The 144,179-nt window shown below is 47.1% G+C and overlaps 1 protein-coding gene and 1 non-coding gene across 2 annotated transcripts; one reads left to right on the top strand and one right to left on the bottom strand.

Annotated features, from left to right (window-relative positions):
* Nucleotides 1-25,867: 25,867 nt before the first annotated feature.
* NEU1 (neuraminidase 1) lies at nt 25,868-131,830 on the bottom strand. Its single transcript, XM_086924558.1, has 6 exons — nt 131,422-131,830; nt 69,800-69,998; nt 60,708-60,973; nt 41,099-41,281; nt 40,395-40,614; nt 25,868-26,470 (listed from the first exon to the last, which is right to left on the bottom strand). Exons 1-6 carry the CDS (start codon nt 131,620-131,622, stop codon nt 26,253-26,255), a joined length of 1,287 nt encoding a protein of 428 aa, XP_086780684.1. The 5' UTR covers nt 131,623-131,830; the 3' UTR covers nt 25,868-26,252.
* Nucleotides 116,683-116,783, top strand: LOC147717768 (small nucleolar RNA SNORD16). Its single transcript, XR_015296335.1, has one exon. It is a non-coding gene; the product is annotated as a small nucleolar RNA SNORD16 (small nucleolar RNA).
* Nucleotides 131,831-144,179: the final 12,349 nt, after the last annotated feature.

The raw sequence follows: 144,179 nt of genomic DNA, 5'->3' as shown, positions 1-144,179 counted from the left end.
GGGTGCTGTTGGAATTAGCAGCCAGGGCATCATGCTCCTTGCGGAGGGTGGCAAGTTCGAAGCGGAGGCCCTCCACCACGTTCTTATAGTTATGGACCTCCTGCTCCAGGTAGGACAGTCTGAGGGATAAGCGGCGCCGGTGTGCCTTGCAAATCCTGTGAGGGGCAGCTGCTTTCTTTGCTGCTGGGCGGTGGCGTTTGGCTTTGGTAGCCCGGCTCCGTACCGCTGGAGCACTGCGCTGGCTGGCAGCCCGCACGGAGGAGGATGCAGCTCTCCCAGTGGACGTTGTTGTTGTACCAGACTGCGTCTCCTCCTCCTCCAGGGCCACCAGCCGCCGATATTCAGCAACAGTGGCATCCAGCCTCCGTTGCCGGGCCATTCGAGCCAGCTCCTTCCTCCTTGATGGTGTCTTGGATTTGGAAGGAGCAACTACATGAAAAAAGAAAGACATAGTCTGTAACCAATGCTCCTTAAGATTAACACAAAATGATTGAGCAGAAAGTTGTCACAGTACAAGTAGCAAATTGAAAGCACAGTGCATAACTATTGAGGACAGTATCTATGTAACCTCCGACTTCTTCATCCTTGCTCTAACATTAGTGGGAGTTTAAGGAACAAATTCTACGAGCACTATGGACTTCTATTACAGTCGACTATGACAGTACACCACTCTTATTCTTCTTCTTCTCTCTTGTTTAGGAAAATTGGTACGTTATCTTATGCAAGCCGGCATAATGCCAGCGCAGTGAACTTGCACCCGAGAAAAACAGACGCACACCATGGTGAGTGAGACAGACTTGCGTTACTGTACCGGTCCAGTACATGCAGGTGGTGAAGCTCTTACTTTTCTATTACGGGTGGCACTGAGAATACTCTGTTAAAAGGGCTACTGCTTAATTAATTTAGCTTTCACCCTACAGTGCAAATGAGTATTAGAAAAGGAAAATGAAGAAGCTAAATTATCTGATTATCTATCACTTCACATGGGATGTATTTGATGACATATGGGATGACTTTAGGTGCTTTGCTTATTATTGAGTGAACAGTGATACCCCCACACATGAATGACGTACTACTACTAAACTAAAGTTATTAAGGGAGGTAGGGAGTGTCCACCGTAATAACTGGATATATGCTGTGCTTGCAGTTGCAATACAAACTACTGCTACTATTCATGGTAGTCTTTGGACAACGTTACAACTTCTTTTCCTTGCCTTTCCTACACTGGAACGGACGTGCGGGTGCGGTGTTACATGCTCTTCAAAGTAACACTTAGTTCATCCAGTGACCGTCTACTCTCTCTAGATTCACATATGCTATCTAAGAGTCAGATAGTACCATGAATGATCCAGGCATCCATCCATTCAAAGTATATTGCACACATACAGTTTCTGTCTCACCCACCCAGGCTGTTCTCCTTCCACCCATCCTTGCTTCATCATTCACCCAGCCATGCACCATACCATTTTCTTACCTTCCCAGCCACCTCGGGGACCAAGCAAACACATATCATTCTTCTTTGCCAGTCATCATTACATTTCTCGTGCTTCCACACTTACTTACACCCTTCTTTCGCTTTTCGTTCATCCCATCCATCAAGTTCACCTCAGATCTGATTGGGATTCTTCTCGCCAAAAACTTCACAGCTAAGTCGAAGTACATTTAGAGGAGGCTACTACCTGCTTTTTTTATAATACACCCGTGCAGAAAGCACACTCTGCAGTCTTCAATCTCAATGACTAAGGAATGTATAGCTTACATCTGCCCGCCACCACCGTGTGAACCCTCACAGGCATGTCCTTGTCCGGCACTTGCACCGCCTCCTCCCCAGAGTTGTCCTCCTCGTCCAATGCCACCAGCACCTCCGCGCTGGCCCCGTCTCCAGATGTTCCACCTACAAAGTACATTTAATAATGTTAGAATACACCACTCACTACTATATAATATTTGGTCTAGGAGGAAGAAAGAAATGTGAAAAAAAGTGTACAATTTAATAATTTTTGACTGTGTACTCTAGAGTAAAAATGTCCCTTTTTCCAGGGAAGGCTGTTGTCTTGCTGCACTTTTTGGCACAACTGATGAATGTTTGCTTTTTACTTTTTAACACGCACCACTTTTTCTCCTAACAGACAGAACCTTGACTTCTAAGAACACGAGCAGGATCAAGTTCAAACCAGGTGAGAGCTCGGCTCGACTACAAGAAATGTGTCCAATTAATCGTCAGCACTAAGCACTTTTCCATTTTCAGTTACACGTTCACTTTTATGACAAACTTGAATTTAATAAATGTGTTTACTTTTAATAAAGCTTTTAAACTTAAATAGACTCTGTGGTTTTTGGTCCTCCAGACTAGAGTGGATGAGCTAAAGGTTTTCGAATTTTTGCATGAGTCCGTGCCTCTGCCATCGGTGACTTTGGGAGCTAAATGACTCTGCCACACTATCTAGTCAGTAAGGAGATTGGGGGTTCAACTACAAAGTCTGTTATCACTGAGGTATGTGGAAAGTCTAACAGTTACAGCACCTATTATAATTGATAAGCTAAGCGATGCATTATTTAGTGTCCATAGTTCTGTTTGTGCAGATTTGTCCCTGCAACAGTAGTAGAATGGATTGTCCTCCTATCCAAACCAAAAGTAAAGTAGTATCTTATTCTTTCTTGGTGGTGGTCATTCACCTTTTTATTGTTGGCAATGGTCAAAGCATAAACATTTAGAATACTTGAAAAGACATTATGGACAATCCCAGAGGACTACACTCAGTGCATAGAGCTATTGCTGACTAGAATGGGAGTCCAATGGAAATGCCAAATGTGCAATCTTAGTTAGCTACACAGACAGACTAATAAGAATAATCTAGTAATACCACACGGAGTCATAGTCGAGGCAGGATAAGAATTTAGATCCTGTCTACAAGAAGATCAAAGACGATTTAGAAAAAATCGAATGAGGAACGCTAGGAAAAAATAAGTACTCTATATTAAAATTAAAACTTACTGGGGCCAGCAAAGGAGCCCTCGACTGCCCGGTCCTGGCCTGCATCGACAACAGCACCCACCTCCTCCTCCTCCTCCTCCTGTGTCCTCCTCTTGCCCCTGGGGGAAGCTGATGTACAACATGAAAGAAAGAAAAACAGAAAACATGGATGATATTTCTCAACCAAATCAAACATTTAAAAAAGAACTAACAAAGTAACAAAATATTTTTGCGAAATAGCAAATAGGGAACGACTCCACGGGATATATTATTGACCAATCTCATGTGGTCGACTACGTCATTACTTTAGTATTGCTTGATTTGCGGACCGTCGAATTGGAAACTACCCTATGTAACTCACTAAACAAAGTACTAAAAAGGTTTGCCTAGGATTGGCAGGCAGCAGGCAGCAGTCCGCAGCACGCAAAGTGACAGCCAAAGTCCATCGTGATTGAAGATCAGCGACAACACTAAAGTTTCCTACTACATTCACCAGTCATTAAAATACTCAAACTATTAATCCACCACCACTATTTCTTCTTATCGCCATGTGTACAAAGGAAGGACTGGACTTGAGTCTGTAGGGGCTGATTTAGAAGGCCCTTGCGGCTCTTTTGCTCCATTGTTGCGTGACTTTTGTGACGCAGCGACAGCACAAAAGAGGCGCAATGGTGCGGCGTATATTAACAACGTGACGCATCTGGGAGATGCATCACGTTGTAAAGCCCTGCGCCAATAGGGGTGTTCCGGCGCAAGGGAGGGCGTTCCTGCGCTCCATTGTTGCGTGACTTTTGTGACGCAGCGACAGCACAAAAGAGGCGCAATGGTGCGGCGTATATTAACAACGTGACGCATCTGGGAGATGCATCACGTTGTAAAGCCCTGCGCCAATAGGGGTGTTCCGGCGCAAGGGAGGGCGTTCCTGCGCAGGAACGCATCCTAAAAGTGGCTGAGGGAAATCTACAAGATTTCAATCAGTCACTTTGAGGACAATGATGCGTGACTCAAACCCTGCGCCTGCTTGAAGCAGACGTACGGCTTGACGCAGCATTGGGGAGATAGGGCACCCCAGAGCATTGATGGAGCTGCACCATCGTTGCGACGCAACTCCAGCAATGCGCCGCCTTTACGGCACAGATGCGTAACGCTTTGGTGACGTTTTGGGCCCATGGCGCGCCGCATTGTAAATACGGCGCACTATGGGTGATGGTGGCGTGACGCACAATTACTGGCGCATCCCTGCAACTTTGCAGGGATGCGCCGGTAATTAAAAATCTGAACCTTAGTGTATAGCATTACGCAGTTCTTTCAACTACACTCATACATAATTTCACAGGCCAATGAAATGAACACAAAATCTAAAACAAATAAGCATAGTAGCAACACTACTGAGAAGAAGGAGAGCAGTGTACCTGAAATGCACAGAAGATTTTGAAATAAAATTTACCTACAATGTAATGAGCAGCATTATTGCTCTTGGTAAAAAACAAAAATTTGCAATATAATAACACAGCAGGAGAAAACATAGTAGTAAAGACATAGCTACTACTACTCACCAAGCCCGGGGATCTCAAGGCCAAGGAGGTCGAGCAGATCTCGCTCACGGGTCAGGACATCCGTCCAGCGGTGGGTGGCCTGGTTGTAGGTGCGCCAGACCCGAGAGTGGTGGTAAATGGCCTGGCACACCTTCTCCCACCGCTTCCGGCGCTCCCGGGCCCCGTACCCGGCACTGATCTTGCCGCCTCCCATGATGGTCCTGGGGAGGCGGCGCTGAACATAAAAAATGAGTTGGGCCACCTCCTCCGGGGTAAAGATCTCCCGTGGCATCACTAGCTCCCCCCTCAAACGCCCGCACGGGAGCCGGACACGGGGTGCGGGACCCTTCCCCTTCTCGGGATGCTTCCCGGCTCCCTTCACCATGGTCTGGGCGGAAAGGAATAAAGAAAATAGAATAGGGAAGAGAAGAAAAGAAAAGAGTTTACAAAAGTCGTTTAAAATTAACCAAAAGTAGCAGTAAACACAAAAATATAGGGCTAGAAAAATAGAGGGATAGATAATAAGTAAAATAGATCAAAAAAAACTTCAAACAAGCAAAGGATAGCAGAGATTGACAGAGGATACAAAGACCATGCCCAGAACCATAGCAATGAATGAGAAACAAGATGGCCGCGCCCGTTCACGACCGCGCGGGTAAGTTCGCGCGAGATTTTCCTTGCGAACACGCGCGAGACTGTACTGGCAAGCCGCGGACTTTGCGAGATTACACTTCGCGCCCGGAAACGGAAATACGTCAGGCAAACAAGATGGCTGCGCCCTTGAACGACCGCGAGGGTAACTTCGCGTCTTGCGCTACGAGCGGCTCGCAAAAACGCACAAAACCTTGCCAACTAACACGCCGCAAAAAAAACAAATTGCATATTCGCACGAATTTGTGGCTTCCGAATCCGATCTCGCGCGTGTTCGCACCCCGCGAACCCCGCGAAATTGCAGAAAAACGAGTTTTTCAAAACTGAAAGCACTCGGCAGGGGCAAGAGTTCAAACTCATCATTAGTAACAATTCCCGGTAGTGCTTCCTGACTGGGGCCCCTCCAGAATTCAGTTGCTAGTTGCAACAATTGTATGACCCTGCTCTGACCCTCACAGCAGGCTCATACAATAGCTACAAGTAGGCCACAAAGAAGGTCCTGGGGAAAAAAAATGCACTGCAACAGATAGCAAAATTACAGATAAGGAAGCAGGTGCCAGACTGGAATTTTAAAACAGTGACACATTAATAAACTAACCCCAAATTAATTCATCTCAGTTGAAGCAGGGCTGGTGTGCTTGCTTTTCCCCCCCATAATCTACAGTAATGATGAACCAGAGGGTGGCATTGATGTAACAGAGGGTTGCAGTGGTGAAACAGAGGGTGCTGGGAACCTGTGATGATGAACCAGACGTAGAAACAACATAACTTGCGACCGTTGCGCGACGAAATGTAAGTTCGCAATTGCGAACTGGTACGAAACCCTCGCGAACTGGCAGAAATCCTTGCGAACACAAAAAAAAAAAAATCCGCAAATTCGCAAGAATTCGCGGATTTTGCGGATTGCGAGTTTGCAAATCCGCAAAATTCGCGAACGCGAGATTCGCAAAATTCGCCCATGCTTAGCGGAGGCGAGGATTTTGCTAGTCCTTTCTCCATTTTATTGGACAGCAAGTTAGTAGTAAAAGAAAAAACATCACATCCAGGACTACCCAAACCAACATGGCAGCGGTAGCCCTGGTAACCTAACAACCAATCAGAGTCCAACAGTTCGTATATATGGAGTCCCAGCTGTTAGTCCTTCCTCTTTCTCCATTGCTGCCTCGGCAAGATAAGTCACGCTCTTCATATCTTTGTCGTGGCAGTTTTTTGTGTGATTGTTGACAGCTTTATTTGATAGCGATTGTTTGTATTTGACTTTGCCTTATTGTAGGCTGTGTTTCTATAACGCGGTAGGCTTTCAGCCCGAGCGTTCATTCTTCGCGCGTGCGCGCGATCTTGGTGTCGGCTTCTGACGCCGATCAGCTGTTCTCCTCAGCGCTCTTCGCGCTTGAGTAGAAACGCGCTGAGGCACTGCGCTTCTGTCTTTTTTCGGCCTCTTCCCTCACACTGACGCCGTTTTAGACGGCAAGAAGTATTTTTCTGACTGAAATTTTTTTTAAATTAATTATAATTTCTGTCAGAATTTTGGTGTTTCAGGTTTTCTATTGTGTTAGCCTGCCTGGTACCTGTGTGAAGGGATTTCCCCTTGTATTTAGTTGGGGTGTTTGTGTATGGGTACCAGTTTTTCTGCTAATATGCAGTCCGGTCCTTCAACTGTTGAGGTGGTGGCTCCTAATGTTCAGCCACAACTGACCCCTTTACACCCTCCTGCAGAGGTTGACAGGCTTCTCTCTTCGGCGATAGCTCAAGCTCTGGCACCTCTGCAGGACAGTGTAAACAGACTGTCAGCCCATGTGTTTAAGAATGATACTGGTGTTTTTGGGGACAGTGGGGCAGGGCCCAGTGGTGTTCCGTGTGCTCTACCACGTACGGCCAGGAAGCGTGACGCAGGGCACCTGGAGGGCTTCAGTAAATTATCTGAGGTGTTCCGTAAGAGTGCGCGCACGCTTAGAAGCGCACCCTACCGGGGGGAAGACTCACCCGGAGAGACTGGTGGTTTTGCCACCCAGGACCTTGACCCGGAGGAAGGGTTCCCCATTGAGGGAGATGATGAGGAGGACGAATACGTAGATGAGGATGAGGATGCTTCCTCAGAGGATTTTTCTGATGTGAGCAGGTCCTGGCGCCCTAAGCCCAGTGCTCCTAGTCTTACGGAGGGTGATCTTGCGCCTCCTAATATGTTTGACCCATCTACTATTGTAAGACCTAGGTCATCGGAGTGGTTTCCTGAGCAGTCTACTGCTGATTATGTCGCAGCTAAGCTTCGACAGCCTTTACCTCAGGATGTCCGACTCCGTCTGCGCTCTGAGTGCCCTCGCCCTTCCCTTCCCTTTAGAGTGGCATGAACCCCTGAGATTGATCCCAAGTTGTGTACCTTCTTTGCCAAATATATCAAGGACCCTAAAAAGGGTATTGATAGGTCATGGAAAGCCTGTCAAGATAAACTCCTAGATGTGGTGGGCCCTCTCACTAAAATTATTGAAACGGCCCAACGTTCTAAGGAGTCAGGCTTACCGATGTCTGTTGATGACGTTGCTGGTTGGTCGCAACGGGCAATGTGCCTTCTTGGCAATGCCAATTGCGCGCTTTCTGCAGAACGGCGACGTTCCTTACTGCTTAAGATTGACCCGAAATTAGGGGAGTTGTCGTCTTCGGAGGCAGGCCCTATTGCACAGGGTGCTTTGTTTGGTGACCCCTTTGTTAAGGAGTTGGGGAAGTTTGTGGCAACCTTTTCGGCTCTGTACAAGGCTCAGGCTTCGATGAAAAAATTCTTCCCCAGAAAGGTTTTTGGCGGGGCCGGCAGAGGCAGGGGTCGTTCTTCCGGCCGTCAGGTCCAGCAAGGCCCCAATAGAGGCCAGTACAAACGAAATAACGGCTGGAATGATGGACGACAGGGTACCTTTTACCCCTCCAGAGGAGGCAGAGGCCAAGGTAAAGGACGTGGTGGATTCCAGTCCAACTCCAGAGGATTTAATGGTAAGATTTCGAATCATCTCTCTGGTTCAAATGGGGGGAAGGTTAGCGTTGTTTCCCCAGGCCTGGGCGTCAATAACTTCAGATCCTTGGGTGCTGGAGACGGTTCAGGGGTTTCACATCGAATTCTACGGTTCCCCTGTTCAGCTTTCTCGTCCTCGTCCTCTAGTGTTTTCTGTCTCAGACCAAGAACTTGTCGATTTAGAGGTTCGGGCGATGTTACAAAAAGGCGCCATTATCCCCTCGGCGCTTCACCCAAACGGTTTCCTCAGCAACATCTTCCTGGTGGAAAAGAAAGGCAAAGGGTTCAGACCAGTAATCAACCTCCGCTCCTTCAACGAGTGGTTGGTTTACAGACACTTCAAGATGGAGGGCATCCATCTTCTGAGGGACCTTTTGTTACAGAACGATTGGCTGGTTCGCTTGGACCTGAAAGATGCTTATCTTTCGGTTCCCATCTTTCCTCCTCATCGTCGATTCCTTCAGTTTCTGTGGAGGAATCAGGTTTACGAATTTCTTACGCTTCCCTTTGGTCTTTCCTCAGCACCTTGGTGCTTTACCAAACTCCTGCGCCCGGTGGTAGAACATCTCCGGACCCTAGGGATTCGTCTGATTGTTTACCTGGACGACATTCTTTTAATGTGTCAGTCCAAGGACCTCCTTCTTCATCATCTTCAGGTTACTATAACCCTCCTTCAGTCTCTGGGTTTCATTATCAATGCCCAGAAGTCGGACCTCTTTCCCCGACAGGAAATGACTTTCCTTGGCTTTCTGATCATAACTACGGATGCGACTCTTCACCTTCCTTCCGAAAATATCTCCAAGATCAAGAAGGAGATTCGCAAGGTTCTTCGGCGGGATCGAGTATCCCTCCGCCAACTGGCCAGGATTGTGGGCTTACTCTCTTCATCGATCCAGGCCATTTTTCCAGGCCCTCTCCATTACAGGGCTCTTCAGAGACTGAAGGCATTTCACCTCCGCAAGGGTCTTACTTACTCGGAACTGATTTCCTTGAATCTGGAAGCCCGATCGGAACTCCTCTGGTGGTTAGATCACATGGATGCCTGGAACGGGAAGGCGATTTTCGGTTCCCGTCCGGATCTGGTGATCGAGTCAGACGCCAGTCGCCAGGGTTGGGGCGCCCGTTGCGGCTCCCTCTCGGTGGGCGGCAGATGGACGGAGGAGGAACTTCACCTCCATATCAACTGTCTGGAGCTCCTTGCGGGCTCGTTCGTGATCCGCTCCTTCACCTCGACCAAGGTTTCGTGTTGTGTGCTTCTTCGGATGGACAACACAACTGCGGTCAGGTACATCAATCGGTTGGGAGGCACGCACTCCAAGGTTCTAGCGGACCTTGCGAAAGACTTTTGGAACTATTGCCTTCTTTGCCAGATCTCTGTCACGGCGGAGTATCTCCCAGGCGATCTGAACACTGTTGCGGATTGGCAATCCAGGAATTTCCGGGATGCCAGCGACTGGAGACTGGATCCTTCAGTATTTCAGAGAATTTCGGACCTTTGGGGTCTTCCAGTAATGGACTTATTTGCGTCCAGATGGAACGCCCAGCTTCCCCGTTTCTACAGCTGGAAACCGGATCCGGGGGCGGAAGCAGTGGATGCCTTCCTACAGGACTGGTCCCTGTTTCCAGCTTATGCGTTTCCCCCCTTCCTTTTCATTCAAAGGGTGGCGGCTCAAGTCCGCAGGCAGAGAGCTTCTCTGATTCTGATCACGCCAATCTGGAGAGCTCAATGCTGGTTCCCTTCTCTTTTGGAACTATCCTGGGACAAGCCTCTTCGGCTTCCGTCGTTCGACCACATTCTGACGGATCCATTGGGTCACCCGCATCCGCTGGTTCTCCAGGGCCATCTACGTCTCATGGCATGGAGGATTTCAGGGGACGTTGGTCTTGTGACTCGCTTTCGAGAGACGCTGAGCTCCTCATTCGAGGAGCCTGGGCCCCTAACACCACTAAGCGGTATAGATCAGCGTGGAACAGATGGGTTCGTTGGTGTGTGGGAAAACACCTGGATCCCATGGGCTCCTCTGTCACCGACGTGATTAACTTCCTCGCTGATCTTTTCAAAAAGAAATTGGCGTATAGCACCATTAATTCTTTCAGGTCGGCAATTTCTGCTGGGCATGCCCTCGTTGATGGCTCTCCGGTTGGTGAGCACCCTTGGGTTTGTAAACTCCTTAAAGGTATTCGCCTTTCGCGCCCCCCAGAACCTCGTTATTCAGGTTTGTGGGATGTTAATGTGGTCTTGAATTTTCTAAAGTCCTGGCAGGATAATCAATACCTTTCCCGCAAGGAGCTTTCGGCCAAATTAGCGATTCTCCTCTGCTTGATTTCATGTAAACGTGCTTCAGATGTTCGTGCACTGGACGTGTCAGTCAGGGTTTTTACCCCAGAAGGGGTTACATTTACTGTTTCAAGAAGAACTAAATGTAATACCAGGTCAGTAACTTACCCGGCTTTCCCAGATTCGCCAAAGCTCTGTGTTGTTCGTTGCCTTAAGACATATGAGGATGTTACTCTTGAGCTCCGCCCTCCGGGCGAAAGACAATTACTTATAGCGGTTAAGAAGCCGTTCAAGGCAGTTTCCTCTCCCACCATTGCCAGATGGGTCAGGTGGATAATGTCTGAAGCTGGAATTAGCGTCACTGACTTTGGGGCTCATTCCACTAGAGGTGCAATGGCTTCCAAGGCTATTCAGGTAGGTGGACGCCTGGAGGATATCATGAATGCAGCGGATTGGTCCTCAGATTCGACTTTCAAAAAGTTCTACTTTAAGCCAATCCATGAGGCTGCTTCGTTGGTGGTGAGTAGGCTTTGAACAAGCAAAATCCTCGCCTCCGCTCCCTGACCTAGAATGAGAAATTTCCTAGTTACCACAAAGGAAAGTTTCAATTCTATTAAGGAGGCGGAGGCGAGGATTTTCCCACCCAGGCTTTATCGAGCCTGCCCTCCCGTAACTGGACTATGATTTGTTACTTCGTCTAAGGAAGTATACCTTTTTCTGAGTTTTAATGTTTTCATTGATAAGCTGTGCAATGTTGATTAAGTTCTATCTGCATTTCGTTCTGTTACTCCATTGCAATGTTCTTGAATTCTTCGACATTGTTCTGGACAAGATATTATTATTTTGTTCTCTTCCCTAGGCTCCGATCAAAAGACGGACTAGTGGTTGGATGACTTCTTCCCTGCGGCAGCTCCCACGAAAGAGGAAGGACTAACAGCTGGGACTCCATATATACGAACTGTTGGACTCTGATTGGTTGTTAGGTTACCAGGGCTACCTCTGCCATGTTGGTTTGGGTAGTCCTGGATGTGATGTTTTTTCTTTTACTACTAACTTGCTGTCCAATAAAATGGAGAAAGGACTAGCAAAATCCTCGCCTCCGCCTCCTTAATAGAATTGAAACTTTCCTTTGTGGTAACTAGGAAATTTCTCATTATTTCGTACTTCTTGTTTTCTTTAAATATGGACTTCATGTTGACAAATCGATATGTGACTGCATTTTCAATGCCTTACTGTTTAGTATCAATATGCCTATTTTGAAAAGTTGAATTTTTAACAGTTTACAGGGATTTATTCCATTTACAGCTTACGCTGTTTCATCCTGGTCTACAATGCACAATATTTTTATTCGATGCCAGGTCATGGTGTGTGTGTTATGTATACTGTTCCATTACTGTGTACGTCAAATTACTTTTACACCAGGTTGTCCAGGTTACATGTTAAAAAGGTTTCAGGGTCAATTACTCAATTTTTCTTTATTTTCAATGTGTGCATTTCAAATGTGCATCAAATCTACATCCCTCCCTGGGGATTACATTGTGGTACTTTTCGACGTACTCACGTTTATTTTCAAATAGTCACGTTCAAGAGATTATCTAATGTTTCAATGTGTGACTTTAAAGATTTTCAAATAGTCACGTTCAAGAGAGTATCTAATGTTTTCAATGCGTGAATTTTAAGGTTTTCAATTTTTATTGCTGCCTATCAATATTTCAATGTTTTGACCTTCATAGGTTGTCGACATGGAGAATTCTCCATCTCAATGTTTTTGAGGATGTAATTTCTATTGCAGTCTTTCAATGTTTTAATGTTATTCATTGATAATTTGAAGGTTGTGTATATGAGGTTCTTTTCCCAAAAATGTCAATATCTATTCTACTTATTTATTAATGCTGTTGAACAGGGTGGTATGAAAGATCTTTATTAGTTCTTTTCTCTGCTTCTGTTTGGTATTTCCATCATATACTCAATGTTTCACCTTTTCATACTCTCCTTAGCTGTGGGTGTGTCTCGAGTGAGTGTTGGGTTGTTTTTTTTATTCTCTTTCTCGTTATTTTCTGTAGAGGAGAATTAAAGCTCTTATTTTTCTTGTGTTCCAGTCTTACTACTGGTCTGTTCCACGTTTATGTTTTCGTTGAGTAGAAAGGGAAGAATAGTTCCTATTTATGTCCTTCTGCTTTTCTGTATCTCTTCTAATCTGGGTGTTCTTTCGCTTTTGCTTTGTCTTGTGTCTTGGGAATGTATCTGATCTATTTTCCTTCATATCTTCTCTCTAGTTTCTATGCTTCTTGCTGTTCATTCCTTCCTGTCACATCTGTCTAGCCAGTGGGTGTGTCAGCTCGTAATGATTGGTACGCTTTCTTGTTCTATGTTCCTATGTTCTTTTTTGTTGTCGAAGAAAAGGAGGTATGTTACATTCTACTATGGCTCATTTCTATGCATGCCTTTATCCACTTCATGCTTTCTAGTGGAATGCCTTTGGAATGCCTCTGCACTGTGTTTCATCATAGAATGTTGGGTGGAGGTTGAAAGAAACACACAGTTATGATGGGGCTGAGCTGCCTGCTGGTGGCTCCTGGTGGGTTCTTGTTCTTGACTTATTCCTGATTACTTAACATCTCAATAAATACCTCTTGAATACCTCAACTCAACTGGACTTAGTTACTACAGAATCCTTGAACCCGGCCAAGAGAGATACAAAGTCCGGGAGAGCAAAAGGCGGCCTTTCTATCGTTATCTCGACAAGACATCTTATGGCAAGTTTCTGTTATAGATCTCAACTCCTCATGGATGCTATGCATAAAACTAGACACTTCGTCTTCCAACAGCCTGTTAATTTTGAATATCTATTTCCACCCTGCGTCAAAACAAAAGGTGTCAGGAATCGAGAAACTAATAGCACCACTAATTAACATTAAACCTCGCTTATCAACAGGCTAATACAATATTGTCTGGAGACTTCAACATGAACCTATTACATGGCAGAAAGAAACGCACACATGGCTGCACATTGGCAACAAAACGACGAGACAGATACGGCCAGAGATGTGCAGCTCCACTGGACGACCTCTCAATGTGCGTGCTTAACGGACAAGGGCAGGCAGATAGCCCAGCAGTATTCACAAGAGTAACACATAAAACAGGCTCTATTATTGATTACACATTCAAGGAACATGATCTTCTACTCCGCATTTCCAAATAAAAGAAAGGACGGAAAGCGACTATCATCCTTAAACATCAGGCCAAGACAACGCTATGTCTCGATCAACTCAATGTTACAACTTAAAAAGCCTCACCTGGAAAAAAGATAGAATAAGTGACATCATGGGGACATGCAATAGTCTACTTGCGGGATTCGAAGCCGAACCACTTTGAATAAAGGCCTGGGAGTTATTTATCCGTGACCTAAACAAAAACTTCTCCAGACAGGCCAATAGTAAAAAAAAGACAACAGACAGGGGCAGTTTGTATACAGACAACTTAAGGACAAAAAAAAAAACAACTGAACAAACAATTAAGAGTACTGCGAACTCGGGCCCAAAACCTTCTCAGGAATCCCTCATGTTAATAACAAGAATTTAAAAAAAGACCTAAAAAGGGACATTAAGGCAGCCAAGAATGAATACATAAAACAGTTTTGGGCGAAACTCCTCCATGCCAGCAAACAAAGATTCTAAACTCTTCTGGGAAACCATCAACCAGTCATCACATGGCAAAAACCGACATCACAACTCGGATATAATGGAGGACACATGGAGTGCCCATATTGAAGCTACATACAATGCAATCCCCCTCCCAAAATCCCAAAACATCAAAAGGGAAGGAGGACAATGGCAAACCAAAAGTCCAGGACACAACCAGGTTAGAATTACAGAAACTCCCACTACAGATTTCACAAGAGCAGGCATTGAAAACTATCAAAAAATTAAAATCTGAGGGAGCACCAGGGCCCATTGGCCTGCCAAATGCTTTATTTCGACAAGATCCACCATTTTTGTCTGGCCGGCTAACTCCTCTTTTTACACACATCTTCGAGACCAGCATGATTGCTGAATCCTGGCGAGGTAGCATCCTACACCCAATATAAAAATCGGGCGGACGCTCGGACCTGTCCAACTACAGATTGATAGCACTCATTAAGGCGAAAATTTATGCATCAAACTTGTTCGAAGACTTTGAGGACTGGGTCAGCCAAACAAATCTGACACCACATACTCAAACTGGATTCCGGGCTGGGATGGGCCCTCTCACGAACATCTCTGTGGTCATTCTTTTAGCCAACCAAGCCTATGCAAAATCGAGCACTCTGTACACATGATTTGTAGACCTCAAAGCAGCATTTGATAAAGTACCAAGAACTAAGCTAATGGCTAAAATGAAAAGTTGGGATGCCCCAACCAAAAGATTATCAATCTCTATTCACAAACATAGGTTCAAATAAGGAAAGGATACAGGCATAGCATAACAAACAAAATTACAACAACGAACGGTCTAAAACAGGGGTGCTTGCTGGCACCCTGTTTATTTAACATCTATACAGCCGACTTAGCAAAGAAACTTTGCTCAATCCAAGCTGACCCCCAAAACTGGGCAAATCACCAATAACAAGCCTCCAATATGCGGACAATATCATCTATCTAGCTCAAACACCCATAGGCCTGCAACGATTTACTGCCCAATTAGGAGCATACACCAGCTCTGCTCAATTAATAATCAACCATCAAAAAAAGAAGGTCATGTTCTTCTCATTCAAAAGGGCCTCAAATTCATCTGGAAGCTAAATGAGAAACCACTGTCCATGGTAGGTTCGTATAAATACCTGGGGTTCCACTTAGATTATAACCTCAACTTTAAGCAACATATTGAACAAGGAAAAACGAAAGCCAAACAATTGCTTTTTGCATTTAAAACCTTACAAAATAAGCTTAAAGGTTGTTCTACAGATCACCAGTATAAGGTAACTGCAGCAAAATTCTTGCCATCTATATCATATGGGTCGGAAATGTTGAACACAAAGGACGCAACAGTCCTAAACATATCTCAATTTAGCCTCTTTAAGAACTTGTTTCTAATCCCTCAACACATCTCACAGGCACAAATACGTTTAGAATGCGGCTTAAAAAACCCAGATACCAGCAAGACAAGGGGCTCTGGCTAAATATTACTGGAGGAGGAGGGCAGCTGAAGAGAACACCTTAGCCCATTATTGTTGGCAGGAGATTAAAAATCAAGCCAGGCTAAACAAATATATTTTTACAGCCCTAATCTAATCCTTTTCGGCACTACAGTTAGAGGAGGCCTAGTTTACAATCACTATTTACTCTGTATTTCAAAACGCAGTGAATAACGCAACCAAACGCATCTCATGGTCTATGGACAAAACAGCCTTAGCAAAAAACAACATGCATTGGCGGTGATACAATCTTATAAAACGTTGAAACCTCAACCGTACCTTTCCGAACACTTTTTCCACCAAAAAAAGCAATATTTGATGCTATTAAGGCTGGAGTCATTCCTCACGAAAGATCTGACCCCAAATAGGAAACCGGCGTGGTTGACAAAGGCATGCCGTCCCTACGGACAAGGTGATGAGTCTCTATTACATCTTTTATGCATCTGTCCATCTGTATCAGAAACCGAAAAACTGACCTTCGAGAATTATTAAAGAGAGAAGAAATAAGAACTTGCAGAGCGGCAGTTATAAAATGCCTCGGAGGCTCGTCGATCTAACATTACTGTAGAGACGTTGCAGCAAAAGAATTGGATAAAAACGGAACTTACCGTAATGTTTTTAAACTGAATCACTTGCACATTTCTCTATCGCATTGTTTACATTTTTATACATTTTTCTATCTTAAGGATATGAACTTTATTGTGTTTTTAATTCCTGATTTTACTAAATGATTGTAGGAAGGGGGAGTCTCTAGTTGGCGCAGTGCAGCACTAGCGACAAGCAGGGACTCTCTCTTCCTCGTCAGGGCTGAGGGTTACCTTCAAGACAACCTCTGCTTACCCTCTAGGTAGTGTGGCTTAAGCAGTCTTAGGCTAATCTCTGGGGCACATAGGGTTAAACATTTGCAATATTACACCATCACAACCAACCCACCACACAATGACACCAAACTGTATTTGTAAAAATATATATTCTTTATATAATTTCAAGCAGGCTTGTAAATACAGTCTTGGTTCAAGTTAAAACGGTTCCAGTGTACTTTAGATTAGGTTGCCACAGTTCTTTCTTTAGCAATAAGCAATCTTTTGGGCCTTCTGCCCAGGTTCAGCAAGGTTCAGTGTTTTGTAGCGCCTCAATGCGCTTTCCGCTGTCTCCGCTCGCTTCAGAGAGGAGATCGGGCCCGGCCGGCCAAAGCTCACGCTTCCCGCGTGGGCCTCGAGGACCAGGAGCAGTGCGAGCCTCGGTTTCCGAGGCGGCTCGCGCTGTGGAGTAGGTAGCGCGGTGCGAGCTCAGGTTGCCGGACGCTCGCACCGTGAGGACAACAAGCACAGTACCTTGGACTTCTGAAGCGGACGGCTTCAAGGGGAGCTGTCCCACGTCGCGTTGCTTCCCGGGCGGGCGGCGGTGCTCGATGAGGACTCAGGCTTTCCTGACAACGGTTCACTTCTTCCTCCAAAGGGGAGATGCTGCAGCAGGCGGGGCTGAGGGGGGCGCACTTCTCGAAGCGCGATGTACAGATCAGGCTCGGCCCGGCAGCGAGTCACTTCCAAGCTGCGGGGGCCAGGGGGTCTCAGCGCCCGAGTTACGAGGGGCACAATCTTGGCAGTGCCTGTCTTTGCGGGGCAGCCTGTACCTCGGGGGTCACACAGGCGGCAATGCTTGGACCGGGCAGGTCCTCCCTTTCCTTTGTTAGCGCGGCACGGCGCGGACAGTCACGGCGCTCGGACCAGCGTGGGGCTGGTCTTCACTTTGCAGCTGGCACACGATCAGGCCACAGTCACGGTAGTCGGGGGAGGGACACAGCTGCACGAATTGTCAGAGAGCGTGGCAGCAGGCACAGCGCTCTCAAGTCTACTTCACTCGGCGCTGTAGAGACACACAGCACACGCCAGCAGCAGCTTCCTTCAGAGGGTAGCGCCCACTGTTCCTGGGGCGCTGGTCAGGGGGCAGGTTCACAGGCAAGCCCTTGGAGATCTTTCAGCAGAGTTTGGCACAAAGTTCAATAAAAGCAAAAGTCTCTTGTAGTCTCTTCTTTTCCTCTCCTTCTGCAGCAAGGCACCAGAAACAGGCCAGAGACAGCACTCCTCCTTGTCCTTCCAGGTCCTTCTCTTCGGGCAGAGTTTCTTCTGTAGCACAAACCGGATCTAATTTACAAGGAGCAGGGCTCCTACTTTTATACCCAGTTTCTTTTGTTCTTGCAGGCCAGGGGGGCCTTTGCATAACTGTTCTCAGTCCCTGAGCATTAGTGGTGGGTACTTCTGCTTCTGCATTCAGTGTGAGGGCAGGCACATCAGCCGCTCCCCAGGGGGGCGGAGCCGGCATTGTGAAGACAGGGGCAGCCTGAGCACTTTGTTGACAAGCTTCGGTCCTTCCTGGGCCAGGTGCAGGCTGAGTCATCAGTCGCTCCCCAGGAGGGCGGAGCCAGCATTGTGGAGGCAGAGCACAGCCTAATGCATCATTCAGGGGAAACTCCCACCACCCACTAAGGTATCATCCTGCTATTCACAACTTGTCAACTCCCAGCCCTGTCACTCACACACTCAGACAGTCAGATACACACAAGAGCAGAGGCGGGCTGAAATGGTTAGACAAGCAAATGCTAACTTTCTAAAAGTTGCATTTGCAAACCCAGGATATTAAAATTAACTTTACTAAAAGAAGTATTTTATTATATAGTGTGTAATAATTCCAGCAGCTCATTCTGGCCTAAAGGGAGCAGGTAGCCTTACAATAGTGAAAAACGAATTTGGTTGTAATTCACTACTAGGACATGCCACACACATCAGGGCCTGTCCTATCTTACACTTACAATGCACCCTGCCCTAGGGCCTACCATAGGGGTGACTAATAGGAAGTTAAGGGAAGGTTTAGGGGCTGGCAAGTGGGTGCACTTGCCCAGCCAGCATGACAGTACCAGACTGCACGCAGGTTCTGCAATGGCAGACCCTAGACACATTTTAAGGCTGCTTCTGTGGGTGGCGCAACAAGCGCTGCAGGCCCACTAGCAGTATTGGCATTTACAAGCCCTGGCACTCCTGGTGCACTTTACTAGGGACTAACAGTAAATCCAATGAACCAATCATGGACATCAATCACATGTACACTTTTCAGTAGGGAGAGCATATGCACTTTAGCACTGGTCAGCAGTGGTAAAGTGTCCAGAGTCATTAAACCAAACAAAATAGGTCAGAGAGAGTATTGGAGGAAGGCAAAAAGTTTAGGGATGACCCTGCCAAGAGGCCCAGGTCCAACACAACCCCCTTCCAGCCAAAACGCAGGGTAGACCAATCACCACTGTGATGGGCTTCCCTGCTTGGGGCGATAGAACATGGACCTGGCCCGCAACAGCAGGGGCACATTCCAGTTCTACGCCAATCAGAACCTATTTTAAATCCTCTGTACATACTCTCAGGGTCCACCCAGCTACTCCATGGGGCACCCTTCTCTTCCTCTGTGGACACCACCTTGGCAGCACCTAGTCTTAATTCGCTCCCAGGTGTGTCCCAACAGACAGTCATCAAATTACAGTGGCCACTGACAGTAGTCAGGAATGAGACCCAGGCCTTATGCCTCTCAGGGCTCTCAAACCTCTGTGGCCTTAAAGAGCGGGGGGCAGTAGCCCCAGGTGCTTGGCACCCTTTGTCCACTCTCTCTCCTGTCAGGTCAGGTATGACATCCTGGCACTGACCCACCAACCCCAGGCCTGTACCTGGCGGCTGGACCAAACGCTGGGGTGGGCTCGCCCACTCCCGGTCCTCCTCCTTGGGGCTCTGTACCCTCCCACCTGGAGTGGTACCCCCTTCCAGAATTGTCAGGGCACCTGTGGCAGGTGACCTGCACAATTCGCCCACCAGTTCAGGGGTGCTATCCTGCAACTGGGGCACCAGGTCAGGGGGGACGCCCTGCACCTGGCCCTTAAACCTAGGGTCTAGACCCTCTAGATGAACCGGGGTCAGAGGCGAGGACTTCCTCCCTCTGCACCCCCTTCCAGAGCACTGCCCACTCCCAACTGGAGTGGTACCCCTAGAAGTGACATGGGCCAGGACACTGATTACAGTGGTCCTGCCCTCCAGGTCAGACAACACCTGAACCTGGCTCTCCAACTCAGGGACCCAACCCTGCAGTTGAACTCTTGCCTGGCGCACCAGGACTTCCCGGGGAGCACGCATGCCCCCCCGAGGGTGGCACATAGCTCATGTGCCGTGCGACAGTCTGCCTGGCGCAGATCTCCCAACCCCTGTCCATCTGACAGTGCGGGAAGATCCCCCAGGACAGAAGTGGTGTCCCCATGGTCATTCACTGGGGACGCAGCCCTGCTGGCTGGCCCCTGACCCACTGGTTCATCCACTGGGGACTGTTTCCCCCTCTCGCCCCTCCTTCTGGACTTCTGCACCCTCCCAACTGGAGTGGTACTGCCAGACACCAGAACTACTGGAGCTCTGTTTACAGAGCCTCCACGTTCTCTAGCCACTGGGGGATCCCCCTCAGCGGGTGACTCATCCGGACAGCCTAGGCTCCCCACCTGGTGTTCCCTTAAAGAACCATCCAGGCTCTGAGACTGAGGTTGGGCACTACCGGGACAAAACCCATTCTCACTCCTTCCCCTCAAGGACAGGACGTGAGGCCCTACACCCCTCTCACTACTACAGGACCTAGCTGGGCTACTCTGAGCCACTCCCACCACTCTGGGCTGGAAGATACCTGAGCCACTCCCCACAGGATCACACCCCAATGCCTCTCCAGACCCTCCGGAATCCACCACAAGGTCTGCCTCCAATGTGAGCTCCCTGGGGTCAGAGAACTCACTCTCAAACAGGTGTTGGCATAGCTCTGGAAAACTGGGACTTAAAGTATGCTCTCCCACAATTGGATTACACAGCCCCCTAGCAGGGTTAACCAAACTATCCTTCACCTCACCATCCAGCGCCTCACACACATACTCCACACCATCCTTCTGAGACTGGCCAGACAGTAGCGGACTGTCTCTGTCACACAACCCACACTCTTCCGGGCGGTCTTTACACTCACCCACCAGGACCTCAACCATGGGGGAATCCCTCCCACCACTAGGACCATGAACTCCTACGCCAGCTACCCTATTCCCTTCAGGGACGCTGCGCACTACTGGAGCTACCTCATGCCCTTGAACCTCCTGATGTAAGTTAACCCCCTCCAAGTCAGGTGCCTTATCTCTAGGTGCGCGCACTATGCTGTCAGCACTAGATACCTTAATGTTGCTGCCACCATCTGAACTGGACTCCACCTCCAACTCAGCAAAGCTCAATCTCTGAGCTACACATATTTCTTGTTGCTGGGCTGAAGCCCGCCTGGCCTTAAGCCCCTCGAGCTCCAAGTCAAGTTTCCTCATTCTTAAGTCATGCGCAAGCTCCATTTTCATTTCTTCCAGGGCTAACTTCCTAGATTCTAGCTCCAGTTGGCAATTCAATTTCAGCTCCGCCAACTTCATTTCATGTTCTCGGGTGGCCTGTCTGTCCACCAGCTCCTCTGGCGACAGACCTCGGCCAGAAACACTGCTACTCAATGGGGAGGTTGCACCCCTCCACTCTGGAGTCAGGGGTCCCTCCAGCTGCTGTTCTGCATCCTCAAATTCAAAATCCTTTCCAGGGGCATTCCTTGCCTTGACCCAGGCCCTCAGCGCCTTTTGGAACTGCTCCCTTCTGGAGAGTCCGGTCATGGAAATGTTCAAATTTTTGCAGAAGCTCTTGAGCTGTTTCCCGGTATAGTTTTCTAGTTTCTCCCAATCACAGTCAATAGAAGAAACGGATGGTGCCTTTTCCATTTTCACTGACACAGGCATGACTTCAAAAACACATGGAGATCTCTTCTAGCAAAACATAGATCAAAAAAAGTCTGTGGCTTAGTTACTGGACTGTAATCACTGTGCAATGGTCAGTAGCTAAGGTAAAACACTGCAAATGTAAATTCGCGATCCTCACCGCTGCGTCCAATGTAGGAAGGGGGAGTCTCTAGTTGGCGCAGTGCAGCACTAGCGACAAGCAGGGACTCTCTCTTCCTCGTCAGGGCTGAGGGTTACCTTCAAGACAACCTCTGCTTACCCTCTAGGTAGTGTGGCTTAAGCAGTCTTAGGCTAATCTCTGGGGCACATAGGGTTAAACATTTGCAATATTACACCATCACAACCAACCTACCACACAATGACACCAAACTGTATTTGTAAAAATATATATTCTTTATATAATTTCAAGCAGGCTTGTAAATACAGTCTTGGTTCAAGTTAAAACGGTTCCAATGTACTTTAGATTAGGTTGCCACAGTTCTTTCTTTAGCAATAAGCAATCTTTTGGGCCTTCTGCCCAGGTTCAGCAAGGTTCAGTGTTTTGTAGCGCCTCAATGCGCTTTCCGCTGTCTCCGCTCGCTTCAGAGAGGAGATCGGGCCCGGCCGGCCAAAGCTCACGCTTCCCGCGTGGGCCTCGAGGACCAGGAGCAGTGCGAGCCTCGGTTTCCGAGGCGGCTCGCGCTGTGGAGTAGGTAGCGTGGTGCGAGCTCAGGTTGCCGGACGCTCGCACCGTGAGGACAACAAGCACAGTACCTTGGACTTCTGAAGCGGACGGCTTCAAGGGGAGCTGTCCCACGTCGCGTTGCTTCCCGGGCGGGCGGCGGTGCTCGATGAGGACTCAGGCTCTCCTGACAACGGTTCACTTCTTCCTCCGAAGGGGAGATGCTGCAGCAGGCGGGGCTGAGGGGGGCGCACTTCACGAAGCGCGATGTACAGATCAGGCTCGGCCCGGCAGCGAGTCACTTCCAAGCTGAAGGGGCCAGGGGGTCTCAGCGCCCGAGTTACGAGGGGCACAATCTTGGCAGTGCCTGTCTTTGCGGGCCAGCCTGTACCTCGGGGGTCACACAGGCGGCGATGCTTGGACCGGGCAGGTCCTCCCTTTCCTTTGTTAGCGCGGCACGGCGCGGACAGTCACGGCGCTCGGACCAGCGTGGGGCTGGTCTTCACTTTGCAGCTGGCACACGATCAGGCCACAGTCACGGTGGTCGGGGGAGGGACACAGCTGCACGAATTGTCAGAGAGCGTGGCAGCAGGCACAGCGCTCTCAAGTCTACTTCACTCGGCGCTGTAGAGACACACAGCACACGCCAGCAGCAGCTTCCTTCAGAGGGGTAGCGCCCACTGTTCCTGGGGCGCTGGTCAGGGGGCAGGTTCACAGGCAAGCCCTTGGAGATCTTTCAGCAGAGTTTGGCAGAAAGTTCAATAAAAGCAAAAGTCTCTTGTAGTCTCTTCTTTTCCTCTCCTTCTGCAGCAAGGCACCAGACACAGGCCAGAGACAGCACTCCTCCTTGTCCTTCCAGGTCCTTCTCTTCGGGCAGAGTTTCTTCTGTAGCACAAACAGGATCTAATTTACAAGGAGCAGGGCTCCTACTTTTATACCCAGTTTCTTTTGTTCTTGCAGGCCAGGGGGGCCTTTGCATAACTGTTCTCAGTCCCTGAGCACTTGTTGTGGGTACTTCTGCTTCTGCATTCAGTGTGAGGGCAGTCACATCAGCCGCTCCCCAGGGGGGCGGAGCCGGCATTGTGAAGACAGGGGCAGCCTGAGCACTTTGTTGACAAGCTTTGGTCCTTCCTGGGCCAGGTGCAGGCTGAGTCATCAGTCGCTCCCCAGGAGGGCGGAGCCAGCATTGTAGAGGCAGAGCACAGCCTGATGCATCATTCAGGGGAAACTCCCACCACCCACTAAGGTGTCATCCTGCTATTCACAACCTGTCAACTCCCAGCCCTGTCACTCACACACTCAGACAGTCAGATACACACAAGAGCAGAGGCGGGCTGAAATGGTTGGACAAGCAAATGCTAACTTTCTAAAAGTAGCATTTGCAAACCCAGGATATTAAAATAAACTTTACTAAAAGAAGTATTTTATTATTCTGAGTTCAGGCATACTAAACATGTCTCTCTACCATGTTCCCTGAGCCTGCTGGTATTATAGTGTGTAATAATTCCAGCAGCTCATTCTGGCCTAAAGGGAGCAGGTAGCCTTACAATAGTGAAAAACGAATTTGGTTGTAATTCACTACTAGGACATGCCACACACATCAGGGCCTGTCCTACCTTACACTTACAATGCACCCTGCCCTAGGGCCTACCATAGGGGTGACTAATATGAAGTTAAGGGAAGGTTTAGGGGCTGGCAAGTTGGTGCACTTGCCCAGCCAGCATGACAGTACCAGACTGCACGCAGGTTCTGCAATGGCAGACCCTAGACACATTTTAAGGCTGCTTCTGTGGGTGGCGCAACCAGCGCTGCAGGCCCACTAGCAGTATTGGCATTTACAAGCCCTGGCACTCCTGGTGCACTTTACTAGGGACTAACAGTAAATCCAATGAACCAATCATGGACATCAATCACATGTACACTTTTCAGTAGGGAGAGCATATGCACTTTAGCACTGGTCAGCAGTGGTAAAGTGCCCAGAGTCATTAAACCAAACAAAATAGGTCAGAGAGAGTATTGGAGGAAGGCAAAAAGTTTAGGGATGACCCTGCCAAGAGGCCCAGGTCCAACAATGATTAATTGTTGCTCAATGTACCCTTGTTTGCTGGCAAATTCTCTGTCCCTTTGAACCCTGTTGCCTTTGAAAGGAAGCCCATTAATAAGGCAGGGCAGATGTTTCTGAAAACATAGATCTTTATTCTCCCTGCTGAGAACAAATCCATTAACAAGACGAGGTGTTATTTTTTTAAGCCAAGCGAAGACACAGCATTGGCTGGCTAATTTAAGAAATATTTTACATCCATCACCAGACAGAATTTCAAAGCAATACATTGTTAAAGTATTCCAGAAATAGTAATTGCATACAAGATTATATATACACCTTTACATACTCAAGGTAATTGGCTCAGAAGTCAGTGACATACTGAAAATATGTTAATTAACACATCCATACATTTAACCAGGCGTGGCCTACAGGCACCTCTATGTGTTCGCGTGGTAGCAGGGCCCTGCACATAAATACACACAGATCTATGAAAGAAGCGGTTTGGGCCTGTGTGCAAGAACATGTTACGTAGAAAGAGGAAACTCTGGTTCAAATAAGGAGGCTTCATCAGTGCGAGGTGATCCCGCAGGTATAGATTCATCAGTCCTCAAAGGACATCAAATTTGAGGAGCTGAAAAAGCTTAGATGGGACATTTAATTATCGGCAGAGCGGATATCACATTTTGCTGATTCTGGAAACTGTCAAATCTGCCATTTTCAACATTTTAACCTCCATATTAGGGCCTCCTATCTTGAATGGTGGCCAAGTACATGCATAGCATGGCTGCTTGTCAATGGAGGGGTGAGGACTACAGTGGTGACCCACAATCTCAATTTGCCTTAAAGAAAAGCATATCACTGATCACTCTTGAGATACTTACTAGGTGGGTCTTCAGCCATTCCAGGGAAGCATCCGTCCTCCGCGAGTCTGGTCTTCCCACCAGCAACTTCTCTAAACATGAAGCCCTCATCCGGCAATGCACACTTTAAGATTAGCTGGTGAGATTCTAGCAGATATCATTTGAACGTTCCTAAGAAAGCAGTGCAGACTTTGTAAGGGAGGCCTTATGTCATCATTCTTCCCAAATCTGTAAACAAGCTGGGTGGTTCTCCTTTGAGAAAACGGCTTGCAGCTTACAGAAAAGCCCTGTATGTGTTTCATTAAAGTCACTTTTAGTGATACAGTAACTATTATTGGAGTGTATCTGTGGGAGGTGAAGATACAAGAAGCTGGAGATTTAAGTTTCCCTTCTTCTATCGCACCAACATGGGGTATGACCACTCATTCCGGATCCACAGTGATTCTCAGGCTCGTACTATTGAGACTGGGGTACTGGTGAGAACCCAGAAGAGAGCCTATGGAAAAGGAGCTCTGGTAAACTATCTGTACCAATCAGGACTAGCTCTGTTTCACATCAGGCAAGAACCATCTGGTGTTGCTTCCATCAAGCCCAGTTCTGTTTTGGCTCCACTGGCTTTTCATCAAACATCAGGTGTTTGTGCATGAGGATTGTCTGTGCAATGAATATTCCTAGTCAACAACTCTATAGCCATAATTTAACTGTTTTCGAAGGTCATGCACATGATTGATGTTAATAGGATATGATTCTACATTTTCGAAAGGAGGAAGAGGAATTCAGACCTGCAGCTTATACACAAATGTCTGCATTATGCACATAAATCAACTCAACTATCATTAATTGGGTGTGGTATGATATATCAGCTCCCGCACAAATTTAAGGGTGAAGTTCATTTATAAGCAAACCGCTTGTCCCCTAAAAAAGAGACAATAAACAGGCAACATTGTTTTCTAAAATTTATCGTTTTTTGTCATTAATTGTGCTTTTTGTTTTTAAAGAGGTATTCTAGAGTCCTGTCTCTGAAGAGTCTATATCAAGGTAGCAAGTGTTCACAAGTGGACAGCTCTCTCTCCCCCTAGGGTGGTCATAGCGGCATCAGACGTTGCCCATGTTCAAGTGCATGGAATGGTCCACGGTGGCACAGTCAATCCCACTCATGATGTATCTTTATTACTCTTTCCTGATGGCAGAGTAGAGCATGACAAGAGTTCGCACCGGGGCTACCACTGTGCCTGCGAAGCTCGTCTGAGCCCTTGGAGGTCATAACAGCCCATAGATGTTGACTTTGGCCATGGATATGGATTCTGTGATGTCAACTCGGCCCTTCTCGTAGATGATATAGATGTACTGTTCGTCGTCAATGGTGTGGTTCAGCGTTGTCATGGAGGAGTAGCCGCTGGCAGCAGCCCAGATCTGGGACGTCTCCTTCACCCACGAGTTGCCATTGCAGAAGCTCCAACGCAGGGTCAAGTTCACACCTGGGGAGACCAAGGGCCAAGACAATGCTGTGAGAAGAGAAACAACGTCCATCAGGTACAGTCAGAGATATTTCAAACCCTCGGACCCACAACACTGAATCCCACAGCAATGCTCATGCCCTAGTCTTAGTCTGGGGTCTTGTAGGACTGCCTTCTTTAAATCGTACAATCAGTTATTTATGGGGAAGGGGGGTTTCTTTTTTTTGATGTATTCAATAGATAGCCTCCACATCGACGGTAAATAACCACCTAAAACGCAACACTATAGAAAATGAGATCATGCCTTGCAGGAAGAGACACAAACTTCAAATTTCAACCATGCGGTCCAAAGTATTTGGTTGTCTGCCAGTCATATCAAGGGAGCTTACCATGAACTGAGAACTATCCCTGAATCTACAGGTCAGCAGAGGCACTAGGAACGCCTTTTACACAATGTTAATGTTAATGTTATTCGTACTTATAAAGCGCACTGGGGCCCAGCGGGTATCGTGGCGCTGAGAAACGTGTGTCCTAACAACATCAATACAGAAGAGAACAGCCACACTGCATTAGAGGCAAATAAAGGACTGATATTATACTCTGGGGTAGAGCCAAGTCTTTATTTTCTTTGTAAACAGCAGCAGATCTTCCATCTGTCTCAGGTCCATGGGAAGGCTATTCCAAAGCCGTGCTGCTGCAATGCTAAAAGCTCTCCCCCCCTCAATTTTGCTCTTCTAGTCCTTGGCACTTTCACCAATTTGGCAGAGGATGAGCGGAGACTACGGATGGGAACGTACCATCCAAATTTGACCTGCCGCGGTTTGGGCCCAAGACTGTGCAGAGCCTTAAACACAATACAGAGTGATTTAAATTGAATCCTCTGTAATATTGGGAGCCAGTGAAGGTCCGCAAGGGCCTGAGAAGCTGAGGATCATCGTGGTCTCATTAGAGCAAGCTTGGCCGCCACCGTCTGGATTTTCTGGAGTCTCCCAATCAGATACCAGGCGGACTTCAGCAGCACAATAAAAAGACTAAGACTTATCTTACTGTACCTTGCATACCAACAAAAGCGACAAGCTGTTCTCACCGTAATAATCTCAAAGTAGTCTCCTACGGACCTCATACAGACACAAACAAAACATCCAGAAGGCCAAGGCAAGACCTAGCCTACACCCTCAAAGAATACATCTCACCATTCATACTTGCCCTTCACAGGATACCCATAGCTAGGCGATCAATGGTCAAGGCCCCCCTCACTGCTCACACAGCCTCCCATGGTTGAAGTTTACAGCATACTCACAAAACGGGACACTATGTTTGAGATTAGCACAACAAATTGTCGTACCTCGTAGTAAATACAAATCTATAAGAGGTTCCACATTCTCAGGCCAAAAGACAAAAGTCTGAAACTCCTTGACAATCAAAATATGAAGTATACATGCATACACTGAATCATACAAGAGGTGTGAAGCTGGCAGTTTCGGAGTTAAATCCAGACTACTACTTCTGCCCAAAACCTGGAACTGCAACCTACTGCCAACCTATGCAGACTATGGCTAATATTGTGTTCAAAGACACAAAGGGTGGTGGGGGGAATGCTTGCATATAGGCTAAACCACTGCCAATCCTTCTGGGTGGCAGTCCATGCCCTTCTTTTTTTCACCTAATCTGCTTCTCTAGACAGAACCCTTCCTTGTGCACACCAGTACAGGCCCCGCTCTCTGTGCCAAAGGGTCCAAGCTCTACCTCACTGACACGGCCTATTAAGGTTGAAACTAGAATGAGGTAGCTTGTGGACACTTCTGGAGGGGCCTTGCCTGGCAGTTTGGGATGGACTTTCTGTGAGAAGCCGGGTTAGTACGGATGTGCGTTAGTCAGGCCTCTCTGTACAGAGCGGTACAGTGACCACAAAAACATGATTTGGAATGCTACCCAAATGGATTACCAGTGGCTAGACTATTTTCAAGCATTCCTTCCATCACCTGTTGTGTATCAATGCCGTTAGCCAGCTGCTTAAATATTGACAGACACTGGTAACCTCTCTATGTCAGACACCTGCCCTTACTTCTACGAAAAAATAACTAGAATAGCTCTGCAATCGTGTAATTGCCCATGTGGCCCATACCCACACCTGACCATTTTATACCTTTTGCATAAGCATATAATGGCTAAAGAGATCTCCCACACATTGTTGGCCACTGAATAAGTTAGTATAGGTCTGAAAGCCATGCACAGCAAAATACTCTTTTTACTTGACACCTTGCAGTTAAGAACTTATGATGAAGTCATCCTAGGGATGAGTGTAACCCAGAGCCTCCAGGTTGGCCGATCAACCTCTTGCCTCTTTCTTTATGCCACAGCTTCCCCAGATCCTTACAATGTCAAAAGTGGATCACCCGCCGATACAAATGGCATATAAGCATGCACCCAGAATATAAAGAAATCATAAACATAAGAATTATCACAGAGGCCAGCACATTACAAATAATAATCAGAGCATGGTGTGCTCCTTGCCAGGGTAAGCGCATCAGCGCCTCACATCGGGGTAGTAATAGCTATATAAATTCTACAATATATCTTATAAAAATGTTATGTATGCATGTGTAAAGTACACTCTAGTCAAAAATGCAGCGGGCGCTGTACAGGGACAAAGGCAATCATAAAATCAACAAGCGATAGGAGAGGTCCCTAGCTTTTGGATTTGAACTGCTTTATGAGGTGTATTTTAAAGAGGCGTGTCTTCCACTCTTTCATACATTGGAGCAGCGATGGGGGGAGTCCTTAACAATACGGAGGAAATTGTTCCAGATCCTGTGTGGATCTCTGTTGGAGAAAGGTCCTGCTGCCTTGTTTCTCTTTACACTTTTTTATTCTCAAGTCAAATGGTGGCCTGGCTCTGGATGTGCTGAGAGACACCAGAGATGCTGAGCTATTCCCCAAGATAAGTGTGAGTGCGCTTGAGGGTGATACGAATGTGTATCCCTGATCAGGGAGCACAGGTGAACCAAGCTCATATGCCAGAAAGTGCACTTCAAAAGAATGGCTCTAGAAACACAATCATTCAACAAAAATCGCCATGTCTCAGGTTAAACCGATACAACAGAATCAGACCCCATTTGGATGCCTGGGGGGATTTCACAGGAGAGGCAAGGTATACTGGACACCAGCTGTTGTGGTTTGAGATGGTTTGCTAATGGTGTCCTGGAGTCCATCCTACAATTGCTCAGCAAACCTTTCCACAATTAACTCTCGGGTAGATTGGGCGAGCAGTCACCGGCTTCTCATGCAAGAAGTGTGGAAGTGAACAACGCTCAGAACTCAACAATCACCCAGCAGCACAATAACTGATTGCCTAACCGCATGCTTCTGTTTTATAAAAAGGAATTACAAAAATACAGTCAAAAACAAAATACTACACACTTCAATATCCAGGTATGAATAGGACTACTCTAATCAGGGTACAGTGTACCCTTCCTCCAACCTTCTCCTAAGTTGTATCCTAAAGTGTAAGGTATGGCAGGTTTAAAGTACAGATACAGTGCTACTCCTCTAGTTTAGAGTTTGTACGCCCAGTTTAGCAGACTTAGTCCGGTTATGTAAATCTCACCAATGAGAGTGCTTTTCTGTTGCAGGCTGAAGGCTCCTTCCTCCGAGAAGAAGACTTGCTGGTTGAGAGTGTGTTGGTACTCTGTCCCAGCTGTTTAAACAACAGCTGCGGAGGAAGTTACTCCGAGTCTGGCTGGCAGGCAGGAAAGAAACGGCATCGCTGGCAGATTTAGTCATTCGATGACCCTCTTTCAGACACGGTGAGTTGCATAAGGTCTGAGGTCAGAAGGGACTTCTCAGAGTAGCCGTGCAGTTCTGACACCACTCCAAGTGACAGAACAGGGGCTTGGTCGGCACAGATCCAGTCAGTTATATTGGCGGTGCAGAACAGCGTTACTTACCTTCTGTAACTATACAACTGTAAGAGACATATATTAGTTATAGATTCCTTACCTTAGAATTACCCCCAGAAGTCAGACTGGATCCGGAGAAATTTTTTCGGAGCAGTACCCCTGCGTGTCTGTAGGTGGCATCTGTCGACTCTGCGTTCCTCGTCGTGATCTACGGGATGACGTCGCGATATCTACTTAGACGGCGCCCCTGCATGCTAACGTCAGTTCTTTACACAACATTCCACACCAGAAGCGCAGAGCCATGCAAGACACTGACCACTGGTGCACAAAACTAGTGCCAAGAAAGAGTCCCTTACCTTAGAAGTCAGTTTGCAGAATGGGGAGGATGGGTGGGGCGGTAGACCATGTATAACTAATATTGTCTCTTACAGATATATGGTTACCGAAGGTAAGTAACTTGTTCATCTGAAAGAGACTATTAGTTATAGATTCCTGACATTAGAAGAGATACCCGAGTAATACCAACCCCTGAGGTGGGTCTGCAAACTAAGTTCACACCAGAAAGTCCTGGAGAACTGAACGTCAAAGAAGCCGTCTCTCAGGACTTGGCTTTCCAGGCAGTAGTGTTTTGTGAACATGTGCAGAGATGCATATGAGGCTTTCTGGCAGATGTCACTGAGGGGGAACTCCACGTCCCAAAGCAGTAGTGGCTGCAGTCACCCTGGTGAAGTAGGAGCGCAGCCCTACTAGAGGCTCCTTTTTCACCAAGCAATAACATATTTTAATGCAAAGGACAACCCATCGAGAGATGGTACATTTTTGCACGGCCCAACCTTTTTTTGGCGCCCATATAGCCAACAAAGAGTTGATTATCCACCCGGAATTGTTTTGTGCGATCCAGATAAAAAGGTAGCGCACGTTTTGGATCCAGACGGTGGAGCCCCTCCTCCTCCTTGGAAGGATGCGGGCGGGAAGAAGGTGGGCAAAGTGATTTATTTTATTTTACCGATTTATAGAGCGCGTGGCTGCCCGTGAGCGTCCCAGCGCTAGATGACAGAGAACCAGAAGTGGATGCCCAGAAGTAGATGGAGCCTCACGGGAACAGCCAAGTTTTGAGTGCTTTGCAAAATGAAAGAAGGTTGGGTTGGGCTCTGATGTCTGGGGGTAGTGTATTCCATAGTTTGGAGGCATTGTATGCGAACAGTCGACCGCCAGAGCGGGCTTTCTTAATTCTAGGAACGGAAGCTAGATTGCAGTTTGAGGATCGAAGCGTTCTTTTGGTGGTGTGAGGTGTGATGAGGTTTTGTAAGATTGGTGGGGCCTTACCATGTAGGATTTTATATGTTGTGTAGAGAGCTTTGAATTGTATTCTCTCCTGAACGGGAAGCCAGTGCAAGGCGTTCAAGGCGGGTTTGGCTGAACAACGGCGATGAGTTCCTGTGAGAAGGGGTGCTGTGGTATTTTGAACTGTCTGGAGTTTTGACAGTGCTTTTTTGGGAGCTCCCAGATATAGGGCATTGCCATAGTCCAGGCGGGACAGCACAAGACGATGTATTAGGAGTTTTGGGGATTGTGCAGGGAGTAGGGGCAGAATTTTCCTAGCTGATCGTAAGAGACTGACATATACCAGCCGTTTTCCTAGCTTGGACGGAAAAATTGAGGCCTTCATCGAGCCATATTCCTAGGCTCTTTATTTCCTGTTTCGGAACAGGTGGAGTACCCATGCAAGATGGCCACAGGGAATTGGGATGGTAGAGTGATTTATTGCCCAGGGTCATTATCTCGGTCTTGTCGTTATTCAATTTGAGCTGGGAGAGGTTCATCCATTTAGTTATGTTATGTTATGTTATGTTAAATGGGACTTTTATAGCGCAACGGCTACTCCAAAGGAGTGTCCCGGCGCTTTTGTGCTCCAGACCAAAGAAAGAGCTGGAAAACATAACAGTAAAAAGAACAGGGGCCTAAAAGAGGGGGCAGATTATCCAGTGAACAGCCAAGTCTTTAAGTCTTTTCTGAAGACAAGCAGGTTTGCGGTGTTTCGCAAGGACACCGGTAAGGAATTCCATAGCTGCGGAGCAAGAAATCTAAAGGACCGGCCACCTAGCCGAGCCCTTTTGATGCGTGGCACCCGAGCCAAAGCCAAAGCTTCTGACCTGAGAGATCGTGCAGGTCGATAGAAGTCCAGCCTCCTCTGAAGATATTTGGCACCATTGCCATGCAAGGCCTTATGGGCAAGAGTCATGGCCTTGAAAAGTATTCTCTTCCGCACCGGAAGCCAGTGAAGGGATACAAGAAGATTGGAGGCACTGGTGCGGCGGTGCAGGCCAAAAATTGCACGAGCAGCAGCGTTCTGCGTAACCTGCAAACGCTGGAGGAGGTATTCAGGCAGACCCAGATATAGGACATTTGCATAGTCCAATCTGGACCCTATGAGTGCCTGAACAGTGATCCTCCGATGTTCCTCCGAGAGAAGGGGAAAGAACTTGCGCAGCATTCTGAGTATCCCAAAGCATGTTCCCGTAAGAGTGGAAACCTGGGATTTGAGCGAGAGCTCGTTGTCAATTTTAACCCCCAGGTTCTTCGCCCACTTAGAGGACTGAGTGGGAGGGAACATGTCAGCAGGCCACCATCCCTGCCAATCTGGTTCTGATGGGCATCCGAAGAATAGTATTTCGGATTTGTCCGAGTTACATTTGAGGCTGTTGTGTGAAAACCAGCTAAAGACAGCCCCAAGGCACTCGCGGATCCTTTCTCCATCGAACTCTTCGCTCTTACGACAGGTGAATAGAAGCTGGGTGTCGTCAGCATAAGAGACGATCCGGGCCCCGTAGGACTCCGCCAGTGTCGCCAGAGGGGTCATAAGGATGTTAAATAGAGTGGGGCTCAGTACAGAGCCCTGAGGCACTCCGACTCCCAATGGCGGCATCTCGGCGGACCCGGGTGGGACCCAGACCGTCTGCTGGCGGTTGGCCAGAAAGGAACGAAACCAGTTGAGCACCGTCCCCCCTAGACCGATGTTATGAAGTCTGGTGAGGAGATCCTCGTGGGGGACGGTGTCAAACGCCGCCGACAGATCTAACATGACTAACATTACCCTGCCTCCTGTGTCCAGCACCTCCTTCACGATCTCCGAGACTTCCAGGAGCGCCGTCTCGGTGCTTAAGTTGGAGCGAAAGCCCGATTGGGATTCATGAAGTAACTCATTAGACTCCAGGAAGTTAGAAAGCACGCTGTGCACGTGTTTCTCCAGGATCTTGGTCAGTGCTGGAAGGAGCGAGATTGGCCTATAATTAGAAGGCGCCTCTGGATCAAGATTGGGCTTCTTGATCAGGGGGATAACCATGGCTTGCTTCCAGGCCTGGGGCAGAAAACCCTGACTCAGGGATAAATTGAGGATAGGATTAGCTATGGGATTGATGACATCTGCCATTTTCGCTAAGAATTTTGCTGGACACGGATCTAACGGTGAGCCCGATTTAAGGTTCCTCATCAAGGCTAAGGATGCAGCATCCGGAAGGGGAGGAAAGTCTAGCAAAGCTGGGCCAGGAGGAGACAGGAAGGCTGTCTCCGTCGGCATCATAGATAAATCCTCTAACGCTCTCGACGGGAAAGAATCCTGAATTAGCCTGATTTTGGTGGTGAAGAAATTGGCAATCGTGTTAGCCCAGGTCTCCACCGGGGCACCCTGAGTAGAGGTTGTCCGGGGGCTGGTGAATTCACGTACAATTGAAAAGATCTCCTTACAGGAGTTAGCTGCGTCTTCAATCCTTTTGGCGAAGTAACATTTCTTGCCCTGTAAAATAAGATCGTGGTAGGACTTCATCATGATTTTATAGCATTGTTTGGCTTCAGGCTCATACTGGACTCTCCACGCCCGCTCAGCAGCTTTACATTGCCTACGAGCGTGGGCTAAATCCTCCGTAAACCAGGGGGCAGAGACCCGCAGGGCAGCAGATCTGGGTGGCTGTGAGGGAGCGAGCTCATTAAGTCTGGCAAGGAGCCAGGATTGTAGGCTCTCCAGATCTTTCTCCAGGTCGCCAGTACAGGAAACAGGGTGAACTGCCAGAGCATGCGTTAGCATGTCTGGGGTCACCCGGTGGAATGCCCTATAGCTGCTGCCCTGCTGCCTCATGGCACTGGCCGGAGAGGTCGCAGTAGAAGGTATTTCAAAATGGGCAAGATAATGATCAGACCAGACGACGGGCAGAAGAGTTACAGCCATGATAGGTGTGGTGGAAAAAACCTGATCAAGTGTGTGGCCTTTGTCGTGGGTCGGACCAGAAAGATAGGGGGAAAGGCCTAAAGTGGATGCAATATCCAGCAATTTGATGGCGTCCTGGTCATTATGGTCATCCATATGGAAATTAAAATCTCCCGCCAGTAGGCACCGCTCCGATCTAAGGACAAGGACCGACATGGCCTGCTGGAGATCATCAAGAAAGGTTCCCACTGGGCCCGGAGGTCTGTAAACAATCAGACCCTTCAGCGCTTGTTGCGGCGATAGGGAGATGGTAAAGGCTAAAGAGTCAGCCCCTGCGATGGGATGTGTATGCGTGACCGTGCACGAAAGAGATTTTTTCACAACCAGGGCAACTCCTCCCACCCTGCCCTTGTCTCTGTCCTGTCGATGGATGGTATAGTCAGTGGGGATGGCTGCCACAATGTCCGGGTGAGAGGAATCATTGAGCCATGTCTCAGTGAGCATCAGACAGGTAGGACTGGTGGTCGAGAGGAGATCAAAAATCTCTTGAGTGTATCGGTGCAACGACCTCGTATTAAGGAGTAGACAAAGGTGTTTTATGCTACAATCCTTAACAGGGATAGGGGAGGGGAGGGAGCGAACAGGGTGCCAGTGACAGGCAGGGCACTTATGTTTACCCTTATATCGGCCAGGAAAGACTGAGTGACAAGACGCATTGCAGTTACGCAGAGAGTAGAGCCCTTGAGCGGAGTAGGAAAGCATAGGGCCAGAGATACCTGCCACGCCGAACGCCTCCGGAACGCTGACGGGCGCAGACGGGCAGGACTCTGGCACGACGCCGGCGCAGATCCGGCGCGACCGCTGTACGCGTCCGCTGCGCGGAGAGAGGATAGCTTTATTTCAATTAGACAGGTTTGAAGGTTAGGGAGGGAGTGGTCTTGCTGACTTAAGGACACCACCAGTTTGGTGTCGTCGGCGTAGGTTAGGAGCTTGATCCCAAAAGGGGTGACGATTTTTCCAAGGGGGGACATGTAGACATTAAAAAGGGTCGGGCTCAGGGACGAGCCCTGAGGGACCCCACAGCTGATGGCTGTGGACCTGGACGTGAAATTGCCATCTGCTACCTGGAAGGATCTGTTGTCAAGAAAGGATTTAAGCCAAGTCAGGGCCGTACCCGCGATTCCAAGCTCACAGAGCCTGTGGACCAGTATCGAGTGGTTGAGGGTGTCGAAGGCCGCGCTCAGTTTCAGGAGGATCACTGCCACTGATCCTCCTGAGTCCATGATTTTCCTTGCCTCTTCGACAACCGCCAATATTGCAGTTTCTGTACTCTGGCCAGTCTGTCCTATGTGGAAAGAGGTAACCACTTTGGGAAGAAAAGAAGGTCTAGGTCTAAGGACAACTGCAGCTCACTCACTCTGCGAGCAGAGGTGATGGCAACCAGAAAAGCAGACTTGAGAGTCAAGCGTCTGAGAGGACAATTAAGTAATGGTTCGAAAGGAGCACCCATCAGGTACGTTGGAACCAGATTCAAGTCCCACTGGGTCATTACGAAGGGAACAGGCGGAAAGAGGTGAGTAATGCCCTTAAGAAATCTATTTACTAGGGGACTTGAAAAGAGAAGGCTGATCAGGAAACCAAAGAAAGGCCAAAATGACCAAAAGTTAGCCTGTGAGGGTGCCCAGAGCAGAACACTGCTGGGCCAAAGAAAGAATGAAGAGGAGAACCTCTGAAATATAGGCAGGAAGGGGATCCACAGCCTTTACAGTGCACCATGCCACAAATTTGTTCCATCTACAGGCATATACCATTTTAGTGGAGGGACGCCTGGCTGCCAAGATTACATCACAGACTTTGGGAGGAAGGTCGAAAGCGGTCAACTGTAGCCGCTCAATCTCCATGCAAGGAGGTGGAGGCTGGACAGTTTCGGGTGGAGGACAGTCCCCTGATGCTGCGACAGAAGATCCTCCCAATCCTGTTAGCCACCAATGCAATTGGTTTGCAGTGCCTTCCAAAATCAGGATGCAATCAGAAAGATTCCCTTGATGCAGTGCCCACTGGAACTTCAGGTCCCACTGCAGAGCCCACATATGCCACCTGGCATGATCCACCAGCAGGAGGCCATGAGACTCAGCAGCCTCAGGGTCATTCTGACCAAAACCCAGGATAGAGGCTGAAAGATTGGAATCATAGCCTAAATATCCCGGACTCGCTGCTCAGGAGGATAAGCACGAAACTGCGCTGTATCCAGAACTGCCCTGATGAAAAGGAGCTGAAAATAGGTGTCCTGCCAAAGAGTCAACAGACCCCTCCCAGTCCTCCTCACCCTCCTCTGGTTGACACTCAGTGCGAAAAGGAACACCAGAGTAGAACACTGGTACAAAAGTACCAGCCGGCACCGGTAATGGCGTCGGCCGATGCCGGTCCGGCTCAGTGTCCAGGTCGAGGAGGAGGCCGGGGTCGACACCGGCTGGAGACACAATCGGCAGTTGAGGTGTCGTTAATGGATTCGGTGTCAGAGGTGGTGTTGTAAGGTCGACCGGCACCGATCTGTTCCAGGCCTGGTTTCCTGGGGGCCCTGCGGTGCCGGGGCTGAAGCCGTCGGCTTCGAAGGCCTAGAACCCCCAGCCGAGTCCGTGGGGTCCGAAGGTGCACCGGCGGAGTCGGGCTGCCCAAAGATAGAGTGGAGTACTTCGTAGAAACTACGAAGTTGGGCAGGGGTCGCTCCAGCTCCTGGGAAGGGAGGGAAGCTCGGAGCCGACCCATTAGGCTCCGCGGACTGAACCGAAGGACGACAACCATCCGCATCCCTCGCCGCATCGAGCAACGGACGGGAAAAATGCAAAGAGTAACTGTGCTTCTTCGCCTTCTTTTTGTGCTTCGACTTACCCGAAGACTTCGAAGAGGAGTGTTGGTGGTGACTTCGTGACCGGTCCCACGACCACCCTCTTGACCAGGACCTCGAGCTTTCGGGACCGCTCCCGCAAAGTCTTCGGATTCATGGCCCAACAGTCGGAGCATGACTTTGGGTCATGGTCGCACTCCATGCACCACAGGCACACAAAGTGCGGATCCATAAACAACATCAATTTGTGACAGGAGTTACAAAGTTCGAAGCTGGTCAACTGAGGTGACATCCCTGTGCACCAGGAGTCGCTCAACTCAAAAAAAGATGTCTACAAGTCAAAAAATGACAGTAAAAAAAGTGACTAGAGGTACCGCTCCCTCTAGATCTGCGCTGGCTGGCGTAGAAAAAGAAAGAACCGACGTCAGCATGCAGGGGCAGCGTCTAAGTAGATAGCGCTACGTCATCTCGCTGATCACGATGCAGACGACGAACACGGAGTCGACTGACACCACCTACCGACGCGCAGGGGTACTGCTACGAAAGAAATTCTCTGGATCCAGTCTGATGCCTGGGGGTAATTCTAAGGTAAGGAATCTATAACTAATAGTCCCTCAGATATCCACTTCAACCACACTTTCCGACTTGCAGCAGTACAGTCCACTTTGAGCACAGATGCTCAGGGTCACAACAGCTCAGTCCACTTAGGCACACTTCAGGACAATGCCACTGTACAGGCCACTTTCAGGTTCACACAAGCACAGTCATTGTGGCGCATGTCAACAGTGTCACAGTACAACTTCTTCAGAGTACCAGCAGCACGGGCCACTTAGGCCACCTCACTACAGTGCCACAGTGAAGGCTACTTTCACGGTACAGTTGATGTGGTCTGATCAAGCACACTTCTACAGTCCCGCTGCTTCAGGTAGGAGAGTGGACGTTCCAATCAAGGAGAATACCAATTGTTCTCTCTCAATGAACAGACGCTCCGCTCCAATGCTTCTGCTAGCCCTGATAGTCCGCACCTCCTGCAGTGTTGGCACTCTGCTTTCCTCCAATTCTAAGACAGGTCAACCTCCAGGCACTTCAGGACAGGGAGACATCTCTTCTCTCCAGGTCATGTTCGTACACCTTTGGGAATCTGGCACTTCAGGACAGGGAGACATCTCTTCTCTCCAGGTCATGTTCGTACACCTTTGGGAATCTGGCTATCGGGCAGACCCCAAATCTGGTTTACAGTGGTCCTATGGGTACTGTGTGGAGCACGCCCTTCTGTTGTCAAAGAGAACTTTGACTGGGACAAGAGGGTCAGCAGCTCCTACCTTTACACAGATAAAGCAGACCGAGGATATAGATTTGCTATCTACACTGAACCAGTTTCATGTGTCCTTCTCAGCCTTTGTGTAGAATGATGCTCCCCAAAGCAGGGTCATCTCCAATTTGGAACACCCACAACAGGGGCGCAAACAGCTGTGAGTGTTCTGCACCTGGGGATGAACGGCCATTCTGAACAGTGATCAGGAAAAGAAACAAAAGGCTGGTCTCACCTGAAGGACACTTTGCACTATGAACAACCAAGACTAAAGTCCCCACCCTTCAACCCTTTCCCCCACCATATATCAAAGGACAGTGCTCAGAAACGCTCATCAGCAGCTCCTTGCCGCAACAGCATCTAATCAAATTCCTAAAGGGAGACATGTCTTCTCTCTCCCCATTTCAGTGTTTGAACTTCCTTTTTCCACTTTCAGGAATATTAGCAATACACTTCCACTGCCTCGGAAAACAACTTCACCTCCATCTTGTGCACATGAGCAAGCCAGGGGATTCGAAAATGGAACCTATCAGATTCCATTACTCTGGTTCACTCGTACACACAATGTGTACATCACACTGGCCACACACAGAAACCACTTAGGTACTCAGGGCAGAGGGAACACAACAGTATACCTAGCTAGACCCATTCCAGTCCCAACAGTAAATGTAATTTAGATATAGAACTTTAGTACAATCAAACAGTCTTGCCTAAAGCCAGACCTATAAATTATACACAGTACACCTAATTTCATTCTCAGGAGCGTGGCTATCAACAGTGCAGCAAGTTAAGGGAGAGGGTGCGGTTTAACGGCTAGGGGGGGGGGTCGACCTCAAATCCGGGGAACTGGGTTCGACGCTCAGCAATGACGCTCAACATCCGGTGATTCTGGGAAAATCATTTATTCTCCCTGTGCCTAATAAAAATGAATGTGTCATTGTGTAATGCAACTGGTGCTAATGTAAAGCACTGATACCTTCGAGTCAAGTTCAAGCTATATAAAACTCTGGGGGGGGGGGTGGGGGGGGAGTGCAGTGGCACAGTGGAGTGAATGGGGCCATTACACCCCAATTATAGATGTTTCACCAGGTCTTTGGGGAGCATTTCTTTGCTTGCACTAGTGCCTTTGGCATCCTTTCTATGACATTGTTTATACCCAAAACACTTGTCTTTAGGCACTTATGAAAAGCTGTTACTTATAAAGTTTAACATAACTGTTTTGTTGACCACATAAAGAAGGCTGGTTAAGCTACCTTACTGGATTCGAACACATATCATTCACCTGCTTACATGTGTTTGCAGTGATACATTAACCCACTGAGCTAACTTCCAAGGTACAGCTTCTGACCCAAAGCATGAATGCCATCAAAAGGATGGCATTCCTGAAGGAATACTGTATGGACAGTGTCCCCTGATAGTTTAGGACTGCACCCTCCAGCCAGGATGTCTCTGAGGACATCTGGTCTTCCTGTAGGCTTCACTTATCCCTTCCCTTCCTTTCCTTACCCTTCCCTTCCCTTCCCTTCTCCCTCTGAGTCTTGGAGGAACCTAGCTATCAATGTTGCAGCAGTGCAGTGGCACTAAGAGGACTATGACAGCCATTTTGCGTGCTAGCATTATGGCTCAGGACGCCTGTGCTACACCACTAATGGAGTCCCCCAAAGGCCAGAGTGTGCTGCGCGTCTTACGGCTGCTGTAGTGGGCCGGGTTGGTGAAGAAGACAATGTTGTTCTTGAAGAGTGCACCAGCAGCCACAGCGGGGTCCACCAGGGTCTCGTCAAAGGTGACGTGCTCCAGCAGGAGACTCTCGCAGCCGTCAAAGCTCTGCACCACGATGCGGCAGTGACAGTGGTAGAAATTCTGGTTCCGGGCGTTGATCACCACAGAACCATCCGATAACTCATAGGGCTGTAAAGGAAGATGAGAGGTGGTGTTAAAGCAATAAGGGCGCCAGTAAAGCATTCCATCCGGACAGTGATTTAACACTCAGCTCTGCCCTGTAACTTCATGCATGAGTGAGTGGATGGGTGTGTGAGAAAAATAAGAGAAGTGACTGCATGGGTAAGCAGACAGTGGGTGAGTAAGTGTAGGAGTGAGTTACTAAGTGCATGAGAACATTTACAAAACTCAGTGAGATGACTGGTGGATTAAGTGAAACAGTGAGTGAGTCAGTGTGTTGGTAGGTAAGAGGGTGTCTCGCTCAGTACGAGTTCAGTTCTCAGGAGAGACGTGAAGAGAGTTCACACCTCCAGTCCATGCTCAGTCTTAAGTGTATGCCCTACAGATCTTCGTGTTTCGGGACCCTATAGGTGCCTTCTCATGCACCACAAGTATGTAGGCGTGCATGCATGTGATTGACACACTGCAAACCTAGCGACAGAGAAAACAGCACCTGGCACTCGTCGGGGTTAAAGTCCTGCGCCCTTTTGGGTTGGTTGTAGGGTATGCTCTTCAGACTTCCTCCATAGCGCCAGGTCACTCCATGGTCATTACTCAGCAGGCAGAAGACCCCGTCCCCGCTGATAGTCCCGTGACCACACACGATCAGACGCCCCTTACTGGGAGCCAGCTTCTTCTGTGGGGGAAGAAAAGCAGAGAACAGACAGTGACCCAATCATAGCAAAGAGTGCACATCTATTCAAGGTCAAACGATAAAGAACTTCCAGAAAAATTGATAAAAACAATTCGCAACATGGCTGCGGTCATAGATGTATAGGTTATTAATGTTTTAGGGACTCAAGTTACACACATTCCTTGGTATGATGGTGGTTTTAGCTAACCAGATTGATGAAAGATTGCATCATCAACAGTCACCATTTACCATTTACACCACAGATTAAATGCCAAATTACCCAGATTACTGGCAAACTGGGAGTCTAATTATTCCTGGTCTTGTGTTCAAGATGTCAGTTTAGTATGACCTAGCCACAGAGGCAATGGATCTCAAACAGACATCAAGGAACTCAACAAGTTACTACAAATGTGGGGGAATAGGAGAATGGAGAGAGTAGGATACGCAAGTCAGAGATAGTCATAGGAGCGGGACTTTCTTCAGGTACATCTGCAACCACGGTCAACAAATCACCAAAATTCCTGGTCTACCTGCAATTCAATTGGACACATTTTCACGCATTACTGAGGTCACAATGTAAATTCTAAGGACCGGTTTGGTATCAAATACATATTTTACTTATTTCAATGGAAGTAATCGTATTATTTAGTTTGTTGGAGAACTAACTATGCTAATTCCAAGATTAGTTATAATTCAACTAGTCATGTTTTCCAGATGAAAATGTTAATGTATCTAAATTCTTGGAATAACAGAACTTTGAATCACACATAACCCCAAACTCATCAGCAGCTAGTTGGGATCCAAGAATCGAAGAGCCTAGGCATCAAGTCAGCGTAATTAGCACCTTTAATATTAATTACAGGACTTGGGAGTCGAATTACATATATCCTTTGGCTACTTTAGAACATACTAATTAAGGGCCTCATTAGGATGGCGGACGGACCTGCGTCCGTCCGCCACCCTCGAGGTGGAGGGACCGTCCGCAGGGGCAGCGGCGGTCCCTCCGTGCGAATTAGGATGTGACCGCCACCCTGGCGGTCACATCCTGTATGTTTAACATTGCGGCGGGTGCTGCTTCAACCAGCACCCGCCTCAATGTTAAATATGCATTTCTTTCATTTGCATACACAAAACGGCAGGCACTGCACGGTGCCTGCCGCCTTGTACATGCAAATGCTAGGGGGTACCATAGGTACCCCCCATGTGCACCCCCACCCCCTGAGACCCTCGGGGCCCGCAAGGGCCCCCAGAAGCTATTTTCCATGGCGGTGAATCCGCCGCGGAAAAGCATGTTTTGAAACACATTGTAATTTGGCTGGCGGTGTCTTGCACCAAATTGCGGCCAACACCCCGCAGATCAGCGGCGGACGGACCTGCCATCCGCCGCTGATCCCACCGCCTTCCTAATCTGGCGGTGGGTGTTTTGAAGGACCGCAGCGGTGATTCCGCATCTTCCGGGCCGGCGGTGGCTTCCGCCGGCCCTGAGGATGCGGAATCACCGCAATCCTAATCGCCCCCCAAGTTTATAGTCTGCTATGAATTAGCTGCATCTCGTTAAGCCAGCATTCATATTACCCTAACTGCCGGGCTCGGTGCTGCACCTGCACTAAATGAGGAGGGCTGCCAGTGGTGGTAACAAAGGTGTGGTTCCTTCAGATGTAACTACGGAGGAAGAAGACTGATGTGCTCATCAACACTTGGTTCCAGATCCAGGTCAGACTGCCAAATATGGGTCTCCATCACCTACAGCACCCTGTCACCTGCCTTCTCCGTCACCCACAATCAACACTTTAGAAGCCTTCGGGGAAAGTCTGGAATCAACTAAACCTCCATGCCAACTCCACCAAAGATTAAAATCCAAAAATTGAAGAAGGAACTGACAGAGAAAAACCTTTGCTGTCCATTCACTGAAGATCTGACAAGAACTTTTAGACCTCTTCAAGAATGTCCTTGGGTGGCTGGAGCCACGGGAGGCTGGTGTCACGGGAGGCTGGTGTTTGAAGCTCAAAGGCTGCTGCCTCTCACCAACAAATCAGGAAGGAAGGCAACATTCACATTTTAATGAGATCCCGGTCACCACCAGAAGGCTTTGCAGTAAGACGCCGGAGCATTCTGCCTCTAGAATTGTAATGCATCAATATTATATGTACCTTGACGAGTTACGCAGATGCCCCCAGAAGTCCCATATGGCTAAGTAGAACTGGCACATCTTTATGTGCTATGCAAAGGACTCCGCTGTCCTCTAATACGAGATACAAGCTGTTAAAAAAACACAAATATAAAAAGAAAAAATTGAATTTCCATATTTCTTCTTAATTCACACTGGTTTTGAGGGTTTCTTGCTGCCAAGTGAAAAAGTAAGGCTGCAAGCCTACAGAAATGTCTGCACTTACCAGATCGTATAGATTGTCGGTGTTACAGGTTTTCTGTTTCACCTACTATGCTGTGTGTTCAAAGAGATTTTTTTCAACTAGGGCATGAACGTAAACAGGCGGACGAACAAAAGCCGCCTTCTCTCTCTCTGGGGCGCCGTGGTCAGCGTGCCTGCCTTCTAGTGATGTCCCCAAGGATATGGAGCAGCCCGGCTCCCGGTGACCTTCAAGGCAGAAGGAGGCAGTGCCCGAGCTGGCAATTCATGACACACAACAACATGGCTTTAACTGCGTGTGCTCATACTCCGCTAGCCAGTCCCAATCCAGAAGTCTGCACTTAGACAGTTCTACAGAACGTGGCGATAACACGGAGTGAGACTTTTTTTTTACCATGCATAAGGGTACAAGGTTTTTGCTTGAACCTATTACCCTCAGGTTGGTTGTAGTTCAGTCCGGGTGTCAATTTCTCCAGCATCACTTATTTCTCAGAGCACTAGGAACGTTTTTTTCCCCCAACTTCTGAGGACAGACACCGAAAAGGAAACATTGTACTTTCACCGATTCAAACCTCAGGAAGTTTGGAAACCATGATCTCTAAGTCTTACTGCAATATTCTGCACTACGCAATAGTTATACGTTGTCTCTGCATCCCTCGTGTTAACTTCCGGTGATTCGCGTGTGCAATCAATATTTTCGATTCCTCGCCTGCACTTCCAATGAATTTGTGCAAGTGGATGTGAGTGCTAGGTCGCGCTGTTCCTGCCATTCCACTCTATAATTTTACAGAAGATCGGGGCGTAATTAGGCGGCGGGGCGTAATTACAGGAGGTTTTGCGTAAGAAACGTACTGCATAATTGTGCAAGTTGCAGTGGCGTGATTGAAATGGTGTCTGTGCTAGTCATGAACACAGTTGGAGGAACGACGTGATAAGGAAGGCTGCTTTTCCCCCATATGTCCACTAGGTGACGCCATTACATTACTGTTAATACTAAAAATGCAAAGTCACTACTTTGTCATGAACATTTTAATATTTCATAATTTGGGTATTTTATATATTCTATCACTCCCTGAGCTTGTGAAAGAACGGCACATGCGCCCTTAAAACGCAAGGTGCAAAGACGCACCACACAAGAATGACACTGACACATGGCTGAAGTCACTACATCTGTGGTGGCAGTGTTAAACGACATAGACAAACTGGGGCCTCTGATACTCTGGACCATGAAAGTCTAGTAAGAAAGGTGGTCATTAATTGTGAAGAACGTGAAAGATGCGAGTCCATTACAAGAAATAAGTGCCTCTTCACTGGGACAGGAGAGGCCCATTGTTGTACTTGACCCTCTCAGGGTAGCTTAGCAAAGCGGTCCAAGGCCTACTCAGAAGAGATGGTGTGGGCTAGTAACCCCAGCTCACTGCGTTCAACAACAAACCTCAATAAATCATTGTCCAGTGCCATTTCTTATAGAAAGCAAAAATACTTTTATTACACATCCACTACTAAATGCTAAGCATTAAAATTACAAAACAGGTACAATACGGTAGATCTGAGGTCTTCAAACTTTTTTGCTTTGAGCCCCCCTGAGCAAAAGGTTTTCAAGTCGGGCCCCGACTTTGATGCCTCACGCCCCCGGTCCCCCATAACACTGCATCTGAAGCTCAAATGATACCTACTACTCTGCCCATTGTACCATCACTCCTAGACGTGAGGTCCAAAGAAAGTGGTCTGCCCCGTTGTGTAAAAAACCAAACCAAAAAAAAGTAGAAATCCCACATTTTGCCTGCCTGTGGCTTAGGACCTGTTCCCTGCACAGCAAAGGTAACCTGGGCTCCAATGCCAACAAGGAAAAACAGGTTCCCATCCGCTATTTTGCTAGTAACAGACAAACTTGGGGTGCACTGCCCTAGTGCCACTGAACCTGCTGCAAAAATGGTAGTGATGGTCATTTAAAATCCATATGCCACATAATCGACCATCTGCTGCATATTGTACAGATTTAAAAAAAAATGTGTTTCCAGCTCAGACGGATCAAAACTTACTAAAAAGGCAAAATCACATGTTGCTACGCGGTGAAAGGCTCATCGCAAAGGCTGACAGTCAGCTTTTTGTTGCTTACTGCTGAAATTGGGTATTAATCTGGCAGCAATGGGGGGAAATATTTGCCCACAAAGTGTTAGCATGCGTAAAATTGATAAAGTAATGAAGTAACACTAACATAAAAAGTACTGTGATAAGCCGCAAATGTGGACTTTTTTTGCCACATAATTTAGTCAACTCTGCCACATAATTGCATCCTTCCCGCCACTTAATTCCAGCAGCCTTGCTTATATACTGTATAAGACAATTTTTACATAATGACTTGCATATTCACAGTGCTTTGTGTTACGGGCTGGGACATCATAGCACTGTAAATACACAAGTCAGGATTCCACACGTTACCAAGCACGATTCAATTCTAGAACTCTCTGGTTTCAAGGTTTAGTTCAATTTGCCTTTGTTTTTCGTTTACGGTGTATGCATTATTTTAAATGCAGCTGGCTAAATTTGAAAAAATCAGCAAAGTACTTACAGAAAATATTGTTAATTTCTTTGTAGCCACTAAGCCACTTTTTTGACCATGCCACCACGTCACCATTAATACCAGTTACCATCATTGTATATGCCCTTTACCTGCTGGATGTAAATCAAAACAGCCTGGAAACACGATAAATAAAGAAAGTCACACTTCCAGGCCATCTTCATTTACATTTTATTGACAAAGGCATTTGCGTCCCCCTAGGAACTTAGCCACGGCCTCCCAGGGGGCGCGCCCGTAGTTTGAAGACCTCTGCTGTAGATGGGAATACCTTTGGTGACACCATCGTATCACGTTACACCCCTGGTGGGTCCTGCACCACCTTACTACAAACCCCCCATCTACACAAGATGCAACATCACAATACAAGCAGGGGTCATTGTCAATAAGGCAGAACTACTGGCTTTGTCAGGGATTCACCACACCAGTAAAAGCAGAAATATGTTATAATTCACCATTGCAACACCACTTAAGCCAATGGGGACAGTACCTATATGCAATACATGTTCTAGCCCACAACTGAAACCATTGGGGGTAGTACCAACATTCAACAGACTTCATTATACTGTAAAACCATTAACTATTAACCACTGACATTGTGAATAAGTATTGAATCTCTCCCACCCACGCGGGCTGTGGTGGTGCGGCGTGTGCCCGTTTCCTCCACATGGGCAGGGGTAGCATGGGCTGGAGCAAAGGTGATGTCTTTTGTCCCACGCAGATAGGGTCCTCCCCCAGGACAGTTCTATTCCGCCAGGCCCCGCAGGATGGGTAGCTGGGGCCAATCGTATGCCATTAAGTTACTAAGGATGAGCCAGCCCTTAGAGGCGTGGCCCTCCCCGGGGAATATCGCTTTCAAACACAGCAATATGCACGTTTTCCTGCCTGCCTTTTTGTGGGGAGCTGGATTCTGAAACTTGTGCAGCCCCTCTGCAAGCAACGTAGAACATCTTACATGACACACTCCCCAGGCATCATGGTTTTGGCTGTCTTGTGACCTGTGTGTCAGCAGAGTCAGTGGTAACTTTCCTAATGGGGGTCGCCCAGCAGCAGGACCAGTCCACAGAAGTCGCAAGGGAAGCCCCCAGCAGGTTCATTCCCCAACTGTACCTCGGGGAGCAAAGGGTGGCCATCATAGTCCTGAGGGTCAATTGGAACTAAAGTCCTTCAGTCCATCCTTCCAGCTGGGCATTCTTTCGGAATCATCACTCCCAGGTCCAATGCCTTCTCAGTCTCTCCCTTGTGTATGGGCTTTTAAGTAGAGGTGGAAAGTTCTAGACCTACTGGCCAATCTCAGGGTGCCACTTTACTCCACCTCTATCCCAACCCTTCTGCATAGCATTCTGGGACCTCAGGTTGACTGTGAAAAGAGCTTCCCTGAGAGCCTGACTCAGCTGCCGGATCCCTTCCCACCAAGCCAACAAAGGGGAGCCCCTCCTGTGTTTAGCTCCAGAGGTCCTGCCCTCCTACTTTGTTTGTGTGGGCTTGGGCCTAGGCTGTCCAGTGTGACAAGCTAATTAACTGATGTAGATTTCCTCCACACACACGACGTTTCCCAGGAACTTTGTCAAGCTCTGTTAGTTGCTCAATTGTGTGGGGGGGCCCTTGATCCTCCTGCTGGACAGCAGAGCTCTTCATTGGATCCCAGGCCTACTGGGCCAAGTTAACAGCGGAGTCTGGGAAACATAACCATTCTTAAAGTGCCATTCAGGATGCATATATATCCCTAGATTAATATCTCACTGAACCATGTAATCCGAAGTAGCACAAAACTGTATTTTAGTACAGGTTATTCCTATAATGTGTGTTTCAATCAAGTACCAAAGATTTTCAGTAAGCACTTAAACTATGACTGCCCACTTACATTATAATGTATGCCCCCTCGCCCCCTTAGCCCCCCAGTAAGAACCAATGCCTGAGGGGTCCCTCTTTCTACTGGATACCTGTGCATAGACTCCAGACTGCTCAGGATTGTAGTCTTACATGTGCAGCATACACATGTCTGCTCACATGTTCATATCTAACCAGGCAGAGCCTCCTATATAGAGTGAGACTCAAGTAGTGAGACTCACTCAAAGCAAAAGGTCAAATACAGGGTAGCCAAAAGTGAAAAAACAAGGGGGTTTAAGTTGGTGGAACTTACTTTGCAACAATTGTCCATTATAACCTCAAACATAGGCTCTGAATGAATACGTCTTTTTTATTCTGCATTGAATCTTAACAGTTATCAATGTATAATCAACAGTTACAAAGGCAGTTCGTTTCGCCTTGTCCAACAGTGCCCCCAGTACCTGAACACTGGCAAATATGCATCTGTCATAGGTTGCGAATGGAGGGTTGAGCCAAGTACATACACCGTATGTGAAATATGTTTACTTGCACTGGCTCCTCTCTTCAGAGCCAGCTGAACTTTAATTTATTCAAACTTATTTACATTCATTTCTTGGTGCCATGAATCTATGGCTGCCCAAAGTATGGCAGGGATAACCACTATTAAGCAAGGGCCATCATTAAGCTTCTGTTGGCACCATCATGCCACCATGTCATAAATTACCACCATAATGTGGGGCTTGCATTACAGCAAGAATGGGTGCCACTGATGCCCACAGCTTTTTCCAAGAATTACTATCATATTGCCACGATGAACATTATGCCAGATTTTGACACTATTAGTCAATGGATGCTTACAAAATGCCTACAAAATGGCAAGACCTACTGCCACTCTGTTAGACCCATCAAGGAGCCAGAGAGGGAGATACCATCACACCAAGGATGCCCCCAATATTCCAGTAATTACCACCATTGTGCCACAGCAAGCAGACTACCCAGGTTTGGCAACTTACAACGGATGCTACCATTATACAAGGCTATGCATTTGATCATGGATGAGCAACGGGTAACATCTCATGGACACCCATATTTTGCCAAAAATTACCACCAATATGCAGGGCCAACATTTTACTAAACGTGGGCAATGGCCATCGTCCCAAGGATGCCCACAAGTTGCCAACATTCACGATCACTATGTGAGGATGAGCACAGATGAGTAATGTGCATCACATCACACCCCATTTGATGCAAGAATCTCTGGTGTCTACAGTGACATTTTTTAAAGATAAATGTTCTTTGGTAAATGTTCAATATAACCGAGCTTCAATTCGTTTTTTAGACTGGTTACTTGCATTCAGGCTGCAATATATATATGGTACTGTGCACTTTACCTGTTGACTGATTTATCCCCAAGTGTCACTAGTAGTGGGTTGGTTGGGTCTTTTTCATTTCCCAAGCCGGTCATACACATAGATAGTATTTTCTCTTGCTCAGCCTTCCAGCCGCCATCTTAGGTGGGGATACTTTGCAGTTTTCACTGTTGTGGTCTAGACTATTACCAGGAACAGGCATTTAAACATAGGCTCAGACACTCTAATGTTATGCCAAAGGCAAGCAAATCTTCACCCTTCCAGGACTCAGCAGGGCCAAGGGCCAAGAAGGTTCCAACATTTGTATCGAAGGTTAGTGCAAATGAACTCTTGACTTGGCGGTATGCTCTATCGTCGTGTTCTCCCCCATAATAACTTCAGCAAATCTTCAAAAACCTTCCTATTCTTAAACCTTATCTTAGTCCCATGAGTCTTTGAATAATAGTTCAGAACCTAGCGCATGCTTGCACAATATCTAAGTTACTTTCTTGTATGAGTGTAAATGTTCACTCGTTAGTAAAGCCTGCATGGAAATTGACAAACTGATTTTAGATCTGAATTTAGACTGTCTCTTCATCACTGAAACCTGGCTCTTTGCTGGCGACAGAGGATGCCAGCCCAACTGTCCACTGAATAAAACACTTTGTTTGCACTGATAGAAGGGGCGGTGGCACAGTTTGCGTTTTCAAAGAAAATGCAAACATTTTTAATTATAGTATCCCACCCTTCAAGGATGCAGAATACCAACCCTTACGATAATGACTTCCAATTGTGCCGCGGCCTAAAGCTTTTTGATTGATAGATCTCCGTTTAGAAGAAGCAACTACCGGTCTACTTAACTCTGATTATTTATTTGTGTTAGGTCATTTTAATTTATATGTTGACAATGTACAAACAAAGAGGCCAGAAACCGGATTTATTTTTGTGCCGCCCGACCTGCAGCTTCTGATTACCAGCTCAACCCATTCAGCAGGTCATTAACCCCTCCCATGCTCGTGATGGAACCGTTCGGTCACGAGCCTCGGGTGGGCTGTGCTGGTGACGGAACGGTTCCATCACGGACCGCTCGCCGCTCCTGCGCGGAGCGAATTCCGCGCCTGCGCTGAGCGTTCTGAAGAGCGGGCGGGGCCGTGACGGAACTGTTCCGTCACAAGCACAGCTCACCCGTGGGCCGTGACGGAGCGGTTCAGTCACGAGCACGGGAGCGGCGCGCGGCCCCGCCTCCCCCTTAGCGCTGCGACTTTGTGATCTGCCATTCGGAAGTGTAAGAAACTGGAAACAATCTTGAAGGAAACATTCTACTGAGGGAAGCAGCCAACTATATAAAACTCAGTCAAAGCAATATAAAAAGCTAGTCCACAAAACTATGGCACGTTCTCTGCAATAGTAAATTAAAATGTTCCTCCTCAAGAGTTGTGCAAAACCACATCAAACTTTGTTCAAGATAAGATCACTAGAAGTTGTGGACTGGATAAAATACAATTCTCTGACTAAGTGGAGTCAAAACAGAGGTGGTGCTCTGTGGTCACCCCACTTTATGGTCCAATGGCAGGTGTTCAGTAGACCAGGGCCCCCTTACAACCCCCTGTCCAACAAGCTAGAAACTTTGGAATAGCTTTCGATTCCAATCTCGCTTTTGAAAAAATCACCCACCACCAACTGTGTCCGTCTGCTCAATATAATTAGGAAGATCCTCCCCTTCCCTCCCTCAGTCCAGCAGATGCGTAAACGATGGCAAGAATAACCACCACCTTTACACAGACAGCACAGGTGCAATATGAATCATACAATGGATGAACCACTAGCTGCCATGGATTACTATCACTGTGCCAGAGCTAGCATGTTATATGGGGAAGGCAGAGGGCACCTTCCTGTGGATACCCAAAGTTGACAAGAATTACCACTACCGTTCGAGAGCAAGTGTTTTACCCCGGTAGGCAGTGGGCACAACTCACACGCTCTTTGTGCATGCACACCCAGGCACTTGTGTGCGAGCAGACAGATGCTCACAATATAATTCCAGATGTAAGTGAATCTAACTACTGCATCTAAAACTACTACTGCAAGACTTGTGTTTTGCAAACTTTCCTTCCTCTGGTTCGACGATGCCGCCTGTTCTCTCCCTTATATGATCGACTACGGGGTGCTGCACCCCTCTTGAGAGGACAGCCCAGTGTCCTCAGGGAAGGATGAGAGCCAGGGCCGGGGGTAGGGAAAAAGCGGGAATACTTGGGGGGAGGGAAGTCAGCAAATGGGTGAGATTGGGAAGCCAGAGGCCAACTGGACAGGTGTTGGTGCTTCCGGGAACATAAAAGGCGAAGATGGGAGCCTCTCGGGCAGCCTACGGTGGGTGTGAGCAGGAGTAAATGGGGTAAGCAGGAGTACTTCACACTTCAAAGGTAACAGGTGGGGACTAGCAGCTGTAGAAACATGCCATTTAGCCCTCTTCAAGATTATTTACATGGCGCTTCGCCTCAGTGCTTCACCACCCAACACTATTAAAAAATGGGTCTTAAGTTACATCCTTGAAATCTATGAGATCCCACAATCTCAATACTGGCTCCCTTATTATTTGGAGCAATGCTGAACCCCCTGGATTCTTTCTAACAGAATTAGGAATTCAGTATCAACTGCATGCAGGGGTTACCCTGTAATAAAATAAAGTAACTCCGACCACTCAACCTTGTCCTCTTGTTTACCCACCATTCAAAAGAACCTGAAGATGAATGAACTACATAAGAAATGCATTATTCTCTTGCCAAATCCTAATTCCCATTCAAATTAAAAATTGATACATGTAGTCCAGGCTGCTGACTTTCCACCTCAAATTGCTGAATCGGCAAATCCTTAGCATTCAGATTAGACAAAAGACAAACTTAAACATCTGGCACAAGGGGCATTCTTCCAACTCAAATCACTTCCCCACCTTCAATCCTTTTCTAGAATCCTTTGACCTAATAGTTGCAGTACAGCGCCTTGTTCTCTCGTCCCTGGACTACAGCAATGATCTAAGGGCATTTGACCTCGGACCTGAGGAACCGAGTTCGAGTCTCGGTAATGTCACTAAACCTCCTGTGATTCTGGGCAAATCACTTAATATCCCCGTGCCTAACAAAATGAATGTGTGTTCTCATGTAACGTAACTGGTGCTATGTAAAGCGTTCTGATACCAGGTTCGGGTCAAGTTCGCGCTATATAAAACTCTGCAAAAAAAAAGGCTGTCCTCCATGCTGCAGATAGGCATGATTAATATACCAGTAAAACAACAAGACAGGAGCAGTCCTTTCCTCCTACAGCTACAGACTGTTAAACCAGTGCTTAGTTTGAGTTGGCAGTTGCTGGTTGGGCATACCAGCACATAATTTTAAGGCCAGGCCCATACTTTTCTTTATCAGACTTTGAGCTATAGAAAGCGAGAGAAAAATACCACAGGAAAAGACTTTGAGCCATAGCAAGCGAGAGAAAAAGACCAAAGGAAGAGACTTTGAGCCATAGCAAGAGAGAGACAAATACCAAAGAAAGAGACTTTGACCCAAAGCAAGCGAGATAAAATACCAAAGGAAGAGACTTTGACCCAAAGCAAGCGGGAGAAAATACCACAGGAAGAGACTTTGGGCCATAGCAAGAGAGAAAAATACCAAAGGAAGAGACTTTGAGCCATAGCAAGAGAGAGGAAAATACCAAAGGAAGAGACTTTGAGCCATAGCAAGTGAGAGAAAATACCAAAGGAAGAGATTTTGACCCAAAGCAAGCGAGAGAAAATACCAAAGGAAGAGACCGACAAATACCAAAGAAAGAGACTTTGACCCAAAGCAAGCGAGAGAAAATACCAAAGAAAGAGACTTTGACCCAAAGCAAGCGAGATAAAATACCAAAGGAAGAGACTTTGACCCAAAGCAAGCGAGAGAAAATACCAAAGGAAGAGACTTTGAGCCATAGCAAGAGAGAGAAAAATACCAAAGGAAGAGACTTTGAGCCATAGCAAGAGAGAGGAAAATACCAAATGAAGAGACTTTGAGCCATAGCAAGAGAGAGGAAAATACCAAAGGAAGAGACTTTGAGCCATAGCAAGAGAGAGGAAAATACCAAAGGAAGAGACTTTGAGCCATAGCAAGAGAGGAAAATACCACAGGAAGAGACTTTGACCCAAAGCAAGCGAGATAAAATACCAAAGGAAGAGACTTTGAGCCATAGCAAGAGAGAGAAAAATACCAAAGGAAGAGACTTTGAGCCATAGCAAGAAAGAGAAAAATACCAAAGGAAGAGACTTTGAGCCATAGCAAGAGAGAGGAAAATACCAAAGGAAGAGACTTTGACCCAAAGCAAGCGAGATAAAATACCAAAGGAAGAGACTTTGAGCCATAGCAAGAGAGAGGAAAATACCAAAGGAAGAGACTTTGAGCCATAGCAAGTGAGAGAAAATACCAAAGGAAGAGACTTTGACCCAAAGCAAGCGAGAGAAAATGCCAAAGGAAAAGACTTTGAGCCATAGCAAGAGAGGAAAATACCAAAAGGAAGAGACTTTGAGCCATAGCAAGCGAGAGAAAATACCAAAGGAAGAGACTTTGAGCCATAGCAAGAGAGAGACAAATACCAAAGAAAGAGACTTTGACCCAAAGCAAGCGAGAGAAAATACCAAAGGAAGAGACTTTGACCCAAAGCAAGCGAGAGAAAATACCAAAGGAAAAGACTGAGCCATAGCAAGCGAGAGAAAATACCAAAGGAAGAGACTTTGAGCTATAGCAAGAGAGAGGAAAATACCAAAGGAAGAGACTTTGAGCCATAGCAAGAGAGAGGAAAATACCAAAGGAAGAGACTTTGAGGCATAGCAAGTGAGAGAAAATACCAAAGGAAGAGACTTTGACCCAAAGCAAGCGAGAGAAAATACCAAAGGAAAAGATTTTGAGCCATAGCAAGAGAGAGGAAAATACCAAAAGGAAGAGACTTTGAGCCATAGCAAGAGAGAGAGAAAAATACCAAAAGGAAGAGACTTTGAGCCATAGCAAGAGAGAGGAAAATACCAAAAGGAAGAGACTTTGAGCCATAGCAAGCGAGAGAAAATACCAAAGGAAGAGACTTTGAGCCATAGCAAGAGAGAGAGAAAAATACCAACAGGAAGAGACTTTGAGCCATAGCAAGAGAGCGAAAAATACCAAAAGGAAGAGACTTTGAGCCATAGCAAGAGAGAGGAAAATACCAAAGGAAGAGACTTTGCGATACAGCAAGTCAGAGACAAATACCAAAGGAAGAGACTCTGAGCCATAAGCAAGCGAGAAAAAAATACCAAAGGAAGAGACTGAGCCATAGGAAGCGAGAGAAAAATACCAAAGCAAGAGACTTTGAGCCATGGCAAGTGAGAGAAAAATTCCAAAGGAAGAGACATTGAGCCATAGCAAGCATCGGAAGAGACTATGAGTCATATCAAGCGAGAGAAAAATACCATAGGAAGAGACTTTGAGCCATAGCAAGAGAGAGAAAAATACCAAAGGAAGAGACTTTGAGCCATAGCAAGTGAGAGAAAATACCAAAGGAAGAGACTTTGACCCAAAGCAAGCGAGAGAAAATACCAAAGGAAGAGACTTTGAGCCATAGCAAGCGAGAGAAAATACCAAAGGAAGAGACTTTGAGCCATAGCAAGAGAGAGAGAAAAATACCAAAAGGAAGAGACTTTGAGCCATAGCAAGAGAGAGGAAAATACCAAAAGGAAGAGACTTTGAGCCATAGCAAGCGAGAGAAAATACCAAAGGAAGAGACTTTGAGCCATAGCAAGAGAGAGAGAAAAATACCAAAAGGAAGAGACTTTGAGCCATAGCAAGAGAGCGAAAAATACCAAAAGGAAGAGACTTTGAGCCATAGCAAGAGAGAGGAAAATACCAAAGGAAGAGACTTTGAGCCATAGCAAGAGAGGAAAATACCAAAGGAAGAGACTTTGAGCCATAGCAAGCAAGAGAAAAATACCAAAGGAAGAGACTTTGAGCCATAGCAAGCGAGAGAAAAGTATCAAAGGAAGAGACTTTGAGCCATAGCAAGAGAGAGAAAAATACCAAAGGAAGAGACTTTGCGATACAGCAAGTCAGAGACAAATACCAAAGGAAGAGACTCTGAGCCATAGGAAGCGAGAGAAAAATACCAAAGCAAGAGACTTTGAGCCATGGCAAGTGAGAGAAAAATTCCAAAGGAAGAGACATTGAGCCATAGCAAGCATCGGAAGAGACTATGAGTCATATCAAGCGAGAGAAAAATACCATAGGAAGAGACTTTGAGCCATAGCAAGCGAGAGAAAAATACCAAAGGAAGATACTTTGAGCCATAGCAAGCGAGAGAAAAGTATCAAAGGAAGAGACTTTGAGCCATAGCAAGAGAGAGAAAAATACCAAAGGAAGAGACTTTGAGCCATAGCAAGAGAGAGGAAAATACCAAAGGAAGAGACTTTGAGCCATAGCAAGAGAGAGAACAATACCAAAGGAAGAGACTTTGAGCCATAGCAAGTGAGAGAAAATACCAAAGGAAGAGACTTTGACCCAAAGCAAGCGAGAGAAAATACCAAAGGAAGAGACTTTGAGCCATAGCAAGTGAGAGAAAATACCAAAGGAAGAGACTTTGACCCAAAGCAAGCGAGAGAAAATACCAAAGGAAGAGACTTTGAGCCATAGCAAGTGAGAGAAAATACCAAAGGAAGAGACTTTGACCCAAAGCAAGCGAGAGAAAATACCAAAGGAAGAGACTTTGAGCCATAGCAAGTGAGAGAAAATACCAAAGGAAGAGATTTTGACCCAAAGCAAGCGAGAGAAAATACCAAAGGAAGAGACCGACAAATACCAAAGAAAGAGACTTTGACCCAAAGCAAGCGAGAGAAAATACCAAAGAAAGAGACTTTGACCCAAAGCAAGCGAGATAAAATACCAAAGGAAGAGACTTTGACCCAAAGCAAGCGAGAGAAAATACCAAAGGAAGAGACTTTGAGCCATAGCAAGAGAGAGAAAAAGACCAAAGGAAGAGACTTTAAGCCATAGCAAGAGAGAGGAAAATACCAAAGGAAGAGACTTTGAGCCATAGCAAGAGAGAGGAAAATACCAAAGGAAGAGACTTTGAGCCATAGCAAGAGAGAGGAAAATACCAAAGGAAGAGACTTTGAGCCATAGCAAGTGAGAGAAAATACCAAAGGAAGAGACTTTGAGCCATAGCAAGAGAGGAAAATACCAAAAGGAAGAGACTTTGAGCCATAGCAAGTGAGAGGAAAATACCAAAGGAAGAGACTTTGAGCCATAGCAAGTGAGAGGAAATACCAAAGGAAGAGACTTTGACCCAAAGCAAGCGAGATAAAATACCAAAGGAAGAGACTTTGACCCAAAGCAAGCGAGATAAAATACCAAAGGAAGAGACTTTGAGCCATAGCAAGAGAGAGGAAAATACCAAAGGAAGAGACTTTGAGCCATAGCAAGAGAGAGGAAAATACCAAAGGAAGAGACTTTGACCCAAAGCAAGCGAGAGAAAATACCAAAGGAAAAGACTTTGAGCCATAGCAAGAGAGGAAAATACCAAAAGGAAGAGACTTTGAGCCATAGCAAGAGAGGAAAATACCAAAAGGAAGAGACTTTGAGCCATAGCAAGTGAGAGAAAATACCAAAGGAAGAGACTTTGACCCAAAGCAAGCGAGAGAAAATACCAAAGGAAAAGACTTTGAGCCATAGCAAGAGAGGAAAATACCAAAAGGAAGAGACTTTGAGCCATAGCAAGCGAGAGAAAATACCAAAGGAAGAGACTTTGAGCCATAGCAAGAGAGAGACAAATACCAAAGAAAGAGACTTTGACCCAAAGCAAGCGAGAGAAAATACCAAAGGAAGAGACTTTGACCCAAAGCAAGCGAGAGAAAATACCAAAGGAAGAGACTTTGAGCCATAGCAAGTGAGAGAAAATACCAAAGGAAGAGACTTTGACCCAAAGCAAGCGAGAGAAAATACCAAAGGAAAAGACTTTGAGCCATAGCAAGAGAGAGGAAAATACCAAAAGGAAGAGACTTTGAGCCATAGCAAGCGAGAGAAAATACCAAAGGAAGAGACTTTGAGCCATAGCAAGAGAGAGAGAAAAATACCAAAAGGAAGAGACTTTGAGCCATAGCAAGAGAGAGGAAAATACCAAAAGAAAGAGACTTTGAGCCATAGCAAGCGAGAGAAAATACCAAAGGAAGAGACTTTGAGCCATAGCAAGAGAGAGAGAAAAATACCAAAAGGAAGAGACTTTGAGCCATAGCAAGAGAGCGAAAAATACCAAAAGGAAGAGACTTTGAGCCATAGCAAGAGAGAGGAAAATACCAAAGGAAGAGACTTTGCGATACAGCAAGTCAGAGACAAATACCAAAGGAAGAGACTGAGCCATAAGCAAGCGAGAAAAAAATACCAAAGGAAGAGACTGAGCCATAGGAAGCGAGAGAAAAATACCAAAGAAAGAGACTTTGAGCCATGGCAAGTGAGAGAAAAATTCCAAAGGAAGAGACATTGAGCCATAGCAAGCATCGGAATAGACTATGAGTCATATCAAGCGAGAGAAAAATACCATAGGAAGAGACTTTGAGCCATAGCAAGAGAGAGAAAAATACCAAAGGAAGAGACTTTGAGCCATAGCAAGAGAGAGGAAAATACCAAAGGAAGAGACTTTGAGCCATAGCAAGAGAGAGGAAAATACCAAAGGAAGAGACTTTGAGCCATAGCAAGTGAGAGAAAATACCAAAGGAAGAGACTTTGACCCAAAGCAAGCGAGATAAAATACCAAAGGAAGAGACTTTGACCCAAAGCAAGCGAGATAAAATACCAAAGGAAGAGACTTTGAGCCATAGCAAGAGAGAGAAAAATACCAAAGGAAGAGACTTTGAGCCATAGCAAGTGAGAGAAAATACCAAAGGAAGAGACTTTGAGCCATAGCAAGAGAGAGGAAAATACCAAAGGAAGAGACTTTGAGCCATAGCAAGAGAGAGGAAAATACCAAAGGAAGAGACTTTGAGCCATAGCAAGAGAGAGGAAAATACCAAAGGAAGAGACTTTGAGCCATAGCAAGAGAGAGGAAAATACCAAAGGAAGAGACTTTGAGCCATAGCAAGAGAGAGGAAAATACCAAAAGGAAGAGACTTTGAGCCATAGCAAGCGAGAGAAAATACCAAAGGAAAAGACTTTGAGCCATAGCAAGAGAGAGGAAAATACCAAAAGGAAGAGACTTTGAGCCATAGCAAGCGAGAGAAAATACCAAAGGAAGAGACTTTGAGCCATAGCAAGAGAGGAAAATACCAAAAGGAAGAGACTTTGAGCCATAGCAAGCGAGAGAAAATACCAAAGGAAGAGACTTTGAGCCATAGCAAGAGAGAGGAAAATACCAAAGGAAGAGACTTTGAGCCATAGCAAGTGAGAGAAAATACCAAAGGAAGAGACTTTGACCCAAAGCAAGCGAGAGAAAATACCAAAGGAAGAGACTTTGAGCCATAGCAAGTGAGAGAAAATACCAAAGGAAGAGACTTTGACCCAAAGCAAGCGAGAGAAAATACCAAAGGAAAAGACTTTGAGCCATAGCAAGAGAGGAAAATACCAAAAGGAAGAGACTTTGAGCCATAGCAAGCGAGAGAAAATACCAAAGGAAGAGACTTTGAGCCATAGCAAGAGAGAGACAAATACCAAAGAAAGAGACTTTGACCCAAAGCAAGCAAGAGAAAATACCAAAGGAAGAGACTTTGACCCAAAGCAAGCGAGAGAAAATACCAAAGGAAAAGACTGAGCCATAGCAAGCGAGAGAAAATACCAAAGGAAGAGACTTTGAGCCATAGCAAGAGAGAGGAAAATACCAAAGGAAGAGACTTTGAGCCATAGCAAGAGAGAGGAAAATACCAAAGGAAGAGACTTTGAGCCATAGCAAGTGAGAGAAAATACCAAAGGAAGAGACTTTGACCCAAAGCAAGCGAGAGAAAATACCAAAGGAAAAGACTTTGAGCCATAGCAAGAGAGAGGAAAATACCAAAAGGAAGAGACTTTGAGCCATAGCAAGCGAGAGAAAATACCAAAGGAAGAGACTTTGAGCCATAGCAAGAGAGAGAGAAAAATACCAAAAGGAAGAGACTTTGAGCCATAGCAAGAGAGCGAAAAATACCAAAAGGAAGAGACTTTGAGCCATAGCAAGAGAGAGGAAAATACCAAAGGAAGAGACTTTGAGCCATAGCAAGCAAGAGAAAAATACCAAAGGAAGAGACTTTGAGCCATAGCAAGCGAGAGAAAAGTATCAAAGGAAGAGACTTTGAGCCATAGCAAGAGAGAGAAAAATACCAAAGGAAGAGACTTTGCGATACAGCAAGTCAGAGACAAATACCAAAGGAAGAGACTCTGAGCCATAAGCAAGCGAGAAAAAAATACCAAAGGAAGAGACTGAGCCATAGGAAGCGAGAGAAAAATACCAAAGGAAGAGACTCTGAGCCATAGCAAGAGAGAGAAAAATACCAAAGAAAGAGACTCTGAGCCATAGCATCCGTGAGAAAAATACCAAACTTTGAACCATAGCACGCAAGAGAAAAATATCAAAGGAAGAGACTTTGAGCCATGGCAAGTGAGAGAAAAATTCCAAAAGGAAGAGACATTGAGCCATAGCAAGCGAGAGAAAAGTATCAAAGGAAGAGACTTTGCGATACAGCAAGTCAGAGACAAATACCAAAGGAAGAGACTCTGAGCCATAGCAAGAGAGAGAAAAATACCAAAGAAAGAGACTCTGAGCCATAGCATCCGTGAGAAAAATACCAAACTTTGAACCATAGCACGCAAGAGAAAAATACCAAAGGAAGAGACTTTGAGCCATGGCAAGTGAGAGAAAAATTCCAAAGGAAGAGACATTGAGCCATAGCAAGCATCGGAAGAGACTATGAGTCATAGCAAGCGAGAGAAAAATACCATAGGAAGAGACTTTGAACCAATGCAAGAGTGAGAAAAATACCAAGGAAAGAGACTTTGAGCCATAGCAAAAGAAAGAAAAATACCAAAGGAAGAAAGAAATAATAAAAGAAAGACAGGAAAAACAGTGACAAAGGGAGAAAGCAAGGATAAAAAATAGCCCACAAAAGTGAAAGAAAGTAGCAGGGAGGGTCAGATGGTGGAATAAAGAGGCATGAGATGGAATCAAGACCATGCAGCTTTGTTATCTGTCACACCGACATTAGTCAGTGCCAGCTGCAGGCTTTTGAGAACATCTCTGGGCACCAGGACTACCCGCTAATCAAGGCCCTAGCGGCCCGGTCCCCTACAGTATGCAAATGCTCACCTGAATGCCATAGCCCGGACCTGGTGAAAACATCTTGGTGCAGTTGAGCTCCTTGGAGAGATTGCGGGGCGAACTCCAGCTGACTCCATCGTCCACGCTAGCGATGATCATAGTGCTGGCCACGCTGCAATGAATGTAGTGGGCGCAGACCGTATACACTATGAAGATGTAGCCCATCTCGTCGTCGACTACTACCACCCCAAGGCTCAGGCCATCCAGCGGTGTACCATCATCCTCGATGAAGGTGGTCGGCTCCCAGGTCGCCCCTGTAGGTGGATGGAAGAGACGAGGTGAAGAAGTCATGTTTACAAAGAAGGACTTGCATGGTATAAGAGGATCAAGAAAGGACAGAGAGGGATAGGAAGGGGGTGAAGAATGTGAAGAACAAAGATGCAACAAGCATTTACAATGCAATGGTCTCGGCATTATTAAAGGTAGAGCTATTGGCATTGTGCATGACCTTTTTTTTTTTACATCTTAAATAATGGCATTGTCATTTACATTGGCAATAGCTTAATCGTTAAATAAATGGCATTGTCATTTACAATGCCAATAGGTTAATCGCTCGCAAATGCATGACCTATTGCATTTACACCCACACAGAGCCACACACGAAAAGCCACCCACCCACACACACATACAGGGCCACCCACACAGAGCCCCACCAACACACAGAGCCCCACACACGCACACAGAGCCCCCCTACACACACACAGAGCCCCCCATCACACGCACACAGAGCCCCCCCCCACACACACACAGAGCCCCCCCACACACACAGAGCCCCCCCACACACACAGAGCCTCCCCCACACACACACAGAGCCTCCCCCCCACACACACAGAGCCCCCCCACACGCACACACAGAGCCTCCCACACACACACACAGAGCCTCCCCCACACACACAGAGCCCCCCCACACGCACAGAGCCCCCCCACATGCACAGAGCCCCCCCACACACACACACACACAGAGCCACCCCCCCCCCACACACACACACAGAGCCCCCCCCCCCCCCCCACACACACACACAGCCAGGGGGCAGTGGAGCAAACACAGCCAGTAACTCTTAAATGAGACGTTTGGCGCCTTTCAGACCACCATATTCCCACCACTAACTGCCTTTGAACCCAACATGCTGATGTAGGCAGCACAAACTGAGGTGTAAGGGGTGACTAAAAGTGAGTTGTGGCCTCCTGCCTCACAGCAGGCCAAGCATCATTTGATGTTAAATACAGGATAGTCGCCTCTTAATGGATTTGACGGTTTCAAAGCGGAAAACTAATGGTAGCTTTTGCATTATTAATACTATGCAGAACTTTTTCAAAGAGACATTTTTAATTTTTAACTTCAGCCCACATAGGTCCTCAGAAAGGGCTCTATATTCAGTGTTGTAGAAAGGTATTACAATGTTTTTACTTTCATTCAGAAGAAAAGAGATCAATATGGAGGCGATCATTGGATCCATAGAAGTCTCACCAACATTTTTTCTTCATCATTACAGTAGCGGTCGGTGGCGGGAGTAGCTGCCGGGCGGTGATGTGGGGAGGGGCATTGTGGGGGGTAATAATCTATGGATTACGGAGGATTACAGGTAAGTAAATATATATAAATAAAAATAATTGTATTGGATGCACTACATCCCCAAATGTAATGCAGTGCACACAACGAAAATCGTTTTATTTATTTATATGTTTACTTACCTGTAATCCTCCGTAATTCATAGATTACTACACCCCACAATGCCCCTCCCCCTCCCCACATCACCGCCCGGCAGCTACTCCCACTACCGACCGCTACTGCATCATTGAACTTACACTTACACTCTGAGAGTAGACCATTGTATGTTTCAAAAGCCATCATTATCACTACTTTTTAATAACAATGACCTCCTAAATCTACCTCGCCACATGACTGAGAGCTTCAGCTCCCCAACAGAACAGCACAAAAAAACTCTTGGAGTAATGAAGATTAGCAGTAAGTAACCTGGTCATGAGTAACAACAGGCACATGCGGTCAGCAACTAAATGCAGCAAGCATGAAGATATGCTTCTCTTTGAAAGATCTGCATTCAGGTTGGTAAATCACAGTTTTTCGAGATCAAGGCATTCTGCAACCATGATGAATAGATCTCACGTATAAACTAGGTTGCTAGGCTTTTCCCATCCCTGTACTCCCCTCTTTCCTAGCACTGTGGTCCTGCATGGTTGGAATCCGTTTGTTTTTTAGTGCAGGAAGCGTCAGAATGCAGGCCTTACCATCAGAGGAAATAGTTTTCGAAATGAAAGACACTTGAATGGCAACTTCAAATGCACTGATCTGCGGTCAGCAGTCTGTGGTGGCGCCGCAGACAACGTCAAGCGTGGCATTCGGCCCCACTTCATTTCTAGACAGTTTTAACTCGCTTTGTTTTGCGAATAACCCACATCTTACAAGATATCTAAACCACCCAATAACTGGTCCCATAAACCCGAGCAGGGCCTGTGCAGTCACGTGCGACCTGGTCACCGCACACAGCACAAATGTAATGACTCTAGTCTATTATGTTATTCATGATTTGCTAACATTTCATCGCGGGTCAAACGCTAACTCAGTCTTGACATTGGTGTCTACCTGCACGGATTGCCTTTTTTAAAATAAGGGGTGCCCCTCGTGCGCCACTCCCCTTCCCAACCAGCCGAAGGATATTTCGCTGCCAACAACTGCCCCACTGTTAAATTAGGCACTGCAGTGCAACAGGCGAAACGCCTGTTGGCAAGAATGACACAACACAAAGTATGTATGCACTTATTCACAGCCCTCTTTTTGCACTATATTTATTCTGACATAATTGCCCATTATCTACAAGTAGTCCTTGAATCCTGGGTGGCACTCACACATTAGGTGGCATGGGTTTCTACTGATGGGAACCATTGGTAGAAGGTAACAATGCACACTGGTATTTAGATAAATTACAGAAACCCTAATGCTCACTTGCAAAATATCCAACTCCTCTCACTTAATGCCAACAGACTCACACACCATATAAGATGAAAGAAAGTTCTTGAGAAGTTCATGTTTAGCCATATGAATATTGCTCTAATACAGAATTCACACTTAGCTCCTACTGAGTCTGAAAATGTTGAGAAGAGATTGGGTGTTCAAGGTTATTTTTTTATTGCAATGCATGGGACTCATGAACAGATGCTGTAAGTATGCACTGTACAAGAGAGGGGTGGCGATTCTTTAATTTGTACGTTTTTCACCCTGGGCATTCTGAAACTTGTAATACTTAGCAGAGTGATATGTCTTTACAAAAGTCAGAATTCAGGGGTAGGTATTAGTATTCGATTTAGCGCATGCACCAGCAGGGACCAAATCGTACTTGTTTTCTGACCTCTCAAGAGTGATATCAGAATTTAGCGACAATAAACAGGATTTGGGCAGAGGTCTGAATATAACAGACCGATCTAGCAGGATGAAGCTGTGGCATATTTTCCGTCATGATCAAAGACCTGCTCCATGACTATGCCTTAGTGGAGGTGTGGAGGCTCCTCAACCCTCGCAATAAATATTGTACTTTTGTCTCTTGTATTCACTGCATGACTACTCGTAAAGAATTTCAGTGTTGGTCCCATAAACCCGAGCAGGGCCTGTGCAGTCACGTGCGAGCTGGCCACCGCACACAGCAGCAATTACACGTGCACCAGAGGTGGTGAAGCAGCTCAAATACATTTACAATGTCGCACGAGAACGGGGGACGAAGGAGAGCTGCGGGCGGAGGGAGGGGGTTAATGAGTATGCTTAGCAGGGCTGACCCGGCCTTTCCTTCTTCTCTTGAACAGAAACTGGGAACAGAAGAGGAAGTGCTGGGAAGACGGGCAACGAAATAAAAGGGAAAGAGCAGGAGGCAAACTAGGACAAACGAGCGTCGAAAACATACCTGACGGCGAGGGCTGCAGAAGAGAAAGAGATTGACCCGCGGTTAAAACGTTCCAAGTTCGGCAACTGCTTTTCTTTTCTCCTGGTCACACGGCCCCCATTCCCAGGCGACCCCGGCACACACAAACGCACGCACAGTCACCACGCAGACGAAATTCTGCAGCTCCTGGCACAAAACGACTACCCAATCTCGCGTTTGTCAGTAAATTCACTGAGTAAAACCTACCTGGATCCTTAGTTTGGAGGGAGGACAGTCGCAGATACACTCTCGTTGAGGAAAGCTGTGGTGCGCAAACGATGGCGTCTCGCACACAGAGGTAGGGCGGGGCTTTTCCGACTGAAGTGTTTGTCGGGTTGTGTATCTTTCCGGTAAACGCGGAGGAGCTGAGGGTGCGTCAGAGGCGGATTGTGGCGAATCACAGTGATTAAAAAAAAAAAACAACATCCATGAGACACTGAGGGCGCTGCATGGGAGCCCGGAGACGAGGGGGAGCTGAGCCAGGAGTGGAGGAGGAAGCGAGAGCAGCCTACCTCAACCTTACCAGCAGGAAAATGGCGGCCTCAAGCATCCGGCATTTTTCGGATTCGGGGGGGTGTTTAGCTGTTCTGAGTGACGGACGACGTCACTGTCTAAAGAACAGCAAAAATGACGCCCCCAAATCCGAAAAAGACGGGGCTTCTTTAGAGGGACGGCTCTCTCCTCCAATGGCTGGCCTCTGTTTAGGAAGCCAGCCAATGGTGGAGAGACAGAGCAGGGAGGCGGGTTCTGAAGCCCTACTACACAACATAAGATCTCCTGACCGGAAGCTGCTTCGCAGCTTAACGGTCCGGAGACCTAATGACCGGAAGCTGCTTCGCAGCTTAACGGTCCCGAGACCTAAAAACGACAACACAAAAGAAAACGTGAAAATAAAGCCATGAAATAACCGAGCGGGGTAATGTCAACTCAACCTTTTATCATAGTAAATGTAAATGCGTATTTGTAAAGCGCAAACTACTCACCCTTGCGGGTGTCAAGGCGCTGAGGGAGTCGTGAAAATTACGTGAGCTATTGCCCAGAGTCACATGGTGCTGAGATGAGCTGCCGCCGGAGCCGGGGATCGAACTGTGAACCCTGTGCTCCGAAGTCAGCTGCCCTGGCCTCTGCACCACACCTCTCCATTATTCTGAGGCAGTTTAAGTGAATGGGTGCTAACAGAACCGGTCTTTTAGAAACAATTCTACATAACATTTTAGCAAGGAGGGACATTCTGTGTGTTACTGTGAAATTGATTGATTGATTGGTTTATGTCTTTTTGCCAGCTGTCATATTATTGTACTGTACTGTTTTGAAACTGCATTTGCATGTACTTTTATGGATGTTTTTATTCCGAATAAAGATCTTTTGACTTGACTTGACTTGAAACAATTCTTTTTTATTGAGGTTTTGACACATATCCTGCCTACAAATATTGGCCGGCATAGAATCTCATTCTCATGCTAACTGGAGTATGGATGTAAGAAACAAAAGCCGAAACTCTCCAGCCCCCTTTCCAGACCCCACTCTTCAATAGTGAAAGTTCTCCTTTGATTGTTTACCAAAGAGAGCCCTGGTGTGCATGGATTGTCAACACACGAGTTTGCATTGCCAAGGCTGCTCATACACTAGAGGCTCCAACCAGAATCGCTGTATCTCACCGGTCAGTGTCTACAAAGATGGCAGCTGGAAGAGATTTTCAGAGGACAAACTGGAGTCTTTGCATCCTCAGAAACTGCACTACTTCCTGCCAAACCCAGAGGTACAACAATGCACTGGTGTCAGGCTTCATTGCAGGGTGCAGTACTGACTAAGATCGAGAGAAACACACAATCTTTGCAGATTCTCGATCCTCATTTACTCAGCAGTCTTATGAAGTGTCACCAAGGCCACTTCAGAATACAGAACAGACATGGGAAACAAGCGTGGCAGAAAACATGCTGGAAACAAGATTCAGAGAGCAGCCACATACTTTGGATTCTCCACGATAATGTTAAGACTTTTTTTTTTAGTTTTATATAGCACAAACTCGACTCGAAAGTATCAGAGCGCATAGCTGCCAAGATTCCAGATTGCTAACGTGAGACATTTTTATAATTTCAGTGTAATTATGAGTGACATTCAACAACTATGAGTGACACTTTCTCGTGAGCAAAAATCTACCAATGAAGATGAGGGAAATATATATGAGAAATTACAGCCATTTCAGCCACGAGAAACTGAACGAAAATGTTAACACTATTGCAAAGCACCAGAAATGGAAGGGCACTATTCGACATGAAACAGACAGCATGGCTGCCACGTTTTAAGAGTCCTGTGTGTGACATTTTCCAGGTTTCAGAATACTTATGAATGACATTCAACTACTAAATGTATGACACTAACAGTGACACTTTTTTGCAAGCAAAATCAAGAAATTAAGTTAATGGAAACAGATAAACAAAGAGATGAGACTCATTTGAGCAAGGACCACGCATGAAAAGAACATGAAAGTGCTGCAAACAAAGTACATGATCCTACTAACAAACGACTGTATACCCACAATCTGCTCACATGCTATATGATTTTACACTTGTGATCACTACTGCTGCTTTCAGAATCACAGAAAAAATTGCGTGGACGGTGTAAAATTGCCGGACTATTACAGGGACAGAAAGTTCAAATGCTCTCAGCAGCAGAACTTAAGTTGCAGGGTGCACTATGTGCGTCTTTTAAAAACAGCCTCACAATGATGACAGGAAAAAGAGATCTTTATGAGAGTATTAGGAAAGCAATCCACATTCATATTTTACCAAACTATTGAATGTAGAAGCGGTTTTCAAGATGTTCTGTCTACAGTTACTAAGCCCTCACATCGGTTTGCTCTGATCACAATGAGACGAGGAATAGTACATCACCTAGTCGCTTTCCCCATAATGGAAACGCGTCACACCACTCCGTGCACCACTCCGAGCAATCCAAACAATGCACCATGCACTTTATGCTCTTTTGCCATTTTTATCTGAATTTTAGGTGATTTTATTTGAGGCCACTTTTTATAAAACATAATGTGAGAACAATAAATGCAGCTATGAAACTACTTGTTACTCTTAATGATCCGGAGGATGTGTTTTTTTGTTGCGTCATATCCAAAAACCAATTGATGTAAGAAAAGTCATTGTGCTTGCTAACCGATTTACATGTAACTAATTGGATTATCCTATATATGGTTGACTTTGCTTTTAGTATCTATTTTTAAACTTGTTATTGCTTTTATGGTTGTTGTATATACCAAACAAAGCTTCCTGAACTACGAACTAAGTAGAGTAGTTTATTTTGCCTATGCCCTGCCAGGGTCGCAAATTGCAAAAAACACAGTTGATGGACAGAATGCAGAACAATGTCTTACATTCACCCCAGTACAAAGATCTGGGCCTAAATCCATCGTTTTTTTGCACTCCACACCACCCTAGGTCAGACACTGGCTATATGCAAATCAGCCTTGACCCTGTGCCTCATGGGAACAGTCCAGCCCGAACTACCAAGCCATGTCTTTCCTAGACCGAAATCAAGCATCCAAGGACCGGTTTCTGGCTATCAACCTTCTTCAGCCTGGATAGCTTGACTCCAGTGATGTGGAGAGCCTGGGACTCACGTCTGAGCATACCCAACCCACTCGGGGTGAAAATTGCAAAAAACACAGTTGATGGACAGAATGCAGAACAATGTCTTACATTCACACCAGTACAAAGATCTGGGCCTAAATCGATCGTTCGAAGCAATGACTTCCTGGGGCCAGGAGGACTTGTAAAAAACATGCCAGATCCTGTCTGGTGTTCAGAGGCGCAACTAGAGCCAAATTTCGGGGGAGGGGGGGCTAAGAAAAAATTTCGGGGGGGCTGACCCTTTAATCAGTAGGCAGAGTGGAGCTGCAGGGCCTCCAACAAGGGGTGAAACAACAGCAAGGCCTAATTAACATTCAAATGGTCTTTTAAAGACCTGTGAAACGTTCAGGTGTGGCTGTGTGTGTGCCCGGGATCTGTCTCATCCCGGGCTGCCAGACACGACGGGGGGGCTGAAGCCCGGTGAGTCCAATGGGTGTTGCGCGCCTGCTGGTGTTAGACACGTTATGTGCACTGGCAGGCTGTGGAGTCATGAGAACACTATAAGGAGCTTGCCCTGCCAACAATTACCGACCACATAACAGTGACATGATTCACAAAACAAAAGGGGAGAAAACCTCACTCCACTTACTCTTAGCTGCAATTTAAAGCTGGTGAGTGCGGCCATTCAGAAAGGGCCCCTCGTGGCCGCTGTCACGAGTACGACGCAGATTCTCCCGCAGGCCACAGAATGCCGGGCGGGTGTGCTGCATTCAACGTGCTCACCTCTGCACAGGCTGGATTGTGGTGTGCTGCTCTGGTGGAGGGCTATTGAGCTGGATTCCACTACGACCAGCAGCACTGCGGTCAGTTCAGTCACTATCAACTGGCCGCTGCGGGTGAGGTGACGGTCGGGTGAGTCGGGTCGCAGGATACGATTCATTTAGTTTTCGGGTGAGCTGCCTGTGCTGCTGCATTGGTAGCAGCCAACCAACTAAACGGAACCTCCCTCTACACGCGCCGCAGACTGCAGGCCGTCCTAAGGCCTAATTAACGAGTGTGGCTATCTGTGTCAAAGCGGTTACATTGTTACCGTAGAAGCTAGAGCAGCCTGAGCCAACCCCGAAGCCTGCCTGGAACACTGCACCTCGCACTGCCATTCCAGATTTTAGTAATGGTGCATAAGCAGCGCTATATCTTGACAGCTCAGAAGGCGCTATAATTCAGGACTTTGGATTTCAGAGGGGTGCTGTGGACCACCACTCGGAAATGCCCAAGTCTAATGCCTGATGCGTGGTACTTGGCAGTACTGAGAGCACTTTACACGTGCACCAGTTCCGTTACAAACGGACACATTCATTTTGTTAGGCACAGGGAGATTAAGTGATTTGACCAGAATCATAGGATGTTGCGCGTCCCTGCCGAGAAGCGAACCCAGTTCCTCAGCTTCGAGGTCAGACAATCTATCCGTTAGGCCATATCCTCTCCACTTACTTGAAAGCCCGCTAGATTCACCGCATCCCACAACAGTCGACCACCATACTCACTCCAGTCCACTCCCTCACGCGCTCACCTTTATCCATAGAGCGGCGCATGGCCAGGAACTTGGGACCATCGTCGTAGGGGCCATCTTTACGTGCCTCAGAGAAGGCCAGCAGGTGCCCACGCGGGGTGTATGTAATCAGAGGGATCCGGTAAGTGTCCACATTCGCAATCTTCTTGCCAGAGATCCACAGCAGCTGCTCGCTCACGATCAGAGGATCCACCTGCTCCTGGAGGGATAAAAAACATGTGTGAAGACCTTCTTGAGCTGCTACGTTCACAGGCATGCAGTGATCTTTATTTTTTATGATTTTATAGAGGGCAACATTTACCCAAAAAGTAAATGAAATAAGGAAGAGGAGGTTAACGTGTAAATGCAGTCAGATGATGTACAAAGTGCATTCAACGAGGCTAAACTTCTTATAGAAAAGGTTCCTGCGTTGAGTACTTTACAAGAAAATAAGTCTTCCATCATTACTGTGGTGCCAGCCAGAAGGGTTTAGGAGCCGTTTTTAGGTCTCATGGCGTTACAGCACGTTAGCGCTGTCCGCCAGAGATCTATTGTCGCTGGGTCGGCTTCCCAGGAGACAGCACCTGGCCACGCGCATTTGCTCTCCAAGGAGGTGATCAGAGCGGGCCACGCGCTCGCGAACGCGCTCGCTGTGGCCAGCTGCTGTCTCCTGGGAAGCGCAAACATACACAGGCACACTTCCCCCTGCACGCATGCGCACACACAGAGACACACACACACGAGCGCACATACACATACAGAGACCCCCCCGTCGCACACACACACACACACGCTCGCACTCACAAGCGCACCGCCCCCCCCCCTGTCCCACTTACCGCCAATCCGGTGTTCTGTAGGCTCCGCAGGGCTCTCCCTCGGGCATGGGAGCCCCGCGGCACCGTGAATTAGGTCCGCCCTCCAGCGCGTGGAAGATCCGAGGCCGGGGCCAATGGACTCCGAGAACGAGGCTGACGTCACAGCAGCCCTCCCGGCCCCCTCCTCCGACGTCGCCGCCGGACGACGCAGACTGCCATTTGAGCCGTGAAACCCCTTGCACTGTTCCTGGTAACTCGTAATGGTATGCAGGGAGTGCTGGCCCTTCAAAAACAAATTACATTACAGGAAGTGTGTTATTATTTAGTTACGCTTATGAGGTTCTGCGTAATATTACATCCGGCCGCAGCCATCTTAAAGCTGATTTGGGCATGTCTTTGCGCCTGCCCTGTGCCCCTCTGCCGACTGTAGCCACTTAATGCCCGTGGCCCTACAACATGCCGCCTGTCACAAGAGATTTGGCTGATCTGGGCGAGGGAGAGCTCGCTGCCCCCGGGCTCCTATTAGCCTCAGCTGTGGCACCGCAACAGGTCACGTTCGTTGCAGCCGGAGCAGGCAATGAACCCACTCAGCCACCCAGCCTGCAGGAGCGTGCGGACATGAAGAGCAGGTGCAGGAGGGCAGGGACACGCACTCCGGAGGGGGCCTCCCCAGGCTGATTGATGCCCGTCCAGCGCGAGACTGACGTTGAGAGGCGCTGCAGGAGTGCTGTGAGGTACAGCGGGAGCAGCAGGGCCATGTCCAGGCAGTTGTCCTGTGAGGTACTTAAGTGGAGGAGGTTTTGGATCACACAAAGCGTGGAAAGCGAGTAGCACCGTGAGGTAGAGATGGTAACGAGGCAACCTCCAGGGAGGTGTATGATAGAGGCCGAGTTGCGTAAAGACGAATTACGCAGAAGATAGAGCCGAGAAGCGCAGCAGTAGCACGTTGTGAGGTACAGCGGATGTCAGGTATATGCAATAGTCCTGTTGGCTGCGCACAGGGAGCCTGTGCTGTGATGCACACGATGCAGCACTGAGCGGTACCGTGGGTAACACTCTGAGGATAGCGCCGAGAGGTGAGCAGGAGCAGCGCTGTGAGCAGCAGGGTTGTGTACAGTGGCAGCATTCTGAGGTACAAAGGGTATAGCGGGTGAGGTACGTACACTGTGCAGCAAGTCTTTGTCAGTCTGTCTGGAGCTCAGTCCGTGTGTCCATCGCCTTATCTCTTACTGTCACCTCTTTTTCTTTACCTCCCATCAATCAAACATCCAGCTTCGGGCCCCCCTCTCTCCTCTCGTCTCTGCTCCTCGCTCTGTCTCTGCCTCTCCACCCCGTGGGCTCCTCTGTGTGTCTCACTACCTCGGGCGCCCCCTGTCTCGCGGTCTTATTTACCATCTGTGCCTCTAGCTAAAGCACCTTGCAAACACACCAACACAAATAACATAACGTAAAACCTAACATAACATGCGTATTTGTTAAGCACACGTTCACCCTTGGTATCTTGGCGCTGATAACAGATGTTTATGGTTACACAACTCAATGAGACTCATTTTATCGTCCTCGGAAGGATGAATTGCTCATAAGCAACAGCTAACCATTCACAAACAATGTTTAGATACCAATTGCAAATTAAAAAAAAAATTAATGCAAAGTTTGTTTTAGGGGCAATACTTTATACTTGCAGGAATGTCTTCCTTTTTTTTTGCGACCGTCTCCTGGGTACTTGTCGATTACTTTGTCTTTTCAATAATGCTCCCATTTATGCAGGCCCCTTTTTCGCAACGGTTTCTGGGGCAAACACTGGGTATAAATTCACATCAGGTGTCTGTCATCACTCTGCTACTTAGTGTATGGCCAATAAGATACTGCACTTTGTAGGAACACAATTTATTGATGATTTATGTGGCGCAATCATACTTTTTTCTTTGTTTGAAAGGGCATATGAATGTTCATTTCCACTTTGGACATACACTAAACCACAAACACCAACAATATGCATATTGGGATAAACAATTGTATAAGTATTCTTCAGAACACTGACTCGTCTGAACACTCCATTCTTAAAAAAGTCGTAAAAAGACGAGCAAGCTAGTCAGCTGCCAGAACAACATAAGAATTGTGCTTCTAACAAGGTTTGAGGGACTGTTAATAACGCAACCCATTAACTGTCAACCCAAGAGGGCCGGTGTATCTTGGGAGGGAGAGGTTGTGGGGCGGGATGGGCCAGGGGAGGGCTACTGTCCCTGGGGAGGTAGAGGCTGCAGGAGAAGGGAGTGGGAGGGAGTGACAGTGGAGGCTGGCTAAGGATGTGGGAGGAGAGCGCATTCCTCGCATGGACTGGGGAACAGCCGGGGCCTGCCGAGGCCCAGAGACACACAACGCAGCAGGCTGGCACACACACAACTTGCACACACGCTGACACACACACACACCATACCTTTTGCGTCCAACGCATGCAAACGAAAGGAGAAATCGGCAGCAAAAGGCGGATAGATTCAAGTGGCGATCAATATACGTAATACTGCTGAAATTCAGAGTCACGCCGTTCTTCAGTAAATTAACTACTTCCAAAAGCCTGCCAATGGGAGAGCCCATCATGCTTTCCAAATAAAGATGAGCAGTCCATGGGATACCCCTTTATTTAATAACATTTGTGTCCCAAAAATGTGCAAATAAGAGAGGGGTTGTTCACCACTTGGACCCTGGAGAGTCCCGCGGGGGCATAGGCAGGAGTCATAGGCAGGAGTCAAAGAAAGGCTGCTTTGACTGTCACCTAAGGCACTGTTGTGTGATCTCATGTGCCTCCCTGGGGGCTTTAAGCTTGAAACAGCCGGAAGCCCCCAAGCATAGAGTGACCCAGGATAACCCATGCGGTCCGAGATGCCAGGACAAACCAAGAATTCGCGCAACAGCTGCAGGGACGCGCGCAGACTCCAAAAGAGATACTGCTTTACATTACGCACAGGGACCAGGCACAGCAGCCGCCCCGCACCCCACTGACTCGACACAAAACCTAAACTCCGGCTGCACCTTCCGCGCGGCGGAACAGTACACAAGTACCTGGCAGCATCGAAGAGGCCCTGCACCCTCTCAGTTCCACCAAGCGAGACATCTGGTTTCAATTATCGCGCCCGTGTCGGGCATGATATTTGAAACCACATGGCGGCCATGCGGGTAACCGACACCAATAGGCCATGGGTGGAGCAATGTGCCCGTCTTTGGCCAATTGCGCGCTGTGTTAAAAAGACGCACGCAAAGGCCAATAGCCTGGGGCAAAAGTAAAAGCGCACACGCAACGTGTGCGAACATCTGAAGCGAATTCTGAAAGCCCCTACATGAAGTCTCGCTGCGCGAGCAATGCTGCACACTGCAACGCTTGGCGCAAGACCTAAAAAGAGACATGGACCAGAACATCCTTAACAACTACAGACCTATAACTTATCTCCCCCTCCTCGCAAAACCCATAAAAAAATGCATGCTTGCACAACTCAACAGCCACATTGAAAAATACAACTTGCACGACACTTTCCAATCTGGGTTCAGAAAAGAATGCATCACAGAGACTGAAATTCTGAACATCATAGACAGAGTTACACAAATCCTGGGATAATGACCAGGCCTGCCTCCTACTCCGCCTGGACCACTCGGCTGCCTTTGATACTGTCAACCATGACATTCTCTTAAACATCATCGTGCATCAATGGAACTGTCCGTAAGTGGTTTCGTCTTCCCTAAACCAAAGCTCTCAGCTAATCAAATTAAACAACTCTACCTCAAAAGCAATCCTTGTCTCGCAAGAAGTCACACAAGAATGTATTAAATCTCCCGCCCTATTCAACCTCTATACAGAAGCCCTAGCAATGAACCTGAAACAAGCCAAAATTGCCTATCATCTCTACGCAGATGGCACTCAACTCTATTTGAAAATATTGTCAATCAAAGACATTCAGAGCCTAAATAGCACTCTTTCCACGGTTCAATCCAGGATGTCCAGTAACCATCTCAAGCTCATCAAAACCAAACTCCTTTTCATCCTACCCAAAGAAAAAACCTTTCCCATAGATATCTAGCTTGACAATCCAACTGCATTAAACTCCCAACTATCCATATCCAACTCTGTTAAATCCCTAGGGATTACACTTGACAGACACCGGAGTATGAAAGAGCATATTAATGCCACTGCAAAAAGTGACTTCTACACGTTGAAACGCCTTAAAAAGTCAAGCCTTTCATCCCTTTCGAAGACCTAAATACTGTGGTACAATCCTTAGTCCTCCCCAAGCTGGACTACGTGAACACAACGATAATGGGTGCCCCAAAAACACACATAGCCCCACTGAAGGTCACATTCCATCCAGTGGCTAGACTGCCGCCAGATGAGAACCCCTTCGGCCACTTAATTCCCACTCTCAAGAAACTCAACCGACCATCCATCAAGGCAAGAGCTATACTTAAAACTGCTTTCAGAACCCACAAAGCTCTCTACACGAAAAAACAGCCTACCTTACAAATACATTTTCAAAAGTCAGTCAAAAGAGACCACTTTGAGGATCTGACAGTCTACTCCGGATCCCAGCAACATTTAAGAAAGAGAAATCTCGCACCCGTTCCTTCGCCAGGAACGCTCCTAGAATCTGGAACTTGTTGCCTCAGGATTTGTGTGAAAATCATTTCCTCACTTCAAGAAGAATCTGAAACTTTCTCTTCAATAAATATCTAAACCCTCGGCCTTAATCAATACAACTGGTCTCTTAGCTCCCACCCGCACCTTCTGAATACATTTTAGCGTCACTACCTCGAGGAAACTATGCCTCCACTCTCCCCACCTTCACAACACCCTACCATAGCTACCTCAACGTGGATATCATCCATCTATTCTATTGTCCATCTAAAACATCTCCTTTATATATTGGTATTAGATATTTTATTCATGTTATATGTAAATTGTGTACTTGCTGCTGTGCTAATGTTGTAATGCAACGTATATATATATATTCATTCACAGAAAATGCCACAGGTTACAGGAACGTTATAGTTAGGCTGACATTTCACTCGTACAAAACTAGAGAAATTCAGCAGTTATAGTTAGCTGAGCGAATTATAACTTGCGCCCCAGCAATGCACTGCTAATGACGTTGCATATTACATGGTCAGTGACATCTCTGATGACATATATACACACAAATTATATATATATATATATATATATATATATATATATATATATATATATATATATATATATATATATATATATATTACCTACTGGCGGTCGCCAGTAGATATATCTAGTTAGGATTTTTTCTCTATGGAACTTTTGAAAATTCTATGTCTAATAACTTTGGCGTTTGTGGACGGAATCGGCTGAAATTTTCAGGAAAATGGCACATTTTGTTTCTGAGCAGCCCCTGAAAATTTGGGGGGGTTCCGTCAAGGGGGGGCCGAGAAAAAAGGGGGGTCCCAAAACGCGTTTTTCCCATTCATTTTTCCATAGGGCCTTTGGCCTCACTTTTAGCTCGAACGGCTGAATGGATTTACACGAAACTTGGCAAAATTATAGGGACTGTTAGCCCGATGTGCCTTTGCTGGGTCTCAATATATGTGCTCCAGTGGATTTTGAGAAATTAACGTTTAAAAAAACAGATATATCTGTGACAGCGTCCCATATAGCGCTCCAGATCGCGTACTTTTCGCGTAACGGAGCTTTGCGTAGCGAAGCTGATTGGCTCTCCGGTGTCTGTCAACATTCTAAACAGTCCGGTGCGGCCGCCATCTTGTCTCTCGGTAGGATCGAGAGACAAGAGGAGGAGAAAAACGAAGGGGGAATTTAATGAAAGGGGGCAAGGTAGACCCCTCTTGACCCCCTAGGAATGATGTTGGGGTTATTAAAGGGTCCCGTGGGGCAAATAATAAAAATTTGATTTTTCGCGGTAGAAGTGCTTCTCGGTTCGCGAACCGGGTCGCAAACTGTTAGCGAAACGTGAATTCGCCATTTTGTGTTTTGATTTAATTAAATTACTAGGTATAGGGTACTAGGTGTCCGCTGCGTTTGACACGGTCGATCATGCCATCCTTCTCGACCATGTCAGCGCAGCGGGCATCCAAGGCACTGCCTTCTCCTGGATCGCGTCCTTCCTCCAAGGCAGATCACAGGCAGTTCACCTTTCTGATTTTTCTGCTCCCCCACTCCCGGTCACCTGTGGGGTCCCTCAAGGTTCTTCCCTTTCCCCTCTTCTTTTCAATCTTTACATCCGCCCCCTCATCTCCTCTCTTCTCGAGCTGGGGGTCTCTGTGTATAATTATGCAGACGACCTCCAGCTCGTCTTCGATCTCTCTTCCCCAGCTGACTCTCTTCCTAAGTTCTGTTCTACCCTTGTTTTCATCTCTGAGTGGATGAGCTTCAACCAATTGAAGCTCAATCCCGATAAAACGGAGCTCGTCCTTACTGGCGGATCGTCTAATCCCTGGTCCTCTGCTCACTGGCCCCTTTCTTTTGGTCCTCCCCCCTCTCCTGTCTCCTCAGTCCGGACTTTGGGCATCAAGATCAGCAATGATCTTTCCATCCACGCCCAAATCAGTTCCGTTTTGTCTTCTTGTTTTTCCTCCCTCCGCCTTATTCGCAAGATCTCCCGGTTCTTTTCTGTTGATGCCCTCAAAACCACTATCACGGCCCACATTACATCCCGCCTGGATTATGGCAACGGCCTGTACGTAGCCATCCCCGCCTACGAAACTCGCCGTCTCCAGGCCATCCAAAACCAGGCGGCCCGCCTTATCCTTCGTCTTCCCAAATCCTCCCACATCACCCCGGCCCTCAAATCCCTCCATTGGCTCCTGGTTCTCTTCAGGTCCCGGTTTAAATTAGCCGGTCTGGCTTTCCGGGCGCACGTTCGTTCTGCCCCGCTCTTCATTAACTTTCTAATCTCCTCCCACGCTCCCAGTCGATCTCTCCGCTCTTCTTCTCTTTCTCTCCTTCATGTCCCCCGCTTCCGCAAATCCCGAACCGAGGGCACCCGATTTTCTGTATTGGTCCCCCAGATTTGGAACAATCTCCCTCTCTCCATCCGCTCTATCCCCATTTTTTCTCACTTTCGTAAAGCCCTTAAAACTTTTCTTTTTCTTGAGGCATTTCCCGGCTAACCTCTCATGGGACCCTCTGTAGATACTGTTGTGCTCCTCAGCGCCAGGAAGCCGCTTGGCCGCAGTGCGCTTTAGAAATTTCTTTTTCATTTCATTTCATTTCATAAGGGGGTACGGGAGACGTATCCTGACCCCTTATGTTTTCTGAGGGTGGCTGAGGAGGCTCATATATGTTGATACATGTCTTCCAGCGGCTGTGCGTGAGTGTTTTTTTTTTTGCTGCGTGACGTCTGTTAACGTTCGATTCGATGGAAATCAGGAACTGTTGACCGCCATTTTGTCACTGCAAGTAAATATTTTGTTAAAAATAATTGTTATAAATTAATCCTTATTGATAAACATTGTCTGCGCCATCTTGCCTTTTTTGCAATGCCACACCTTTGTTGAGCACGGCAGCCATTTTAGATGCCTTGACCAGACCCACTCTCTGCACGCCGCCGATCCTCAGCATGGCTCCCCACCCTCGCAAGCATCTCCCCCACGCACTGGTCACCCCCGCTCTCTCTCTCATGCATGGGCCAGAAACCTCCTCCCATCTGCGCTGTTCTTCTCTGAGAATCACACCCTGTGCCCGCCCGACACCTCCCTTTCACCCTATTCACTACCGCACCCTCTGACACTCCTCTTCCTCTGTGTCCGATTGTCCAGGCCGGTCCCAGGCTATCACCTAGCCCTGCAGATGTAGTTTATGGCCCCAGCTGTAGAGAATCACCCCTCTTCAAAGGAGTTACAGTAGATCAAGGCCCCCACCCGATGAGATCCGTCACACCACACGCGTTCCTACTATCTGATAACCATCCTGTATTGTGCTTGGGGAGGGGATTCTCACTGTGAGGGTGTGTGGGTCCGAGCCTGAAGCGGAAGATTCCAGGGATGCCTCTTTGTACATCAAAGTTTTTACAATTATGTGTCACATTATAAATATATAGCACTCCAACAAAGTAGTAGGATTATAACACTTTAATAACTTATAAATATATACAACGCAACAAAAACAGTAAATGCATTTAAACATTTTTTTGAAAAAAGAAGCAACAATGGTCAGTAGCTGTGTTTTGTGCGAATAGTCCCAAGGCAGCACAACGTGCTGAGTTCTGGACGGCACCCAGGTGATGTTACCTGGGTGCCGCACTGGTTTTTGGTATCCTACAATGCAGCTCCGAAAAACGGCGTGGGGCGTCCCGGGGGGCGCGGGGGAAGGCCTCGTCAGTAGCGGTCTGTTGTGCGAATAGTCCCAAGGCAGCAGAACGCGCTGAGATGTGGATGGCACCCAGGTGATGTCCAGTAAGTTGCCGCACTGGTTTTGGCATCCTACAATGCTGCTCCGAAAAACGGCGTGGGACGCCCCGGGGGGGCGGCGTGAACGGGCCTCCCTAGGTGGAGGCTCGTCTGCTGTACTGGGGCACCCCTTTACCGTTTCAGTTGCCATTCCGCCCGCTTTTGCTACACTGTGCCTCATCCTCCATTCAGCTGTTTATCGCCTGCTCTTGCGGCTACGGCGTCTCGCTCACCATGTAGTTGAGTTGCGCCCACTCTTGCGGTGCAGCGATAGGCGGCTGCCACAGGACTCTTAAAATGGCGGACGGCTCTTCGGATTTGGGCCTGGTCCACTAAAATGGCCCTGGGACATCTTGGAACTCGGACGTCCCCTGAGCCTTGAAGATTTTACAAAAGTCTTGGGTGCCCCCGACTCCTGCAGGCTTCCGGTGGGGAGCGGCTGCCATGATTGTTTGCGGAATGATCACGACGGAGCCACGAGATGGTGGTGCTCTCATGCTGACGCCAGCTTCAGTCTGAAACATCCAGAAACAAGGTGGGGCTTTCATCGTTTGGGAAAAAAAAATGTTTTAATCCAATGAAAAAAGTGTTATTTTTAGGTCATATGATCAAGCCTTCTATCATTAGGAAACCAAAAGTAAAATGAACCAATGAAAAGTTTTATAAAGAAGTCACATGACCTGTTATGCTTACGTTACGCGCTGCTATAAAAAGCGTAGAAAATCCGTTGGCACATGAGGCGGCGTCAGTAGCGGACCGATGTGCGAATAGGCCGAAGGCAGCACAACATGCCAAGATCCGGATGGCACCGAGGTGGTGTCCAGCAAGTTGCCGCACTGGTGTGGCCATCCTACAATGCTGCGCCGAAAGTCGGCGTGGGGTGCCCAGTTGGCCTGTGAGGTCGCGTCAGTCAGTGGGGGCTGTTTGAGGATCTGACTGCATTGGAAAGCAATGGGATGCTGTGCGTCGCCCCCAAGATGGAGGCTCCTCGGCTGCAGTGGGGCGCCCCTTGGTGTTTCACTCGCTATCCAGCTGAGTTGCGTCCGCACTTGCGGCTACAGTAGGCCGAAGGCAGCACAACGCGCCGAGATCTGGATGGCACGGAGGTGGTGTCTAGCAAGTTGCCGCACTGGTGTGGCCATCCTACAATGCTGCGCCGAAAGTCGGCGTGGGGTGCCCCGTTGGCTTATGAGGTGGTGTCAGTAGCGGACCGATGTGTGAATAGGTCGGAACCAGCACAAGGCGCCAAGATCCGGATGGCACGGAGGTGGTGTCATAGTTGAGAGTTCTGAGCAGTGCTTGTAACACTGTCTGAAGCTTATTTGCACCTGCTGCAGCTTCACTATTGCCCTGGTGGGGCCAAAGATCGCCCATGACATAGGCGGCCGGCTCCCGAGGTCCGGCGGAACTTTTTTCCTTTTCCTTTCTGCATCTTGTCCCACAATCCGTTTGACCTGAAGACACGACCAGGTCCCTGAATGTGTGCAGGGGGACGCTATTGATTGAATCAAAATGGTGGCTTCACACAAAGCTGACTCAAGCGTTGCTGCTGATGCTATACAGACAAAAACTGTTTTTCAGTTTGTACATTCTTCAGGATTTTTCCCTCCAAGGCTGGTTGAGAGTTTGTAGAACAATGGCTTTAGATCTTGCCCTCCCCTCTTTTGACTGTTGGTTCTTGTTGCCTATCTCTTCTGTTGTCATTTAACTGAACCTTTTTTGACTGCCGAAAGGGGTTCTGGTGCGACCGTTGGTTGGTGGAGACATTTTGACTATATCCTGGACCTGCCCGGCCTCGCCCAAAATGGCGCCGGTATAAATGGGACTCGTAACTCCTTGTTGTGTACTGGTTGCACAACCTTGATATCACGAGATACGTATGCAGTTTTGAAGCACATGGCGGGCTGGGACGAGAATTGATTGAATATTTCGACATCCCTATTGATATTAAGTTCTGATGTGTTATTGATTACTGTACTATTGAAAGTTCGAATTAACGTCACCCATGGTACTTGCCCGCAAATGTAAATCTAGATAATTTTATTGTAAGTGGCCCTGTCGTATTTTAATTACAAAATGTACGTCCACCGATTCCGCAACTGTTAGACACCTTAGTTCTTGCAACCTAATGGCCCGCTCGTTACGTTCCTCTACAGTGTAAATGTCTCCTCATCATATACGATTCCAGTTTGCTCCGTGGCCGGCCCACGTGGTTATAGGCCCGTATTTGTATACTGACATTTTCACAATAAAGGTTTTTAAAACAAAACATGGTAGTACTATTTACATTGGTAAAGTTTTTAATTTTAGTCACTGTTTTCGAATCAGTAAAAGGCAAGTGAAATAAAGCAGTCCAATTACATGACGGATAAAAGGTATAATACGCAGGAACGCAGTAAAGATAAATGGTCAAGGGCTGTTGTGTTCTCTACTCCTGCAACATAAAGTGATCGATAAGAATCTGATATTCAGGCGTATCGGTGACTAAGACAGCAGGCCGAGCATCTTTTGCTCAAAGGCTCCGTCATGGGACGAAGAAACGCCCTTTTTCTAGAAAAAGGAATATATTTTACTTGCAGGACAATTGTAAATTTTCCGGGAAAGTACATTAGCCTGGAACATTATAACATATATGTTTAAGAAAAAATAATGTTCGAAAGCAATAAAAAGCGTAATTTTTAGGTCATATGACCAAGCCTTTCATCATTAGAATAACAAAAGTAAAATGAACCAATGAAAAGTTTTATAAACAAGTCACATGACCTGTTATGATTAAGTTACGCGCCGCGCCCCGGATCGCTTCCGGGAAGCTGCGCTTCGCGCACCGGAGCACTTCCAGGTGCGCTAACGCGGCGTGTCATATAACGCATTACGCGACAACGTAGGTCCAGAATATAGTCAAAATGTCTCCACCAACCAGCGGTCGGAACACAACCCCTTTCAGCAGTCTAAAAAGTTCTGTTAAATGACAACAGAAGGGACAGGCAACAAGAACCATCAGTCAAAGAGGGGAGGGCAAGTTCTTCCCTACCGGGTCACGTTGGGGCGCTACCGGAACTGATCGAATTGGTAGTCTACAGTGTTTCTGGATGTTTCAGACTGATGCTGGCGTCAGCATGAGAGCACCACCATCTCGTAGCTCAGTCGTGGCCATTCCACGAGCAATCATGGTAGCCGCTCCCCACCAGAAGCCTGCGGGAGTGGGGGGCCCCCAAGACTTTTGTAGAATCTTCAAGGCTCAGTGGACGCTTTCGAGAATGGGGCCCAAGCCCTAGCAGACAAGTGTACGAGTTCCAAGGTGTCCCAGGGCCATTTTAGTGGACCACGCCCAAATCTGAAGAGCCGGCCGCCATTTTGAGAGTCCTGTGGCAGCCGCCTATCGCTGCATCGCAAGAGCGGGAGCAACTCAACTACATGGTGAGCGAGACGCTGTAGTCGCAAGAGCGGGCGGTAAACAGCTGAATGGCAGAAGAGGCACAGTGTAGCAAAAGCGGGCGGAATGGCAACTGAAACGGTAAAGGGGCGCCCCACTACAGCGTGTCTTCAGGTCAAACGGATTGTGGGACAAGGTCCAGAATGGAAGAGTCATCAAAAGGCAAAAAGTTCAGCTGGACCCCGGGAGCCGGCCGCCTATGTCGGGGGCGATCTTAGGCCACACCAGGACAACACGACTTGGGGAGGGGCCAGGCGCCCCCTCCCAGTCCACGCCACCACACCGTATGTTGAAAATCTGAAGCCATCGTTCTACAAACTCTCAACCAGCCTTGGATGGAAAAATCTTGAAGAATGTACAAACTGAAAACCAGTTTTTGTCTGCATAGCATCAGCAGCAACGCTTGCTATCAGAGTGCATGAGTTTCATGCTCGATCGATTGAGCTAGCCGGATCAGGCAACAAAAAGTATAAAATAGTTATGTAAATAGTTATTTAATAAAATGTTTTACCCTGTTACTTTGCTGGTGTGTTGTATATATTTATAATATTTGCATAGAGTTTATCGTTATTTTGGGCGGGGTGGGTGGCGGAGCCGGGCTGTCTTACAGCCATCATGGTGTGGAGCTCAGTTCATCTCACTATTTTCGTATTTCTCATGAAGGGTTGTTCCTAATGTTTCTATTTTAGCAAGGTCAAAAAGAGATCCCATTAGTGGCCTACTGATTTTGCTCGATTACTTTTGTTTTTTTTACACGATTTTTCACTATCTGCAAAGACTAAACAGAGTATTGCGACTTTGTGCTTGTTTGTAAATAGAGAATGAACCAAAGAGAATCAATTCTAAAACAGTAAATGCTTGGATAACAATCAATCAAATGGAGAGACAAGCAGGCACGACGGATTACAACGGGGGCAAAGGCCTGCGTTAACTACCCTTCACTATCTGCAAAGAGAGAGTACTACTAAGAGAAAAGAGGGGGGGGGGCAGCGTTCAAAGCACATCAGCGTGCATAAACACGAAAAAGTTTTTACCTATCACGTACTTGACATTTGACAGCTTTTGATATTTGCTATTAAAAAACCATTGAAATTCACTGAAAAAACCATAGGTTTTAGCCCATATATAGTTAGGGATTAGCATTTACAAAACCTTAATTTACTCGCACAAAACCATAGAAATTCGCATATATAGTTAGATGCAATAACTATATATCGCGCACCCGCAACCCACTGCTGATGATGTCACATATTACATCATTCATGACATGGTCAGTGACATCAATGATGACATCACTGATGACATCTCAAATGACATCATTCATGACATGGTCAGTGACATCACTGATGACATCACTGATGACATCTCAAATGACATCACTGATAAAATCACTGATAACATCTCATTTGTCATTACTGATCACATCACTGATGATATCATTCATGTGATAATACGATCAACCTCTTCAGACTCTAATATAACCTTAGATACAATCAGTATAAACAGACTCTCACAGACTGTCACTCATCCATGGAGTTACTCACACACCTAGTCAGTCATGCAAAGAATCAATCACACCTCCATTTCCTCAACTATACAGTTATACACACCTTACTTAATCAAACATATACTAACACATATTTACTCTCTTATACAATCCCTGATACAAGTTCACAATGATCCATAAAGCCACTCACACATTCACTGGCTCTTATGCACAGTTATTTATATATGTCAACTCTTACATGTACTGTGTTTTACATATGTACTTACTTTGACATGTAGCACTGAGAAATCCAATTACTCACCAATGCACTCATGCTGATAGTCAACCGCCCATACAGCTGTTTTCACATGCACTTTTGAACCCATACATCTACTGAATCAACTGCTCACACATCTATGCACAGAGTCACACACCTCCCAGCCACCCCCACACACACACTCAGTCTCCCATACAAATATTTGGGCAACCAATCAATAACCCATATAGTTACTCATATAGCTACTGATCAACACATGCAGCAGTTTACAGAACTACAGTAATAATGATGCACAAATTAAGACAGTTTAGTCACTAACCTATGCACTCAGTGAGACACATTTAATCATTCTCTCATACAGTCAGTCATGCACCTACTAAATCCTTCATCCAAACACTTATACATCCATTCATTCTTCAATATGTAAGACATATTTTAACTTTACAGAAACATACAGTCACTGGATGTTGTCATTTGAGATGTCATCAGTGATGTCATTTGAGATGTCATCAGTGATGTCATCAGTGATGTCACGGACCATGTCATGAATGATGTAATATGTGACATCATCAGCAGTGGGTTGCGGGTGCGCGATATATAGTTATTGCATCTAACTATATATGCGAATTTCTATGGTTTTGTGCGAGTAAATTAAGGTTTTGTAAATGCTAATCCCTAACTATATATGGGCTAAAACCTATGGTTTTTTTCAGTGAATATATATATATATATATATACATACATACATTGCAAATACCTCAAATGCCGTACTATATATGGACCGTACCCACATAAAATATCGTCCACCAATACGGTCTGTCATATATTATTCCTTGTAATTCTTAATGTATTTTTATTTACTCCACATGTAACTCATGCACTTGCTCCTGTGCTAACGCTGTAAAGTGATATATGCATTTATGCTTAATCCTCTTCAAAATTGTTTCACTAACTTAACTTATCCTGTTATCTTCTGTATAACTTGTTTACATTTTGTCACCATGTATTTATATTTACCCTGTGTGTAACTCATGTAATTGCTAATACGTAAACGCTGTGGAGCGCTCTGATACCTTTGGGTCAAGTTCACTCTGTACAAAACTCAATAAATAAATAAATGTATAAGAAATTTGATGAGTGGGTGTAACTGCATAGCGACCACCAACTTCCACTATTTAGATAGAAGTCAGCACTTAATAGACACAGTCTGCACAGTCCACAGTGCAACTTTATTAGACAAATAATTCTTCTGCAGTAGAAATGTACCTTTAGACATTTTTTTGATTTTTCATTTAGCACAACACCAGTTTTGGGAAGTCTGTTATCTTTATAAAGAGTTTTAGTAAGCTCAAGAAACATGGATATGTGCAAAGTTTCGCAATTTACTCCTCAGCTCAGTGTACCTCCTGGGTGGGAAAGAAGCTTACATTACAGCTGCTTGTCCTGAATGCGTTTTGTGTGCGATGGTCAACTTTCTCTGCTTTTAGCATTGTACCACTTGGTCTTTGTGTGTGAGGAGATGCAGCACTCCTACTGCTGATTGTAAAGGACTCCCTAAAAGTGTGTATACACAGAAGGCTGTCAGTAAAAATATCAATTACAAAACTATTGTGTACAAACATATACTTAAACAAATAGAAGAGTGTACTGCAATTAATAAACAAGTATTTTCCACACCAAGACAGACTTACCAGACTTGGAAACAGCGCTGTTCTTTCCGTTGACTGTAGACTGCTCCTACTCAACAATGTTCACTCCAAAGCCTGCCCTGCTCCACCTATGTCACGCAATGATGGTGGCCCAAGAACGTTGACAAGCTCCCAGGCCTCTAGCCCCTGTGCTGCCCCTCACTCTTGGACCCTTGTCTACAGCAGCCCAGCTCCAGAAGGAGGGGTTTCACGCGGACAGACAGCGAAACTGAAACCGGGCTGTGGCCTGAACCCCAGCAGTCCATCACGAAAAGAGGTAGTTCAAGATCCATAGCTAAGGACAATTGCGCTTGGCTGCACAGAAGTAGGCAAGGACAAGTATCTTTAAGGCATACGTAGAACAAATTGTACTCATTAGCGGTTACCCCACCTGACCCAAATGCCAATGTGGTTTACACTCAGGACTATTCTAAAGCCCGTACACGCAGCAAACTTCGCCTGAAAAAGGGGGGGGGGTAAGGGTAAAAGCTACAATGTGGGCAGACTAGAACTAATTCCACCAATCTCAATGAGGTAGCCTCCTTCAAAGTGTGTGTTATCTGCAACATTCGGCGGATTTAAAAAGTTTTTTCTTGTAATTTAAAGATACAAGCTCTACCTTTTCTTGCTAGCCACTGAAAATCATATTTGAAAACGATTGCTTTTGAAATTGCCATTTCTAGTTAAATAGATTTTTCAGACAGGGGCGTGTGTTCATTCTCGTTTGCTGTTCCTACGCTGTTGCTTTGGATGAAAATGTGGTAAACGTGTGGTAATCCGATAAACACGCATTTAATTAGTTCTACGTCATTTACAGAAATATGGTTTTGCCACAGCACTGAAATGTGGTAAAACCGCATTATAGTATTAAATTACTGTTTTCATTCCCCCGGCAGTAGATAGGGGTAACTGTTCCGTGCATAAATACATTTAAAAACAAACATTGTAGACATAATTATCAAGGATTAATCACCATATACCATATACGAGTAGGACAAGTGTTGCACATTTGCACATTTGCAGACCATCTCTCTGCTCTTGGTTTTTAGTGCTACTGCTGTTGGGACTGTACAAAAAATACTTTTTGAATTCACTCAGTGCAAGGGGATGGATGGCGGTTCTGACATCCAAACCAAACCCTGTGTGTGACATGGTAAATATAGTTTAGCAAAAACAGACTACCCAAATCTCAACTTTACATAAACAAATCCCACTAAAATCCTGACGTGCAACCAAACCCTCAGCCAGAAACGGAACCAAAAATATGATCGGACTTAAATGCAAAATAAACAAGGATTGTAACCTGACCTAGCAACCGGAAGTTCGGGAGCGTGAAGCCGGTCGTGGGGCGGGACTTCCGCCTTCTGCGTGAAGCACGCACCCACAGAGTGCCAGAGAGCAGCATTGGTGACGCGGGCTCCCATGCCTGAGGGAGAGCCCCGTGGTGGCTGCAGAAGTCAGGAGTGGCGGCGATGAGGTGAGTGGGGCTTAGTTGTAAGGGGGGCGGGGTGTGTGTCTGTGTGTGTGTGTGCAGGGGGTGAAGGGGGCGGCGGCGTGTGTATGTGTGTGTGTTCTTTGTGTGTGCGTGTCTGTATGTGTGTGTGTGTGTGTGTGTGTGTGTGTGTGTGTGTGTGTGTGTGTGTGTGTGTGTGCAGGGGGGGTGGGCGGCGGCAGCGTGTGTATGTGTGCGCGCGCCTTTGTGTGTGTGTGTGTGTGTGTGTGCAGGGGGGTGGGGGCTGGCTGTGTGTGTGTGTGTGTGTGTGTGTGTGTGTGCCGTTAGTGCATGCGAGCCAAGCGAAAGCAGGGGCTGTGTGTGCGTCTGCGCAAGCACGTCTCAGACGTGCGCTCACACGGACAAATCTGAGACAGCAGCAGAAGCGCGTGGCCAACGCGGTCTCAGATTCCCAGGAAACTGAAAACAATAGTTGTCGAGCTAGACGCATGCTTCGCATGCGCACTCTAGCACGACCTAAACAGTACTGCACCCTTGAATGAGTGAAGCGCTGGCCTGTGTTTGGGTCATTCATAAAATCAAAATGTATGTGTGCAGCTGCAAATTTGAATTGCATCCGGGCCACAAACAGTTGTGTTAGACCTGGCACCTTGGCGTGAGTTTCCCTTCCACTTTTTGCTGATGTGCCTCCGATGTTTTGCTGGTTTTCCGATACTCAGGGCACTGCGCCACGGCTGACCCGTGCCGCAGTGCAAGTGCTCCCTACTGTAAATTGTACATGTGATTGGTATCCATGATTGGTTCATTGGATTTACTGTTAGTCCCTAGTAGAGTGCCGGGGCTTGTAGATGCCATTACTGCTAGTGGGCCTGCAGCGCTGGTTGCGCCACCCACCGAAGCAGCCGTAAAGATGTGTCTGGGAACTGCGACCGCAGAACCCGCGTGCGGTCTCGTACTGTCACGCTAGCTGAGCAAGTGCACCCACTTGCCAGCCCGAACCTTCCCTTGACTACATATTAGTCACCCCTATGGTAGGCCTGCGGGCAGGGTGCGTAGTAGGTGCAAGGTAGGACAAGCCCTGATGTGTGTGGCATGTCCTAGTAGTGACTTACAACCAAAATCGTATTTCACTATTGAAGGCTACCTGCTCCCGTTAGGCCAGACTGAGCTGCTGGAATTATTACACCCTATAATCCCAGCAGGCTCAAGGAGCATGGTAGCGAGTCGTGTTTAGTATGCCTGAACTCAGGATGATAAAATATTTCTTGTAGTCAAGTTTATTTTAGTATCCTGGGTTTGCAAATGCTACTTTTAGAAAGTTAGCATTTGCTTGCCTAACCATTTCAGCCCGCCTCTGCTGGTATGTGTATCTGACTGTCTGGGATGTGTGAGTGACAGGGCTGGGGGGATGACAGGTGGTGAATGCGCAGATTACACCTTAGTGGGAGGTAGGAGTGGCTCTTGACTCTGGATCTTGCTGTGCTCTACCACCACAATGCTGGCTCCACCCTCCTGGGGAGCGACTGATGACTCAGCCGACACCTGGCCCAGGACGGGCGAAGCCCCATCAACAAGGTGCTTCTGGCTGCCCCTGTCCACACAATGGTGGCTCCACCTCCTGTGGGGCGTCTGATGCGCCTGCCCCTCACACTGACAGCAGAAGCCGGAGTACACCCACCGGAGTACTCAAGGACTGAAAGTGGCTATGCAAAGGCCCCCCTGGCCTGCGAGAACAAAAGAAATACCGTATAAAAGTAGGAGCCCTGCTCCTTGAAAGTTAGATCCAGTTTGGGCTACAGAAGGAACTCTGCCCGACGAGAAGGACCGTGAAGGACAAGGAAGGGTACGGTCTCTTGCCTGTGTCTGGTGCCTTGCTGCCGAAGGAGAGGAAAAAGGAAAGACTACGAGAAGACTTTTGCTTGACAAAACTTTGTGCCAAACTCTGCTGAACGATCTCCAAGGGCTTGCTCTGAACTTGCCCCCTGACCAGCGCCCCAGGACCAGTGGGCGCTAGACCCTGCAGAAAGCAACTGTGTGTGCTGCTTATCGCCGCAGTACCGACGGAGGAATCTCCTCCAAGGCAACGACATCCACCTGACCACCGTGACCGGGGCCCAAAGCAACCGCGAAAGCAAAGTGAGGTCCAGCCGCCGCTGGCCCGAACACCGTGACCGCAACTGCACCGGGAGCCCGAGAGCAAAGCGAAGGAGGACCCGTCCGGTCCGAGCTCTCGAGTTGACTGCGCCACGAGCAGCCAATCCACTTGCAAAGACGGACAGTCGCCCTGTGAGAATCCTCTGGGTCGGTATCTTGCCCGACAGCTCAGCTGTGAGGGCACAGCTGCACCGGCACTTGGCTGGGTACGTCCTGCACTTGGGGACCGTACTGCCACTTGCCGCCACCACACAGCCGCCGCCTACAGGGTTGGAGCGAACGACGAGGAAAGGAGCCTGCCGCCACAGAGCACCGCTGCCCGGATGACCCGTGACCTGCTCGGCTGAGAGCCGCAACGACCAGCGACCCCGGGAAGGCAACGCGGCGTGGGACAGCTCCCCTGGAAGCCGCCCGCCCCACAAGAACTTTGTTGAACCGGCCGGAAGGCCCTAAAGAACACTTATTGCTAGAAAGAACTGTGGCAACTTGAACTAAGTAACTTGGAACCGCTATTTTGAAGTCTGATAACTGTATTCACTTGCCTGCTTGAAGTTTATATAAAGAGATATATTTTCAACGAATACAGTTTGGTCTCGTTGTGTGGTGGGTTGGTTGTGACGGTGTAATATTGCAAGTGTTTAACCCTATGTGCCCCAAAGATTAGCCTACGACTGCTTAAGCCACACTACCTAGAGGGTAAGCAGAGGTTGTCTGGAAGGTAACCCTCAGCCCTGACGACGAAGAGAGAGTCCCTGCTTGTCGCTAGTGTCGCCACTGCGCCAACTAGAGCCTCCCCCTTCCTACATTGGACGCAGCGGTGAGGATTTTTCGAATCTACATTTGCAATATTTATACCTGAGCTTCTGACCATTGCACAGTGATTACAGTCCAGTTACTTAGCCACAGACTTTGCTTTTGAATTTTGCCGAAAAGAAGATTCCGAGTGTGAGAACCATGCCGGCCACGAAGAGCCTGGATGGAGAGGAGTCCACGACCTTGGAGGTGTTGGAGGTCGAGTGGGACGCCGCGAAGCTGGAGAAATACACCAAGGACGAGCTGAAGTTTTTTTGCAGGAAACTCAAGGTTCCGCACGCTGGTTGCAAGAATAAGCCAGAGCTCTACAAGGCCCTGAAAGCCTGGGTAGAGTCCAGAAAGGCCCCGGAAGATCAAGACGCCCTCGCGGAGCAAGTTGCAACGGAGGAGCAGAATGCCCTTGGGGATCTGGTGGATCTCGAAAGGCAAGACAGCGTGCACAGCTTTGGTAAAGGCCTGTCGCCAGAGGAGCTGGCAGATAGGAAAGAAACAAGGAATCATGAGAGAAAGCTGGCAGAATTAAAAATACAACTGGAACTTGAAACAAAAAGAATGGCGCTGGAAGAGCGAAAGCACCAAATGGATTACGAAGTGAAAATGAGGGAGATGAGTCTGAAGGAGAGAGGCTTGGATCGTCCTCCCTCTGGTGGCAGCACATCGCCAGTGCAGGTAGAGTCAAGAGTGCACATCCCGAAGGACGTAGTTAAGGAGTTCTTTAAGGGGGATGACATAGGACAGTGGTTTAGGGCATACGAGGTAGCCATGTCCTCCCACCGGGTCCCTGACAAGGATTGGGGAGCGGGGTTGTGGGGAAGGTTCCTTAGCGAAGGGCGAGATACCTTGCTAGATTTGCCCGTTGAAAATCAGAGATCCTATTCCCACATGAAAGAAGCTTTAATGAACAGGTACGGGCTTACCCCTGAAATGTATAGACAGAAGTTTAGGGGATGTACTAAGCGGCCTGGGAATACGTATGTGGAGTATGTGACTTACTTTTGCAGAGCACTGGATGGTTGGGTGAAGGGTAGGAAAGTGAATGATTTTCAAGGTCTCTTCGATTTAATTGCATGGGAGCACTTGTCTGATCACTGTTTTCCTGAGTTACGCCAACCCCTGATCGATAGCAAGCTGTCCAACCCGAGGAAGCTTGCTGAGGAGGCGGACCGCTGGCTCAGCACCAGGGTCCACAAGGGTCCCGTGGGAGACTCCGCCAAGAGTGGGCAGGGTCCCCAGCAGAAGAGTGGGGGGGGACAAGGGGGGAAAACAGAAAGGGTTCCAAAAAGGCCCCCAAAGTAGTTCCCAGGGGAACCAGCAGCAAGGTTCTCAGCCTCCCCCACCCCCGAAGCAGAATGAGGCCCCGACAGGTAAACCTGTTCCAAAGGGGCCCTTCAATTGTTACAAATGTGGCGAGCCTGGGCACATATCCAGTGACCCCAAGTGTCGCCTGTTTGGAAAACCCGCACCCACTGGTGCTCCGCCCCGTCAAGTGACTAGTGTTCACTTAGGAGAAGAAGTGATGGTCCCGGGGGGTGGAGATCCCGTTCACATGACCCTGGTCTCGCTAGGAGACAGTGAGATGATTCCCTACGAACTACCTGCCCTCTAACACTAAGAAATATGGGCAGGTGGTGATCATCAATGGCAAGGAAGCTGAGGCTCTTAGAGACACAGGAGCCAGTGTGACTGCAGTGAGGCAGCACCTGGTGTCTCAAGAGCAGGTTGTACCCCATGCCTACTGTAGGGTTATCAACGCTGATAATTCGGAGAGTCAGTGTCCGATGGCTCAAGTTCCCTTCGAGTGGGGGGGGGGGTTTCTGGTACTCTGCAGGTCTGTGTAAGAAAAACCATGCCTGTTGACTGTTTGCTAGGGAATGACTTGGAGCACTCCCCTTGGGAAAAGGTGGAGAAAACGACTCACCTGCGGATGGTGGGTCTGCCTGACTGGGCGTGCGTGACCACCCGGTCAATGGCAGCCAGTAGGGGTGATCAAGAGGTCCTGGGGCCTGAAGGAGAGGCCCAGGAACCGGCCTTAGGGAGAAGGCGCAGGGGGCGCGGGAAACCGGCCCCTGAAGTTCCCACGGTCCAGGAGGAGGCAGACCTTGAGGGGGATGCCCTGGAGCCTACAGGGGAACAGATCGCCGAACTGGGGGACCTGCCTGAGCTGACCCATTGGCAGCAAGAAGGATGACCCTCCAGGGAGGAATTCTGCAAGGAGCAGAAAGAATGCCCTTCTCTCGTGGGTATGCGGCAGCAGGCTGCAGACCAGGCCAATGGTGTTCAGGCCAAAACACATTATGTGTACTGGGAGAACGACCTCCTGTATTCAGAGCCTAAGGCTGCTGAACCTGGGTCAGCCCGTGTGCTGGTGGTACCCCAGAAGTTCAGAGCCTTCCTACTGGGTCTGGCTCATGATGTGCCTTTAGCAGGACATTTGGGGATGGACAAGACCTATGACAGGCTTGTCACCCACTTTTACTGGCCCCAAATGCACAAGAGCTCAGACGCTCATTGTAGAACCTGTCCGACTTGCCAGGCAAGTGGGAAGACCGGAGGGAAGAACAAGGCTCCCCTCCAACCCTTCCCTGTGGTCGGTACGCCATTCCAGCGAGTGGGTATTGACATCGTTGGGCCTCTGGACCCCAAGACAGCCATGGGCAACAGGTTCATCCTGGTCTTGGTGGATCATGCCACCCGGTACCCTGAAGCTATCCCTCTGAGGACAGTGACGGCCCCCGTGGTGGGACGTGCACTGATGGGAATTTTCTCACGAGTAGGATTCCCTCTAGAGGTGGTGAGCGACAGGGGGACCAACTTCATATCCAAATATATGAAGTCCCTTTGGCAAGAGTGTGGCGTAACGTATAAGTTCACCACGCCTTACCATCCCCAAGGTAACGGGTTGGTTGAGAGATTCAACCGAACCCTGAAAGGCATGATCATGGACCTAGAAGGTCCAATGAGGCGTAAGTGGGACGTCCTCTTACCATGCCTGCTCTTTGCATATCGCGAGGTACCACAGAAGTCCCTAGGGTTCAGCCCCCTTGAGCTACTGTACGGTCACCCCGTGAGAGGACCGCTGAGTTTGGTAAAGGAAGGCTGGGAGCAATCTCCCAGGAAACCTCCCCAGAATGTATATAGCTACATGCTGGCCTTCAGAAACCAAACCAGACGCTTCAGACAACTTGCTGAGGCAAATCTGGAAGCGAGCCAGGAGGAGATGAAGCGGTGGTACGACCAGAATGCCACTCTGGTCGAGCTTCAGCCTGTACAAGAGGTGTATGTCCTGGCCCCAGTGGAGCCCTGTGCCCTTCAGGATAAGTGGACAGGCCCATTTGAGGTTGTGGAGCGCAAGAGCCCAGTGACATACTTGGTGGACATGAAGACGCCCAGGAACCCTCTAAGGGTCCTACATGTCAACCGCCTCAAGCCCCACTTACGACGGTCCGAAGTGGGCATGTTGTTGGCAACTGATGACGGAATGGAGGAGGAGTCGGAGCCTCTTCCTGACCTCTTAGTGGCCTGTGAGAAAGACGGGTCAGTGGATGGAGTTAACCTCTCACCCACCCTGACCCCCGAACAACAGGAAGACTGCCGCCAGCTGCTGGGGCAGTTTCCAGATCTGTTCTCCCTGGTTCCGAGTGTCACAGACTGGTGCGTCCATGATGTGGACACTGGAAACAGCTTACCTGTGAAGCATAAGGCTTACAGAGTGACTGACAGGGTCCGGGCCTGCATCAAGGAGGAGGTCTCCAAGATGCTTGCCCTTGGGGTGGTTGAGTCTTCCAGCAGTCCTTGGTCCAGCCCCGTGGTCTTGGTCCCAAAGGCTGCTGCGCCGGGAGCCACACCCGAACTCCGGTTCTGTATGGACTACAGAGGACTCAATTCAGTCACGAAGACTGACGCGCACCCCATCCCCAGAGCTGATGAGCTCATTGATCGGCTGGGGGCTGCCCGGTTCCTCAGTACGTTTGATTTGACGTCTGGGTACTGGCAGATCGCCTTGACCGATGGGGCAAAGGAGAGGTCGGCATTCTCGACACCAGATGGGCATTTCCAGTTCCGGGTTATGCCATTTGGGATGAAGAATGCCCCTGCCACCTTTCAGAGATTGGTCAACCAGGTGTTGGCTGGGCTGGATGAGTTCAGTGCCGCCTACTTGGATGACATCGCGGTGTTCAGTGGCACCTGGCCCGAACACCTGCGACACCTCTGGGAAGTGTTGATGGCCCTGCGCAAAGCAGGCCTCACAATCAAGGCAAGCAAGTGCCAGATTGGGCAGGGTTCCGTGGTGTACTTGGGACACCAAGTGGGGAGTGGCAAGGTAGCCCCCTTGCAACCCAAAATTGAGACCATCCTGGCTTGGGAACCCCCCAAGACCCAGACTGCGGTGAGAGCCTTCCTGGGGCTCACTGGGTATTACAGGAGGTTTGTCAAGGGCTATGGCACGATTGTGACCCCCTTGACAGAGCTGACTTCGAAGAAGCAGCCCAGGAATGTGATTTGGACTGACACCTGTCAGAAGGCTTTTGACACCCTGAAGACTGCCATGTGCACGGCGCCCGTGCTCCTGGCTCCTGATTTCTCCAAGGAATTCATAGTGCAAACAGACGCTTCAGAGCATGGTGTAGGGGCTGTTCTTTCACAGATGACTGATGAGGGCTTTGACCAACCCGTAGCCTTCATAAGTAGGAGGTTACTTACACGGGAAAGTAGGTGGAGTGCAATAGAGCGTGAAGCATTTGCTGTGGTCTGGGCGCTGAAGAAGCTAAGACCCTACTTGTTTGGGTCTCGCTTCCGAGTTCAGACGGACCACAGGCCCCTCAGATGGTTGATGCAAATGAGGGGTGAGAACCCGAAACTGTTGAGGTGGTCCATTTCTCTACAGAGTATGGACTTTACGGTGGAACACCGCCCTGGCACCGATCACGCCAACGCTGACGGTCTGTCCAGATTTTTCCGCCTTAGTGATGTGGAACTCCCTGGGGAAGGGTAGTTCCCCCCACATTTCAGCTGGAGGGGACACATGTTAGACCTGGCACCTTGGCGTGAGTTTCCCTTCCACTTTTTGCTGATGTGCCTCCGATGTCTTGCTGGTTTTCCGATACTCAGGGCACTGCGCCACGGCTGACCCGTGCCGCAGTGCAAGTGCTCCCTACTGTAAATTGTACATGTGATTGGTATCCATGATTGGTTCATTGGATTTACTGTTAGTCCCTAGTAAAGTGCACTAGGAGTGCCGGGGCTTGTAGATGCCATTACTGCTAGTGGGCCTGCAGCGCTGGTTGCGCCACCCACCGAAGCAGCCGTAAAGATGTGTCTGGGAACTGCGACCGCAGAACCCGCGTGCGGTCTCGTACTGTCACGCTAGCTGAGCAAGTGCACCCACTTGCCAGCCCGAACCTTCCCTTGACTACATATTAGTCACCCCTATGGTAGGCCTGCGGGCAGGGTGCGTTGTAGGTGCAAGGTAGGACAAGCCCTGATGTGTGTGGCATGTCCTAGTAGTGACTTACAACCAAAATCGTATTTCACTATTGAAGGCTACCTGCTCCCGTTAGGCCAGACTGAGCTGCTGGAATTATTACACCCTATAATCCCAGCAGGCTCAAGGAGCATGGTAGCGAGTCGTGTTTAGTATGCCTGAACTCAGGATGATAAAATATTTCTTGTAGTCAAGTTTATTTTAGTATCCTGGGTTTGCAAATGCTACTTTTAGAAAGTTAGCATTTGCTTGCCTAACCATTTCAGCCCGCCTCTGCTGGTATGTGTATCTGACTGTCTGGGATGTGTGAGTGACAGGGCTGGGGGGATGACAGGTGGTGAATGCGCAGATTACACCTTAGTGGGAGGTAGGAGTGGCTCTTGACTCTGGATCTTGCTGTGCTCTACCACCACAATGCTGGCTCCACCCTCCTGGGGAGCGACTGATGACTCAGCCGACACCTGGCCCAGGACGGGCGAAGCCCCATCAACAAGGTGCTTCTGGCTGCCCCTGTCCACACAATGGTGGCTCCACCTCCTGTGGGGCGTCTGATGCGCCTGCCCCTCACACTGACAGCAGAAGCCGGAGTACACCCACCGGAGTACTCAAGGACTGAAAGTGGCTATGCAAAGGCCCCCCTGGCCTGCGAGAACAAAAGAAATACCGTATAAAAGAAGGAGCCCTGCTCCTTGAAAGTTAGATCCAGTTTGGGCTACAGAAGGAACTCTGCCCGACGAGAAGGACCGTGAAGGACAAGGAAGGGTACGGTCTCTTGCCTGTGTCTGGTGCCTTGCTGCCGAAGGAGAGGAAAAAGGAAAGACTACGAGAAGACTTTTGCTTGACAAAACTTTGTGCCAAACTCTGCTGAACGATCTCCAAGGGCTTGCTCTGAACTTGCCCCCTGACCAGCGCCCCAGGACCAGTGGGCGCTAGACCCTGCAGAAAGCAACTGTGTGTGCTGCTTATCGCCGCAGTACCGACGGAGGAATCTCCTCCAAGGCAACGACATCCACCTGACCACCGTGACCGGGGCCCAAAGCAACCGCGAAAGCAAAGTGAGGTCCAGCCGCCGCTGGCCCGAACACCGTGACCGCAACTGCACCGGGAGCCCGAGAGCAAAGCGAAGGAGGACCCGTCCGGTCCGAGCTCTCGAGTTGACTGCGCCACGAGCAGCCAATCCACTTGCAAAGACGGACAGTCGCCCTGTGAGAATCCTCTGGGTCGGTATCTTGCCCGACAGCTCAGCTGTGAGGGCACAGCTGCACCGGCACTTGGCTGGGTACGTCCTGCACTTGGGGACCGTACTGCCACTTGCCGCCACCACACAGCCGCCGCCTACAGGGTTGGAGCGAACGACGAGGAAAGGAGCCTGCCGCCACAGAGCACCGCTGCCCGGATGACCCGTGACCTGCTCGGCTGAGAGCCGCAACGACCAGCGACCCCGGGAAGGCAACGCGGCGTGGGACAGCTCCCCTGGAAGCCGCCCGCCCCACAAGAACTTTGTTGAACCGGCCGGAAGGCCCTAAAGAACACTTATTGCTAGAAAGAACTGTGGCAACTTGAACTAAGTAACTTGGAACCGCTATTTTGAAGTCTGATAACTGTATTCACTTGCCTGCTTGAAGTTTATATAAAGAGATATATTTTCAACGAATACAGTTTGGTCTCGTTGTGTGGTGGTTTGCGCACATCAATAGTGTTTCAGAATCAACAGAAAGAAAGTTCAATGAGGTAGAATCCTTGTTATGGAAAACAAATTTATTGTTCCTTTTGTTCTGGCCAACACGTGTTTCATCGCAGGGAAACAGACTGCGAATCTTCAGGGCCTTTGAAAAGAAAAGCTGGAAGTTGTGATGTGGCCACGAGTATTATTATTGCGCTAGGAAGCGTAGTCGGGTGATTCCTTAAAGGTTTATTAGAAAAACCATGCCCGGGAGGAGAAGAGTTTAAAGCTGTTACGCTAGAAATCGGGTATTCAGGCGGGTACACCTGAGAAGAATCGTTCTCCCTCCTGTAGTTCCCGGTGCCGTTGTTCGAAAGCGCTGCACTGGCTTCCAGTGCGGGAGAGAGTGATATTTAAGGCACTTTGTACAGCCCACAAAATCCTTTTAGGGAAAGGTCCCCTCATTTTAAAGAACTTAGCGATCCCATGCAAAGCAAGCAGAACATTGCGATCGGATCAAAAACACCTTCTTTTAGTCCCTAGAGTTAAAAGGGCCCGCACGGCCGGCAGAAGATTCTCATTCAACACGGCGAAGCTGTGGAACTCGCTCCCTGTAAAATTACGCGCCGTGACCTGCACACTGCGTTTTCGCAAAGGTCTTAAAACCTTTTTGTTTCCCGCTTGAGTGCTTTAAACTGGCCGTGTTTACTATCTGATGGTGTCTGGAAAAGCGCTGGGATGCCCAAGGGTAACTGCGCGCTTTATAAAATTTTAAATAATAATAATAATAATATTTAGCGACAGGCACGTGTTTTGTGTTGAGCGCGTCCTCGCGCTCTGTTGCTTTTCAAGAGTTGTGTATGTTGAAGTCCCACTCGTGCTCTGCGAGCGGTGAGCATGGATATTCCAGACAATTTGACCATTCACTGTTGGGATTCCAGTGCGCTGTGGGCTTCTTACTTTGAAATAAACTTACCTTAAACTCCATCCTGTGGTCCGCCTCCCACTACAGACCCACGTCAGAGTAACACGCGTCAGAGCTGTACATCGGAGGAGTAAGTCAGGCCTCGCAGACTGAAGCGAACACCGCCATAACAGGCAGTCTCGTGCTCCCACCGCCGTATGCACCTCATAGCTGGAGCAGGAGCTCCCACAGCCGAATGGGCCGCAATGGCTGGAGCGAGAGCGCCACGAGACAGCAGCCCCGAGCTCTGCAGCGCTGAGGACAACTCAGTGAGTGGCGCAATCAGACAGCTTAAAAGATGCAGGATGCAGAGAGCCCAGCAGTCACACTCAGACAGCAAAGGCTCGAACAACAATACCCGACAGGGAACCAAGTAAAATAAAATTAGTTACACACCTCAGTGTGACGAGTAAAGACGGCAACGATTCCACCGCAGTGGTGGAAGGTCCAGAAGCAACTGACCAGTCCTTTGCTACAGAGATTTTACAAAGAATGTGAAAAATACCAAACATATGAACATTCTACTACTTAAAGGGGCAGAAGAGAATGCCAGTAATGAGCATGCAAATAAACATACCACATAGAGCCTGGCTTTACCAAATGGAATGATGCGTTCGAGCAGAAAGCCTCCCGCTCCCGTCATACAGAGCTTTGTGGACCAGGCAAGAGGATTTAAAATGTACCCTCTCTCCAATCACGAGCCACTCTAAGGATGTAAAAGCCACTAAGACATGATCAGTTCTAAATCCCACTGCAAATCTTGCGGCAGAATTATGGATTAGTTTAAAAAACTGCGGCAGTCATAGGTAGACAGTCCCCATTTTATGGAAATAGTTTCGAAAGCTGCTGTGCTCACTGGCAATCACTGGCATTATTCTATGGAAACAGTTTGCAAAACCTCTGCGTTCACACCCATTCAGTGCCACCATTTTATGCAAAAAGTAAGTTACAAATACTACTGTGTTCATAGGCAGGCAATGGCTCCATTTCATGTGACCAGTTTCCAAAGCATCTCTGCTCACGGCAAGGCAATGCTGCCCTTTTCTGCAAACGCCAGTGGTTCTCAATTCTTTGTGAAGGGGCTGGGGTTCAGTGCTGCGACTGAAAGCACAGAGTTTATTTTTAAAATGCACGTGTCCCTTATCCTGCCATGCAGTGATATGGCAAATTATGGTTGACGTTCTCATTATCAGGGTTCTGCTAATAACAGCTATGATTATCCAAGGGCCCATATTATATCAGGGTTTAGATTCTATTAAAGCTCTGATTTTGCCACTCATCTACACATCTAATACGAGGGGCTGACTGATGACGTGGCGGAGGAGTCAATAGGGGAACCCCCGGCAGGAGTAGGCTAGGCTGCACACCCCTGACCAAATCATGGACCCATGGAGTTAGGCAACAGCCACAGTACACCTCCGCTCTAAGAAACCTAAACTGGAGTGGAAGTGTATTGCAAACTAGTAATCTGAACAAAAGTGACCTGCCTGGGGAGGGGAGGGCTGGTGAGGGGGCCAGTAGCAGGAAGGGAGTTTAAGGTCAAGACTGAGAGCACGTATAGCGGCTCCAGAATGGAACACTGAACGACCTATGGCCATTGGGTTGCTAGGAGAGGGTTGGGACTTTATGATCAATGTAGTGTCCACTATTTCTTTTGTTTGCTACTGAATTACCTGTACGAAGGACTGGTCAATTACGATCCTGATCAATGATAATTATGCTGAACTGTTGACGTCTGGAATCTTCTGTAAAACCCAATAAAGTTGGTTTTAAATTTTTGTTTTTAAAAGGGGCCGACAGTAGAGGTGAAGCTGAAAATACCAGGTTTGTGTGCTCTGTAAATCTATGCACACTCACTAAACCGTTTAATGGTATTCACAAACTCCTCCCAAAACTCTAACAAGAATGAAAAAGTTGGCAATTTACTGCTGATAAGGATACAAAAAAACGTTTGGTGGTGCCACTGCCTCTTCTAGCAAACACAAGGAGATGATGGACGGAGCACTGAAACTTTTCAGACACTCACCCCCACTCACAGATCTGGGTTGAATCCATCATCGTTCTTTAGCTCACTTCGGCACCCCATTTCAGACCCAGCCATATGCAACTCAGCCTTGACCCTGTGCCTCATGGGAACAGTCCAAACCGAACTGCCAAGCCTTCCCTGGACCGGAAACAAGCATCCTGGGATCGGTTTCGGGGTAACACCACTCATCAGCCAGGCGAGTGTATATACATGTACACACGTATTCGTTCTCGTTCGTTCTCTCTCTCTCACACTCTCACTCTCTGGGTCCATACTCCTACCTTGACACAAACCAGGGAGTCACATTCGAAGAGAGTAATATGCTAAGTATTACAATCAGAGGTACTCCCATTGTAGAGTTTTGGAAGGTGCTTTATGCAAAGACCAAGCCAAGAGAAGCTGTTATGGTCTGGAGTGCAGTTAATCATTGCTCTGCGGTTGGCTGTAATTGTGTACAAGAAAGGTTAATTGTTATATGAATTACACCAATATGTCTGTGCCATGAGTCACAGAGTAAACCAGGCAGTGGAACATCCTAGGCATGTGACTTACTGAGGGTTGGTTACGACAGCTTTGCTCTTCAAATGTTTCCGTCTTGTGACCTCACTGAGATAAGCTGTCTGGAGTTTTTCTTTGTTTCCCCTTATGCTTTTAACTGTCTGTGATCCAAAGTGCTAATTTCAGTGTTGCGATTATCTGTTATGAGATCCACTCACCAATCACCGCTTCTCCACATCAGAGAGGTAGGTTTCTGTCAGCAGGACGGACCAATGACTTACAACACACTACCCTCTTCCACCGCCCCGTTGCTCTCAATCTCTCCTCTCCATGGGCAATGCACACCAAACAACTTGTTGTGGTTGTTGGAGAGTGGGTTGTGAGAGGCTGGGATTCCCAAGCCCAGGGCGCTCTGCGAGCCCTTCAGAAACCCTACTGCAGCAAGTAGATTTTGAGGTTCAGGCTCCCACGCTTAAAGGCACCCTTAGAGGCTCCCGCCTATACATTTCTGCCTGTCACCCGCAGAGAGGCTCCCACCTGTACAGACACCTGCAGCGAGACTCCCGTCTGTACAGGTTCCCGCAGAGAGGTTCCCGCCTGTACAGGCACCCGCAGAGAGGCTCCCAACTGTACAGGCACCCGCAGAGAGGCTCCCACCTGTACAGATTCACGTCTGTACAAGCACCCGCAGAGAGGCTCCCGTCTGTACAGGCACCCGCAGAGAGGCTCCCACCTATACAGGCACCCGCAGAGAGGCTCCCAACTGTACAGGCACCCGCAGAGAGGCTCCCACCTGTATAGGCACCCGAAGATACTCTCCCACCTGTACAGGCACCCGCTGAGAGGCTCCCACCTGTACAGGCACCCGCAGAGAGGCTCCCACCTGTACAGGCACCCGCAGAGAGGCTCCCACCTGTACAGGCACCCACAGAGAGGCTCCCACCTATAAAGGAACTTTTTTGGGATGCACAAGAGGACATACATGATCACTAGTCTCAAAGTATCCAAATCACTAGCAAAAGGGTCCTAATGGGGTCTTAACTGGTCCCGGGATTCTTGTGGACAGTGACCTTTGTTGAGGCAGTAGGTTTTAGAGAATGGACATTTTGATTTGTAGGTGTGTCCCCTTCAGCATGGGTGGCACCTTTCATTTTTCAACATCCTTGGGTACCACAAGCAGTAATATTAAATTAAAGCTTGGATATCAATATCCACTCCTTGTAGCCTACCAAACACCCAGCCCTAAATTTTTCTAAGAGACCCGACCGCTTTCACAAAAGGCTCAGTTCAAAGCGAAGCACCTTACATGCAAGATATTCTTGGTCACAGGGTTCAATGTTAAGTAAAATTCTGGTGCCCATGAAAACGTTTGGCCTAATATCTTAGCCCAGAAGGTGATGGGCCTCTTGCTTTTCAATGTGCATTTTTTAGCGCACTGTTTTAGTTACCTGTTTTTAGAGTTCTATTGTTTTAATGAAGGAAAGCACTGACAGGGCCAGATATTACTGAGACTAAGCCACTCACTCACACCCAGCATGACACAGTAAACAAGACTTACCGTCTCCTGGAGTAAACCTAGACTACTCGACATGCTGCTATGAGAGAGCCGCGCTCCAAGATGGAGTAGCTTGGTCATCTACCTGGAGTGCACCAGTATTGTGATCCCGAGACACGAGTAATGAATAGATCACACCGCACACACAGAATAGTGCCTACTAACCGCTGACTACCCTAAGCTCCCAAGAGGAGGCACCACATTATATTTTAAGGCATTGCCACTCCATTCATCGTTGCCTATGAAGAGACCACATGCATTCAGCATGCAGACACAACACGCTTCCTCCAGAAACAGGGAACGAAAGAAGCACTGTGCCACACAATGAGCATTTGGACCCTCGGATTCCAGGAGTTTCTCTTGTGATCCAGAATGGAATGGGAGCCGATGAGCTCTGGATTTATAAATTGTACTTCCACACTCATTTAGTTAGAACAACCAATCAAGAGAACAGAGAAGGCCCTGAATTTCTTTGGCACACCTTTAGCTGGTACTCTCCTAGTAGATCATTACGGTCGGCTAACGCTTTCCTAATGCCCACCTCCAGAGTCAAAAAGACGAACGGAGAGTGGGTGGGTTTACAATAAGGCAGCCCATATAATCTACCTTCTGTAACTGTCCACATTTTTGCTTCTAAAGAACACTTATGCTGTGCTGTTGTATTTGTGCAAGAGCGGTGGACACTGGAAAAAGAGGAAATAAAGGCGAAAACATTTTGAGATTCTGCAGCGGTAGCAGCACAGCAGTCATCTAAGGCGAGCAGACACAGTTCCTGCAAACCGTCTTGCATCACATAACTCCCTATCTTTAGCAGCAGCTTTCAGAGGGATGTTTAAGGATGTGGTCTCGAGCCTTGAGCGATAAGAAATGTGACTTATACCCCCTCCCAACACTGATAAAAAATCCTTCAAACTGTAAGTGAAAGCATTTCTCCATAGCTGCCAAGTCACCCATGTCTAGATGGGACTCCTATAGCCTGTGTTGGCTTTCTAGCTAAAATTACAGTGCAATATGGAATCTGTGAGACTCACTGGAAACGTGATACTACAGGGACCAAATATACAAAACTGGCTAAAATGCTACTATAGATGAAGGTGTCACTTAGGGCACGGCAAACTCGCAGCCAAGTTTCAACTTGGGGAACCAATGAGATGGAGGCGCACTCTGCCAAAGTGGACTCACTCATTGCCGGCACTCGCGTGCTATGATTGCACTCACTCATTGCCGGCACTCGCGTGCTATGATTGCACTCACTCATTGCCGGCACTCGCGTGCTATGATTGCACTCACTCATTGCCGGCACTCGCGTGCTATGATTGCACTCACTCATTGCCGGTGCTCTGATTGGACTCACTCACTGCCGGGAATCGCAGGCTATGATTCGACTCACTCATTGCCGGCACTCACGTGCTATGATTGGACTCACTCATTGCCAGCACTCGCGTGCTATGATTGCACTCACTCATTGCCGGCACTCGCGTGCTATGATTGCACTCACTCATTGCCGACTCTCGCGTGCCATGATTGCACTCACTCATTGCCGACTCTCGCGTGCCATGATTGCACTCACTCATTGCCGACTCTCGCGTGCCATGATTGCACTCACTCATTGCCGACACTCGCGTGCTATGATTGCACTCACTCATTGCCGACACTCGCGTGCTATGATTGCACTCACTCATTGCCGGCACTCGCGTGCTATGATTGCACTCACTCATTGCCGGCACTCGCGTGCTCCGAGGGGATTCACTCCTTACCGGCACTCGCGTGCTCCGAGGGGATTCACTCCTTACCGGCACTCGCGTGCTCCGAGGGGATTCACTCCTTACCGGCACTCGCGTGCTCCGAGGGGATTCACTCCTTACCGGCACTCGCGTGCTCCGAGGGGATTCACTCCTTACCGGCACTCGCGTGCTCCGAGGGGATTCACTCCTTACCGGCACTCGCGTGCTCCGAGGGGGATTCACTCCTTACCGGCACTCGCGTGCTCCGAGGGGGATTCACTCCTTACCGGCACTCGCGTGCTCCGAGGGGGATTCACTCCTTACCGGCACTCGCGTGCTCCGAGGGGATTCACTCCTTACCGGCACTCGCGTGCTCCGAGGACATCCATTTATTGCCGGTACTCAGGTGCTACGATTGGATTTACTCATTGCCACCACGCGCGTGCTCTGATTGGACTCACTCATTGCCGGCACTCGCGTGCTATGATTGGACTCACTCATTGCCGACACTCGCGTGCTATGATTGCACTCACTCATTGCCGGCACTTGCGTGCTATGATTAAACTCACTCATTGCCGGTACTCAGGTGCTCTGATTGGACTCACTCACTGCCGGGAATCGCGGGCTATGATTCGACTCACTCATTGCTGGCACCGCGTGCCATGATTGGACTCACTCATTGCCGACTCTCGCGTGCCATGATTGCACTCACTCATTGCCGACACTCGCGTGCCATGATTGCACTCACTCATTGCCGACACTCGCGTGCCATGATTGCACTCACTCATTGCCGACACTCGCGTGCTATGATTGCACTCACTCATTGCCGACACTCGCGTGCTATGATTGCACTCACTCATTGCCGACACTCGCGTGCTATGATTAAACTCACTCATTGCCGGTACTCAGGTGCTCTGATTGGTCTCACTCACTGCCGGGAATCGCAGGCTATGATTGGACTCACTCATTGCCGGCACTCGCGTGCTCTGATTGGACTCACTCATTGCCACCACTCGCGTGCTCTGATTGGACTCACTCATTGCCACCACGCGCGTGCTCTGATTGGACTCACTCATTGCCACCACGCACGTGCTCTAATTGGACTCACTCATTGCCACCACGTGCGTGCTCTGATTGGACTCACTCATTGCCGACACTCGCGTGCTCTGATTGGACTCACTCATTGCCACCACGCGCGTGCTCTCATTGGACTCACTCATTGCCACCATGCGCGTGCTCTGATTGGACTTACTCATTGCCACCACGCGCGTGCTCTGATTGGACTCACTCATTGCCACCACGCGCGTGCTCTGATTGGACTTACTCATTGCCACCACGCGCGTGCTCTGATTGGACTCACTCATTGCCACCACGCGCGTGCTCTGATTGGACTCACTCATTGCTGACACTCGCATGCTATGATTGCACTCACTCATTGCGGGCACTCGCGTGCTATGATTGCACTTACTCATTGCCGGTACTCGGGTACTACGATTGGATTCACTCATTGCCACCACGCACGTGCTCTGATTGGACTCACTCATTGCCAGCACTTGCGTGCTATGATTGGACTCACTCATTGCCCCACTTGCATGCTATGATTGCACTCACTCATTGCCGACACTCGCGTGCTATGATTGCACTCACTCATTGCCGACACTCGCGTGCTATGATTGCACTCACTCATTGACACCACGCGCGTGCTCTGATTGGACTCACTCATTGCCGGCACTCGCGTGCTATGATTGGACTCACTCATTGCCGGCACTCGCGTGCTATGATTGGACTCACTCATTGCCGGCACTCGCATGCTATGATTGCACTCACTCATTGCCGGCACTCGCATGCTATGATTGCACTCACTCATTGCCGGCACTCGCGTGCTATGATTGCACTCACTCATTGCCGGCACTCACGTGCTATGATTGCATTCACTCATTGCCGGTACTCAGGTGCTACGATAGGATTCACTCATTGCCAGCACGCGCATGCTCTGATTGGACTCACTCACTGCCGGGAATAGCGTGCTCTGATTGGACTCACTCATTGATGGCACTCACGTGCTATGATTGCACTCACTCATTGCCGGCACTCGCATGCTATGATTGCACTCACTCATTGCCGGCACTCTCATGCTATGATTGCACTCACTCATTGCCGGCACTCTCGTGCTACGATTGCACTCACTCATTTCCAGCACGCGCATGCTCTGATTGGACTCACTCATTGCCAGCACGCGCGTGCTCTGATTGGACTCACTCACTGCCGGGAATCGCATGCTATGATTGGGCTCACTCATTGCCGGCACTCGCGTGCTATGATTGGGCTCACTCATTGCCGGCACTCGCGTGCTATGATTGCACTCACTCATTGCCGACACTCGCGTGCTATGATTGGACTCACTCATTGCCGGTACTACGATTGGATTCACTCATTGCCACCACGCGCGTGCTCTGATTGGACTCACTCATTGCCACCACGCGCGTGCTCTGATTGGACTCACTCATTGCCACCACGCGCGTGCTCTGATTGGACTCACTCATTGCCACCACGCGCGTGCTCTGATTGGACTCAGTCATTACCACCACACGTGTGCTCTAATTGGACTCACTCATTGCCACCACGCACGTGCTCTGATTGGACTCACTCATTGCCAGCACTTGCGTGCTATGATTGGACTCACTCATTGCCGGTACTACGATTGGATTCACTCATTGCCACCACGCGCGTGCTCTGATTGGACTTACTCATTGCCACCACGCGCGTGCTCTGATTGGACTCACTCATTGCTGACACTCGCATGCTATGATTGCACTCACCCATTGCGGGCACTCGCGTGCTATGATTGCACTGACTCATTGCCGGTACTCAGGTACTATGATTGGATTCACTCATTGCCTCCACGCACGTGCTCTGATTGGACTCGCTCATTGCCAGCACTTGCGTGCTATGATTGGACTCACTCATTGCCCCACTTGCGTGCTATGATTGCACTCACTCATTGCCGGCACTCGCGTGCTATGAATAAACTCACTCATTGCCGGTACTCAGGTGCTCCGATTGGTCTCACTCACTGCCGGGAATCTCAGGCTATGATTGGACTCACTCATTGCCACCACTCGCGTGCTATGATTGCACTCACTCATTGCCGGCACTCGCGTGCTATGATTGCACTCACTCATTGCCGGCACTCGCGTGCTATGATTGCACTCACTCATTGCCGGCACTCGCGGGCTATGATTGCATTCACTCATTGCCGGTACTCAGGTGCTACGATAGGATTCACTCATTGCCAGCACACGCGTGCTCTGATTGGACTCAGTCATTGCCAGCACGCGCATGCTTTGATTGGACTCAGTCATTGCCAGCACGCGCATGCTTTGATTGGACTCACTCATTGCCGGCACTTGTGTGCTATGATTGGACTCACTCATTGCTTGTACTCATGTTTTTAGATTGGCTTCTTTCATTATTAGCACTCTCATTTTCATTCCTCATCTTTGTCCCTGCAAACCTAGGTTAGAGGATAGTTCAGAAGTAAAAAAAATATATTATAGTGTTCTCCCTCTTAAATCTACCCTGCTCCCCCTGATGTTGTTTTCTAGATCACCCTCCTAGGCCTTTGCAAATATTGGCAGGCAGAGTGTAACTGTCTGTAATAATCTATTGAAATGCAATGCGGATAACTGAGTGGATGCTTAGGTGGATTTGTCGTGTGGCATTACGGCGAGATGCAAGCCCAAATAACCTGGCTTAAGGGTCTATTATATCAAGTTACAATAACAAGATTAGAGCAGAAAAAACTGTATGTCTGGTCACCCGCCCTATGTCACACACCTCAGTTAAGAACACATCATCAGGGGTAACCCCAGACACCGGAGTAGGAAGAAGAGAATACCAACGAATTCTCAAGTCGATTAACACATGCAGTTAGCATATGCAGCCAGAAGACACAGACTATGAATGGCTTTCTTAGAATGGCCAGAAAAGTGCTTCCTCTTCTTCCTTCCTAAGCCACGAAATTCCAAGTCCAATCACTGATACTATCAAGGATAGACTATGGAAATGAACTTTACTTGGGGGCCCCGATTGCAGTAAACACTAAATTGCAAAGGGTCCAAAACTGGCAGCCAGACTACTGTTGGGATTGTCAAATCGCCTCTCAGCTAAACCTGCTCTTTGCTCCCTTCACTGGCTGCCAGTGAAAGAAAGAGTTAGCTTTAAAGCCCCTGCATACCCAGTGATGAGTAGGCCTATTTTTATATCTAATTTTTATGTATGATTCGGGTCCGTGATAGGTCACTGGCATTATTATTAACTTACGAGGGATTTCTGAAACCTGCACTCCTTTCCCCATTTTTTTCGTTCACTTCCCTTAAATCACTGAAGTGTGTTCTCTTCTTCAGGCTTTTTTAGGTCTGGCTTGACAGCACAGCGGTTGCCTAACCTTATATGATCAACAGAAAAAGAGCTTTAAAAAACACACTACTGAGAGAGGGGCTTTGACTTCACCCACAGGTTGAACTTCTTGCAAACTGCAGTTAATTGGGCAGGCGGTTTGCTCTTCTACTTAAAAAAGCTTCTTTGATTGCACAAATTATTCTCAATGCGGTAGGCCTGAGTTGGTTATGGTGACAAGCCATGATCAAGGCGTTAGGCCTGAGTGAGTCACTGGGAAAAGTTATGTCTGATGTGTTAGTTATGTAAAGTTATGACAAACACCATAGGCCTGCTTTACTCATTGCGAAAAACATTTTAAAGCCAATAGGCCTTCATGGGTGGATTGTTATTGCAGAGTGTTAAAGCCTACATGCAACTATTTTCTGACATGGATTCCCACATATTACAGTGACAGGCAAGGGTTTCGGTTCTCCCCTCTGACAAGCCCTGTTTTTTGGGAATTTAATTGTAGTGAGGTCTGGCTTGGGAGCACACAATGCATGTGAACAGCACAAAATGAGCTGTAAGAAGAGCTGCGGCTTTGCCCACATGTTGATTTTATCGAAAAGTATTTAATTGAAAAATTGTTGTGTTAGTCCCCCTAAAAGAGTAGTGCCGCTGCTCATAACTGATGGGAACATTGTGAAAGAAGACCCCATCAAATACAGTAGGAAGATATTTTTTACATTGCATTGGTGTATTGTAACCCTTTCACCACTACATTGGGAAGGTTCGTGTGGTGAACATTATAGAAAGAGGTTTTGCACTGCCTGTAACAGGCCTCTCATTTTACATTGCGAACAAGTTGACAAACCGGTTGACTTGACCTTTTTCCTCGTGAAAAGCCTCATGATTTCCAATAGGCCCATATAAAAGGATTAGAGCCTGCTAGTGCTCAAATTATCGCACGCTACTCCAGATTACAGAAGCAAACTCCCTGTATAGGGTTAGTTGCCCCCTTTGATCTTTCTTTTCAGTAAGTAATCTATACCATATTTAACCTGTGATTTAAAGTGGCTATAATTTGTAGTTCCACTTGAAAATATTTGTCATGTGGAGTACAGTATTTAGTTTGCCTTAAAGTAATTTTAATTTTTAAAGTAAAAAAATATTGGTTTGACACCGACTTATTGTTGCATTTCTCAGTTCTAGGTTTCCAGCCCACGGCTACTCCGAGTCATCTATGGCCTGCTCTGCTTCATTACTTTGAGAGTTGCATTTTGAATCTTGAACTTTTCTACGAAAGGAATAGGAAGGGGTTTACATTGTGAACTCTCCGACAAAATGAAAGAGGAAAGAGTTTACACTCAGAGCTCCACTATAGTAACTACAATAGGAAGCACCATTGTCATTCATTCAGTCTCACTTAACTCTTTGAATCACTTTTCTGCTTTTCATGCCGTATTCGCTGTTCCTCATCTGTCTGCCATTTCGTCTCTTGATCGCGCTTCATTCTGACAAGGTTATTCATTCTCCTCAGTCATTCCATGATTTGGCCTTGCCTTCCATCTCTGGTTTTCACTCTTTGCTCTCCAATGAGTGTCCTTCCAATGAAAGGTAGCTCATGAGCTGATATTTGCAGCCAGAGGTTCCAACAAATGTAAGCAACCCATACTCTGTGTTCTGAAACAGAGACAGACTTTTTCGGTAAAAGGACACTGGGAACTTGCACTACAGGTTTAACAAAAGTATTGCATTTGGAAACTGGCACGTACAATGCATCCACAACTGTTTACTTGTACATATATAATTGAAAATTATTCCGAGTAAGTACCAGTCCTTTTCTAGGTTCTGTATAGATTTGACTTTCTCATCTTCTGCTGTAATAGTAGTGCTGCACACTATGGATCCAAATATAGAACTCTGGTCACGGATTCCTCTTGTACAGTAGTCAATCTACATGTATAATACCTGAAGACACCGCCGCTGCAGCACTTTTGCGTGGTGCTACCCTTCTCAAGAAACTACTGTCCCCTTCATATGAGCAGCACACTTGCTTCCAACTTCTTTCTCTTGAGTGGCCTTGCTAATGTCCTGATGTTTCCTCCTCCACTCCTGTGGCATTAGGATGGATAGGTAATATTCTTATCTTAAATGCATCTCTTTTCCTCAAGCTTGCTTGTTTCACTCACAGGTTTTAAGACATATTCACATGAATTAAAGTTACTAAGTAATAAGCACTTGCTGCAGACCTTTCAAACTTATCAGTGCAAGATATATTTACAAATCTACAGAGTGAATACCATAACCGACATTTCCTTCAACTGGCTTTCTCCTGGCCATTCTATTGTTTTGCTCAAATTCACTCTCTCTAATCTTTCCCACAACTGGGTGAACTGTAGCTTATCAAGCAAAACACCAGCACTGTGGGAAGGATTAAAGACGATTGAAGCGAAGACTAAAATGGACATGCGAGCGGCAGAAATACAAGGCCAAATGAGGTGGATGGCTGAGCAATGGCTGGTTAGGTTTGATGGGTAAACACATTAGAGCATGCATAGTAAATGCTGCTTACATTTACTAACCTCTGTCTTCTAGGCTGCATAAACTCAGCGCCCCACAGGGCTTCTTTCCAGGGTGGCAATGGGTGCAGAAACTAAGGCTCAAGTTATGAGGAAACACGTGAGCAAGGCAGGAAATGTGACAGGAATCTTGTTTATCATAAAGTTACAAAAGTAACTGCATATGAAAGTTCCCACAAACGTAGAAGGACATGCAGGACTGCCTGCCAAAGGATCACCAAGGAGCATGGGATCTCCAACTCCCACTGCTCTGGGACAATCAAGGGACACAGGGGTACAGGCTGAGGAGGGGTCAAGGCCACAGGATTCACAGTTATAATTAAATAGTTGAGACACGCACTACTAAATGGCGATAAATCGGGCAGAGAACAGGATTCCAAATGTGGAATACTCGATGTGGGCAAAGCATTTCTGAAGGAGGACAGGTGGGAGTTCTCCCCAAAATAGAAGGAGGGATTTGGGCCATTTTGCGGACAACTAGTCTAATCTGGTGACCCCTGGTTTTAGCATCATGACATCATCTGGTAAATCAGTGGGCTCAATCAAAGCAAACAAATTCTAACACAGATACGCAAGTGACAAATCTCAGGTTTTGATGCTAATTGGGGGCTACCATCTATCTTGGTAGAGTGAGCTCTGTCCTTAACATCTTGTTCTTGGTCGCTATGACCTAAAATGAAGCGTAGGCGGACAGCGAAATAAATTCAGGGGGAGATTACTAGAAGGACAGGCAGCAAGTAACTCAACCCCTTTACACACAGGAAGTTCAACGCAGTCATGGAATCTTGCTGCCGTTCCCTGGGTAACCATAATCCAAGGATTTAACATGACCTTTGATTTACAGTGTCTGGGCATGAAATTCATTTCCGGTTTCCTCCAGAATAAGCCTTTTTAAGTTACAAACCATACCTTTATCATATAGTGTTCTGATTGTTGTGCACTTTATAAGACGTATTAACGTATATCTTGTGCCATGTCTTTATCTACTTATCCAAGTACCATTATTAATATATGTATTTCTATGGTGTCATATCTAAAGATATATCTCTGTGGACGCATGAGCCCCACCTCAACAGCTAAAGTTTCAATTATAAACATAATTTACTAACAAACTTCCACAGTTAAAATAAAGTTACGATTTGGGAAGTACAACCACTAATATTTTCATTGGAAACAGCACGGATAATGTGTCGTCGGTCTGCTACAGCAATACCTTACCTTTGCTCGTTATTGCTCCCCACTGAACCCTTAAATTGCCTTTAATTTGGCCTGGATGGATTAGGTTTTTAGGTAGAGATGATCGTCGTCCGTGGTTGGACATTTCGGTCCCCTCCATCAGGGTCCCAATTGGCTCCAAATACAAGTTGCATGATCTAAAGGCCAGGTGGAAACTCGAGGGAGGTCATCAACGCTGTCAAGCAGTGCATGATGGGGCGTAAATTATAGTTAGGTCATTAAATTAGATCGGTTGCATTTGAGTGGTTTTGGAGTTTTATAAAGTAAGATAACGTCTCACTTTGCAACACCTAACTATAATGTCATTTTTACCACTGTTTGTTGTTCACAGAATATATTTTATTTTTTGTACACAAGTACAGTGAACAGCCAAAATAAATATACGAGCTATGAAGACAAAAGTAAAACATACTGCATACAAAGTTTTAATGTGCATTAATATTTTAAAAAAAATAATAATCACTGCACACTCTAAAAATCTAATGCTGAATGCGGTTTTATCACAAGACGGCACCAGTGCAGGTTTCTACTGGCCAACTATTTGCAGTTCTCTTACTTCAGCACCACCACCTGGACAAGGTAAGTCGTTCCTAGAAGGAACTCTGCTACCTTCATACCAGAGGCAGGACAACATTACATCATGGACACCTTACTACTATTGCTCTCAGAGGCTGGTCTTACCTTTGTTTATATATTGCGCACACCAGTTAACTAGGATTGCCCTAGTTTTACTTGGCCCAGCCTTAATGCCCTAGTTTGCCCAATTTTGCGCTGATTACAAAAAGGCATACATGTCTACTTAGATGCACCATGTGCAAAGAGAAAGCCATTGTGAGGCCAGAGCCAAGGCATGGTCCTAAACGTCCTCCTCATGGGAACATTTTTTAATCAAATCTTTTATTTGTATTCACTCTTTCAAAATGAGGATTTTAAAAAGCGCAATATCTAAAACATTTGCTGCATAAAGCTCTTTTTTAAGTGTACAACCAGCTTGAATACCTCAATACAAAGAGCCAAACTGTTTTTCCTGGCACCTTCTCCCCTCCCCCCCGAGCTGTCATCCTTTTACCTGGAGTGCGATCTGATGTCCATACTAGGTACGATATAGCCAGACTTCATGTGTGCTGGCGCTTACTGTGTGGCATACACCCTCCTCTACCAGTAAAGCGCATACCAAAATAATTCAATTTACTGACCTCACCCAGATTCCGTCCATTCAGACACCATTTACTTATAAGGTGACTGGTTCCAAGTCTCATAACCGGAATCTTGCTTATTTTAATTTTAACACTTTCAACTGAAGTGGGGCTAGCTGAGGCAATGACACGTTCTCAAAGTCCCTTATGGCTTTGAAAAGGTATTTAATTTGTTGGATATGTTTATGCCTCAAGGCATTATCATGCTTTACAAGAACATGTGTGTGCTTAGCATGCAACGATAATAGCAACGGTGACGAAGTTGAGTAAAGTGGATGGAGGAATGGTAAGCTGGTTAGTTAAGTGGATCAAAAGAACAGGGGGAGAGGGAAGGTACAGATTCGGTTGTGGAAGAAAGTGCAAAGATCTGGATAGTACTTGTTTGAAATATCTCTTAGATAGGAAAATTTCTAATCCCCTTCGGAAGGACAGTAGGTTGAGCTGGTGTTTCGGGTTCGCTGGTAGAGTGTTCCACAGACTTACACTGCTCCTGTGAATTCCCCCATTAGATCTACATGAAGGCTACTCTCTTCAGTCGATCACTTTCAGACCACACGAACACCACCTTTGATCTGCTCCATAGCGTTCCAAACATCCAAGGTCAACCGCAGCTAGCAACGACCATGGGTGGATCATTCAAGTCATTCCCAACAAAAAGAAACCATATTAAGCTATCCTCCCTGGAAATCACATTAGACCCCCAGCTAGTGCAACCACCTCACTGCCTGACATTACGGACACTGTTCTCCGCCCTGATATTTTGTTTGACAATCTACTGCTTTCGGAGTATTGTAGCCTTGGCTTGAATCCAATCACCTAATTAGACTAACATACCTGACAGAAATAATTTGCAGTGTAAAAGTCCAGGACTGGAGCCCGTCCGTAAAGACAGTGAGGTGGTCACACTACACTTGACAGAGACACAATGTGTTTATTTAACTACTTCTACACCACAAACTTAGCTGGGAAACTATATGGAAATGACTCCCTTTCAAGTGGTTGGTGGAACTGTACAGATCCCAACCTATAGGCAAACACGTTCTTCTTGTACTCTTGACCCACACAAGGCCTTAAATAACCATTGGACAACCAGGGCTACTCAACACCGTTGCATTCAGAATCAGATGCAATGGAAACACTGAGCTGCCAATATACCTCTCTTCATATCACCTGCAGCCATCATCAAGGCTCCCCTCACCAGTGATTTTAAGCTCTAAACGGAGGCTCTTGGGTCGTACTGGATGGGAAGGAAGACACCCAGCTTTACTGGACAGGCTGCTTTGACCCACATCTTCGGCATGATGGACCGCTTTACCAACATGTTGTTTTCTTTAGTAGTCACAAAGCAATGTTAGATCCAGACTTTCCTCACTTTCCACGCAGTACCAGGGAGGATGCCCATCACGTGACTGAAGCCTCAGGAGTCGAGTGCTCTTCCTATGATTTCATCACATACTGTAATTAGCACTCATTCCTAAGACTTTAGAACTAGAGAGCTCTGCGCCATTAATGTTCCTGGCGCTCCAGGGCAGTGTTACGGGGGGGGGGGGGGGGGGGTTGACGCTTGAAAGTGTATTTGTTTGTCCAACCTGCTTACAGGGGTTCGGTTTCTCTTCACCGGCTCACCCACAAGTTGCACCCCTCATTAGGCCCCTTGGTACTGGACTCTCATGTCACATGACGCTTGTGTCAAAAGTATCTGTAAAGCACACTATCACCCACTGGGTATCCCGAAGCTTACTTGCCTGTTCGACATGTTTCTCATGTGGGGACTCGCGTCTTTTGTTTTATTTGACCTTTGTTAGGTCGAGCATCAGCGTGCATGCGCTGTCTCAAAGACATGCTGTAATGAATAAAACTACTTTATTCCCACCCCCTGCTTACAATTGGCTCACTACAGCGTTGCTCTTCTTTGCTTTCTCCTTACTGGTTCTGCCGACGATACATCACTTCCGATCAACGCACAGGAGCACCGGCCACGTAGAGTCTTCAGTGCTTCTCTGTTTGGGAGATCTCTTTTTCCTTTGTTGCCCTTCACCCCAGATCGTAGACATTTTCTTGCACCCAGTCGGTTCGGAAGTCTTGAGCAGCTGCCCATTTGTCACCATCGCCCCCCCACTATAAAATTCAAGCCCTACTCATGTCTTCGTTGCCATAAGTATTCAGCGACTGTCTTTTTCCTATTTTGTGTCCTGCTGTTGCAGCCTATCTCCCCGTGCCCTGGAGTCACGACACAAAAATGCTGCTGCAGTATTCAATTTTGGACGTTGAGAGCATGGATGTTTCATGTAGTTAACAACAACATTAGCCAGACATCTAATTTCCATGCTACTTGACAACCATTTAATAAACTCATTTAATTCCAGCCTAGCTGGTTTCTTTAATCATATATATATATATATATATATATATATATATATATAAGCTCAAGTGTCCAACAGGCGGAACTGCATTCGACCAAAAGGCGGGTCTCATAGCATTTCTGCAAGTCCCTTTATTGTAGAAAAAAACAGCTTGAACTGCATAATTCAAACAGCGCCCTACGTGTTTCGGAGAATAACTCCCCTTGATCACGGGCTATTAATTACTGATTTGCATAACCAAGTCACATGGAATTACATCACGCACCCTGATGGGCCTCCTGGGACTTGTAGTTTCGCCAATCATTTCCCTCGATGGGTATTCATGCAAATTGTTCAAAACTCCAATGAGCCTGCAGTTACTGTTCCGGTAATTTCATCCATACCCTTGACAAGTGGACTGCTGCTTTCGGATATACAGTGAGCAAAGCAGAGCGAAGGGTATGGATGAAATTACCGGAACAGTAACTGCAGGCTCATTTGTTCTTTTCGTGTTATACGAGAGCCGCAGCCCCACTGTCTTAATGCTTGAGGTACAGTTGTTCAGGCCTTGCCTTTACACTGTAATCTGCATGTTTTGAAATGGCAAAACATGACCATCTCTGAAACAAATGATATGACAATAAGTGACCATTTTTGTTCGTTTTAAAACGTGTGCCCCTAAACTGAATAACAATGTCCATCTGACATAGGATGGTGGATGCTATGATGTTGTAATTTATGCCTTACTTGGTGGTCAGTGACAGTTGCCTGCTGTGCTTAACATGCTGCTACATGCTGACGATCATTTTGAGTCTGACCGACGTGATTGATCTGCTAACATTTCACCTTTACCATCAGATTGAATATCAAGAAGTAAAGAGTTTGTGTGGATCCGTAATACATGGAGATCAATTAATGCTGAATTTCTTTTTCCTTCAGGCCTGCGCACGTCCCTTGATATTTGTGTACTCTTAAAAAGGGGAGGTATCGGGGAAAAAATGTCACCTTGCATACTGGGTTTCCTATTCGTCCAGATATTGTGAACTTTGCTCCCACTAACCTGCAGAAGAACAGACAACCCTATGCGGTCAGTGAATTAGCTAGTATGAAGCTTTTTCTACTTGTATTATTTCTGAATTTGTGATTTTGGTGGTTGTGCCAGTTAATTTCAGAATGTGTTCGTGTGCGCACAATAGGCATTTGTTGGGCATTTCACCTACAAAATGGATTATCAATATTACCGCTTCACAAAAGGATGACTTCTACTTCATCGGTCCGTGTTTCTAAACACCATGAGAAAAGTTCTAATGGCATTAGCAAAGCAAGTCATATAATGGGTCAAAATGTGTACTTCTCTTTTCAATATTTTTTTAATTGATCATTACAATTCACCCTCGGTACAAATTGGGATGCTTTCACCACTCCAATGATACTGTTTTTTTTTTTTATGTCGTGCCTTACAGACAGTGAAAGCTGTATGGTTGCCAGTGACCTATGAGCTTACCCATTCCGTACTGTTGGTTGGCTTTATCACTTATTTTTTTAATTCTTCGATATCTTTTTTCACTTTCTTGTATTTGTCCTTCCTCTAAACCAGTGATACTCAAAGTACGGCCAGGGGGCCGCATGCGGCCCTTCTGACCTTTACATGCGGCCCCTTTATCAACAGCAAAACTGTTAATTATACAGGCAAGCAGTTATTTAAAGGTTAATTGAAATTAGAGAAAGGAACTAACTCGGTTGTCCTGCACCACTTAACTTTAGACACCTTCATTTTCAAAGTCATCTTGCACCAAAAGTGCCCCCCCCCCCCCCCGATCGCCACCCTGCTAGCATGGATACGGCCCTCGGTCACATCACAGACCAAACCCCTGGGCAAATGTTTGTGAGTACCCATGCTCTAAACCAAAGCCTCCCTTCCATTATTTTAATTAATTGCCAGATGTATATCTTTCTATGGTTCACTTTTAAGGAACTCCTTTTTTCATGTGAGCACTCAGGAGTGCACGTTTTCCAGCTGCCCTCCTGAAGTTGCTCCTACATCCGCCACATGCTCAGTGTGAGTATTACTTGAAGAGGGGTTTTGCCTCCCCCAGTACCCCCTCATTTTCGGAGCCAGGAGTACGTTTTGATGCAACTGGAGTGGAGGTGCTTCACAAAAAAGCACTTGCAATGCAATAGGGCTCTCCTTTGCAAGAGTTTGTGCTATTGGCATTATAAATGACAATTCCTTTTATTTATAAGGTTTGAAAACCTGTAAGCTGTGCATAAACACGCACTTTGTACTTATAGTCCTGGCTTACGAAGAAGCAAAGCTGTCAGTAAAAGAGGCGCAGTTACTGCCAGCCTTGCTCCTTGGAAGCAACAACTATATAAGTATAAACTGCGTGTTTGCAAATCACTTACGAACTTTCAAAACAAAAGGCTTTGTCATTTACAATGTCAATAGCTGGAACGCTCGCAAATGCGAGACCTATTGTAAATGCTAGTTTTAAATACTTTTCCGTTTATGGACGCTGGTATTTCCCCACCCCACATAATTGCAGTTCCCTCGTGATGCTGTTGACCAGGCGGACACAGGTGTGCTCACGTGAGCCTCACCTGAGGGTTAGCGAGGCATTCACCCTCCTGACTGTGAACACACCCTGGTATGAGCCGCCCCTTAGCCCCGCCCCTCCGTAGAGAGCCCTGGCAGTCAGGGCGGCAGGGTGGGTTCAAGGCAGGAGAGAAGTCGGATGAGCGTGCAGCTGTCTGAGTGACCTCTCAGGACCAGGCTGGAAAGGAATCTGAAAAATCCCTGGCAAGCCAGTAGGGTCGGGCTGGAGTCAGTCATAAGCCAGTGCCACAAATCCAGACATGTTTCAAGTTACAGCTCACCCCTAGTGACTGAAATAAAGAGGCTCCCCGACCAGTAAGGAGCGGGCAGAAACCAGACCCATGTAGGAACAAAGTCTCTCGTGCGAGAGGTCTGTTCTAATCCTAGCCCAAAGCAGGTCGGGTTCTGCACCCAGGGTCGGACTGGGAAAGAACAACTCAGGCACCAAAATAAAAGTTGCCCTATTAGTGAATCAGATAGTCAAAAAAAGTTCCATGCTTGCAAATTGGGGCAGTTAATTACTCGTAAATACAGGTGTATAAGTGTTTCTTCTAGGTAGGGAAGATTGCGTAGATTTGAGCTTACTGAAGGCAATGCAGTAACAAGCATTGGCATAGCCAATTAGTTTTGCATATGGGAAACCTATTGGCGTTGTCAATGTTTTTTTGACATGTTGCAGAACAGCGCGTGCTGCTGTGTCTTGAAGTAAACAAAAAAAACGATATGACGCTAGCAGCGCCACAGCGCTTTATTTTTGTTTACTATAAGATATGCTGCACAACAGCCCACGCTGCTCTGCAACATGTAGAAACAAGCATTTGCAATGCAATAGGTCTTGCATTTGCGAGAGTTAGAGCTTTTGGTGTTGTAAATAACAATGTTTTATTTATATGTTGTGGTTTAGAGTGTCGCGGATGCTTTTGCATTTACATAGCGACCAGAAAGAAATGGATCACTTTGGAACAGAAGCGTCGCCCCACTGCTTTGAAGCAGTGCAAAGTACAAAACATAAAATGATAATAACTTTGAGTTATCCTTTTATGCTTCGTGCTGCTTTGAGGGTGGGCGGGGCTGCTTCGCTCTCCAAACAGGGGAGGAGTGGTTTGCCCACTCCTAAGTGCACACTAACTGTTTAGTCAGCCCTCTCGGGCCGCCGAAACCATTCATGCGCACTCTCCCTGAGCCTGCATGGAGAACATGCCACTCCTCCAGCCCCTAACTGAGAGCCCTGTCACGGCGTTCAGACCAATCACAACCAGGTTGTGATTGGACAGGGGAGACTGGGTGCTTACCAATCACAACGCTGCATTGCAGCGTTGCGATTGTTCAGTGGGGCCTGGCTGTGCTTGCTGTTCCAAGATGAGGAGAGCAGAGGCGTGGGACCCGGCTGCAAGGTAAGATTATTATTTCTTTATATTGCGCACCCCAACCCCGCCACCCGCAAGCTATGCCGGCTGCCACAGCTAGGGCGATATGTAAGGTCACCAACTTTTGGGGTAAGTTAGTTTCCATAGTAGGGGTGAGAGTTGTGATTTGTGTAGAAGACCAAAACTGGGGAATTTCAGGTGGTTTAATATTTTGATGTTGAATCATAACGCCACTTTAACTGTGGATACTGCTGGAAAATGTGTATGTTTTTATCATGCAAATATGTATGCTACAAAAGAGAGTACACGGGTGCCCATATGCCTGGAAAACTGCACCAAAAGAATACCATGAATCAGAAAAAAATGCATTTAGTAACTAGTAAACTTGCACATTCCAAAAATTCAGGAGCAAAGGCCATCATTTTGTATTCAGGAATGGGCAACATTGTCCTGAGCGCTTGAATTTCAGTGGATTCACGAGTTTCAAAAATAGCAATATATAAATATACATAAGGCAGCACTACCGTAAACAAGACAGAAGGACAGAGAGAGAAAAGAGAGAGGGTGGATAAAGAAATGAGCAGGTCAGACATTTATTGAAGTACGACAAAACAAAGGTGTGCACACACAGAGCCTACACCCCTGGCCGTTCAGAGGCCGAAGGGCTTCTACTAGATTATTTCCTTCCTTCAACGAAGCTCAAGGGATCAGGAGTCTTTTTCCAATCCTTCCTTCCTCCTCACCCTTCCCCTGCGTGGAAACATCGATCTTAAACACTCTCCTAGATGAACTTTCATACAGTATAGCATTCAAGATTTACACTCGAAACTCCCTCCCCCCCCCCAAAAAAAAACCTAACATTGCAAACAGCAAAGAGAAGAATGCCCCTTGGCCTCTTCCGGTCCACTGCCATTCAAAAGGGATTGCAGTGCATACATAGTGGTTTTTTATAGCCATACGAATTAGATTACCATTTGATTTATCTGGGTTTATAGTTTTTGCCATAGCCAAATATCTGGAAATAGTTTGGCACAAAAGAAGACACCTATTAATTGGGGACGTATGGCAACAGTTAAATTGCAAATCTATTACAGTAACAATGTTTGTATGTATGAGGTTGGCCCTTGTTTTATAAATTGGTCTTATAATGTTCTTATCCTTCTATTTTTAGCTGCTTTTAATGTAATGTTTCCTTGTATCTTATATGGCAATACGTTGCCGAAATAAAGATGGTGATGATGATGATTACCAGTTTTGTCCATTGTGAGTTTTTACTTTTTTTTGCAAATCCAGTTGCATTGGTTTTGGAAATAGAATTGTTTGAGTGCATCCAAGCTCTTGTATTTTTTTCCTACTTAGGATGAGCCATACAAATATGCAGTCATATTCTAACAAGCGTATCACTGGTTTTGATATGTCTAACCAGATGGCATTTCACTGTAAACTATTCTTTTACTTTTAATGAGATCAAAAGGAATAAAATGTATAGAAACAAAAGAAGGTCCGCCATTCTATGTGAATTTATGAAAGGCCCTCTGAAAACCAGAGGAACTGAATCATGCCGTTATTACCCATTAAAGACTGATGTGAATGGGACGCTTTTAAGCGCCTCAGTTTGCAAGGCATGTCAGGAAGTTTAGTTTAGTTTATAGACATAACAGAGCAGTGTCTATTGCAAACCGAATGCAAAAAAAAGATAAATATAAACAATGTGAACTAATGGTCGACAAGCCCATAGAAAAAGAAGAAACAAACAATTCTCTAAATGCAGGTCGCCTGCTGTAACAAGCATTTACAATGCAACGGTCTCGCCTTTGCAAACGTTAGAGCTATTGGCATTGTAAATGACAATATTTTATTTATGTGTTGGTTTTGAAAACAGATAAATAAATGGCATTGTTATTTACAATGCCAATAGCTTAATCTCTCGCAAATGCGAGACCTATCACATTTGCACCCCCACACAGAGACACACACAGAGCCACAGCCACACACACACACACACACACACACAGAGCCACACACACAGCCACACACACACACATCAAACGTTTATTAATACAACAAATGTACAGCAGATGGTTATAAGCTACATAAAGATTCTAAATCGTGGATAGCCTTGGCATGTAGGCTAGGGACGATGGACAAATTCCCAGGCTTGAGAGCATCTCAGGCCTTCTGCACATACTTTATAAGAATGTGTAGGGTTACTTTCGCAATCGGTCCTTGAGAGAAATAGTGTTAAGAGAGTTGCTGAGTGCGTGTGTGAGAAAGAGAGAGCGAGCGCACAAAAAGAACACACTGGGAGCGGTCTGTTCCACCAGACTGATGTTGGTGGCAGTAAGTGACTGAATCTCATCAAGGCTGTGCTTGCAGGCGTAGGCTGCGCAGTGCCTGCAGACGGGAGACACCGCCTCAGAGGCAAGCAGTAAATCTGCCGCTGGCTTCCCGCGTGCTTCTTGACTGAGGCTGTCCTCGGACTGTGATGTCACGCGCATCCCTCGCTGGAGTTCAAAGCGGTGCTCGGTGCCAATGCTAGGTTTATCTTGCCTAAGCTCATGTCTATGGTGTAATGGATCTGATTATTCATGGCCCGCTGTGCAGAACAACTGCGCCATGGCAACTGACTTCCTTTCACAGTTAGCCATGTACCAAACCCCCTCCCCCCCATTTCTGCCAGAAGTTCCCAAAGCCGCCTGTGAGCTCCTTCTGAGGCACCATCAATATAAAAGCGACCACTCACCACCCGCAATTCTGTAAACAGTCCAAGACCTGCCTATTCAACCACTAACCTCACAGGGACACCCAGGCATCTTGAATTGTCAGGATTCAGTTTTAAAGTTAAAACACCAGGGTGTGGTGTACCAGAAGTCCACAAAGCAAAGCATAAGTGGATAAGTGGAGTGGTGTGGCTCACTGGTTAGAGGCGGCAGACCCGGGAGCAGAAGTCGGCCGGGACCAGGGTTCAATTCCTGACGCGGCAGGGTCGTGGACTTCAGTCAGCGGACTCGATAATTCTCGCTTCGGTGCCTACTCTAATCAGGGGTCCAACTCGGCAACTCTGGGCATTAGCTTGCCTAATCTCCACAACGGCCCCTCCAACGCCGGGGATGCTTGGCTCCACCTTGGAGACTCCCAGTAGGGACCATCCCACAGGGAAAGCCAGGACGGGTTCCCCAGCGTTACACAGCGCCAGGAAACCTCCGGGTAACAGTGTGCTTTACAAGCTCAAACATAATAATAATAATAATAATAATAATAATAATAAGGACTGCTCTTTGCCAGCCTGCACCCTCAGCTGGCCCCTTCAAGGCCCTGGGTGCAATCCTGGAAGAACTAGGGATGCAGCGCTTTCAAATCACATGCACAGACAACTGCAACACTGGTGCCCGAGTGTATTGCTTATAGCAGGGGTACTATTCTTGAACTCTAGTATGCTCACAACTAGAAGGCAAGGAGGACCTTCTTCGACACTACAGGAATGTACAGTTGCCTAATGGCCCTTCAGTCACTCTTGTTTTTTATCCGACAGCTCTTGGATTGCTGGGATTTTTAAAACACGCCCAAAATCTTCCAATCGAACCCCAGGGCACAGAGTGAACACGCCTGTCTCTGCAGTGCAATGAATGCCAGTTGTGACCTAGTCGCCTATCCCTCCATCATGGGATGCAGTGGAAGCGCTGCCCAGGCACATACTGTGCACCCAGTCATTGACGTCGGAGTACATGCCTACAACCTATCACACACACACACCAGAGACACAATGACACAGGATCTTTGTTTAGCACAATGGATAGCTGTGGGTGGCTGGTAGGTGCTCTTTCCATGAAGCAGAGCCCGGCGCTTCCTCTTACCATCCATGTTCTCCCGGTCGCTGATGTGCTGCAGGTTGCAGCCCTTGTCCTCCCGGCTCAGGTCTGTCTTGGGCCGGTAGGACTCCAGCCTGGAATGGGCATTTCTGCGCAGCTTGGGGCTGGACGACACACAGCAGGACGTGGTCTTCCCCATGGTGCCTCCCCGCAAACTCCCCGCCCGCGTCTACTTTGAAGGCTTCGCTGCCCCTCGGCTGCTGCTGGCACGGGTATCGGGGGTCCCGCTCTCCCCCAGCTGGCACCCAGAGAGGAGCGGGGCTGGGGTGTCTGGTCCGGCCGCCCTCGGCGGCTAGGAGCCGGGCATAGTCATAGGCAGAGCCAGGGACGGACGGGAGATGGGTTCCTCCCTTCTCAGCCGCACATCCTCTGCCGGCAGGCACGCCCGTAGCCTCAGCCTCTGCCCGGGGATGATGCTGCTGCTGCGTGCATGGGAAGCAGGCAGCGGCGCCCTAAAGCTCCCCACCCAGGGCGGGCTTTGTCAGGGAAACAGTAGGCAGCATCGCGGGCACCGGCGACCACAGCTGGGGAAGGGGGGGGGGGGGGGTGAGGCTTTTCCTTTTCCTGGCGTCGCGTCTGTGGCCGCGGCAGGCATGATACTAGTTTTCTCTTTTAGCCCGTCCTTTTCAGACAGGGCGCCCAGACTTCCTGCTGGGGTAAAAGGTTTCTTATCTTCTTTATGGGGTCATCTGGACCGAAAAAGAAAATAAGAAACCTTTTACTTCAGCAGGAAGTCCAGGAACCAATCCGAAAAGGACGGGGCTTAGATAGAAAGAAGAACGTCACTAGGACCTCTTCTCCAATGGCTGGCCACCGTTTAGGAGGCCAGCCAATGGAGAAGAGGGGCGGGGCTTAACCTCGCCAGTGATGTTCTCTCCATCTCATTAAATCTCGCCAGCGAGACTGCGCAAGCGCAGCCCGAGACCTAAAAAGAACAGGCAACTGCTGGGGGAGGGAATAAAATAACGTAGCTCAAATATTTATACAGCTCTATAGTCTTGGCAGCACCTCAAACTAAATAATTATTTTATGCACACTGACCGTTTAACTATATGCCTAATATTCCACCGAGCGCACAATCTTTTTTTTTTTAACAAAAATACGTTCCATTTTAGCATGTTTATCCACTTTAGGTAAAATGGATAAACACGCTAAGGTAGAAAAAATTTTGTTCATAAAAAAATGTCAGTGTTCTGATGAAATGTTCGGTCTTATTAAACTATGGGGTCAATTAGAAAGCATTATGTAATAAAGGCACCAGCAGCAGAACTCAAATTGAATTATACCAGTCATTTTGTGGGCGGCTACATCTGAGAGTGGAAAATAAGCACGCCATATGGTGGGCTCAGGTTATATTTACAAGCAAGACAAGCAAGGCTTGACCAAGAAGGAAACCATTAAGTGGAACGCAGTCATAAATCAGAGCCCTGAGAGGTGGTCACTGTGCCAAAATATTGACGCTGCGTGCTTCTTGGTGGAAGCAGATGAAACTACCAAGGTCTTAAGTGTCTACCTACATGCCTTTATTGTCTTAGTTATGACTAACATTAAGTAGTGAACAGTGTAACTTCCAAGACAATGACAACAAAAAATGAAAAATAAACTGAATATATTGTCATATTAAATGGGCTCCAAGTCACCAACTATTTTGGAGCAAAAATTATAATGTATTCAATATAAATAAAAAATACCTCATATGCATGCACAACTCTTCCAAGTGTGTAGTTTTTAATTAAATCACGTTCTAACCTGAGCCCCGGGGAGGTTCATGGATTCTTCCTCCTCCCCCCTCGTGCATGGCCGGGTTGCAAGCCTGAAAGTGGCGAAGGCGGGTCGTGGGCAGCTGTAGGAGCACTGACTGCAACCCGAGGAGAAGTAGCACTGTGTGTGCTGCAGAGGCAGGGGACAGATTAATGAAGGGTGAGGGCTGCCTCAATATGGGGACACACACACAAAAATACAAACGCAAACACCATGAAGCCGACACCACATCCGGTAAAAATAAAAAATAAACAAATAAAGGGCATTGATGGCAGAAGGCGGGAGGTGTGTGGGGGGGACCAACGGCACGTAGAGGAAGCATCCGCAGATTTCTTTAATTAACACAGCACACGGTTCACGAAGCTCAGTGTCTGTGCAGCCAGGGGCCGGGGAATAGAGCATATTTAAAAGCTATAGCACACCTCCATAACACGGATACCACACTGAAATACTACAAAAGAGTTTGGCAAGCTGCGATATCCACGCAGCAGCCATTGTTACTACTTAAATAAGTAAACAAATTGAAGGGAAAAAAAAATTGTGCAGCGAGCCATGAATACAAAAAAAGAGAGGGGGGTGGGCGCCATACTAAAGCGCTGCTTTAAAGTGTGTCTGTGTGTGCGGTGTCTGGCTGACCGGCGTGTGTGCTTCAGCAAGACACTAATTAAGTAAATAGTTCTCCCAAACTGCTATTGAAAGCTACAGAGTACGGACACATGTAAGAGGGGCTGTCCTTAAGGGAGGGATGTACTAGGGAAGGACTACTAAGCCTATTGACGAATCAAAAGCCATAATTTATAAACAACTGAAAAAGGAACCAATTGTAAAGATGGGCGGAACATGAGCAGAACCTAATGCTCATTTTAAGAATACAGCATGTCTCGAAGAGACAGCGGAAGCGCTGCCTAAGCGAGACCTAAAAAACAATGACGACACCATTAGGTCTCGCACAGGCAAAACCTACAGGCAATGCCAATGCTCGTTTTGTTTCAATGCAGCCATGCTTCACATCAGGGAAAGAGTCCATTTACAAACTCGACCAAGGAGCTACTTTTCAGGTTGTGGTTTCATTTTATAGTTGAAAACTTTGCCTTTTTCTTTTGTGCATTTCTAGACGCCTCTTAATTCTCAAGTGCTTGGCAATTCTTATTAATCTGATCTCAATCGACATCTGTTTATCAAAGAAAGCCCCTATCAAAGATGTTTATTTCTGTTGGGATAACTGTTAAAAAATGCCACCGATCATGGTTTTCCACAGGGCAGTGTACATTAATACTCATAGCATTCACAAGATGTTAAAGTTAGAGGACCCCCATGGTTGTTCTGTTAATACATTTCTTCAGGATGGAAAGATCTTATTTAAAGGGTCACTACATTTCAATTATGATTGACAATGTCACAAGCTTTTACTTGGTAAAATGAGGAACAAAACAGTGGAAAGGTTGCACATGGAAAAGTTAGTTATACAAGCGTGTGGGGGAGGAGCTTTCCTTGCTTTAGAATTATAGTTGTGCATCTTACGCTGCTACACTTCTTCTCTGAACTCTGCATTCCTTAATACCTTCCTCATTTCTATGCTTTGGTGGTTTTACAAAAGCAGAGACATCAAAGAAATACGGTCATAGTGAAGCTCAGATGCAATAAGTCAATAGTTACAGAAAATAACACGGGAGCAGTTTTATTAAGTGCAAACCCGACCAGGGGTACTGTTGCAATTAACGTGAGTAAAAGTTAAATTATACTAGGACTTATTTTTTGGGGTTTATAGGCATGGGGAGATTAAGTGATTTGCCCACCTGGATCCCCAGCTCCAAAATCAGCAGATCTGCCCGTTATGCCACATACTATCCTCTCACTGCAGGATGCCATTCCTCTCCGGAAAATTGTCTGTCAAGAAAATGACTGTGGAGAGTGAAGCGAAGACACCCTGCTCACGTTTTTAATGTATTTTGTGCGATTTGTTTTCTGCATTGAGTGCGGGAAAAAAAAACAGTCAGCGGAAATGTGTTTCTGACACTTGCGCCATTGCCTTTCATGTAAAGATGATAATTTTGAAGCGGGGAAGCAAGATGAGGGAAGATGGCAGGGGGTAGGTGGTGTTAGTGGGGGTTTGGGGTGCAGGACAGTGAACACAAGTGAAAGGGAGCAGAATCAGTGGGAGGGGAGCATGTTGGAAAGCAGATGGCCTGCCCCAAGAAATAAATATTATATATACACACAGAAGCCTGGGGCTAGTGGAAGGACACCAGCTGCAGGAAGCTGCACTTGGTCCAAGCTCCACGGCCTGGAAGAAGACTTGAAGCACAGGAGGAAGAACAGAGGTGAGGAGGAGGCTCTTAACCAATAGATCAATGGTAAGTAATGGGTGGACTCTAAGCCTCTTGAGATTTATTTTCTTTACAAAAGATGTTGCAAGCACAACACAAGGGGTGGGCATGCGAAATCTACAACCCCGGTCCAAGTCCATAAAACAGTCCATAAAGAGGCTCACATACTGACCAGTCAGATTAGCCTGTCAGGTACTGTCTGAATGTCCTGTGGGCTAGTCAAGCCCTGGCTGCAGCAGGTGTCCTAAATGCCAACTTCACCACCAGTTTTGGGAAAAAGTATCTCATCATAACCAGAAATTGGACTACCACGAGTGCGGCCTACTCAAAGCCAACTCATCAAGTAGGCGAGGTGAATTCTGGGGCCAAACCTTCAGCACACTGTGGGGTGCTCGAATACCAACCCTGATGCCAAAAGGTAGAGTACCAAGCGAAAATGCCCCCATCTCGAAAACAGACAAACCGGTAAAAAAAAGTCACACTGCACGACAACACATTTTATTAGCCGGTGTGCAAGGACATAATTAAATTTGGGATGGGGGTGGGGAGGGGGGGTCACCATTCACACTTCATCAGATAAACTGGATAGCCAACCAGAATATATAGTCTACACATACTTTAAACTTGTTTTCTGTTTTCCCAGAACAATACATATTTTTGTTTCTTATACTCATGATATGGACTCACTGAGATGGGATAACCAGATCGACAAAGTAACACTACAGCGTTTGGCTTACACTACTTAATGTCACCAAAATGTTTGCATGAGTTAGAAAAATGTCTTCAAACTGTCGAACTGTGCTTTCATTTGGAGTGACCATCTAACAACATGTACTATTTGGTTGAATAGCCCCCATGAGAAGATCTGAGGGTGAAACCACTATAGGTTTCTAAAAACAGCCCATACAACGAGTTTAGAAAGGTCTGACCTATTTTTATTGGGAATATCATCGAGACATTCACTCAACCTGGGTCGGTTTTTGAAAAAGGGACACCTCAGTGTACTTACTGCCCAAGGCTGGTGGACTTAACATATTATTAGGCATTGTCCCACCCTTTTAAACATCAGTTAACTTGGAGGGCAACGGATTAACTCCAAGTCCTTTGTAAGATCATCTGCTCATGGTTCAAGGAGATGGTACCCCTAATGCAAGATAGTGCCGACAAGACACTATGCCAAGCTTTCTTTATTCAGTAATGAAAGAAGAAGCAGTTTTCTATGTACACTTCAGTTTTGGATAGGTGAGAAAGTGCATGATGTATGGCTGCCTTAATCATAACACATACAAATAAAAAATAAAAAAGGGCACACCACTGCAAACCCCAAATAGTGGAGGTGTGCAAAAAACCAAGAAATTCACATCTTAGCGTCTCCATTCAAACTCAAGCTGCCTCAGCAAGTACTCTAAATGTAGCTTAGAGCTGAACATACCCTAAACCAGTGATCCTATATTGTCCATGGTCAATAGTTAACCTGTATTGGATAAATCACACACATCCATTGGATAACAGGATGTTTGTGCCACTTGGTGTCTCAGAACCTTTGTACCTTGTTTATTATAGATTCACCGTAGGACTACATGTACCAGAATGCAAAGAAAAAAACAAACTTGATGAACTGCTTTCACTTGACCTGGAGAACAGCAAATCTCTATATGTTATGAAGATTTGTAGAGTGCACTATCACCCAGAGGAGTATGCTAGCACTGGAGTGCACCGCTTAAATTATATCCGGTCTCTCAGTGCAATATACCCAATTAAAACTACATGATTCGTAGAAAGCAATGTAAAATTACACTCACTGTGCCACTGGATTCAAGCTAGCCTGGCTGATATGGGGTGATGCCCCAAAGCTGGTTCCAGTCCAGGGAGGACCTGGCTTGGCAGTTCGGTCTGGACTGTTCCCATGAGACACAGAGTCAAGACTGATTTGCCTATGGCTTGGTCTAAACGTGGGTGACATGGTGAACAAAAGAAGAATGGATTTAACCCACATTTATTGATTGGGGGAGAATGTTTGATTTGCTCTGCATTCCGTCCATCATCTGTGTGTCTTTTGCAATGTAAAATTAGAGCACGTTGAAGTATGTATGTACGCTAATCCGGGACACCTGGTTACTGTTCCCATGGCACTCTTTCATCAAGCACTGATACCACTATGGACTGCAAGGCCCACAAATAATTGTATCTCTTAGGACAAATGACCCCCACAGAATTACTACTACATGAATGTACTGCATCCCTTAGCAAATTAACCCTCTTCAAGACGTTTCTCAGTACAGTTACACAGGGTTCCAAATACCAGAACCCTCTCGCCCCGTCAGTACAGCTAAGACCAGGAGTTTTTATGTCACCAAAAGTTTTCTTTCACTCAGTACAGCTACGACTCTGTCCCTCCAAGTCTAAACAGATATATGCTATACAGGAATACCCATCCCAGAACGCAATTTCACTTGGTAAATGCACCAATTAAATGACGTTTCTGTTTAGTTACAGTCTCCAAAACACACACACACACGGTTACAAATACCAGAAGTCCCTCCTCTCCCATCAGTACCGGTAAGACAAAAAGTTTACATGCCTCAGGGTGTTCTAATTCTTACTCTACTGCTACTCACAGGAGGACTCTGCCACACAAAGCGGTCTTGGGAAGAGGATGTAGCCTTACGGCCAGAGCGGTCGACCTCGAAGCTGAGGAACGGGGTTCGAGTATTGGGAACGACGCTAAACATCCTGTGATCCTGGGCAAATCACTTAATTTCCCTGTACCTAACAAAAATGTATGTGTCCATCTGTAACGAAAATGGTGCTCATGTAAAGCCATCTGATATCTTAGGGTGTAGTTATATAAAACTTTTTTTTTTAAAGCTCTAGACATTCCAGAATACACTCTTTCCCTCAGTAAATACGGTCGTCTATAAGACGTTTCTTAGTACAGTTACACTCTCCCCTGACAGCAGGCAGGAGGAGACTACAAGAATGCACCCCAGACCCCACCCCCAACTCTGTACAGGTAAGACACAATAAGTTTGTTTCTGAGCGTTCTCCTTCTCCAAGTGTACAACTACATCCTCTGTCAACCATTAGTCGTTCTCTGTCTGGTACACCTCAAAGGTACACTGGGGCAAGCATGTACTCAGTGTGCGCACGTACCCTGCAAACAGCAACACGTCTTTGTTTTCAAGTTTTGTATAACGCAGCCCAGTCACTTTAATCAGGTATAAAAAACATGGCAGACAACTACGTACACAGGTAAAGAACATAAATCACAGAGACCCTTGAAGAATGGGTTGTTTCAAAGTTTTTCTCATAGCTTCCTCTTGTTGGAGGCATGCACCCTACCTCGATATCGACACATACTAAGAGGGCAGCTTAATATGCTTCACTAATCACAATCACAAAATCAGTTATGCTTCAATTAATACAAATACCCTAGGGCTACCTCTCCCAGAATTCTCTCAGTTTGACTGGGCACAAATACCCTTTGCCAGGGACAGATGTGCCCAACACCCAGTCCTAAAGACCCCCACCCCCTCACCTGGGTGAAGGCTGTCGACCCTTGGCCGGGACAGAGAGCAAAGATCAGACCGAGGAAGAGGGGCATCAGTGACAGCCGGTAGGTGCTTACGACGCGCACCAGGGGGTTCTCCTGGTCTCTGCAGCTGGTGATATCCAGGCTCCGGGAGCACCGCGCACCCCCTCGGTCCTCGGCCGCACGGTGAGCCCCTCCGCATTCCATGTCGCTCCTCCTATGAACCTACAACAAACAACCGCTTCCAGGACCTGTGACACTGGTAGCACACTTCTGCTCTCTCTCCTTCCCATCTCCAGCCCTGGGTTGGGTCAGCTGACCTGCACGCGGAAGTGTGCGAAGGCTGACGTGAAGCCTGACGCCGTCTCCGTGCCAACAGGCGGCCATCTTGTAGAGGCTACTGCCAGCTGCCTGCAGCAGAGTAGGTAAATAGGGTCTCTTTATACCTTTTTACCAAAAAAAACAAAAAAATAATTAGATGTCCAAATGGGAGGAACAGCAGCCTTGTTTTACGTAATTCACTGCTAAGTGGAGAGATACACACCGGTACTTGGAAAACATTGTTTATATTTTTAGCAACAGAAGCTGAGAGAGCAAGAGACACAACTGAATCTAAGAATTAGAGTAGTGTTCCACGCCACCTGGGATCTAATGTTAGCTCTCTAAAAACGTCTGTCGCTTTATTGTACATATCTGCCTACAGAAGAGCATACAAGACATTTATTAAGAGTATACATGCCAACATTTGCAGGAAAGAGGGAGAATTATCCCCTGCCAGTTAAAGTGCTGGGTCACAGCAGCCTTGGGGGCCGCAGCTTGAGAGAGCTGGCACCACCTAGAAACTTGCCATGGAGACCAGCATGTGCAGAACCACCTCTATGATAAACAAGCGCTGGATTCCCTCCAAATGGGCAGGAATGTCCCCCTGTGCATGCATACACAGAGGCACTCACTACAATTCCTGGATGGTTGGCAAGCGGAAGAAGCTGCACCTAGGGATGAAACTGAAACGTGTGCAGATAAAACTTCAGTGCACACCAAGGCTGGGCTAATTTGAAAACCATCAAAAATACTTTGAACTGCATTGCCTACTAGATCCAAGATAACTTTAAAAAACCTGCTCCTTGAGCCAAATCCTTACCTATTCCTTAGTATGCAGTACAATGTTAGTGGTATCCCTAGCCTCAGAGATAGGGAAGACCATTTCCGGTTAAGGGACGCGGTTGAGTACCTCTTGGTTAGAGTAACCTAAGACAGCCATTTATAGAGGATTAGTTGAATTGTGTACTTTTTAGTTTTGCCATGAGTACTTACTTTAAAACAAAAAAAGCACTCGGCTGGACAGTATATTATTGTGTCTGTTTGTTGAGTTCCGAGATTTTGCTCCCCATACTACCTCCTTGAGAAGCTTGTGACTCCTCATCGTCGATACTCTCAGAGACAAGTGTGTCCAGGGTTGTACTTGGTCCAGTTTCCAGAGCCTTGTAAGACAGGCTCCAGGATACTAATGGCAAACAACCTCAAACACCACGGTTTTGGTCCGGTAGCACCTGGGTGCTCTGCGGTTCTCCGAATAGGGTCTGACACTGAATATTATAATTTAAAGAAAGGCGCTGTCTCCAAGAAGCGCCCTGATGGATGAATTCACACGCTCCCCTACAATAGGCACAAAAAATAGATACTCCCCCACCAGCCAAAAGTTACCACACTGCACGCGTAAATTCTAGACATAAGGGCAACTGGCTTCAGGTATTTATAAATGTCTTTAACTTGTGACTTCTAACATTGCAAAGTCTGATGATTTGGACAAACTTTTCACTGTGAACGCAACCCCAAATTGAGTCCATATTTAATTTTTTTCCTTGGTATAGAGCGTTTTAAACTTCAGAAAATATTTCGAAGGTAAAACTAACTACGTCAACATTATGTTGGAATTGTCAAGAAGAAAAGTAGATCTTCCACACTCAATCTTGGATTGTAAAATATTAAGGCCATTCTGGACAAAAGTAGCTTCTCAGTGTGAAGATATCTTCACGAGTTATAGTTACCTTTTTTCAATAGCTCTTTATTAGCATTTCTTAGATAGTACAGATAGACATTGACATATAGACATCAAGGTAAGTAATAACAGCTGTATACGTACCGAGATCACAGAACATTGTGCATTCATGTCAAGGTTCAAGTTCGAGCCAGAGTTGGTATGAACAAACAATAACAAACAGTAAGTTGCATTGTTAGAAATGGGGGTCTCCAGTTGGCACTGGCTGGCGCCAATGTCCAAATAGGGACCCTTCTCCGCGGTGGGCTCACAGCGGCAGCCGCTCTCTCTTATCTGCGGCGGCCCATGAGACAATAGTGACAATACTCGACAATGGTGAACAAGCTGCGGGCACTCCGCGGCAGCAGCTCTATCTTAGCTGCGGTGGCCCATGGGACAATCTGCAATGACACAAAGGGACAAAAGTGCAGGCACTCAGCGGCAGCAGCTCTCCCGTAGCTGCGATGGCCCACAGGACAAATCTCAATGGGGCAAGGTTAGCAAAGGTGCGGGCACTCAGCGGCAGCAGCTCTCTCTTAGCTGCGGCGGCCCACAGAACGAATCACAATAATGCAAAGTTGACAAAGGATCGGGCACTCAGCAGCAGCAGCTCTCTCGTAGCTGCAGCAGCCCACAGGACGAAGGGTGATGCAAAGTTGGCAAAGGTGCACCACTGTGTAGTATCACCCCCCATGTAGTGGCGTAGCAAGGTCAGGTGGTACTCAGTGCGGAAAATTTCTTGTCACCCCCGGCTTGACAAAATGGCTAAAATATGTGTTTAAAACACATATTTTTGCCATTTTGTCACCCCCCTCAGTGATGACACTTGTCACCCCTGGCTTGACAAAATGGCAACAATATGTGATTAAAACACGATGACACCCGTGGCGGCCTGCAACCACCGCACCCCTCTTTCTATGCCACTGCCCCCATGTGTGTTCGCAGCGGCATCTCATCCGACTTGGCTTGATGTCCAGTAGTAGTGTGTCCCATTCTGTAGTGGGTGTGCCTCTCCCCTCTGTCGGTGTATGTGAGTCATAACATTTTTTTCTGCAGTGCACAATTCTATCAGTTCTTGGACCAAGTTCGAAATTGAGGGAGCAGAAAATATGCTCCTTTTTCCCAGGAGCAATGCCAGGTCTAGATATGAATTCATGCTCTGGCCTTTGTCGACCTAGTAAATCTCCCCAGCAGGCACCCCTCTATTGTTATATGCATGGGTCTACCCGTAAGGTCCATCAGAAAGTCCTGAAGCGTCTTCCAGTATGCTTGTATATGTACACAGGCCCATACCATATGGAAAAAGTCAGCCTCTGGCGCCTGGCATCTTGGACCTGTCACTGGAAGCCTGGGGTAAATCTAAGCTAATCCTGCTGAGCTGGGGAAAAATAGGTGCAGTGGAGATAATGACGTTGTGCATATTTGAATCAGGGGGTTCTATTCACTGCCTTCGTATTCTCCAGAATCACACCCCATTCCTTATCAGATATGTCCCTTTCCACCTTCTGTTCCCATTTCACTACAGTGCAGTCATGGAGGTATGGAACATTCAGGACCACTCTGCATGCAGGTCACTGCATTTCGGCCTACCCCGTATGTCAGCAGTGCCTATAACTCCTCATCTTTCACAGGCTTGGCTTTCCCCAACCCCAAGTTGACACCCAATCCTGCCCGAAGGGCCCCATATGTCAGGAAGTGACGCTCATGTAGCCCTTAGTCCTCCACGAGTGTACTAAAATTCAGGAGTTCACCCCCTCATATGAATATCCCATGGAGGTGAGTAAGGCCCGCTGACAGGCTTGTGTATTGTGCTATCCACTACCCTTGCCAGCACCGGCGTCACCACAGCTGAAGATTGGGACAATACATAACTTTGGTGTTTTCCCTCCTGGAGTAAAGACTCAAGCAGGCCTTTATTGCTTAGAGGGCTCTGGTGTAAGGTTTCGCTATTCTAGCAATTTTCGATTCTCAAGAGATTGTGGGTGCCCAGTGGGTACACTATATCCAGTCTCTCCAGATCTGAGACAATCCCCAGCCTATGTGCCAGCCAAGTCAGCTGCGTAGCCACATAATATAATTTACAGGTTGGGTAACCCAACGCCACCCAGGGCCACAGGGATCATAGCTTTTTCCATTGAGTCATCACCAATGGAAATCCAGATCAATGCTGAACAGGTGGACTGCCGGCCACTGAAAAATGTTTGCAACAGGGTGAGGGGGAGTGCCAAAAAAAAAATACAACGGCCTGGGTAAAACTATCCTTTTGAGTATGGCTATCTGTCCCATGGTGGAAGGCAGAACCAAAAGGGGATCATGGTCTATATGCTGGCAATGCACTTATCCAGAATACCCTCTCGCAAATTGCAGTCTGCGTGATATATCTGTACACCAGGTATTTGAAGGTGGTAGGTTCCCACCCCCTGGTACCCTCCAGGAATGGGGGTTACTCCAATGCTCAAGGAGGACAGAGATGGAACAAACATGACATATCCCAATGGACTTGTAGGCCCAATACTACCCCAAATTCATCCAGCAGCTTCCTCAGTCAGGGAAGGGTAGATTCCAGATCCCTGAAAAATAATAGTGCACTGCCCAAGTACCGCCTCAGGATATTTTTCTCCCATCCTGATCCCCAATTTCGGTCCCCTGTCATGCATAATGCATGCTAAGGGCTCCAAAGCCAGTACAAACAGGACAGGAGACAGTGGCAGCTCTGCCGAGTACCCATATGTAGGTGACACTTGTTGGAAAACATTGTTCCCATACGCACCCTACCTGTGGGACATGTGTACAACAACTGTGTCGACAAGTTTCCTCCAATCCCCAGAGCCTGCAAAACCTCAACCAAATAGGGCCATAATAAAGTATCAAAGGCCTTCTAAATATCAAGAGAGGCCACAAATGGGGTCTTAGGAGAGCAACCAATAAGGTCCATAATGTGGAATAATGGACAGAGATTAAGATAGGTATTTCGACCTGGCACAAACCCACATTGATCCGGATGTATCAAGTCCAGTATGTATGAGAGCAATTAATTTGCGTGGACCGTTCCCAATATAATTTATTTCGCTGGGAGGAGAAAAGATGGCCGGTAGGTTTGTACGTCATGGGTCCTGGCCCCTTTTCGGCAGAACAACAATGGCCTCCCTTGTGGATTCTGAAAGCTCTCTGTGCATGAACGCTCCTATATATATAATGTGCATTTGGGTAGCTACTTAGCACTATAAGCAGTATAAAACTCGGGGGAGGGGGCGGAACCCATTTACTGCTGGTTTTTACCTTTTGCCAGGTAGTCAATGGCCAGTTTGGTTTCTTGCACCTCTAGATCAACATTTAAAGCTCTTGATTGCCCTGCTGTAAATTTCGTCATCCAAGTGGATGCCAAAAACCAACCAATGTGGCCAGGTTGAGGCGTCCCATCAGTCAAGTTGAATTGCTTAGAATAGTAAAAAAACAAAAACATTAATGTCCACCTCCATGGTGACGTTCCTCCTGTCAGGTGCCATATAGCCCCAATAGGTTTCTGCTGTGCATCCGACCTGACTAACCACACCAGAGGTTGACTCCGCCCTGACGCCCTCGCCACGTTGGCGGGCAATATAGTCTTTGTAGTGTTTACATTGCTGTCTACCCAGAAGTGCTTAGTGCATTTTAGTCATTTCTAGCGGATTCCACGCCATGGTAGGTTTGTGGCCATGTAGCTACCCCTCTGTCTGCTGTATCTTCTCAGCAGCGCCCTTCAAGTACCATAGAACGTTCTAATGCACATGCCCCTGATCACAACCTTAAATGCATTCTATTCTAAATTTGTCTACGGAGCTGAACCCTTGTTGGTCCTAAAGAAGTCACCGATCACCTCCCCTACAGAGGCTCCAATGGTATGAGATAGGAGCGTTCTCCAGTGTTAGGAGGACAAAGCTGTGGTCCAAAACAGCACAGGATAAGTAGTCAGCATTGAAGATTATAGGGATTAAGGCAGGGCAGCACAGAAACCTGTCAAGTCATGTGTGGAGTCCAAGCAATCCAGAACAGTAGGAGTATTCACGAGCTAGAGGATGGGGATTCCGTCCACAGGTCCCCACTGAACAACCCACCTCCTGAATCCCTGTATCAGCAGTACGCTAGGACCCAATGGGAGGGGCAGCAGTGAACAGTCTAAATCACCAACTAGGACAAGGTTATAGTCACCCTCATACCCCCCCCCCCCCGAGTCTGAGCATATCAATAATTCTGTGAAGGGGTGGGGACATGGCGTCAAGAAAGTGCAGTTGTCTAACACTGGGGATATACAGACTTGCAAGAGAGAGGGGCCTCCCATCCAAAGTAGCATCTGCTATTATGTGCCTACCCCCAGGGTCAATATATGTATGTGACATAGTGAGTGGAACCCCTGGTGCCATCTAGATCAGCACGCCCCTGGCATATGCTGGGGACCCAGTATTACATCACTGCCCACACCAATGTTTCCACAGTTTACCAAGTTCAGAAACAGTCATGTGTGTCTCTTGTAAGAGCGCTACATGTATACTGCACTGAGGAGAAAACATTGAGGTGTTTCACTAAGGAACCCTGGCCTCTGCAGCTCCATTATACCAAGCATTGGCATAGCCAATAGGTCTCGCCTTTGGGACCTTATAAGTGTTTTGCCAGAGCTATTGGCTTTGCCAACGTGTTTTAGCTAGGTTGTAGAGCAGTGTGGCAGCTGTCCAGTATGTTGAAAGTTACAATAAAGTGCTATGAGCATTTTTGTTACCTTATATGTAACTAAGTAAACATTATGTACAAATGAACGACCCTATTAAAAATAGAATTAACATATACAATGTCTTACCGTATGTCTGCCCTGGTTCTGAGGTGATACTGTGCTGATGCTCAGGTGATGCACAGCTATACTGACATGGTGGTGGTGTGCTTGTGCGGAGGCAGTGCTCAGTGATGCGGAGGTGGTGCTGAATAATGCTGAGTTGGTGCTGTGCTAATATTGAAGTGGTGCTGCATTGGGGCTGTGCTGATGCTGTGATGGGACAGTGGTGGTGCTGAGTTGGTGCTTTGCTGATGGTTGTGCACTGATTCAGAGGTGGTGCTGTGCTGATACAGAGGTGGTGCTGTTTAGTGATGCTAAAGAGGTTCTGCGCTGGTGCTGAGGTGGTGCTAAGTGATGCTGTGTAATGGCGCTGATTGATGCTGTGCTTGTGCTACGCTGATACTGAGGTGGTGGTGCTGCGCTGATGTGGAGGTGCTGCACTGATGCTGAGGTAGTGCTGCACTGGCAGTGAGATGGTGCTGCACTGGTGCCGAGATGGTGCTGCGTTGATGCTCAGGTCATGATGAGTTAAAATGATATAGTGCTAAGGTGGTGGTGTGCTTGTGTGAAGGTGGTGCTGAGTGATACTGAGGTGTTGTTCAGGGATGCTGAGGTGTTGCGGAGTGATGCTTTGTGGTGCTTCGGTAATCATGGGTTCTCAGATGGTGCCGAGTGATGCTGAGGTGGTGCTGTGGTGGTGTTGAGTGAAGCTGACGAGATGCTGGTGGTGCTGCACTGATTTTGAGGTAGTGCTGTGTTGCAAGCATTGGCATAGCCAGTAGGTCTCGCCTTTGGAACCAAGTGGTTAGCCAGAACTATTGGCTTTGTCAATGTCTTTAAGCTACGTTGTAGAACAGTGTGGCTGCTGTGCAGCATGTTGAAAAGTTATGCTTAGCACAGCAGGATGACAGACTTAACACATCTCCTGCAGTAAACTATGCCCTGACTCTACACAAGCCCAGTTGTTTGAGCAGTGCATGAACCTTGCTATAAATGAGTTCAGGCTGCCTGTCTCTGTAGCACCAGACCAGCAGCGATAGGTTCATGGACTGCAACCCTTCTTTTTTTATTTTCAGAGCCAGGAAACCAGAAAAAAAAGAACAGAAATGCAGTCTTTATATAGAGTACATGTTCAGTATGTCAGATAATCAATGATAAAGAAAAAAGAAAAAAGAGAAGATAAAAAAAGAAAAACAAAGTAAATACACAAAGTATACATTGAAAGAAACACCATAACAGTAAGCAATTTGAATATATATATGCTTAAACCCCATTCTTCCACCTTATTAGGGGCAGCCATATCGCCTCTCCACGCTTAGTGGCTTTGGGTCCTCTAGTAGCATAAATAGCATTCTCGAGATTAAAGATCGCGAGTAGACGTGCGAGCCACATTTGAAAGGTTGGAGGCTCATTGTCTTTCCACCTTGAAGCCAATATAATTCTAAAGACCGCGGTACCGATAAATAAGAGTGCTTCCTCGTTTGGTTTTAAATTAAGTGAATTATCATATCCGAGCACACACTGCAACCCTTCAATGCATTGTTTGCAGTTTTACAAATAAGATGACTGCATTGCACTGTCTCCACTTTAAATGAGTGCCTGTGATGTCTGAATGAAATATGGCTCCTGCCACTCTCTCAAATACTCCTCACTTACTACACACGGGCCAGATGAGGACTGCAGAGAGAGGGTAGAGTGGCAGGCATAGGGTGTGGCCTTATGGTCGAGGCTGCTGACTTTTGAACTGGGGGTCCATGTTTGATTCCCTGTCAGTGCAACACCCTGTTATCTTCAGTGCAACATTTAATCTTCCCATGCTGAAAAAAAAGGCATGGGTAGATTACTTGGAGCCTTACACACCCCAGAAGGGGAATCAGTACTAGAAGGGAAAGACTATAAACTCCCTAGTTAAATATGCCACACTCCCGCCAACTCGCCATTCTAAAACATAACATCAACTGCCTAGAAGTAAAGTAGTGCTCTGCAAATAAACGGGGTATTATTTAGGAATCCTGCAGCTCAAACAACCCATATTGAGACTAACTCAGTAATTGAATAAGACACTAGGGTTTGCACCTTCAACCTTGCAGGAGTCCACAATTCAGCCGGGGCTGTGCTACATATCAAAGCTAGCAGATGCATCTATACAATTAGTCAAACCAAGACTTAAACACCCAGGGCCTTATTTATGAAGGCCTTGCGTCAGTTTTGCGCCACCGGTGCGTCACTTTTTGTGACGCACCAGCGGTGTAAAAAATGCACCCTGTTGCGCCATATTTAAAAAGTGACGCATCTAGGTAGATGCGTCACTTTTTAAACCCCTGCGCCACATTATACCTGCGTCAGGTATAATGTATGCAGGGGAGCGTTACCCCGCAAAAAGCCTCGTAATAGTGACGCAGTGAAATCTATGAGATTTCACTGCGTCACTTTTAGGACGCTGTTGCGTCAAAATCTTGCGCCTGCCTCACAGCAGGCGTAAGACTGACGCAGGCCCTTTCACATGGGGCTTGCCCCATGTGAAAGGACGCATTGCTGGAGTTGCGTCACTTTTGTGACACACTCCAGCAATGCGCCACTTTTGCGCTTACAGATACGTCAGAAATACTGACGTATCTGTAACTCCTTGCGACATTATTATTATTATTAAAGGCTTTTATATCGCGCTCTATTACTAAAAAAAAATAGTATCCTGGCGCGTTGAAGGCAAAACAGTTTGGGAGAGGACTAATATCTAAAAACAGGAAATAAAGGAAAGGGGCAAATTTAGACTATTATATTAAAAAGGTGAGTTTTTAGTCCTTTCTTAAAAACGCTGAGAGTCGATGCAGTTCTTAGGTGAAGGGGAAGAGTGTTCCAGGATTTTGCTGCTCTTACCGAAATCGATTGGCCGCCAAGTCTACAGTATTTAAATTTGGGAACGGACATTTGGCACAAATTGGCCGATCGCAAAGGGCGATTAGGGACATACAAACAGAACCTTTTCCTCAGGTAGATAGGGCCAGTTTGATGAATAGCTCGGTAGGCCAGCACTAGTATTTTGAACTGAATCCTGTGGGCAACTGGAAGCCAGTGGAGAGCACATAGCAGAGGACGAGCACTGGAACGCCTAGGAGCATTGAACAAGAGTCTGGCAGCGGCGTTCTGAATGACCTGGAGGCGGTGAATCAAGTATGCCGGCAATCCGCCGAACAGTCCATTCGAGTAATCCAGCCTAGAGAGAACCAAGGCACGAATAACGGTCTCTTTAGCTTCTTTCAGCAGGAGAGGGAAGAACCTACGTAAAGTTTTTAGGGTAGCAAAACAGACCCCGTGAGTTTCTTTATGTGGTCCTCAAACTTAAGGTTCTTACCGAACCAAACTCCTAAGTTTTTTACTGGGCCAGATGTGGCTTTTGGTGGGGGTAGGTCGGCAGGCCAGAGACGCTCATTAAAGTCCTCAGGAAAAGAGCCGTACAACAGGATCTCAGATTTACTTTCGTTGCATTTTAGCTGGGCATGTGCTAACCATTGAAAGACAGAGGACAAACAATGTTGGGCCACCGACGTATCTAAATTATCTCTAGACCAGGTAAACAAAAGCTGTGTGTCGTCGGCGTATGCCATAATTTTAGCCCCCAACTGTTCAGCAATTGTAAATCAGAGGGGTAAGATAAACATTAAAAAGTAGAGGACTTAAAATGGACCCCTGGGGAACACCTGTAGAGAGTAATTTAGGGGTGGAGGCAAAAGGAGGCAGCCAAATTTGTTGTGTGCGATTATTTAAAAATGAAGTCAGCCAGTCAAGTGCAGGGCCGATAACACCAATATCGGCTAGTCTGGCGAGTAGGAGGGAGTGAGGCACCGTATCGAAGGCAGCAGACATGATGCGTCATACATTAAATATGACCCATCAGGAATGTCGCAAGGAGTGAGCAGTGAAAAGTGACGCATCGCTGTTTTCACGCAGCGATGCGTCACTTTTCATAAATGAGGCCCCCAGAATAAATAAGATCATCCAATGAACACCCGGAATTAGAAACATTGTGTATATATGACATTGTGGGAGGTGGAAATGCTATATCTTACGTTTCCGAAAGTCATAAACGGGGACCCACACTCTGAAGTTCACACCCTGTAGAAGTGTTAAGATGCTAATAACAGGACCTTCAGTCAGAAACTGTCAATGCAGCCCAGATGAACTCAAGCCGCTACTAGTTACTATAAAGTCTGCCTGGGGCCTACGTTACTTTGCAAAAGTGTACTGTTTAAGTCTACACACAAGCACGCACGCACGCACACACACAAGCACGCACGCACGCACGCACACACACACACACACACATATCACTGAAAAGTGGAGCAACCAAAAATGCTTTTCTAGTTTCAGGGAGTATCCCAATTATGACCCAAAACAGTTAAGACCCATCACCTAAGTAACATTCATCTACCTGTTTTTTTAGTACTCTACCCCTCCTACAAAAACGGACTTTGCGACAAACGTGCATATTATAGAAAAAAAACAGAACGTTATTTGCCATGACATTATGACATCTCACCTAGTCGTTTTTCTGCCACACAAGCCTACAGGCACAGTGGGTGGAATCTGGAGTTAAGGGGTTTCTTTTATTGAGCATGAGTTGGGGCCAAGAGAGGAGACAGTGGTGAAGAGAGAAAAAAGGAGAAGTGAAATGGGCAAAAAAAGATTGAGTGGAAAAAAAAAGGATGACAAGAGGGGGAAGTAGGAGGGAAAGAAGATGAAAGACAAGCACATGGAGCAAATGGAGAAAAAGATACCCAGTGAAGCAATGAGATGGAGGGAGAGCACTTTAAGGCGGGAGTAGATCATTAAGACAGAAAAGGTAGGAGAAGAGGTCAAAACTAAGAAAGCAAGCATAAAAAACAAGCATTTGCAATGCAACGGTTTCGCCTTTGAAAAATTTGTTTATGACTTATATACCATATGGTGCATCTCACTTTAAACCCTTACAGATTCCTTCTACTTACTGCCAAGAAGCCACATCAGCTTTAAGCACTACTCTTTTCACCACTCCTCCCGATAAAACACAACATGTATGTTTATAGCTTTGTATGGGGTGGGGACTGGTGTCCTGCCAAAGATCCCCTCACTCCCAAGCGTTCTATAGCATCACTTAAGGGCATTGGTAAAACCAATATATCCCTCCACCTTTTTAGGTTTCGCCTGGCGTCCGCTGCGCAGCAGCGTTCGGGCAGGCGAAATCTTTTGAGAAACAGTACGGGGGCTTTGTCCCGCCTGCTCTCTCATTGCCTAGCTCCATAAATGGAGGCTAGCCATTGGAAGAGAGATCTGTCCGTCATTGCCGGAGCAGATTCGTGGGCGTTCCGGCGATTTTTTTCGCAAAACCCAAAACAACCTCTGAACCCTAAAAATACCCCTGTACCCCAAAACCCAAAACAACCCCTGAACCCTAAAAATACACCTGTACCCCAAAACCCAAAACAACCCCTGAACCCTAAAAATACCCCTGTACCCCAAAACCCAAAACAACCCCTGAACCCTAAAAATACCCCTGTACCCCAAAACCCAAAACAACCCCTGAACCCTAAAAATACCCCTGTACCCCTTAACCCTTAAATACCCCTGCACCCCATAACCCAAACCCACCCTTAAAATACCCCTGAACCCAAAAAAACCCCATATACTTACCATACAACTTACCTTAAAACATATACTTTTACCAATCATGCTTTTACAATGATTTTCGTCATAAAAGCATGCGAGATAAAAGCATATAATATATAAAGGCATGCGGTATGAAAAAATGCGGAGTAAAGGTACTTGCGTACTAATGGTATGAGGAGTGAAAGTATGCGGAGTAAAAAATGCGGAGTGACGGTATTTTACCGGAATCAAATATATACCATATTTAAACGTATTTCATAAAGCTTGCATTACTGTAAA

Source organism: Lissotriton vulgaris, chromosome 5 (genome assembly GCF_964263255.1).
Source record: "Lissotriton vulgaris chromosome 5, aLisVul1.2, whole genome shotgun sequence".
Lineage (NCBI taxonomy): Eukaryota > Metazoa > Chordata > Amphibia > Caudata > Salamandridae > Lissotriton > Lissotriton vulgaris.
Note: the sequence above shows the minus strand (reverse complement) of the source record. Positions and strands in the feature narration are given on the sequence as shown.

What these genes read in the sequence shown, in the direction of transcription:
- NEU1 (XM_086924558.1), bottom strand. Translation starts at nt 131,622, where the DNA reads ATGGAATGCGGAGGGGCTCACCGTGCGGCCGAGGACCGAGGGGGTGCG. An exon ending in TTAACCCCGACGAGTGCCAG is followed by an intron (nt 40,615 to 41,098) that starts GTGCTGTTTTCT and finishes CTTCCTTTACAG; the next exon opens with CCCTATGAGTTATCGGATGG. An exon ending in CCCGGCCCACTACAGCAGCC is followed by an intron (nt 26,471 to 40,394) that starts GTAAGACGCGCA and finishes TGGTCTCCCCAG; the next exon opens with GTGTGAACTTGACCCTGCGT.